Source organism: Psittacula echo (genome assembly GCF_963264785.1).
Source record: "Psittacula echo genome assembly, chromosome: 6".
Taxonomy (NCBI): domain Eukaryota; kingdom Metazoa; phylum Chordata; class Aves; order Psittaciformes; family Psittacidae; genus Psittacula; species Psittacula echo.
Window position 1 is genome coordinate 17,370,668 of NC_137743.1, and position 144,179 is coordinate 17,514,846.

Genomic DNA, 144,179 nt, shown 5'->3' on the forward strand with positions numbered 1-144,179 from the left:
GTCTCAAGCATTTCCCCCTGCTCCATTTTAGAAGATGTACCCTGCCCACTTCTCCAATTTAAGAATTGCATATGCTGCTTCTCTCAAACTTCATTCTGTGTTAAAGCTGAAGAGGCAGAGAAGGGCCGTGAGCGGGGCAAGCATGCAGCTCAGAGGAGATGGCTGGAGGGACAGGGGTAGGAAAAGACATAAGTTCCCATCCTAAGCCTCATCTGCTCTTGTCCCTCTTTACTCCATCTTAACCTCAGCCTCCAATAAAAGCATTTGTCTTCCTCCTCCTGCAGCCCAGGAGTGATTCCTGGCTGTGCCTGCCCATACCATTGCACATCTCCCTCCCTAAAGGACAACAGGAATGAATCCAAATTAGGAATCATTGGTGTAGCATATACCATATGTATGCATGCAGCATATGCAGAAACTACACCCAAACCAGCAAGTCCTTGAGTTCAAAATGGTTGTCAGCTGGGAGAATACTATGGAATTCTTACATGCTGGCCCTGTTTCTATACAGCTTTCTAGGTAGCTCACTTCTGACCACAGTCAGAAAATAAGATGCTGAGCTGGATGAGCTTGTGGTCTGACTCTGTACAAGCACTTTATGTTAGCCCTACCTTTTGAAAAGCTAATGTACCACTGGAATGAGTTTATTGAGAACTTGTTCTTTAGCAGTAATTATAATGATGGGAATAAAGAATGAGATTACTTGATGTGACAATATGGAAGTAAAATTTCTGCAACTGAGCTCTGTTTTTAATGTCTAAACACCACTGTACAATATGTCAAAACCCACAAGCAAAACAAATACAATCTGAAGGCAAATCCAAGCAGCTGGATCAAGGAGTTCAGGTTAGGTGAGAGACAGCTATTACTAATTGGTTTTGAATAGATATGGAAAATAGTAGCCATATTTAAACCTCTAAGATGGTGATGGCAGAAATATTTTATAACCAATTTTCATCAGAATTTAACTAATTTCAGTAATGACAGATATTTGCATATATTGATATAATAATTTATAGTTTCCTTATACTGGAAAGAGTCACAGAAGAATATTGGTACTTCCTAAATCACCTTTTATAGGCGTTCGCTTTAAGTGAGCAAACAGGAAAAAAGTTGCAAAAAGGACTTCCTCCTAGGGTTTCTAAAACAGCTCAGTAAAAACCAGTGAAGCAACAGTTCAGTGTTACTCATAGATCAAGTCTTTCTCACTGGATAGCAAAAATGGCCACAAAACTACCATCTCAAGAGGAATTTGAGAACTGGACGGCTTTTCAAGTTGCAGATCTCCTAAGACAGGTACCGAATGTATAGGTAACACTTTAGACAGCCCAGTCCAGCTAGCAGAAGCTCTCACCGGATTTATCTTTGAAAAACAGGTATCTTATCCGAAAACTAGCACAGATATTCTAAAGTACTGAAAACAGATTAGTCAGCAATTGTCATCCCCAAGAACTTATTAATTTTATGTGTTTCTTGGTGCTCTCCTGTTTTTTATACAAATCTAATTCATAATAGAAGCTGCTAGCTAAAATCTTCTACATGGCACATCATATAAAAATGTTCACTTACAGGGAAATTTCTTATAATAGAAAAGGTATTTCATGCCCCAATTTATTTCCTGCTGGGAAAGGATAAATGTTTCACTGAAAGTGGGTCTAGATTTTATATTTGAATATCGCTTTAGAATTTACAGTTTGTCAATAAGAATCTACCGTTCATCTTTTCTTTCCAATGCATATACACCAACAGTAGTTGAAAGATATTGTTTAAATTTAAGGTTCTTGAGATTTTTTTGTTGGTGGTGTTTTGTTGGTTTTGGTGGTGGTGGTCGTTTGTTTTTTTTTTTTTGGGGGGGGGGAGGGGGTTAAATCATTCCTTTGTCTGTTTGTTCATTCCCTAGTTCTGCAGTGTCATTTTTAGCATATATAAAATAATCTGAATTGCACAAAATAGTCATCCTTTCACTACTTGGATAATCTCCTCCAAGATACATAAAATAGATCCTCTATGATACATCCTTTTTTTGATATCAGATTTTTCCCTTGTAAGTACTGAATTCTATGACCCAGGTTTTAGACTTCTACCTGTAAATAACTTAAACAATAAACTCCATTCATTTTGATATGTGGTCTCATTTTACATTCCTTTTTGTGTTTTGTTTGGTTTGGGGATTTTTAATGCAAATTTCTCTATACAATTTTATATATAGGATTTATCTGTCTTGTGTTCATCCTACTTCTAAATGTAGCACTGATCCATTAACTGCTTTACACCAACAGTGAAAATTTGTCATTAAGATTTCTCATCCTTTTCAATTGAAGGAGCATACAATCTTTATCAAGGAAAATAATGCAGTATAATGAAGCGTTTCTACAAGATTCCCATTTGTAGCCATGTAAAAGTAAGCCAAAGTTTAAAATGTCCATGATATATTTTTATTTCTCCATTTTGCCTTGTGCATAAATACAAATGCTTGTTCATGTACAAATTTAAAAAAAAAAAAAAGAAAAAAAAAACAAAACCAACCAACAAACAAACAAACCCCAGAGTTTTACAATCCAGATGTATCACAGGTGAGTCACTATCCCCACACTGAGAAAGCTGATCTGTTCCGTGGAATTAATTCATACCATAATGATAATGTATCAGCTAAACTGTGAACTTATTACTGTGAACAGCTACTCAGAGGATTAATTAGCTCAAAGCCTTTCAGCTTAAAGGAAATCAGACTAATTAACAGAAGATATAATGATTTTAAAGTATCGTGCAATTCTACAGCCGAATACAAGGCAGAAAATTAATAACAATTGTTCAACAACTCATAGAGTTCCATGGAAATTTCAGCAGACACACCATAACTACAGGTTTCATACTTGTTAAGAGAGAATCTTTCAACCTGATAAAAAAACTGGTAAAGCCTATGCTTACATTCACAGCACTGATTAAAGCAGCTAAGTGATCTAATTGCTACAGTATAACCAACATTAAGTACTTGCATATCAAAGAGTAGCACTATGAAGCAGCAGCCATTTGCCTGCAGCCACCATGTACAGAGCTGTTCCGTTCCTGCTACCAGCTCTCCAGAGGGCCTCAGCACCAGACACTACCATCATTTCCACAGCCAGCCAACATGCCGGGAGCTGTGCTAGATTTCCTGTGCTCCAAGACTGGCCATACATGTGCATGAACCCTAAAATAATGCTGTTAAGGTTGCAGAAACAAGCACTCAAATGTGCCAGAACTGGGATTACCTCTGTAACCTGAATTTGCTCTCTTTTACGTACATATCATGATAGTCTGTAATTGCTTCTTCATGTACTACCTTTTCCATTTGCAAAAGCCTTCCTCTTTCAATGCAGAGAAACTGGTATGTTTGGGCAGTACTCTGGACCATTACAGAAATTGTAAGGTGTGCAAAGCCAGTGCTTGCTGAAAAAGAGAATGAATTCATGGTAACATTGATTAATTTTGCCTTGAAACATCAGATTCTGTCAGCACCCCAGCATTTTAACCTGAAGCCATGAAAGTCAGCCAGAAAACACATGATAATTCCGAGAGCTTGACTTGAAATTTCAGGCTCCGATTTGCAGAAGTGGTGACAGGTGAGATTTGCAACCACAGTGGCAGCTCTGCTCAGAAGATAAAAATGCTAAAATACTGAATATGCAAATATACATGTATAGCTCACAGATCCTAAATAACTATAATTAGGCATACAAAACCACTGGATACTATATGAGTTTTATTTATCATGCCCCTCAATCCCCCTTACTAATAGTTTTCATCTCACAAAAAAACAGTTTAAAAAAAAAAAGAAAAAAAGGAAAAAATAGTTACTTAATGTTTCTGAAGCAATTGGACAATAAAATGGGTGCTGTGGAACAGCTCAGAACAAAGAAAAATATGATTCTGAATTCAAAGAAGGTTTGAATACTGTACCGTACAGGTATACAAGATAGCAGACAAGCAGTGAGCACTAAACAGAACACAATATATCAAAGGGCAGTTCAGGAAAGTCACATCAGCTTCTCTGTGCTGTGATTGAGGCTGGGTCTTCTAGAACAGGTATACTGAGGTTGGTGCCATAAGATACATGTACAAGGCATATGTGCAGTGCAATTTTAGCATGTCCTGAACTTTGTCTTAATGATGTTTCCAAGACAGATTTTTGTGTGTCATAACTACAAAAGTTATTAACTAGCCATTTCCAGCCTCATGAAAGGCATTTGCATAAAATTAACAACTTCACTACTAAAAAAATAATCAAATCATTTTTACTTTTTTCCTCAAAAGTAAGTGAACATTATAATGGAAACCTGTTAGCCATGCGCATGTATTTCCCTGTTATCTTGCTTCTATGCTATAATTACAATTACACTGAGATATTCCATGTTGCATTCAGAGTTTATCTGCTTCCTCTGTTTGACATGTAGTCTAGTCCCTGTTCTCAGCACTGATCTTAATGCTGTGGAGTTAATCTATTCATAAGAAAATGAAAGGTTCTGTGGTCATCACTAAACACAGTAGAGACACATCTGCTTGTCTGACAACCTAACAACATAAAACAAAAACAGTAAAAATCTAATATTACTTTACACAAAGGTTACATGCTTGATTAACAGCATAAGACAAAACACAAAAGCAAACCATCAGAGCCAATAATTGGAGATAAAGCAAATAACCAGAAATAGATGGGCAACAGCCAAGAGCAGAAAGTGTGCATTACATTGATTCTTTTCCTCTCCACCAGCATCAGTGCAACTGATGGCAAATTAACACATCCCACAACCAACCATTGGTCTAACACCCACAGTAACCCTCTCCTCTGAATTGTGATCTAATCTGTATTGCAAATGAGCAACACTCTCCTACTCATACAAAAGAACAATTTATAAACTCAAGCATATTAGCTTATAGGCCAAACAAATTATCTGAAATTTTGAATATGAAATTTTCATATCAAAAAAGTAAATAAAATATACTTTGAATGTTTTTAAGTGTGATCAGTTTAAAGTATTGTAGAAATAAAGAATAATATTAGAAAAGCCACATAGAAATATTTAAATGGGAAGAATTTATTTTCACTAATATTTCTGTGTTAGTGTCCAAGTTGGTAATTACTGCTACAGAAATTTACTGCTAAGCATTACAAATACTAAAACTCATTTCAAATGCAGTACATTTTTAAATAATAGAGTTGTAATTTTTTCACCACTTTCACAGAATCATAGAGTGGTTTAGGCTGGAAGGGGCCTTAAAGATTGTCTAGTTCCAACCCCCCAAAGGGTGTCCAAAGGGTATTCACAACCCCATCCAGTCTGGCCTTGAATGCTGTCAGGGATGGCACATCCACAATTTCTCTGAGCAATGTGCCCCAGTGTCTCACCACCCTCGAATCAAAAAATTTCTAGCTAATGTCTAATCTAAATCTCCCCTTTCCATGCATAACATTGTAATTTCTTTGAAAAGCCAGGCTAAACTATCTAACATGCAATGAGATTGTTGGGACATCTTCAGCCCTGCTCCATTCCTTAGTACTTTTAAATAAAGGAAATCCAGTGTGTCCACTTTTTTCCAAATTACTATTAAGCTTCTGCCATAAAGAGATACTACTTCCAGACATTCCTGTTTCACTTTAATTTAAAATCAACATCAACTTTCCTAAAAAAAAAAACACCACAACCGTGTTACAGAAAAGAAATCCTGTTTCTGAACCTGAATTATTTTTAGCAATGCCTATCTATCACGGGAATTGCAAGACACACTTAGCCCAAACATCTGGTGCTGAAACCAAGCCACCAGCCAGAGCATACAGAGGTTGGTAAACAAGCGTGTAACAGACCTTTCTCTTAGATAGCCTTAATTTTCCAGCAGTCAGTGATATAACCACTTCCTGAATTGACTACACAGCTGTTGATGGACTTTTGTCACAAGCTACATTTTAACCTGTTTTTAATGCTGGCCTTCTCTTATTCCATAGCAGTTAAAGTTCCACAGTGTATTTCTGTTGGGCTCATTGTTCCATTTGAGTTACATTTGCTGCTTCATAATTCCATGTTGTCTACTCCATTCATGATACCATCAGCCCTGATCCCCTGTAATCTTTCCTGTTAAGAAAGCAGTAACATTGCATCTTATCTCTGATGTGTGAGTCACTACCTATTTCTAATAATTATAGTTATTCTGTCCAATACTCTTTCTAATTATCCATGTCAAATAGTATCAAAATTTCCACAACCTCAAGTATTTGAGCATGGAAATATTAATTAGTTTGTTTACAAATGTCAAGTTTTAGACTTTTGTAATAATTCTACTTTTTCTCACCTCAGTTTGGAATGCCTGAATCTGCTGTGGTTGTAGAAAAACTGGGCATGAATGGATCTCATTTCTTGGTAAGCAATTATTTCAGAAGAGCTATCATTCAAGCATGTTTCAGCATGAGGCTTGTGTTTCTTACAGTTCCAAGATATAATATAACATTTTTCTTCCTCATACAGACTTCATCAGTTGCTCTGATTTTCCACTTTAGTGGGTTGATTTACATCTCTGACTAGAGGAACGCCCCTACACAACAGAAACCCAGCCAGCCCCATCAGAGTGTGTAGATATATGGAATCAGCCATTAGCACACAGCTATAGCAGGGAATGTCTCATGAAGTATGACTTAGAGGGATTCAGGGCTTTTTAAAGAAAATATATTTTTTTTAAAGCCATTGTTTATGTAATAGCTTTTTCATAAAGCTTGCATGATTAAGAACATTTACTAGTACAGAATTCTACATGAATTTTACAATAAAAGTTTACAGATACCAGGAAAAATGTCTTAAAAAAAAAAAATCTGATAACTTCCTGTGTTGACCTTTGAAGAATTTTTTGCATGAGAGTGTGGTTAACTGATTGCAACTAATTAGAATAGAGGAATAGAATAATGAACTGGGGAGAGTCCTCTACTACTAATTCCATTTGCGTAGGTGCTGAAGTAAAATACCTTCAAGATCTATTTGAAAGGTAAAATAATTGTTATATTTATGCACTGCAGAGAAATCATGCTTGCTTGGCTCAACAAAACTGTTTCCTGGATGTATCAGGAGTTATATTTGCTGATTACATTAACAAGGGCTTCAATTCTACAAAGCAATTCATTAGATCACAGCTACTCAGGTGAATGCAGGTTCACTTTGTTTAAAACTGCATGGTCACAGACTAAAACTGGGTTTTACTAACAGTTCATGCTAGCATAGTAGGGCTAACAAGGCCAAATACAGATTGATTCCTGTCCTGTTCACACACTATACATTGAATTGCTAAAGGTGCTGTAATCCCCATTGCTGGGGAGTGAAATTAAAGCTGAGTGAATGTGTTGACTTCTTGTGCCTGCTGAAAGTAAATCTACACAGCAGCAGTGTAAAAGAATCTGACAAATATTTTCAGATATGAGTGGTAACCTAATCAAAACACAAGTGAAAAAAGCAAGGGGAACAATGAATGGATGGTCTCTGGTGATGGTCTGTGATACAAAAGCAATATGATTAAAAATGAAAGCATCTGCTCGTATGTTCTGCTAGTATGCATTCTCTTTAACACATCTTTAAAGATTATTTTGTGCTGCAGAAAACATGTCAGTGTATGTGTGATGCAATGAGCAGCATCCATTTTGATGGCATTGTAGAAAAAGTGAGACAGGTCTCGTACATGGTAGCAACCTTCTTACAGCTTTCATGTGTTCTTTAATTGATTTTTTCACTAGCATTGCCAATATGATAAATCTGTATGCTTGAAACAGAATTAATTACGAAAATACTGAAAAAATAATGATTCAAGAACCTATATTATGCTATCATTAACAGCAATATTTGAGAAACTACAAGATACTGTTCTATGTACAGGAGAACATGTATATTAACTTGTAAGTAATTCAGTCAATATTCCAGATTTTTTATTCCAAGCTCCTAGCGTAGTATACAAGAAACCTATACTATTCCAAGAGTGAAAAGTTCCTTCACTGTTAGGAGGTGTATAATTTCAAAAGAACGCCCTTAGTAGATCCACCTTAACAATACATGAGAGAGTAACCAGATGGCTAAGATACACACTTCCACTCAGAAAATCTGAGTTTCTGTCTACGCCATTTAAAGCACGATACCTTAAGTAGATCAACTGTTTTGTATAAAAATGTCTGGAAATCCAAAATTCAAAAATCCTGATTCTCTTATTATGTCTGTTTGTTATCCTTGGCAAGAACCTTAGGTTTTGCACCTCAGTTTATCATCCAGTTATAAGGGGCATGTGATTTATTTCACTACACACTGGGGAAAAGCTACCCATCTATCACTAGACAGCAGTGAACAACAGAAAAATAAAACAGCCTTCCCCCCGCCACCCCCCTCCCCCCAAAAAAAACCCACTAAACAACACAAGCCATAAAACAAAACCCTTGAGCAAGCCTGATGCGATCTACTCAATAGGACTGGCAGGTTTACCTTCACACATTAATTATTTTTGAAAACCAAATACAAGCTTGCACGTACACAAGTGTGCACAGAGACACTATGCACATGTGTACCTGCACAGCATTTCTATGTGTCTACCCAATGTTAGATGGATATTTAGATGCAGATCTGTTTTTGTATCACTGGTATCTGTCATGTATCACTGGACAGAAAATTCCTTCTAGTCTGGCACATAAAGAAGAAGCAATTCGGTGGTGTCTTCCATGCCAAAGTAGTGAAATTTTCACAAAGTCAGAGGCACAGTTTTCTGTTTTACCTTTGCAGGGTCAGAAAACCTGCTTTCTGCAGCAGTACCCATGGATGGAAAACATGTAAGAGTGCCCGTAAGGGCTGAGAGGACAGCCTGAGTGGAGCCAAATCAATGCCACCCAGTAGCCCTTCACAATTCTCAGACAAGCTCTTCTTACTGTAAAACTTCTCCAGCCTGCCCAAACCTCTGCCATGGCACTGATACCTTAATCATGTGCAGCACAGGCTTTTTGTATTAGTGAGACATGCCAAAATCCAGAGAGGCAACACTTCTCTGGGCAGGCAGCATGATGGCCAACTGGTGGGGCCTCACTGGATGGAACATTACCTGGAAAGCAACACATGCCACCAACGTGCTGCACATTTACCACAGGACATAACCACCAGAACATCAGATGTGTCTCTGTTTGCTGTGTGGTTTCAGTAAGGACACTCATCTTTTTTATTTTTCCATAGAAAGAATGTTGTCGAAAGTTGGAGAAATGCTGCACGAAGTAACTATGCTAGAGCTCACCACATCACTAACACAAAACTTCTTAGGAGCCTTTCCTGCACAACCCATCCTTTGTGTCAAATGCAAATTGCATTTTATTTGAAAGTGAATCGGCTGGATTTATCAATACTAATGTCTTTTTGAAGTTTAAAATGTTCAAAGTCGACTCATGCAGGCACTGTATCCACACGATCTGTGATAAGGTGGCCACAATATCTTAAATCAATTTTTACTGGTTTCAGAATAGAAATAGAGTAATCAACATTTATATAGAAACTTCTTTGAATATTTCTTGCCTTTGAGTGGCTAAAAGACAATTGCTTTTATAGCAATATTATATTCTGCTTCATAAACATACTGAGTATCAAACTGATCTTTTATAGGAAACAAAATTACAGGCATTTTATAAAAATTTAGAAGTAATAGCTCTTCTATAATATCTGTAGAATCTAAAAATGCAGAGATGTGGTATATTAGATCTGAAGTGCACTGTGCAATTTCATTTTTTAGCAATAGTACTATACTTGTGATACTTATTCAATACGCAGGTCACATCTGAATGGTTCTAACTGAGTCCTAATGTGTGAATCAGCATTTAGCCACAGCTGCATTGCACAGAGAATATTACAGTCTCTCTTGCTTTCTAATGTCTGAACTTGCTACACTGTACTCTGCTTTTCAGCTCCCTCTAAGAGTAGCTTACTTGTATGATGTTTTTTTTAATTGTGTTTAATTCCCAGACAGATTGAAAAAGATGTAAAAAGCCAGTGACTTTTGACTTAAACTTCAGAACTGAAAAATGTAGACTTTCTTATTAGATTTGTAGGCAGAATTAAAGAATTATTGAACATAGCAAAATAGTCAGACATTGATTCTGAACAACTTTTGTGCATTTCTCCTCTTTTCTTGCTATTTCAAAATGTGTTTTGAATCGCACGTCTGGAATATGGATGCCGTGGAGAAAACCAGACCCATTTTCTTCACCAATACACTATTGGCGATTTTTGAATAATATTTAAAGAATGGAACCTTGTCTTCCTGTGGGAGATTCATACCTCCCTGCCAGTGCAAAACACTGCCAGAGCCTGCCAGGTTCAATTCACTGAGGCTGTACTTTAACATCCATTTATGTCAGCACTGTACCGAGATAAAGCAACCGTCGTCTCACTTGGATGCTCCTTCCCATCCCTGCAATGCAGAAGCAGCAGATGGGAAAGGACAGGAACCACATTTGCTTTCTCTAGTGACCACAATGACAGAACACACCATGTCTAGAGGCTCCTGTGTTGCTATGTTAGTGCTGCAGAGTCCCACAAGACCTTAATCACTTCCCCACTTTCAGCTAAGAGAGTGTTTCCCAATACTGCCAGTTGTATTTTAGCAGCATGAGGTAGGGGAATCGGTCGAAGGACAGACTAAAATTATTTTGGGCTGCTTGGATATCTGTTAAGAAGGAGCTAACCAGCACCAGGTTTTGTTCAATCTGATCTGCCTGCCATCCATCCATCCATCCTGTACACTTAGTTTCACAAATAAAATGCAGACCAAGAATGCCTTGAGTTTCCAGAAGAGGAGGGAGGTTGGTGAGGGAGGAACAGGGGGCATGGAGGAGTTCCAGGGAAAGTGATATTACAGAAATACGCATTTTCAGCTGCAAAACATTAGTAGACCATGTAAATGCATTAATTTAATTGCCTTTTTGCACTGTTTCTACTCCTCTGACATTCTTTTCTCCTATTCACATTATCTACCAGCTGATACATACCACACTCTTCCCAGCACACTCTGCCAGGGCTGAGACCCACTTTCCTCCCTCTACTTTACACATTCTTGCCTCCAACACCTGGTGCTCTGCTTCTGCTTGGCTTTTAGCCAGGGTCCTCCTTCTCTTTTCTCCTCAGTCAAGTCTTACCGTTCATGACAGAGTTGGACAGAGTCTTGGGTGGCACGATTTAGGGTGAGATACCCCTGCCCATGATTCTATGAAAGGAAATTTCTCCTGTTGACACTTCTCATTGATTTGCAGTCCAATGGGCTTTCCTCATTTCCATCCTTCTCAGCTGTAGAGGTTCTCCATCAGAAGCAGCTGAGTGGGCTCAAACATAGAATCATAGAATCATGGAATAGTTAGGGTTGGAAAGGACCTTAAAATCATCTAGTTCCAACCCCCTGCCACGGATAGGGACACCTCACACTAAGCCACGTGACCCAAGGCTCTCTCCAGCCTGACCTTGAACACTGCCAGGGATGGAGGATTCACAACTTCCCTGGGCAACCCATTCCAGTGCCTCACCACCCTCACAGTAAAGAGCTTCCTCCTTATATCCAATCTAAACTTCCCCTGCTTAAGTTTGAACCCATTACCCCTTTTCCTACCACTACAGTCCCTAATGAATAGTCCCTCTCCAGCATCCTTGTAGGCCTCCTTCAGATACTGGAAGGCTGCTATGAGGTCTCCACACGTATGAAAGCTATTTTTTCAGAAACACCTTGATTTCCAGGTATTTCTACAGGCTCTGGTTCACTTTCTTGATGAAGACCCTAAGTAGTGTTAAGAAGCAGGCACCTTATGAGCTTGAACTCTTTTGTGCAAAGACAAGTGATGTTAGCACCTATCCCTGTAGCAAGTGCTCTTTACAGACTTTTAAAAGTCTGGTCTATACAGACTTTTAAAACACTGTTAAAACTGCTTAAAAAGAAAGTTTCTCAGTGCAGGTGGAAACTGAAAAGTTTCTCCTCAGGGGAGATGTACGCAAAGCATTGAAATAGAGGGTAGAAAATGTAACAAAGGGCAGAGAAGTGCAATCTTTATCCCCTAGCAGTTCTTGCAGAGCAATGCAGAGGGGCTACCAGCAAATGGACAGCTAGCAAGAGTTTCCTAGATCACCCTGAACATCATGAGCCATCAAGTACGGAGGGGTTTGGTTCTTTTTCTTGCTGTTTCTACCCAAATAGGAAACTGTTTCTAAAAGCAGAATCACATGTACTTAGAGTCATTTTAAAAAGAGGAAAATGGTAAGAACATACCATAGAAAAGAGGCAAATGTTGTTAAACATATAAAGTAACTAGAATCAAAGAGTGACCTTAAAGAGACCAGGGCTAAAAGGGAGATATCTCACAGCTTCATATATCTGCTGCTTATCAGTCATCTTCAATTAAGTAGTAAGGCACAGGGGCATTACATATTCTTGTATCTTCACCATCATCTGTAAAGTAAAAGCAAAATTTGCAAATTTATCCTTATTCTTCAAAAAACACCAAAAGATAAATATGAAGACAGGTTACTGAATGTGGATGTTTCTGAAATCCAGGCACTGTGAAGTTATGCATCATTATCGACACATAAGAAAAGTGATTTTAGTGATCAATTTATTAACTTCAAAATATATTAATATTAGTAAACACTCAAAAGAAAATGAGACTAAGATGCAAAGTCAAATATCATTATCACCAGATTTCCATGAACGTTAGCTTAGAAACTGAATATGTATCCAATCATTCTGAATTAATTTCCTGCTAAAATTTTTCAAATATCTCAAAAGCAATTTAATAAAACAGTCTAATGTCATGATCTAGCAGTGTAATCCTGTAGTAAGAAATCCAAAGCCAGTGCAAAAGTATTCATTGCAGGAGCAGCCCCCTAATTTTTTCTGTAACAGAAGAACATTTCTATTCATATTCCAAATGGTGCTGCCAGAAATCATTTGAACATAAATTTGTTTAATGCAGTAGCTGCAAATGATGGGAAGTGCTTGTCTGTTTTCTAATCTTTAAGCTCTGGCACACAACAATCCAATCAAATTCTAAATGTCAAATTAGTCATAATTACATTAAATATAGGTTAAAGGAATATATTTTGATGGAGAATTCTTTATTCATAAAGTTTACTAATAATTTTAAATATTATTAAAAATATCCTTGAAGTTTTGTGGACCTTTCAAATTCAAGGAGCATGAAAAAGAATGTGAAAAGTTGTGGAAAATTTTATGCCATTGTGTCATAGTTTCCAATGCTGACTTCGTAAGCCTTAGTCTGAAAAATAAGAAAACTCCACACAGTCACAGGCTTTCCAATTTTTAACTTCCTCCCTAGTTTTTGCTTTATTCAAAAATCCTAGTTATATAAATGCACCCCCTCTTTAAACACAATTTTTGATTTGAAGAATCTTCATTTTGGGTTGTTTTGTACTCTTTCTTCCTGAAAAATCATGATTTTTTACAAGTGTGCAAGTTAGAACTTCACAACACTAATGCCTAAAATCAGTCACTTTTTTAAAACCAAGCCAGAAACTATAATCCCTCTCCCGTTGTTAAATATTAGCTGTTAACCATCCCAGAAATCTTCTAGAGTCTCTAAATTGTCACTATTTAGTCCTTCTGCTTTCATATTAGCTGTTTCAAATACAGGGCTATATATTGTAAGTTACATAAAGATTATTTAATGAAGTAATTATAAGTTTTGGTGACCAAGTCCCACAGGAAGTCAGCAAAATATCTCAAACAGAGAAGACAGCAAGTTTTCTCTTCTCCCAATATATAGTTTTGATATTAAAATTACTTATACATATATACACATACGTAAGAGTGGACCAAATGTGTCATTACATACTGATAGCCCCAGCTCTAGCAATGCAAAGTTACCAAACTAGACAATTATAGCCAGTTTCATCTGTGTTTGCCTGGCTGTCACTCAAGATACATAGCAGTTAAAAAATATCAGCTGACTGTGGGTTGTAGGGCATTTGATGAAGTCATACATTGTGCTTTTCTATTAACAAAGAACTAAACTGGAACAATCAGTGAGAATTTCCCAGAGAGTCAGATTTAGACAAGGCCACATTTATAAAATGGGTACTCTACCTTTCTGGCAGAGTGGAAGAGAACAAAGCTCAGCAACGCAAGCTTTGCAGGAGCACTTGTCTTCTAAAAATTAAAGACTGTTTTCACAGAATAAGAAAGGGTGGGAACACTAATCAATTTGCAAGTAGCATTTTCTTCTGTAAAAACGGCTTCCCATGTACCCAAAATAACTGAAAAAGATTAAATTAAAAAAGGGAAAAAAAAAAAAAAAAAACAAAAAACAAACAAAAAACCCCACACATACCTCTTTGGCTCCTGTTGTACATGCACAGCAGTTCTGTGTACAAGCCATTTTATCAACAACAGAGCCTATGCTGGTTCCATGAAAGGGTGTATCACATTAAGAATTGCAAGTAAAAAGACATGGAAGCAAAGCTGAAAATTAATCAGGCAGTAACAGTTTGTCCACAGAAAAGGAAACCCTAAGTCCGTTTGATTTTGTTGGTCTCATATCTACAAGACATCTCACATATTTAATATAATGAGAGAAACAGTAAAAAATTTACATTCAATTTTGGGTCCAGTTTCTTTTTCAGGAATTTTTTATTATTATAGATTTTGATTTATAAGAAAATTTACTCATACAACATGAATTTATAATGGCCATAGAGTTACCCTGTGTAGTACTGGTTTTAGTAATCATGTCAAAAATGCAGCAGAGAAGACAATAGGTCATACATGTCTGGTCCTCACTGACCAGAATAAACTCATAACTCTATTATTCCTTAACATTATGAAAATGAAAAGAAGTTGACAGTAAATTCAAAGTAGAAACAACCCAAACGTAATTGAACCAGGAATTCCACACTGATTTAACTGTCCTGTTGATGATGTGAGCCATAGCGCTCTTAGCCTAGAAGATATTTATGGAAGTTTTTGGGAAAATACATCTTTCTGCAGCAAAGACTAAAACTAGCGGAATATTATTGATTCTCATGAAAAAGCATGAATGAGGTTAAAAATCAATGTTGTAAAGGAGTTTTTTAAGAAAAGGACAACTCTTAAGAGTCTGCTGGTTTGGAAAGGTGAATATATACAATTCCACTGAAAACAAGGAAATCCTGTGAGTAAGACAATATAGCAGAGAGAAAGGGCTCCTTGGGAACAGGCCAGGAGGAGTCTGAAGTTTGAAGTTGTTTTATTTCCTCCAGGTTCAGAAAGGGAGGATTTCGTTAACTTTCTATGTAAATACAGGGTTACATTAAATATAGCTGGTCTTAGCGTAAGTTTCTATTGCAAACAGAGGGAATCTGGAAAGGTCCCAGTTATACTTGGGCCAGTGGGTGATGCTAGGGACAAAATAAGATAAATGTCCAAGGAGATACATTTCAAGCTGATGAAATCAATGTATAACTAATTAGAGTCCTGATGGCAGAAATGAAAGATGACTAAAAATAATTATTAAAAAATAAAGTAACTTTGATTTCCAAAAAAAAAGCAGAGAAGTACACTTTGTTGAAACAACTTCTAAACCTGTCTGGATACTGCTACTATAAAGCTATCAAATGTAAAGTGACATGAACTGAAGCACAGAAGTACACAGTTATTCCCAACAAGACATCCACAACGGTGTTACATGAGGATGATTATGCCAGGACAGTTCTGCTGGTAGATTTTCATATAGACAATGCTGTAACTTAAGAGCTAGATATAACCCACAATAACCTGAGTGCATTTTGCTAATGCTGACTGAGCTGTTACGGCTGTATTAAAAGGCTTAACACAGCTAAGATGAAAATCCATTAAGTCTCCAATGCAAATTTATAGAAACAAGAAACCCAGAAGCAGACAAAGACCAACTTACTAAGTGTCAGGTTTCCCTTAGTAAAATGAAGCCATCCTGTTTCTTTTACATGATGCCCTCTGCTCTGAATAAGCATGCTGCTGGGGGACCCAGAGGGAGAGCAAACAAAACAGGAACAGCAAACCTATAGATTGCTACAAATGTAGTGACTGCTAAATTTAAATGTAGTATTGCCTTTAATTTAAAATTATCAGCAGATGGCTTGCACAATCTGTCAGTTAACATACTGTGAAGAGTAATGAAAGCTGGCAGCCATTCCTAGAATAGCTCAGTGGATGCTATTAAATATTTATCAATCTTCCCATATCTAGAAACTCATAGAATTTGACCACATTAAGGAAAAAAATAAAAAGAAAAAATAAATAAAAAACCCACAACAACAACAACAAAACCACACAAAAAAAAAAATCAAAGAAAAAAACAAAATAAAAAAAAAAATCCACTACAACAAACAAATGCAATTGCAGAGATTCTTCATTAGGGAGTTTTCCTGGTGCCAATCCTATGTATAAGCCAAGAATTTAGGATTAAGGAATCTGGCTTGGAAGTTTGTGTTGCATTGCTGGAAAACCACATCACACACTGTCCTGAGAAGGAGGCATGCTGGAAAGAAATTAGAAATCCCAGAGGTCCCACAAAACCAGTGCTTAGAAGAGTTAAGAATTTTAGTCATTTCATGTATTTTAGGCCTCTGAAATTCCAAAGGGTAAAATCTGTCCACAATTCACATTAGTGTGGCAAATGCAGAAACACAGCTTTTATTTGCAGGGTGCTGTATTTGAGTCACCATTAAATGTTAATAAACAAATAGGCACAAAATTCCTATTAAAGGTATTTTACATTAGTAATTAATATTCTTGAGACCTGCTGTAGAATGTTTTCATTTTGTCCTGTGCATTTCTTTTTATTGTCTCCACTGTTCCTGTGCAGCTGGGCTACTTCGCTTAACAGTTTAACTACTTTGGCCCTTGCCACTTGAATGTAATCTATATTTTTTAAAAGTCTTATTGTCTGCATTTATTGCAACGCAGTCCTTGAAAAAAATAAGATTGAGAGCTATTAGAAACTTACAAGTGCCCAGGATTGATTTCTCATGCCTGATAGAGTAAAAACTTGATTTTCCATTAAATTTATTTAAAAGTGCCAGTATACTAAAACATCTGATCAGCATAATATGAGTAGGCAGGGTGCTTAACCATCTGAATGTATGACAAGATAAAAACAAATAACTATATATGTTGTACAAATTTTTTTTATTATTAAAAAATAGACACTAAGTTACATGTTCATTCGATATTTATAGCTGACAACTTATTTTGCTTGTTCAGAACTATCCAAGGAAAATGTTGACATTTGCCCTGAATCCCTATTTTGCTGTGAGGGAGGAAATTAAATGTTTCACTTGTGCATTAGATTGTCTGGATCCTGTAGTATATAAAAAGCAGATTAGAGAGAAGTCTGTATGTACCAGCATCATGTTTTCAGTGAAGGAGACTCCTCACTGGAGCAAATAAAAAAACTTAAAACTCAGCCTCTTAACTGAATTATTTTGATTCAGATGGCTCATGGAGTATCTGAAACATATCTGTACAAACAGAACACTGAATTTTAAAGAGGCAATAGGAAGAAAACCAAAAATAAAATCTGTAAGAATGAGGGTATCATCCCCAAGGCCTTGGGTTATACTTGGTCATAGCACATGAACTTTCCCAACAGAAAGTCCTCTACCAACAAAATTTCAGTCTTTTTTAGAACTGTACCATGCATTATTTACGGTGTTATTGTTTCTTCCTTTTCCCTGTCCAATTAAGTATTCTTGAACTTTACAGTGTAACACCACATTTTTTTGTTGGGTCTTGAAGGATTTTTGTGGCTCTGCTCATGAATAAATTCAGGAACATAAGAAACTGAGGAACTCAACAGTTAGGTCATAAGAGATTTCTTTTTTTTATGCTTTTTGTATTTTTCATCCTGCCACAAACCACCACATTGGTTCCAAACAGGAGAAATATCCATTTGGGCAGCACAGATAAAATGGGTATAGTCTGACATTTGTAGACAATAGCTGGATTTCTACAACATAACATGAAATATGGTTCCAAGGCCAAGAATTTCTTGAATATGATTTTGCCTTTGTTGAGCTTCACATATTCATAATTTAATGAATTCACATATTCATGAATTTTAATCAACTAAAGCCAAATAGAGTCACTTTTGTCATGCTAAATGATACCCAGATCCACAGACGCTCCATATAAGCATGGCCATCAGTCAAAAGGTCAACAACTATCCCAGCATCCATCATATGAAAATGTGTGTGCTCACATACACATGTGAATGAGCTGTAGATTCACTCTTTCACAAACAGATAATAGTGGGAAGGAATATTAATTTTACAAACATGTTAAAACAGGAAATGTCAGGATCTTTACTTGGCAAGCGGTGCAGTACAAAAAAGATGTTTAGAAACAAATAATACTTTTAAGTACTTTAGAAGGCATCTGGTCATACTACGCAGGTGTATTATACAGAACCATAGAATAGTTAGGGTTGGAAAGGACCATGGCACGGTAATTACAGTCAGGCAAAATCAGTAGAATGAGAGACTACTTAAGTAAATGAAAATGAACTTTTATTACTTAATGCTTTATTTTTCTGGAGTAGAAATATAATACTTTCGTTTAGGTTTCTGTAGGAGGGGCACGTTATTATGGGTTATTAACTTATAAGGAAAAATTTCTAAATGGATTTATTTTCTAAGTCTGCATGTCTGAAGTTTAAAACCTCTTCTTCCTTCCTCTCTAATAATAAGAAAAATAAGTGAAGATAAACTATAGATTTAGCAACAACACCCATTTTATGACCATCTTAATTTATTAAGGAGAGACGGTTTTTTACATTTTTATGTTTTATTGCACCAGAAATAGCTACAAGTGGTTGTATCCTGTAATTGAAATGATATGACCATTGTCAGTACAGCGTTAGTCACTAAAGTGAATGTGGAAAGCCATGCTGAAAAATAGTACTTACTGTATTTATTGAAATATGAAGAAAAAATATGTAATAAAAATTGACTGATTTTATCCATTAAAGTTACTTTATTTTGCTTGTGGTCAATAAAATTAGGACTGGACTCACATTCATATGGAACTCCTTATGAACCTTTTAATACAGAGGCGGATTAGTTTCTAATACATATGCAAAATTTATCAGCATTTTATATTATTTAATTGACCCATAAAAAAATCAAATGTTTTTCTCTTTGTGTTCTCTTTCTGTTTTACAAGTGTATGTCCCGGTGTAAGGATGGCTGTTATATATGATCATTGTCCATTATTGCCTCTTAACTTTCACACTTTCGATCATTCAGAGAGCAGCATAATATTTTTATATTAGTGCTCAATGTTCATTCAATTTCTAGTTTGCTTCTGCATGTAGATAATAGTACATGACAGTCACTCTGCAGTACAAATTGGTTTAAAATGTTGATTAAACATTTTAAATGGCATGTAAGCAAAAATGGAAATATTCACAGTAAGTTAAATTTCAGTGTTAGTCAATGGTTGGAGGGTGAGAAAGGGAGAGAAAGTGTCAGCCAACAGTGACTTTTTCCTAAAAAGAAACTATTCACACACACAAGGCAATTAGGGTTGGAAGACTAATTTAAAAATAATGTATTCATCTCTTTTGTGCTAGAATAAATATCACTGGCTTTCAGATACCATTATAATGACAGACTAACATTAGAACTGGCTGCAAATGTATATTGCATCCCTGGAATGAGCTGATTTTTGAAGCCATGTGAACCTTTTGAAATTACTAGGATGTGAAAGCATATTTGCATGTACGGTTTTGACCTCTTCTCTTGCTCTTTGCCCATTAATGTATCTCAGCTGGCTTGTCTTTTAATGTTCCAAAACTTTCAGCAGCTTTCAAAGCTTAACTTTTCTCAAAGAAAATATGCTGCTTTTCCTTCCTCCTCCCACTCTAAACTCCTCACAAACTTGCTTAGAAATTTAAAGATAAACTACTCCAAAATGGTCAGATGGTATTGGATTGAAATTCAGATGTGAATGTTTCATGAACTGCCAGGAAAGGAAACAGTGTCTGTATCTCAGTGGAAATTTAGGATTTCTTGTAAACATTTAACCTTGGTTGTCAACAACATGTTGGGTCATTGAGTTGAAAGGCTTGAACAAAGATACTTCTTTTTAGACATTTTAACTATATACTCTACTACTGCTTTCACTGCAAGAACCACATGTGCTAAATACTGTAATTTAGATTCAAGAAAATGATAGAAACAGGTATTTCTGAAAGAAGTTAATGTATGCTTTTATATAGTGGAACAGTAGTTTCAGTGACACTTGGCATCATTTCTATAACCTGGTTTTTAATTGCCTATTCACAAATAACTCCGATCACTTAAGGATCCAAAAGGAAGTCTATTTCATATCCATTCCTGAACAGTATCTAATGCTATAAAATTAATGCAGAACATACTAAGAGCAGGATTATACAGTGTGAATATTTAGAAGATTTGAGAACTTCCCATATAGATATGGACTTCACTGGCTAATGCCAAGTGTTAAAGGACTGATATGTACACACTTGAAGATTCACAGTGCTGATAGGGAAAAGAATGAGGTACAAACTGTGTGCCCCAGGACCTTGAATAAGTACTCAGATCCAGCATGAAATTCAAATAAATGAGCACCTGAGTATAAAAACCAAGCAGCAATACAGAAGTAGGAAAACCAGAAATACTGTATTCATTTATGTACTGATTTTCTGCAGAGAAATACACATGCACACAAACACTAGCAACTTTATTTAACCTAATGAAAGTCCTGTATACAAAACTAGATCTCCTTTTTCCTACTGAAATGCAACATGCAGTAGATCAATATGCATCACTTGACAAATGGGTCACTATACTGTTAAATTTCCATATAAGAACAAAGGAGATGAAAACTTTCAAAGCACATTTTCCTTTGCTTCTTTCTAACTGGCATTATCTGTTCAGCTCATGATAGCTAAAGTAAAAGGAAATCAAATCTCTCAAATTAAGTTACTCTTTACCTTTGTAGCTATCCCCACAACAATCTATCATCCAGAAGCGTCATTAACATCAGACATGTTGCACTGACAGAAGATATTGTTTATTGCACTGGACCAGAAAAGATTTTAATTAAACCATTTAAGCACACTAACAGATCTAATGACATCCCAGAAGGCAGGGGATGTTGGTGTGGGGTGGAGGGAGTGTTACATTTACAGGCTGTCTTTCAAATTTCCAAATTGGAACAATTAAAGCAGAAGTTTATATCAAATATCTTTAACCTCTTTGTAGCCAAGTACTTACCAAGAAAATTTCTGGAGCTCTTTGTGTCACTGGTAAACGTTGATTAATACTCTATTAGTCTTTGTCTTTGCCCCATTAAGAGGTGGCTCTCAAGATTCGGGGCTGCCCCAGCCGTAAACCACTAAGCAGCGCTCTACATAGCATCACAAAGTAGAAGAGAGGTTAACAATCCATGCTACACATCTCCCACCCCTTCCTGGAAGTCCTCATCCACACTTACCATGCTGTGGCCCCAACATAGATGAGGTTTATGCTTTGAATGGAGACATCTACTGACATAAGCAACTACATGTGCCTTTCTCTGGTGGCTGTAATAGCTTCTTCTGTTTCAGTCAGCAGTATCAGCAACTGGTCTCTTCAACATGAAACAGTCATGAAAGCCGAGTTCCTAAAACAACTTAGATCTAGCATGTGTGTTTTACAGTAATGCATCTTCATTGTATTGAAGCTTGGTAACACTGCTGTTTACCTAAATCACTATAGCTGTATATGGTGCTCCTTCTCCTATTTGTAGTGATCTGACAACACCTTAAAGTCTATCTCTTCAGAAAGTTATTCTGGCCACTGAAAGGCAGCAGCCATGCTCTTGCTGATGAACTCAGTGATTACCTGCTATTAGTGTTGTTGCTTACTGTAGCTGAGCTAACATGATTCAAGGTAATCAGCTACTCATTTTCAAGATGCCTACAGTTATACATGCACCACACTTTTGTGACTTTATAAAGAGTATCTACACCAGGTAGCTACAACCACTGTTGTTATTAAAATGAAGCTGAACCGTGGAACTAAAGCACTACTTCAAAAATATAGAGCAATATCAAGGAAGGTATAGCAAATCTATCCCACTATCCAGGGGATACTTTCAAAGTTAAGTAGCTCAGCAGATTTCTGCGTGGGCATACAATATTGTTACTTCAATGTAAATGTGCAAGGAGCTTATGAATGAGGTTTATTTCCAAATAGAAGGTGGCCAGCTATTAGAGCATTTGGAGCTGCCGAGCATGTACAAAGTCACATTTGTTTTCTAATTCTGCAAGGGCATTTATTCTTAACATTAAGATTAGCGACTTCTCATTCCTGTGATGAAATTTAATGTGCTTATAATTATGCATATGATCTTTCTTAATATTTAAAGAATACTCTCATATATAGGCTTTAGTTTTAAGACTGCTGTTGCAGTTTTAAGATTGCTAATACTGTGCTTCTGCCATAGTATCTGTTCGGAGAGGAGAAACAATTCTCACACCCCTTCTGTACAGTCTTTTCAGGCTCAGCTGTTTCCCAGCCCTTGTTATAATTATTGGTTTTGTTCAGATGCAGGAAAGCAGAAAGCAGCTGCTTCTGCAGGAAGTGTCAGCAGGGAGCACTTCTGCACAGTTCCCAGGCTCCTGGCCAGCAGGAAACAGCTGAAGGCCTGAAGTCCCTCATTTTCTGGGATTCTCCAAGATTGATTTCATTGCTCCCAACAGCCTGAGAGACCTGTGGAGCCTCTGTATTCAATTATTTGTCCTGGACAGCAGCATTTAACTAGGAGTATGGTTACTTTGCCCAAGTAACAAGGGTCCTTGCTAGACTCAGCTATTAGTGACCTGAGAATTGATTCCTGCTGTACTATTTCCTGTTGTCATTTTCAGCCTCCCTCATGAGAGGAGGACGGAAACTTTATTCGCAGGAAATAGAGAGGACTTTTGTTTTTCAATGCAGTGCACAGAGCATCGTCCACAGAGGCGGCCTCTTCCATCATGCCAAGACAATAATCTTCCTACTAATTACTTCCTAAGTCAATATTCAAATACTGAAAATACCACCACCAATATCATTTTAATTCTTGCATCCCTCTGCTCCCCCCATAAGAAAATTACATTAACTGAAGGGACCATTTCATATCTGGGCAAAGGGGAAATGTTCCCCCTTCCATGTTCCCATTAGACACACTCTTGCTAGCACTGGCTATCATTTGGGCACAAAGACAGTGCATCAAGGTTCTATTAACATCAAAACTTCAGGGTTTTTTTAGTGTGGTAATTTTTCAGACATACCTCATCCCTAATCTCAGCTTCTCATAAAACTGCTGGTGACAGCAAGGAGAAGGTAGAGGAGTCACAGTGCCCAGAGAATATACCTTTCCAGGAGGTTTAAAGCAGCTGTGGAATACAGCTTCAGTACAAGATTTCACAGAAACCCAGACAGCTGAAAAAGATGCTGCCAGGGATGGGGCTGGGTCTCCTCACCAATAATTTCCTTCCTCCCATCCCTCTCTTTCTCAACAGAAGCTACCCTTGGTTCAATGGAACTCCCTAGTTTAATTTACAGATGGTTCAATTCACAAAAGCCTCAGAGAAGCACAGGAATGGGAGAGACTCTTCCAAAGCAGGAGTGGAGGGAGAAGGGAAAGAGCAGGAATGGCCCTTTTAGTAGCTGCAACCACTGTGATGTTCAGGTGCCTCATGCTCCTTCCCCCAAGCTCTGCCTGGTGACACCTGCTGGCATCAGAAAGTGAGCACCAGAAGGGCTCCCTGTTAGCTGTGTCTTATCAAACACCCCCCCTTAGAAATAAGATACAAGGTAATTACCATAAAACTTGCTTAGGTTATCTAGAGGCAAGAGATGCTATAAGAGGTAGAGAGGATCCTGGAGGAGCCCCCGTTCTCTCACCTCAGTAAGAGCCTGGAAGACCATCCATGGTGGAGAGGTCTGCTCACTTAAGGAAATACCAGGTAGAAAAACAGATTTTGTAGGAGAAGATGAGCTAGAAAGAAACTGCACACAACCACATGGCCAAGGAACTCTTTGTTTTCACAACAGCTTGTTTTAATAAGCTAGACGCAGAAGGGCACCACTTGACCCAATTCACCTGCATGCAGTTATTGGGAAAGGATTCAGGTAGCTAGAAGAAGCAGCTGGCAGCAGACATGGTTGAGCCCTCTCAAAGGGCAAGGTTATTAGAAGCAGCTGACAGAGTAAATCCTTTTAGATGTCACTATTAAACTGGGTCCAAAACTGGTCAACAGCATAGTGCATTCCCACCTTGGGCTGAGTCCTGGGGAAAGGCCAGTTCCTAAAGCATCAGTTTTGCTTCCAGCAGAGCCCCATGCAGAGGACACTTCTGCAGAATGTCCTGTTTCTTGGCTATCTAGGGTCACTGGTATCTTGACTACAGACTAGAAATATTTTCCAAGCTATTAACTCATCAATGTGGCCAAAAATGGAACTTCTGACACTTCAATATTGCCCTTTGTTCTGAATCAGAACGAATAGTTGCAAGTTTCCCACAAAAGTAAAAATAAAATGCTTCGGAACCACTAAAGCAGTAGCACCAACATGCCTCATTTGGGTCTTTTTACTTTATATTAAAAACATCAAAATAAATTGATTAAACTTTGCCAAAATGTTTTATAGACTCTTAATCATTGATGAAGTGAAAGCAGTCCTGCAAAACAATGTTTTAATTGCTGAAGCATTTTTAGAGATAGATGGTTCTGCTAGAAGACTTTCAGCTGGCTCTTCCGAATTCTATTTTCTCAAAAAAAGAAATAAGACTTCCTAATCTTGCAGCCCACATCATCAGCAGGCTCTGCTAGTTTTTGCTGAGGCTAAATTTCTAGTAGTCATAGTTATTATTTCTGTCTATGGTGGCTTGCTTCCTTTTTCAAACACTAAAACACATTTTAATTTGCCTAAGCACATAGCAGTGCATTACTATAAAAATATGGGAAGTGGTTTTATTTTCTGTGTTCCAGTAAATGTCCTTGCAACGACATGAAAACATAGAGCTCAGCTCATAGATCATTACACTGTTATTGAGAAAGACAATATAGTTTTTGAAAGAACCCTGGAAACCTCTTATCTCTTCATCAGGTTAGCCTAAGACTAATCGGGACACTCACTGTCTTCAATCAAGACTATTTCTACAGACAGCTTTCAAGCAAGGGACCATTCTTTCAGCATTCAAGATTGAATACAACATGTTCGAAAAAAGTCTTGGATAGCCAAGAGTGAAAGAGCAGTTCCTGGGGTATAGAATGGGCTGGACATCCTACGTCATAAACAAATAAATCATAGGCAAACCCACTCATAGCGTATATGAGAACAAAAGATCAACTAGTTTAATCTTGTATTGGAGCTCTTTCAAAGCAAAAACTGGTTAACCTTAAATGTGTGCACTATTGCAAAAGGCAGCTTCCTCAAGATAAACCACAAGGACTCACTGAGCTACTACTGCAGGAAAAGATCTTTCTTTAAAAAGAAAAGTTTCTGACATCTCAGCAGTTAAATAAATGTGGAAGAATATGCAGCACAGGCTCCTCAGCCTTGGAGTTCTGGCAAAACCATACAGTAGTACAATGTAGTACAAACGTAATAAAATCTTTCATTAAAATACTGTTTTTCACTCAACACAACAAACAGATCTCCATCAACAGTACTAAAATAAACTTAACTATCCTAAAAAACATAAAATACTCTACTGTTCCTTCCAGCATGATAGACATCTAGATTTCAACCCCCTGTAACATGAACACAGCTCTTAGTAACACATCAGACAAGCAGTTTTGTTTAATTAAACCATGTCTGAGGACAAATACCAGCAGCACTTCCTGATGGCTGACAAAGAATCTCATCCCCACAGTTCTATCTACAACAAGCATTTCCTACATGTATTCCCCTTCCTACCAACACAAATTCATTTGTACTTTGTGAGGTCTTATTGATATTTATATCAACAATTCTGGCATTACTAGCATGACTTATCCTTAATGCTTTCACTACTCTGGAAAAGCTTTGCGGTCTAAGCAGTAAGGAAAAGCCCCAGTGAATGCAAAGCCAGAGTGACTCTGCACATAACAATTGGCCTCGTGTCATTGCAACTGCTCCCACATTCAGACTCAAAAGGTCAGAAGTATATTAGAAGTGTTAAGCACCTGCTCTGGATTACCAGCTTCAGGTTAGATAAAACTGTATCATCCAGTTCTGGCTGATGCAACTCCTAACAAATAATCTTCTCCTTACAGAGCAGGTCTGCATCAAACAGGATTCCTGCTCATCTCTGCTTCCAGGTTAAAGCAGTAGGCTCACCTATCTGAAATGACAGCAGCTGTTTCTTATACCACTTCTGTTACTACGACTTTAGTTTCATTGCAGAATATCAACATTTATGTTCAACAAGTATGATTCACCATGTTTTGAAAGTAACAGAGACAGAATGACAGAGGCAGCATATTATGATTCACCTCAGCCTTGAAACTGCAGAGAGCTATGTTTCATTAGAATTATTCTACCAACATTTGTTACCTCTGAGATATTTCAAACAGGTATTATGAACCAAGAAGACTGTAAAATAAACATTTACAAGCAAAAAATGGCCAATATAGTTTGACAATTCCCACCACAAACTGCCAACCCTGAAAAAAAAAAAATAAACTGATGATTTTTTTTTTTCCCCCACTCTTAATTACACTTTCATTGAAGCATATTTCCTTTCCTTCTTCCTTCAGATTTGCCTCTGTCTTCACCCATGCTGCTGTTGCTGATCTCATTCATTTATTATCTGGAATACAGATTTGAATGGTGCTTTTAAATTTTTCTATGTTCATTTTAAGTTGCATCCTTTGACCATAGATACGGCACCCCTAAACCATTATTTCAAAATAATTTTTAAATAATATTTCTTTTTTTAGCAGCTTTGTTCTTTTTCTCCTCTTTATTAGCAATTAACCTATTGTGTATGTAATGGTACTGGAGGCAAAGCTAAATTAAAGTCTCATTGGGGTAGTTATCAGGCAGAATTTTAGCAAGGGCTTTTTCTTCAAAGACACTGAAACCAGAATAAGCTAGAACAAATGTGGAAGAATATAGGTAAGAAAAATATTTTTTAAAATACTATTTGAATAATAGCATGGATGAGAAATGAGATACCAACCATGACTAAAAAAAACAGTTAAGCACAGACTCCAGCAAATTCTTGCTTTCACTGGGAAGGAATGACTGAAGTACATGCCTGTATGCTCTGTTGATTCAGATCCCACACACCTTGCCTCAGGTCACATGAGATTTCAGTTTTGGTCATAAAGTCCTGCCTCCTCTCCCAGAGAAGCTTACACTTGTGAGTAATGCCACACCTGAGACATGCATCACAGCTCTGAAGCCTGACTTCTCCTGTTTATTCATAACAGGTCTAAAATTCACTGCTGAACAATTTCATTGGTGACCCTGCAGAGATTCTTTAACCCTTATCCTCAGCTTTCTGGATGGGAATATTTTATTCCTAATGCTCCTTCCAACCTTTTCCTCTCTAATGAAACTATTCATCAGAATGACACTTCTTTAGCAGGAGTCCATGCATTTGTAAAGATGGACAGACACCACCACCTTGAATTATATCAATCAGATATTAGTAAAAGGAGAAAGATGCAATTAAAATGCTCTGTAAAACAAAGAAATTGGATTTGAGTTAGGGTAAAGTACAGAGAATCAAAAATCTAATATATAATGCAGTTATAACCTGTTAATCTGCTATGTAAACTGGTCTCACTATAAAACCACTTTGCACAAAAAGTGCTCTTGCTACCACTAGATGTCAGTTTGATACACTTCAAAATGGATAAATATCCTAAAAAAAGTACTCTCTGCTCACAATAGAAACATATTTCTTTTTTATTCCATTCTTTCTGTGCCAACTTTTAATTTTAAGGATTGCACACATTATTTACCTTCTTGTCACCTGCGCTTTTTTCCAAACCCTATGGGGCAGAGTTCTCCTTTATCCAAAGAAAAAGTACATAAAGTTTTCCTCTATGCATTAATTCCATTATTTACTCAGTCTGAGATGCCCTGGCAGTATCTGCCAGATACCACAAGTCTATAGCTCACATTGTATTTCTAGAGGCCATCATTGAGATCTTATTCTTATTCCACAAAGATATTTTTATATTCCGTAAGGACATTTTTACTAAGAAATGCTGTATCTTCTCCTAAATACAGTCTACTATGCCAGTTAATAAGAGATATCATTAACATGGCTTATTACAATTCTATGATTTTTCAGATTTTTATTCCTATCGACTGCCTAAATGTAGATCATTCTTATTTACTCTCCAAATTTCTGTCTTTTGGAAGTGAAAAATGTAGCTGTAGATTCCTCCTAATCCTGGCTTCCTGCAGGTTTTTTTGTCAATACCAAAGAGGTTCCATAAACATAACAGGTCTTAACAAACTTGGTCATACTGAATACAGAGCTTTTCTATTATGCATTTATTTTGACATAACAACTTTTAAATTGTTTTATATCAAGTAAATTTGGGTCTTTATTCTGCTAACCTCCCCCTCCCCCCCCCCCCAAAAAAAAAAGGAAAAAGGAAAAGAAAGAAAATTAGAAGGGAAACCAAAATCATTACACAAAATTATATTCAAATATACACACACACACACACAAAAAGGCAACAAACTCATTTCACAGCAAGCATCTCCAAACTGGTCAATTCTCAGAACTGGCCATGCTACAGGCTGTAACTCACCATTATTGTAAAGTAATAACAATCCTGTCACCTTACATGCAGCTTTACTGCCTAGATATTGACAGCTTACCTAGCAACACAGTATATTTATCGTAAATTCAAATGAATCCTCTCATCCTCATTCACACCAAAATTTGGCCTCTTCAAGCCCCTACTGATCCTTCACAGCTTTCCTGGATTGCTTAGGGTATTATTTGCACCTGGCAGCTATAACCATCTTATACAGGTGCTTACCTACAAGAAAGGGCTGAAAAGTAAGGAAGAGGAAAGAGATGTGTTCTGTGAACTTCAAAATATGGCCGAAAAGACTGTATTATATGAGCAACTGTACCAACAGCCTTCTTCAAAGACATATGAAATCTTTTTTGAGGCAGTAACTGTTAAAAATATCCCTTAGCACAACCTCAGCTAGGAACTGTGAAAACACAACAAAAAAAAATCTCTAAAGCAAATGTGTATGGCCAAAACCCATGCCTTCTGACAGCCATGTTTATGATATAGAAACCTTCCTTAGAGGAGTGCTAAGACTGGGGCAGGTGAACGTGTCATATACGTTTCACAATGTGTTAGAACATTTTATCCCACGTCAGAGCCAAATTCTCTTGACCTTCCTACCACATTTACTGTTTTCTCAAACCAGGAGTCACTTGCATGCTTATTATCCCTTATCAACCTGCCAGTCATCCTCTGTATGTCCCCAGGTCTGCAAGATGCCATAAATCCCACCCAGCTAAGGCCATGTAAGCCGCATGCACACGTGCCGGCCACTTGTGAAGCACGTGCACATAACTAGAGCACCTCAGACATGTCAGTTCACCGTGTGAAGTCCACATGCATGAGTCAGTCTAAACTTTTCCAGACAAAAGTGCATAAAACGTACTTACAGGTCTGCAGCTCCAGATCGTACAGAAATTTGGCTTCTCTTTGCTTTTGATATAAGGCTTCCCCTTTGTTAGCATCAGTGTTGGCAAGCAGCTACAGCAGGATAGGCTCAGATCCAAGACATGCTTCTGCGAGTAAAGGATCAAGAGACGCACCTCAAACATTTGCACTACTGCAGCATTTCTTCCCTTCCATGATGCTATCTGCAGAACAAAGGTGGTTGGCTTGATCTGCAAGCTAGGAGTTTTGATTACACTTAGCTACTGAGCTAAGTAAGCTACTGAAAACGCTGATGTCAGGTGAATGAAACGGCCAGTAGAAAAGAAAAAATCAATAGCAGGTTTGAAGAGAACATAATTTTTATATGCTTTCTAAATCACACTAACCTGAAACTGTAAATATAAAGAAAAACAAAAACCCAAGAAATCCAATATGTTCCCTTAGTTCCCCATTGCGTATTTGGCAGCTCAAATCCCTTCAGAAAAAAAAAACCCTGTAACTTCTTCTTTATCATGCATATTAATTTGCAATATATTCCATTCACACCAATATGAATCACTAACAACATACATCAAAAGCAACAACAGGAGCAATGGACAATTAAAACCTGGAAAAATTAGTCATGTTACAGAAGCTGCCATGTAATTTTGAAAGTGCTGAGTTTGCAAGATATTTCCGTATTCTTTTCTTAGGCCAGAATTTTGTTGCTAGAATGCAACAGCAACTCTTAGTTGCAATCAATGGCTCAATTTACTGGAAAGAAAAATAAAAGGAAAACAAAAAAAAAAAAAAAAAAAAAACCATAAAAATAAGGAAGGACAGCTTTCAGCTGGACCCATAGATGCCAATCTCCTTGAACTTCAGGGAGGCTCGTAGCTTAATCCCTTTACTGAAGGCAGTTTTAGAGATTTAAAAAAAAAAAAAAAGAAAAGAAAGAATCAAATTAAAACTCTCTCTGTAAAACATCACAAGTACAGGAAGTGCTTAGATCCTTAGCTTCCTCCTCTACCAAGCTCAATTCCTATTTTAAAAAGTGCTTGATCTGACCATACAACACAGCACTTGCCTGTGTGGAAATAGCTGCTTACGGCAGAGTGCTGCTTAAGCAGAACATTCCGGCAAACATCAGCTTGAAGGGCAGAGAGAATTACACAAGCTATTTGGCTGCAATCATCAAGCAATTATACCTCAGCAACCCTAATACAGGCTAGTTAAGGTTTCAATATTCTATTTTGCAAAGAAAAAGCAACAAATAAGAGTCGAATCCTTACAAGGAGCTTAAGTGCCTCCTCCTCTTACTTAGAAGGTGCAGAAACAGGGGAGGAAATGGCCCTAATATTTCTGGTCATTGATCTGCAGGGGCATTTTTGGTGAGTCACCATTACAGTTGACAAAATCTGAACAGCCCAGATGGCCTATGTCAACCAGACAGTTCAATATAGTTTTAGATTTCCTCAGGAATTTGGTGATTTCTAGATCTGCTCAATCACCTGCTAATTACTATACCCACTGAATGAAGATATGCAGCTGCTTTTGTTACAGTATAATTACAGGCTAAGTATTAAATGTAGGGGGTACTCTACTGTCTGAAATGGAATATTTTCCCAACAAATGTAACAAAGTATGCAGAGATTCATTTGAATTTCAATACAGACCAACGAAATCTGCTTTCTCTGAGATCTTACATGTACTCCACTTGATCTCCTTGTCTCATAGGCTTGTTATTAGTGTCTCCTTTTGTATACCTTATAAAAAACTCATCTATCATGCTGATGAGGTGGTGAGAGAGAAGGCAAAACAGTTTGGAATGGGTCTGATAGCTGGGGGAAAAACAGCTAGGGCTGGCCAAACATCAGTCATATTAACATGAACTCAGTACCACTGAAATCACTGGAAAGTATTTGTTTCAGAGGTTTCACATCTATTATAGGTGTGCTTAGGAAGTTTTGTTGGGGAAAAAGGCAAATTAATTTCCTCTTCCTGTCAAAACCAGAAGGAGGGTTAGAATTGTATCGATTAAATGGATGTGTTTTCAGCCTGCCCTATCTCCTGTTGAAATCTATGCTGAGAAAGAGGGCATTGCAGTATTAGCAGGTTTCTGGATTGAAACCATGCAATCACACACTTGTTCTGAGTACAATCCAGAGATTTTGCTGGAAATTTTGCACTAAAGGAAAATACATTAGACTAGCTTAAAACTGTGAAATAAGAAGTTCAGCTGCAAGCTGCGCACTAGCTTGGAAGTACTCCTACTGCTTTAGTGTGATGCATGGACTTTGGCATGCTGAATGAAAGGTATATGGAGCTACACAAACCTAACTGGGAGTTAATAGTCTCCAAACCATTGTTAAAGTAATCTTCCACTCACCCATTGTTATACTGGTCTGCTGACTTCAGTAAAAAATCCCAAAGAAATTCTGTGGTGGAGCTGGAAAGAGACCATGTAAAATGGCTTGCTTATCACTTTTTTGAATGATTCATTAACCAGTGTAATTTAATCAGCCCCATGCCCTGTTAAATTCCAGTTCAACAATGAAGCTACCAGCTTTCCAGAAAGGTTACAACAGGCCAGTAATAAAAAGTTAAACATTAACCAAGATGAGACAACCATGTAGCCTCAAAACTAAAAACTATTTTTTAGGTCTTTGATTAGTTCCCTATTAAAAATATCATGAAATTCACTTAATTGGTCTTGATTGTATAGATTTAAAATACGAAACCTATTTTCTCTCTTTTCAGAATATATCAGATTATGAGCTGAGCCGGTTCAAAATAATGCACCAGCCGTAAGTTTCTCATTATTTTCTGGTTCCCCATTAAATGACTAATACTCTATTGTACTCTGACAGTTTCTCTGTTAATAAATAAGGAAAATGAGAATTGAAACCTGCTTATGTAAAGGGCATTAACTGATGTGGGTATAACTTCCTCAGGTTTAGGATCATAGAAGGTTCACAATGACTCTGGTTCAGATCAGCTGACAAAAAAGTCTCTTCTGCATCAGTTGCTGTGTGATAGTTTTCCTCAAAAGAGACAGGGACAACCTTTATAGTAGGGAAAAGTACAAGTTCAACTTCTTACAGAATACAAAAGCTCTTTGCTTGTATACTGTATAAGGCCAAATTTTCAGAAGATCATCTGCTGCTTAGGGATCAATTTAAGTGATCAAATTAACCAAGTGCTATATTGAAAGTAGTTTAAATGCAATTTAAATAGAATACTGAATAAGCAAATACAGGTATAACAGTTACAAAACTCCTTCATGTAATTGGTGACAAATCAAGTTAATTTAGAAGGATATCCTTAATGTTCAGGTATATTATTTATCCTGTGTTACTGCACAGAAATAATGCTTGGGAGTTTTATCTATGAGCCAATGAAACCACCAAGAGTTCGGTTCAGTAGGAAGTGAATTGCCCTGCTTCACATAATGGTTGTTATTATTTCCATGTAGTTGGTGGTGGTGAGGTGTTTTTTGTTTTTTTTTTTTTTGGGGGGGGGGAGGAAAGGGTGGCTCCTAGCTGGGAAAGTTTTATATTTATTTATATAGATATAAGAATAGGATTTTAATGGGTAAAAATGCTTCCAAGTTCCTCCAGTTTCTTACCAATAGAGTGGGATTCAAAAAACTGTTTTGAGTTTGTTTTAATAGATAAGTAAGGAAAATATCAAAGGACGTTCTTGCAAAGCAATTAAGACTAATGGGACATTTTTAGAGAAAAGATATAGAGTATGAATATGAAGTTAAGCAAGGGTGTGACCTCTGTTCCTATGGTATACATGAATATAATAAAACTTCTTAAATGCACAGCATAAATGTCATATCCCTAGCATCAACTTTCAGTCTAAAATCTGTTGCTCTCACATCTTACTACTTGTTATTGCAAAAATTGCCTGAGTTTCTAGCACTCAAATAGTTTGCATGTTTTAACTGGAAAAAGTCTACATTGATCCACCTAAGTCAGATGAACAGGCCTGTTCAAGGTGTTCATACAGCAGATAATCCCCAATGGACCAAAACACTATAGACAGATAAACAAAAAAGTAGTAATTACCATACAAGGTGAGACCAAAATCCTGAGTTTCTCCTGGCAGTGGCCGGTGCTTCAAGTCTCTGCCTGTTGTGAAGTTTCTTTATAAGACTTCATTAGACAGAAGGTCCCTTGACATGTCACCATCAAAAGCTCCTTGCCTTTCCCATTCGAGTTCTCACTAGCACAACACTTGCTGTTCTTTTACTTAAGAAAGATTTTGAGTCTAGAAGGCTATAAATGCTCGGTGAACCAAAACATGCAGTTATTCTATATTCTGCTAAGAAATCCCATCACAGTTGTACCAGGAGATATGGATATGTTTTCCTGACTTCTGCACCAAATACCTCTGCTAACTCAATGGAAGGTTCTTTTCCCTGTAGTCAATCCTGTACCTGTTCTTTAAGGGGGAAAAGATTACAGGGGCAAAAAGACAAAATGTTTTCTCTGAGAAGAGCTTATCATAGCAATTCTGTTTTGATACTCTGAAATAAACTCTTCGTAACTACTTTTGGTTTAGTTCTGTTATTTCAAAGTTAATATTGACTTTGGCAGCCTAATGACAACCTGCTCTAAACTACTTCCCATCAACACATTAAGCCACAGGTCTACCCAGATTGCTTCTGAGAAGCTACTGAATATAGTGGTGAAATTATCAAGGTGCAATGTCTGCTAGTGTCCTATCTTATCCTTGAAATGCAATAATGAAAGATTTCCTTCCCCACTTCCAAAAACAATAACAGAAGAGAGGTGCTGATTTCAAAAGGGACAGCTAATCCAAACCCTCTTGGAATGTGGCTGCCAGGGTTGTGCAACAGACTGCTCTCACAGGTTTGTATGTTTTCAACAGTCCTGACATCATGTTGAAATCTTAAGCTTTGCTTAAAGCCCTTCCTCCTGCAGAAGCACCACTTGTATTTTTCACTCCACACTGCAGACTCAGTTGATATACTCTCATCCTGACAGCCTAGGTTCATCCAAAACACTGAACCAGTTTACTGTCAAGAATGGCTGTACAACAGCACTTTCCAGATACTTCCCATTGGAGAAGTCTCAAACATATCACAAACTACAGTTATGGACTCACTTACTCAGTGTTAAAATACATTCCAGGAAGAGCACTATGTAGAACACGACCTACATTGAGTAGAACTCTTTAAGAGTGCACAGATAGCAGAATCAACCTCATACCACAGGTATTTCGTAATACTGGAACTTAAGTGCTTTCCAAACAGCCTGTCTTGCTATCTCTACTTAACATTTTAAGAAGCAGTGCAAATAAGATTGGTATTCCTATCTGTATTCAGCAAAACTGGCATATAAGCTATATGTCAATTATGAGCAGCCATCTTTGGAAGCACATCTTAAGAAAGAAGTATAATTACAGCTCAGTCACCTCAGTGTAGATAGTCCAACGCTATCTACACCAGATGTTTACCAGAAGTTGTTTCACAATGCTTTCAGCTTACTCAAGTTTCACTCTCCCAGGGACCATGAAATTAAAAGGCCTTCTTTATAGCTAATGTGATTAGAAATTCACCCCAGATCAAACTCAGAATAAATTCTGTTCTCAGCTCATGAGCTCTAGGGACTGTTTTGCAAAATCAGGACTGAAATCTTTCATCAAAATCAGTGCTCTCTGTCACATGTGCAAATTCAGAAGTCTGTTCTGGATGTGCTGGATTGCTAAGTAAATGAGAAATCTTCACCTGCAAATCAGGCATGAGATGTCAAGCCTTGAGTTTACCATTTGTGTATAACAACACGTAGTTATGGAAGATCCTAGATAATAAGTGAGCTATGATAAGGAACACATAATTATAAACTTTGCTTAATTATGGTGTGGGCAGCATTTGGTCTCCTTTTCTTGAAATAAACATCTACCAATTTTCACTGCTGTGAAAAATGTTACTAGTTTATTTTACCAGGATTTTATAGTATATGCAGAAAAGTTTGCTATTCATAAATCAAGTGTTCTAATTAAGATTGATTTCTAGATTAGTTTCTAATATTTTTTTTTATTTGTTCACAATTTTTAATAACTCTCAATGGAAATTTATCATCCTTGCCTTGCAAGCAAAGCAGATGTCTTTTCCTGAGACATAGGGATAAATTCTCAAACAACCTAATGTGGAAAATTAACTTTTTAGCTTTTTCACAGCTATCAGAATTTAAATCCATGGACAAGTTCTTCACACACCAGATGCAAAGGCGTGGATCTCCTCCGAACACCTTTGTAGCTGAGTAGGGGAGTTTTCATAAGGCACAGTGTTTTGAAGCAATAGTGTCCAATAATCACTAAACCTGGATTTCATAAATGTGGATTTGAGACCTTACTTTGGCTAAGTAAACTCAGTGATATTATTTTAGCATTCCCTGCTTTCTTTCCCACCAGCAATGTGAAAATAATAGTATTTCCCTATCTCACTGGGGTGCTATAATGGAAAAGCATCAGGAATTTGGATGTCTTAAAACAGTAAGGAAAACTGTACAACTGCACTACAAGTGGAAGCCGTAACTTGCTTCCTGAGTTCCCATTCCCCAGCTGTAATGCCACAGGGCTACAGGAGATACATGCACTGGGGACATCTGAATACTGCAGATATTTCTGGCCAAGCAGTGACCAATACTACCATCACTGCAGCTGCCGAACAGACCTCTTGTGTTGTCAGGGACCACTCCAGGCTTGCAGGCAACTAAAGAGAGTAATGGTTCAAAGGGTGAACAGGCCTCTGCTGATAAAATGAATTGTACTCTACTCATGACAGAGATTTACATCCATCTTTTCTCCACAGTTTAGTCAGACACGTCAATGCATTTTAACTCACTGCCTGTGATTCTAGCAAGAAGCTTTGTCTCAAACACTTGCATACATAATGCGTTTTCTGCTGTTACGTTTTCAATTCTCATTAAAAAACCAGGATAATTGAAGGCATAAACATTACAACAATAACTAAAATTAAGAATAAAATAAAAGTGGAGTCAAGAAATAAATCAGTAAAATTCTAACAGGCTACAATGACATTCAAATTACATATGTAGAAATTTTCTAATCCTGTTTGGAGGCAGGATTCTATAGTCATTATTATTAAATTTATTCTTAGTTAATAAATGTAGGGTGCGCAACATTATACTTTCAGTTTCACTTTGAAATATTTTGATTTCCTGCTCCTGTATTTTTATTTCAGTGTTGCCTAACCAAAGACAAATCCTAATAAAAAAATAATAAACCCAATGAGATTTCTATGACAATTACACTGTTTCCTTAAGAAACAACAAAGACAAAGAGCTTTTACTGTCTCTTTAAGCAAGTACAGCAGTACAGAAATCTAGTCACAATTTGCCTTTGGACTTGCCCCACGCCAGAGAAAGCTCCAAGCTGAAAAAGCAAAGGTGATAGGTGACTGCTATCCCAACACTTAGTAAGCAGGAATGGTTTTCCCCTCTCCTTGGGATATACTATAATGGATTTTTAATTACCCTATATCTTTCAAATACCAGTGCTGAATCAGGTTGAAAGTTTTATGTCTAAGTGTGTAGATTTAGTTCCTTGCTTTCCTTAGTTTTTGCTGTAGCTTAAATGCCATTTTAAAAATTTCCACTTATTCCGAATACTGGAAAAGGCCAGGGCTGCAAATTCAAAAGACAGATACCTCTTCATACAGCGGTGACCCAATTAAAATGATACCTAAAAGAGACCTGAAGAGGTTTCCAGTACATAAGCACTCTAATGTCATAAAAACGTAATACAGGGCACTTCCTTGGTAGTTATATACCCTCCAAAGGAGATAAAAAGAAACCCACCAACCTGCATTTGACTTTAAATAATATTTTATATATTATATACCCATTTTTAGCATAGAAAGGCTATAACAAAAGTCTACTCAGGCATCAAACATTTACAGAGGCAGCCACTGCCTGCTGATTGGAATTAATTCTGGATAGTCTCCTGTTTACAGGAGGATCTAGAAAATATTTGCTCAGCAAAGCAACACCATCTTGCTTTCTTTTATAGTAATAGATTATTACACCCCTGCAGCAGAAAGGGGGCAACAGACACTTGCATTATGGCAGTTTTATTTCCTTCTGCCATAAGCAATTGAGACTTTTGCAATGATACCAGTTACTTGAGGAGGAAAATCCTTCACAGCTCAGGAGCATACTGTGTTCCAAGATCTTTTAGGAAGATCATTTCTGCTCTTGTAACTGTTCACCATGCTATCTTGGATCTAAAGCCAGGCCAAACTGGTATTCTATATTGAAATGTTTTGTGAAAGCTTAACAATGAAAGAATGGAAAGATCACAGCTTTAGAAGCCTTGTAGCATCACCATACACCACGTGGATCTGAACCTGAGACCACAGTTTAATCATAGTATCACAGCATCACAGTATCACAGTATGTTAGAGATTGGAAGGGACCTCAAAAGATCATCTAGTCCAATCCCCCTGCCACAGCAGGAACACCTAGATAAGGTTACACAGGAATGTGTCCAGGCGGGTTTTGAATGTCTCCAGAGAAGGAGACTCCACAACCTCCCTGGGCAGCCTGTTCCAGTGTTCCGTCACCCTCACTGAGAAGAAGTTTCTTCTCAAGTTTAAGTGGAACCTCTTGTGTTCCAGTTTATACCCATTACCCCTTGTCCTATCATTGTTTGCCACTGAGAAGAGCCTGGCTCCATCCTCATGACACTCCCCCTTTATATATTTATATACACTAATAAGGTCCCCCCGCAGTCTCCTCTTCTCCAAACTATAGAGACCCAGCTCCCTCAGCCTTTCCTCATAAGGGAGATGCTCCACTCCCTTAATCATCTTAGTTGCCCTGCGCTGGACTCTCTCCAGCAGATCCCTGTCCTTCTTACAGTATCACAGTATGTTAGCATTTCTCCCATCTCAGCTTTGTGTCAAAAAAACTACCTAGTCAGGTGAATACAGACATACACATTCCAATACTATAAATCTGTAACTGGGCATTCCTTAGTACTAATTTTATCAAGCTTTGTCATATTTTTGGGATTTGCCAAAAAAATTATTATATTCTATTTGGCAAAATATGCTGTCCACTATTTATGTCAAATAACATTTAATGCAACTCCATAGAGAAACAGCGAACTTGTATTTTATGCATTTTTGTATCGACAATAATGCATAAAGAATATAGTACAAAGTAGAAACTATTTCTGTACATCATATTCTCCTACAACTGCAACCACACAGAAGGCATTTTCAAACAAACTATCATTCAAAACTGGACATGGAGATGCAGGGTGGAGTTACATTAATGGTGTTCTAGGTGGGATGAAAAGCAAACCCAATATAGAAGCCATTCAAGCTAGCAACATGTTCAGTTGAAGGGCAACTCAGGGTTACAGATACATTGTCAGAGGGTTTTTTCCATTTTAATGAATATTACACCCACAAACTCCAATAATAAAAAATAATTTTGTCCTTTCTCCCATCTCTTCTTACTGAATATAATCCCACTCTTAAACAGTGAAATACCAATTGATATTATCTAGACATCAAAAGAACTGATAGGATATGAAGATATCAGAAGAAATCTCTATTTTTCTTACCAACACTTGTGATGGAAACCAGTTTCCAAGTTGTCTGAGTATCTTCCCTACCCTCCCTATCCCAGTTAGGAAAATACAGAGAGGCACACAGAGTTGCAATTTTAGCTGGTTTATGTCTGTATATATAATATATAAATCAGAACAAGCCTGAACCATCTCCAGAGCATCCTCCTCCTCTTCTTCACCCCCAGGATTTTCCACCACACCCTGTTCTAGAGCCTGTTCAGAACAACTTCTAAACTAGAAAATTTTCAAATTATTCAGTCTTGCCCAGTTTCCTTTCATGGTACCCTACTATGTTTAGGCATCTACAGAATGGCACTTGGGGGTGAGTTAACAGTATAATTATAGAAGTGTTTCTTTAATATTGGAAACACTATGCTCATTTTTAGAGATGTTAAGCAAGATAAATCACTGACACTTTTGATAAGTGTAACAAACTAGTGTTAAATAATACTAGATATCTTTTAACTCTCTTTGAAGAGAAAGAGTAGATCAGCCTCTGAGAAAAAAAGCATATGCTGGTCCAGCTGTAGAGAGAGCCAGGTCTGCAGTAGCTTCACCTCATTAAGTTTTAGTGAAAGTAGAAATATTTATCTTTGTTAGTATGACTCTAGAGCAGCCTAAATAGTAATAGAATATGAGTTGCACAGCATCTCAAGTTGGTACCAAAAATCAAACAAGTCATCTTTTTAAATCACAGACCAGCTGATGTTAGTGCACAAAGCCACAAGGAGAACCAGAAATGGAAGCTGTAGCCCAAAATCACAAACTGGTTCATCACCATCATTATATATATGGACAGAATCTTCTTCTTTCACCCTGTCAGTTGATGTGCTTTCCTTTTCTTTATTACATGGCTGTACTGAGACCACAGAGAAGAGGTTGTTGTAGTTTTAATTCACTGGTCTTTCTTCCCTTTTATAAAATCATATTTGGTAGTCAGAAAGAGCTGCACCTGGGACTCCAACTCACAAGAAAATAACTTCTGGCTCATTCAAGCAATCAAGTGTGAAGGACTATTAATTTATAATCTCATTTTAGCAGAATTCCATATGTGCCCCAGCTCAGGTACACACTGGGCACAAAACAGAGCAAATGTCCTGGCTCATTTTGTTCCAAATCTCCAAATTGGAGTCCTCTCAGTTTTTTAAAGGAATACAATATTTAATTTACAGCTTGTTATCGACACACATTAATGTTCTCTGCAGCACAGACATTTCATTCTTCTCCCTTTAGACTAGTTTCTGTGAAAACGAGTGAAAAACATAACCTTATTTTACTTTTGTATAAGCATGCAGAGCTTCATTCATTAGTTCATACATTTGTGCTGTGACGGCAGATGCAGTATTTCTAAGATACTGAAGGAAAGTATTAAACCCTTTCATTCAGACTTTCTTCAATTCAGAAATGATGAGAGAACAGGTAAATGGTTAACGTAAGATACTCAGCCATGAAAACTGCAGTGCTTAAAAATGGGGTCAGCTAGACAAGGACAGTAGAGAAGTTGAGCTGCAAGAACTTAAGGGACTGTGGCAGGAAGGCCTGTTGCAGCTGCAAGCCAGACAGTTGGTGCTGTAACAACCAGCCACTTGAAACAGCTTCAGGAGAGGCTGTTCAGCACAGCTGGCCTGGCAAAAGATGAAGTACAGTTGGTAGGAATGCCACAGCATCCCTTTATGCAGCAGAATTCAAGACCTGAAACCCAACAGCCTGTACAGCTCCAGGTGACAACCTATAGAATTCATAAACATGGAAAAAAAATATGCATTTCAAAGACTTGGCCTAAACGCAGAAATTGCATTAAGTATGCAAATAAATCATAGAATCATAGAATAGTTAGGGTTGGAAAGGACCTTAAGATCATCTAGTTCCAGCCCCCCACCCATGGGCAGGGACACCTCACACTAAACCACGTCATCCAAGACTCTGTCCAACCTGGCCTTGAACACTGCCAGGGATGGAGCATTTATCACTTCTTTGGGCAACCCATTCCAGTGCCTCACCACCCTCACAGTAAAGAACTTCTTCCTTATATCTAACCTGAATTTCCCTGTTTAAGTTTGAACCCATTATCCCTTTCCTACCCCTACAGTCCCTGATGAAGAGTCCCTCTCTTCATACAGAGGGATGAAAGGACATTCTCCAGAGTAGGGAGGCTGTTCAGTCTCCTGGCCAAATCTGTCTTGGTCAGGGCTAAGACTGCAGCTAAAAATTCTGATGGAACAGTATTGCCTGGTCTGGTTTAAATAATAGTTTATTTTATTCTTCCACAACTCATGCCTGACATTCTCCTGTCCCCAGTAGTCAAGAGTTCTGGGGGGAAAAAAGGAGGTTATGTATTTTACAGTTCTTATACTGGTTCTCCTATTTTCCATTGTCTTCTACCCACTGCCATTGCACATTTCAGGTACTCTCCAATGATATCCTTGACAGAGCATGAAGTCTCAGTTTCTTCTTCACAATTCTGGCACTTCAATTTCCTCAGACACCTGCTACCACAGCTCTGTCATTTCTCCTATTTAGTTCCTCACTGCCCAGTTTCACGGCTTAGTATTTTACAGAGCTCTCAGAATACAGACAATAACTTAAAAATACATTACCATTTCAGTTCATTTGCCTTATGATACAGTTCATAAAAGTAATCAGATCCTTTTCTAAATCGCTGATCTGGCTGATACAATTAATTACCTTTATCAGTATATATCTTCCTTATCTCATTCTGCTGGCTCAAGCAATAAAATTCTGAAGAAATACACAGGAATATAAGGCATACACATGCTCTTGCTTTAATGAATAAATATTACAGTTCAAGATGACAGACAGGAAAGAACTGTTTGTATTGCTTGAAATGTCAGCATGAACTACCAGCTATATTCCTTTTGTATCACTGGTACAAACAATGTTTAAGACATTATTCACAACTAGATGTTTTTTGTCCACATGTAGCCCACAAGCAGATTTAAATATACCCTGTAAAAAAATTCAAAGGCAAATACTACCTGTCATTATTTTCTCTTTTTAAAGAAATAGAAATGTGATTCATATGTACAGTCTTACAGGTATCCTCTGCTATGTAATATTTTTCCAGGGATTTACTGAAAATTACAGATAAAACCAAAATTTCGACAATTTTGCCTTGTAACTAAAAGCAGCACTAAACGTGTGATATACCTCCATTAGCAGGCAGCTCTAAGAAAACACTGACAAATAAATAGCAAATATAGCTAATTTAGATCACAGACAAGAGCCTTACAGATGATGTCTTTCCAGCAACACTTCTCTACCATCATCAAAGTGAATATGGTATCATATCCTCTGTTAATCACAATGAATAATGGGAATAAGTTCTTCAGGATTAGAGATGTAAATGGTCCAGAACCAGCCTAAATAAAAACCAACATATCAGTATATATCTATACTTACAATGTATCTTGCAGAGTCTACAGAGTAGACCAGCAGTTTCTGGGAAAGCCCCACTTTCTGTGTAGATTTGAAGTGTTGCTCATTCACAACAAATGTATCAAGAATGTTTTGAAACTCAGGCCCATGTCTTAATTCCAACAGATACCTGGGCATTTATTCTATTTTATTTATTCTATACTAAGAGAAAATTTATTCTATACTAAGCCCAAAATTTTGTTTCTTTATTATGCCATTTCTTTCTATTCCAATATTATTGAGTATTGGGTGGCTTAAAGTAAAGCAAGCCTGGGTCAGATCAAAGGTCTAATTCATGTGATGTTTGTAACATCAGCCTGCATCAGATGCCTTAAAGAAGATAAATGCAAGCAAATGGGTGTGAGTAGGTGCTTCCATCTGCACACATATGAACAGTACATCACTCGCTGAGCTGATAAAACACTCCAAGGTACCACACTTAAATAAATTTACTCCGTGAACTTTGATTCAGGAAAGGGTTGGCGGTGTCAGTTCCACCAGGAATAAGAATAATAATAGCAATCTCTAATTTCTTTAGAGGCTCATGATACTTTGAGGAGTCTTTTTCATAAAAGGGGAAATTCTCCTGTGAACACGATTATGAAAGTTAGCCGACCTCGAGGAAGGCTTAAGCACGAAAGTAATCAGAACCCCAGGCAGATCTCTGTGACACAGAGAAGGTTTAAGTACCCAAGTCCAAGTCCATCCTGTAGATGCTGGTAAAAATCTACTAGTTTTCAGAAATTAAAATCTCATAAGACTATCATCTATGCATATAATTTCTAAACTAACCATCAAAAACTTTAATCCCAAATATTTTAGATTGTGATTTCCTCAATGCAGTGACCTTCTTCTTGTTCTTTATTATAGCAATGTCCAATGAAAAGGGATAATACTTTATAAAGCAGATTGCTTTGTACTACTGCAATACAATAAATATTCAAATTTCACATATATGCATTTATTTACATGTAGATTTCTATCAAATTTTCCTTCTTCTTTCACTTCTCCCTAGTTCCCTTTATATTTTAAATCTGAAAGGATGACAGAAAAAAAGTAGAAATAGTTATTCTGAAACCCAATGTTTGATACTAAATGTAGAATTTTTTTCAGTATATTCTGGGAGTAGAAAGACGCAGACTTTTATGATTACAAACTTATGAAGTACCTCTTTTAAATGCTGTATTACAGCAATAAATGCTTTGAAGTAGGATATATACAAAAAAATAATCCACTGATACATTGTCACACTCCTGTTCATCAGCTACATTTTTGCTGTCTTCATGCAATTAAAGTTACCGTGTAAATATATTCTTTGCAACAATTAAAAAAATTTGCAGTGCTAGATAACAGAAAAAATTCATGGCTATAGTTACAAATCTGAGTAATTTTTCTCCACAAAAGAGAGTATTCCATTAAACTCTTTATCTTTGGTCATAAAATGTTATCTTATTATTTCAAATAGTAGTTTTCTACTTTATTAATTAATAAGATGATAATTTCTCTATTTAGAAAGTCCCCCATCTCATTGATCACTTCACTGTCTTTTTTTCAGGGTGATATTTCAAATGCACTATACTTGTGGGTGAGAAGGACTTTGGTGATATTTCTGTTCCCAGACCATAGTGTTAGGCAATTCCAGTTATCCAAGAAACAGAAGAAAGCAGTGTTTAGAAGATGGAAACATATGAAAACAAAAAAGACTACAGACAAAAGTATTTTTCCTGTTCCTAAGCAGGAACAGGAAAATGCTCAGACAGCAATTATTGTGGTCAGTGAAGCAGTGCAGATTACCAAATTGTACCAGAGAAAAGATGCACCAACACATACATACATACAAACAAACAACTTGGCTGTATGTACTGCATCTTGGCTGTATGTATTACAGGCCAGTGCAAGACAGGAAAGAAGAGGTTTAAAAACTATTGGGTTTTCAGCATTTTCCAAGTATTGAAGACATCATGATATGTCTAAACAGTATCAGCATTATACAGAAGTAACCTCATTTTAAAACATCCTTTTCATTTTGAATTTTGAAAACACTACAATCTTTTGTTTGTGTGAGTGTATACACTGTGATTTTATGAGGGACAAAACAATATTTAGACCATTCACTATCAATGTCTAAATTTTGACTGATGCTCAGTTGGCACATGCAGAAGAGAAGGACACAAAACACTTCTTCCCAGTCCTCTGCCCCATGCAAGTCTCATTCTCAGTTCCAGGGCTAAATAACCCACTCTGCTAAGCACTCCCACTAAGGCTCCTTGGGTACTCTCCAGGGTAAATCCACACCCCAGACAGGAGGACAGAGAGAAACAAATTTGTCCAAGGTTTAATCCAGTTGCAGCAGGAGGCAGGAGAGCAGGGTGTACAAGCCCTGGAGAAAAGTCAGAAACAAGAGAGGCTTGCCAGTCTGCAAAGAAGCCTGTGCCCCTACACCCTCCTGCCATGGTAAGGATCAGAGCTAGATTAAAGCTGGCCAGCTATGAGTATCTTTGTTCCAGTCACTCCTGATTGCTGGAAGGGGCTATTTGCAGACCGAGCAGCAGCACCACTCTTCAGATTCACTGTAGCTGTTGGCTGGCACCAGCACAGATCATTGTCTCCAAGGCAATCTGACCTCAAACACTTTCAGTTTAACATTAAATAATTAATCTGTCTGAAGGAGCAAATTTTGTGTTTCTGTGTGCATGTGGAACAGATGACAGTAAAACTGAAAAGCAGAAGTGCAGCTTTTTACGTAGTGGGTTTGTCCCCAGAGAAATAAAACACATTTTCTCAGCAGGTGCTAAAATGAATTTGCTCAGAAGCCCCTGCATGAGAAAATCCTATTAAATTTACTGTTTTCACATCTTTGCCTACCCCACAGTACATGCCTATACATACAGCCGATTTCCTCCAGTGAGCCTATAGACAAACCTAAATCCCTAACAATTAAATTGAATTGAATTTTCAAATGCATCTCTTACTACTAGTGCTGGATGAAAAACTTTTAACATGCCATTTAGTGTCCAAAGTGATAACAGATTAAGGCTTTAAGATTTCTAGGGCAGTTGCTAGGAAACTTCCAAAATTAATACTGTGGCACTGAACCATTTGACTCACAGTGAGGAGACTAAAACTGAAAATCAGTATTATTTAAAAGTACTTAGGACAGAGAAGTAACTCCCTCTCATCTGCTAAGACACAAGTAAATGCCCACATGTAATTTTTCCTGTAAAAGTAGTGTTTTCTAGTTTAAAACAGCTTCTATGCATCCTGAAATTGAAAAAATCCATTTAAATAGACTAGCTAATGAGAGTCTGAGAGCAATGCTTGGAAAAAAGAGAGATTCCTTATTTTAAACATGAAGCAGCAGTGTTTCCCCTGTTTATAGCCATTCGTAAGTAGTAAATACAGATAATGTCTTGACAAATCATGTTCCATAACCTCATGGTTTCTGAATAGCAGCCATGGGACACTGAATGGTAAGTTAAGTAGGCAGTGTTATCAGCCAAAATGGAACTCAAGGGGAAACAAAACTATGTCTAAATTGGCATAGTTTTAAACAACAGTTTGAGTGCTCTTTTGGCCTGTTACCAAGCCCTGCAAATTTGCATTCAGACCCATATGATCAAGCACAAAATCCTCTCAAGCAGCATGTGACAGTCTACTGCTAATTCTCCATTTCCTCTCTGCTCTTCATCTGCACAGCATATTGCTGGCATGTCTTCCTACAGACATTCTGAAAGCAGAAGAGATCAAATACATACAAAATACTTTAGAATAGCAGGCTTTAGGAAAAATTTAAGTCTCCAACATGGCTACAGTTTGCAGTTGTGATTCAGGTGGTTCAAATTCGGGCTGTTTTCCAATTCAGATGTAGGTGGTATCCATCTGGGCTATTTTCACTACATTTCCATAGCCTCAAAAAACAGAACTGTAACAATCATTTACTGACTTCCAGGTGAACACAGACTGATCAAGCCAAATTCCTGTTACTGACCAACTACATTTACATTCACATTACCCTGCTTCCATGGTTGGAGTTCTTACCTTTAGTGCTATCCCAGTAGTAGCATGAAGTCAGAGCACAAGCCTTAGACACAAATTTTAAATAAAAATCCTTTAAATAGAATCACAGAATCATAGAATAGTTAGGGTTGGAAAGGACCTTGAGATCATCCAGTTCCAACCCCCCTGCCATAGGCAGGGACACCCCACACTAAACCATGCCATCCAACCTGGCCTTGAACACTGCCAAGGATGGAGCATTCACAACTTCCCTGGGCAACCCATTCCAGTGCCTCACCACCCTCACAGTAAATAATTTCTTCCTTATATCCAATCTAAACTTCCCCTGTTTAAGTTTGAACCCTTTACCCCTTGTCCTGTCACTACAGTCCCTGATGAATAGTCCCTCCCCAGCATCCTTGTAGGCCCCCTTCTGATACTGGGAGGCTGCTATTCCTTCTCTTCTCCAGGCTGAACAGCCCCAACTTTCTCAGCTTGTCCTCATACGGGAGGTGCTCCAGTCCCCTGATCATCCTCGTGGCCCTCCTCTGCACTTGTTCCAACAGTTCCATGTCCTTTTTATGTTGAGGACACCAGAACTACTCTTAGAAGCAATTATCAGAGGCTGAGAGAGATTTAAAACAGCATGTAAATATAGGCAGGGAGAAGGACCTCTGATCAAGATGAAACACTAAGACCTCAAGTAAAATCAGACAGATATTTTGAAGTGAATTTTCAATAGTTTTGCATATTGCTCAGGAAAGCCTACATTGCTGCCCTTTTTTCTTCAAGGAAAAGCCAAGCAAAAGCTCACAAAGTTGTCCCGTAGAGTAAAACCTGCAACATCCTGTGCTTCCCCACACTCCCCAAAAGTGGGGAAGTCAAAATGAAAAAAAATACGCTATCCACTTGGCAAGAGAGGTTGTACATAAAATCCACTTGAAGAATTCTTCCCTATGCAGAACAGTTGCATCCTTGACTTCTGAGTAGTTCTAAGAAAAAACTTTTGGCACAACCTTCTCTATTAATGTTGGAGACAAAATTTTGCTAATTGAGAAGGGGTTAAGAAACAGGTTTTCTAGCATGACTGAGAGAAAAAGTAAGTCTTATATGGTCAGGTTATGAATAAAATTGAAACCTCATTATCAAACCAATTGCTTACTTCAAACCATATTTCTCAGGTGTTTTATATACATTGAACGCACTAGACTGAATCTATGAGCATTAATGTATTCTGTATAAAATAGGCTTCTTCTTGAAATAGTCATGCATAGTTCAGTGAGATCATCTGATGCAGCACTGTCTCCTCAAAGCATTAAAAATAAATAAACATTAAAAAGATTTAGTGCAAATTGATATTTTAAACTAATCTATTGCAGAAATCTGCAAAATTTCTTTTTCTTCACCTTCTCATTGTTAAATTTTTATGCCACATGATACAGTTTACAAATATCTGCTCTTTATTTCAATTATGTGAAATCCTAGAAGTTCACAAAGGGCAACTGAGAGCCAAGGCTGTACCTGTGCACTGGCTTGGACTTTTCACACTCACTCCTGCGGCTTGATTGCCCATCTGTCCTGTGTGCCACAGCTCCGGCCTGGAACACATTCCTAGAGTTTCTTATCATGCAGAAGAGGCTATGGGCAAATGTGGTTGCGTCACTGAACCTCACCCTGCTTTGCAGTCAGGATGTGGCTTCAGCTGCCAACCCAGATCAGGAACTCCAAAAGAGTTTTTAAACAGGCCCTTAGGTTCCCTAGACTTAACATAGTCACAATCTCTAATCCAGATTAAGACAATGGCATGAGCAGTCTCCATAAAAATGTGTTAGTATCTAATCTTATGAATTTAAAATAAAGATACATACAGCTGATATCTGATATATATTAACATTGTAATATGAATATTAGTAGCTTGAGCAGGAATCCCTGACAAACCTAAAATCATCATACAAGCCATGTACTGGAAGCTATGAAACTAGAGAGCATTAATTTTAGTGGAAATCACAAAAAGAAGTCATCAAAAGTGTCAAGGGAGAAACCACCAGCCATGTCAGTGATAGCAATCAAACTCTGGATTTTGCCTAAAGATTTCTCTACAATTTGCTCTGTATCAAGATGCTTGTTCTGATCTAGGTACCACACTTACCAATGACCAAAATGTTTCAGACAAGTCTTCCGATCCCCTGTGTCTGTGCTACAGGAGTTTTTGGTTTACTTAAGAGAGGGAAAGTCAAGCTATAAATTATCTGAACAACAGGGTACAGAAAACTGGAGCCCTGAATAAACAGGAAATATCTGGGAATTCACAGCAAATTTTGACCAAATGAAGGTAGAATACTCACAGTCTCGGACACAGTTTGTTCCACCGAGTTTTGACTATGCCTCGATGGCCTCACAGCTCTTAAATAGAAAACGGAACATGCCACCAGAGTGAGGTAGCATGTACAAGGAATGATCTGGTGGGAAGTAAACAGCAGAAAATAGCAGAGGGGGTAAAAAATAATTTTATTTTCTGAACATACAACATAAAAAAGTTGCTTTTAAAAATCTTTTTTAGTTATGAGAATAAATAGAGAATTACACAGTCATATTGGTTGAGGATTAGAGAGACAAACCCAGACTAAGCCACAACACTTGTGGTGATGAGGAAATAATGTTGCAATAGTCAGTGGCATTTAGGAAATCTGTCCAAGCATTTAGAAGGTCTCTTCCAAAATTTCAATGACATTTTGAGCATCAAAAAGAAAAATAAGAAAGCATGCATATTCTGATAACCATCTTGCCAAGGGAATTTACTGGCAAATCCTGCATTACCTGTGTAAGGTAATGGTACCAGGAATTTATCCTGTTTCTCTTGTAGCCATATATAGGAAAACTTGGTGGCTATCACAAAAACAGCAGAGTCTGTGTGAATGTGGTTCTTAAAACATTAGATAGAAAACACCAGTTAGGTAAAGGTCTTGAATGATGATGCTCCAGAAGACCATTGCAGAGTGGTCTTCCAAGTGATTTTCCCAGGTGGGAGCACCTCTGCAAAAAACCTTATTTAAGACACCAAGATATATTCTCCCAGGACACCACTATACCCCACACCCCCGGGGACCTGTCCCTCAGGCTGGTTCAGGCTGTCAGGCCATGTCTCAGTGGGAAGCAGCATTTCCCAGCCAGTGACCATTGTGTCTCAGATGTGCCAGGGACCATGGAGGTGGCACAGGCACTCCTGAAAACAAATCTCCTCTACCAAGACCAGCACCCATGGCTGGGGAGGAGGGTTTTGCGTTAACCATCACTATGGTCAAGATGTCACCCACATGGTAAAACAAATCACAGTTCCTCTTCAGCATTCTCCAAACGAACACATTAGGTCAAAAAGGGACAGTTGCTGAGGCAACAATTACAAAAATAGCATGACATTATGTTTGCTGCACAGCTCAAACCTGCCGCTGCCTCCAGGCTCCCAGGGTTCCTAGAGAGGAAGGCAGGGTATTTCCTCAAGAGGGGATTAGTAAGACCTTACCTCACAGGATCTACAGAGGCATAATTTTGGGGTGATGAGTAACGCTGGAGGGATGGAGGAACTGCTGCCACTCACCTGTCCCACCCCTGGTGCAGGTCTGCAGGGACCTTCTCGCCAGCTGCATGTGGTGGTTTGTTCCTCTCAGTACGGACCATACAAAAACCACAGGCAGGACCAGAAGTTTGGACTCTGAAACCACCATCTGGGCAAAAGAAGAGGCAGAGGGCTGTGTGGAGGGGCTTGGACATGTTTCTTTTTATATAAGGTTTTTCTCTAGTGGTTTTCCAATCTTGTTGATCCAAGTTTTCTCAACACTGTGGCAGATGGTCAGACAGACCGATTTGGTGGCAAACCAGAAATAGCTAAGCAGGCTGTAGTAATGTTCTGGTGAGGTTACACTCAGATCCAGATTAGATCCAGATGATTTTTATGCACATACATATTTTAAATGGGGAAAAAGAGGAATTTCACTGTAACTAGAAAGGCTTTGTTTGGCATTTGGGAGACAATGGCTTCCTTCTCTTAATTTCAGGACTTTGCTTGCACTTGACTCTCCATTGGTTTCCTAGGAACATCATATTCCAAGGCAGCCAGGAGAAATTACTCTCTCAAATGCCTTGGGTTTAAGATAACGGTGGGACACTGGGTCCTGTATATGCTCTCTGGGGGGAAAAGGCCTAATTTATTCTTTGCCCATGTTCTGAATGAGTAAAGAAAGACTGTCTAGGCCACATCCCCTGCTACTAGCAACCTCTGCTAATTCTAGGCCAGGACTACTTTCTCCCCAAGAAAAACCCCCACTGTCAGTACGTCTTGCTACATGTGGATATAAAGGAAGGCAAGATATGCCAGGGCTGTGAGGACAAGCATTTACCTCCTTTGCCTGTACTTCTTTCCAGACAAGTGAAAACAAGCCCTGATGGAGTAGTAGGATAGGGGTTGGTGGGGGTTTTTGCTACAAACTGTTTATAGATATTAAAGCGAAGCAGGACTGTGTACTGGGCCATGTGTGTGCATGGCAGAAGCAAGCAGGCTGAAGTATGACCAGTGGACAGGCCCCACAGCAAGTGCCACAAATTCTCATGAGCAATTCTTGTGCAATGGAGACTTTCTTAGGAGTAACTTCTTGGCAGCAGTACCGGTCTAAGCAGTCACACATCCTATTCCTCCCACCCCATGCTGCACCCTAACAAACATCTGTGCACCGAATCAAATCAAGCCCTGAGCACAAGGCATCAGCAGCAGCCCCTTCCTGGGAGCAGCGAGGTGACAGCACTACAAAGATAGGAGTGAAAGCCCTCCCCACTGGGCACTGCAGAGCATTAAAACTAAACCTGTAAACTGTTGGGTTAGGAAGAAATCAGGCAAAACCAGCATGGCAGTGCAAATGACAGGCTGCCTCCGAAGATCTCAAACGGAAGCCGTCTGGAATTTCTGCAACAGTCAGTGAGCAGGTTGCTATATAGAACGAATTACTTCATGAGCCCTCCGAGCAAATCCCATATTCTGATACATGGTTTAGGTATAGCAGAAAGACTATACAAGCAAAATTACATTACTCCTTAAAGCCCACAAACTTCATAAGGTACCCCAAAAAGGGCAATTTTTTCACTATAGGCTTTCCCTAGAGAAATACTGTATGCAGATACTGAGTGACTTCCATGCTGAAAGCTCAGAGACCAAAACTGTCAGCCATGCCAAGGTCCAAGCAATACTGTCATCAAAGACACAACTCTTGTGGCAGGCTGTTACCCCATAGCCATCCACACTAACCAGGAAAGTTTGGTTTACTGTTAGATTTTCACAAGAAAAATAGTCAGTACAACCTTCGGAGGAGGCATATCCATGTGAAAATCTAGCCTAAGTGGCAATGAGAATCTCCCTAAGAAATAACTTTGGGTGTGCTGAAAAGATATTGTACTTAACAGAACATATTAACATGACACAGAGGTACATTCTTAAATAAAACAATAGGTTTCCTACCTAGAGCACTTTTGCTTATAAACTAAGCTACAGACAGGCCAAAGATACAGAAAGAAAGTGACAAGACTCATCCACTAAAGGTGCAGAATCCAAATTAATCAGTACTTCAGGATAAAGACTAAACATTAATATCTGCTTACATTGCCCCTAAAAATCAACCAGTTGCCTATAAAGCTCATGATTTAAAAAGGAAAAAAATAGGGCTGAGCCCAAGATTAAGCAAAACAATCCCAAGACTCTGAAATACCAGAGCCATAAAACACAGATCAGCTGCCTATATTTTGGGTGAGAACAGCCTGGTCCAGTGTCCTTGGAGGACCATCATTTACTCCTGCCTTAAAGGTTTAAAGTTTAGAAGTTTAAAGTTTAACAGTTTAAAGGTGAGGAAACTTTTTTCCTCTTACAGCTATATTCAGAAAGATGGGGGTAACAGGATGGCTTTCTCTAGCTCTGCTAGAGAGCTTCTGGGAAGGGAGAAGTTCCCACGGCAGCATGTTCCTACCTGTCGCACATCTTCACCAGGAAGCGTAGAGTAGGAGAGGGAAGCCTGCATTGTCACCTACAGCCTGCAAAGTCACCTGGGGCTGGAGGCGCTGCTAGGAGGATGTTAGCCGGCCCTGCCACAGCCCACTGAAGCTGAGCTAAACACAACCCGGTGCACAACCAGGGCAGCCGAGCGGCCGGCACACCTTTCCCTGAGACCGAGACAGCGCTTCCCTAAGGCACTCCAACAGGTCTAGAGGGAGGGGCGGAATAGAGAACCCTCGCGTTCCCATTTCCAAAGACTCCACCTTGGCTCCCGCTACCGCGGCCACCTGTGCGCGCCGCCGGACAGGGGGCGGGCGTCGGGGCCGGGAGGGGCTGGCCTGGGAGCCCCGAGGACAGGGTCCCTCGTCTATCAGCGCCTGCGGGTAGGACGGGAAGAGGCTTCAACAGCCCGGTACGACGGCGGTCGCGATTTAACCCAGCCGAGGCAGTAATCGGGCAAGTTTCCGCCGCGCCCCAGCACGGCGGTAGGAGGGAGCCGAATCGAGCCCGGCAGAGGGGGCGGCCGCGTCGGCAGGTGCCTGGTTGGGGCGATACAGTGTGTCCCGGCGAGTGCCGGCGTAGCGCGGGGCATGGACAAGCTCAACAAGCTGACTGTGCCGGCCGGGGAGAAGCTCAGGTAGGGTTCGGTCAACCTTGGTCTCTTCCATGAGTAGCGAGCGGGGGCTTGGAGCTGGATGGGGGGCCGGGGGGTGATGGGGAACCTTGTTCTGCACCAGGGGTAGGGGGGATAGGGAGGCTCAGAGGCACGAGGAAGTTGGTAGAAGTCTTAGAGTAAAACGGAGTTACTTCTGGTCGCTAGGGTGGTATAGGGAAGCGTGGAAGGTAAATACAGGTCTGGAGCCATTAATCGGACACGGCTTTCAAAGCAAACTCTGTGTCCGCTTCATCTGCGGGGAAAAGGTGAATATTTTTAAAGTATCTATCTTCAAAGCTGTAAGAAGATAGTCTTTGGCTGACTAAGATGTATGAGCCTCATGCAAATTAGAAAAATTTAATTAATTGCTTGATGGTTTAATCAGAGTGGCCTGTGAAGATGGATTTTGCAGTTAAGTTGCATAATATTTTCTAATCTTCGAAAGAACTGGTGGAATAGAAGGAACTGGAAAACGGGAAAATGGGAAATGTTCCTAAGTGAAGGAGAACAATGTTAAATACAGAGTTTGAGAGGAAAAAAGCAGAAGCTGACCATTACTGAAGTATTTTTAGTGTGACTTGATTGGTGTGCTCCTGAAATTGGCACCTCAGGGCTCTTTCATTGTGGTGATTTTTTTTCCTGAATAGTTAAAATAAGCCTTGTTTCGGACTGAAGCAGCATCCAAACATCATCTTCTGCTGGAAAATAAGAATGAAATACTGAAAAAAAAAAAAAAAAATCCTAAAAACCCCTCATACTTAAGTACTTGATACAAATTGATAAGCTATTCTCAAGTCTCTCTCCCTCTCCCCAGAAGCCTTCATGCAAATCAGAATAATCCCTTGTAAAGCTTATTCTGATGGAATGGCATTTTGTGATATCTACTCTTTCCATTCTGTTGAAATACTGGCAGGGAATGGGGGGGATACCTGAAGAGCTGCAGTGACCCTCATATCATATTCCTTAGCCAGGCACACCTACTAAAACCCTAGTAGACTGCATCCTACAGCCCATAAAAGAACTCTGTGGAAGGCTCAATGGACAGGGGGAAGAACACAGAGGATTTCCTCACTGTCTGCAATTTACCACCTTAAATAGTCTATCTAAAATAGTGTTTAAGGTTGGTCTGAACTGTCTATCTCAAGATAATAAGCTGAGTGATATGGTGGAGAGCTTGATGCTACAGTTACTGTTACTGGTGCATAAAGAAATAAAACACTTTCTGCTGCGATAAAATTGTAGCTGCATCTTCTGTGCCTTTGCAAATTATTAAAGCAGGATTACTTTCAAGTATACAGAAGATGATCTACATGTGAGGGTTATAATGGTCCAAAACTTGTGAACTGATTCAGAAGCTCTAAACCAGAAAGGCAGCCATCACACCTTTGCTGCATCTTTACATTGGCTGACAGACTTCATTTTGTCTGAGGTTTTAATATTGTTGTAAAATGAGGGAGAGGAGGAGGTAGCTCTGCTTTTCTCTATTACCTTGAAGTATTAAAAGCTACTTTTTCTCTCTTCCTCAAGGCCAATTCACCCTAGTTGTACAAGAAACATATGAGCACGCATTTCTTAAATGTGACTGTTCTCACTACGCAAGGTGGAAATGCATATATGCTTCTATTTGAGCATGTCGAAACGCCTCCTTAGACAGAAACCTGAGTGTTTGGCTACACAGTCTTATTACAGCATCGGGCTTTAAAAAACTTAAGGCACAACTGTTTGTGAGTACATATTCATAGCATACATTTAGGAGAGATGTGCAAATATAGGAAGAAATCAGCATAACATGGTGGCAGCCTTTTCTTCTTCTTTGAAACAGCTGAATGCCCCCTTGTGCTACATGACTTGTTGACAGTGCAGCTGACTTCCTAATGTAGCCTCCTGTCTGCATGGAAGATACCTAGATGGCTCAGAGTTTGTCTTGAATGTTATACAAACAAAATGGCTGCATTAAAAACCTACCTTCCTCCATATGCTAAGATGCAATGCCAAGCAATAACTCCTACCAAGTATAGTTTCAATTGGTGTAATTATAGTTCACATTTTTTTCTAAAGACAGCTTTCTTAAAATTTCTGCTTTGTAGCAGCAAAAATTAAAGTAGCACTGCTCTTGAGTCAGTGTCTGAGCGCAGAGCTTTTGATTTTTTTAAGTGTAGACCTGAAAAACTAGATATTATGTGGTTTTGCTACACTCATCTGTACTCCATGGTTATATTTGAGCCTACCAGATCTAGCTTTTTGTTGCATTAGCAAGTCTTACATCAGATCTGAATTCTTAACATATTCTGTTTGTTTGTTATTGCAATAAGAACTGTTAAGTGTTTTTATGCGCCCCTTTAGCTACCATGTTGTGGTATGGATGTTTACTGCAGTTAAGTCTCAATTTGTTTACTCAATTAACATCAGTTAGATAGGAATGTTGGAACTTCTTGGAATTCTAGTATTATTTTCATATAGTGTTTGTTATAAGGTATGCACAGTATTATAAAAGTTTTCCTTAGAGTACATTGTGTGTTCTAATTGCTTCCATACAGTCAGGAAAAATTGAATTCCAAAGGTTGTTTATTTATCATAAGAAATTAATTTGTGATGCATGCAAGTAATTCAGTTAATTTGTGATGCATGCAAGTAATTCAGTCTTTTGAATGGTTTTCTAAAGTGTGGAGTGAATACATGAGCAATAGCCATGCTGCCATGGCAGGCTCTCATGTGCATTGATTTCAGCAGAAACAGGAAGTTAGCAACTCAAAAGAATCAGCATTAAATGTTTGCAGTTCAGCCTCTTGGACTACGAGCCTATAATTCTTGGTCTTTAAATAATTTCTAGCTACTATATACTACTCTGTTACAGCATCTCATTTCAAAGGCATCATTACTATCACCACTACTGTGATGAGCAAACCATGGCATGAAGCAGAAGTCTACCACACGTTTTCACTTGCCCAAGGTCATGCAGCCAACAACTTTCCACACTGCAAACAGACTTGCTCAAGAGGACAGTTTCATGTTCATTTCAGATGGCTTCATTAATTTGCCGTAGTTCTTCCTTCTCTCTCCCTTCACCCCAAAAATAACCCAGACTATTAAAATCACTGTTTCCAACCTTAACTCCCAAATAAAAAGTGGGGGAAAAAAGCAACTGACTTTTTTTGCTCAGGTTGGACAAGTGTGACAGTTTATTTGCAATGTTTTGTTTTAACATCCCTTGCTAAATAGGAGGGTTAAGTCCTAATTCTATTAAAATTAAGAGGAGTTTCTTTAAGGCCTGAATACCTGTTAGTTGTCAATCAAATTTGAAGATAGTTATGGTCTTCACTAATTTTCTACTGACAAAGGGCTTGACTATAACTGCTAGGTCTTTAGCAGATTTTCTGGTACCATTTCCTCTTGAAAGTGTATTAACAGAAAATGAATTCATTTGGGAATCAAATTATATTTAACTGTAAATTGACATCTTCTATGTATAGGATGTTTTAGCATAGGGAATGTTTAATTTAGAGAAAATGAATGGGGAATAACTGAGCATTAGTCTTGCACTGTGAGAAAATTCACAGTATTATATTAGTATTACAGTAGTTTTACTAATCCCTATTAATAGTTAATTGTAGCAAGCAAACATAGAAACTGAATCTTTTTTCAAGTGAGATTTTAACATCATTTATTGTATCAAGGGACTTGAACAAGACAAAAGAACAAAAATAAGCAGGAAAGGAACTGGAGTTTCAAAGTAAGCTAGAGAACGCTCCCTATGACACAACTGGGCACCAAAGTTCACATCCAACTTTAACATCTCTTCCCCTTTTTAGTTATATAGACTTCAGAGGAAAGGCTAATCAAATGCCCAGTTACTTGAACACTGCTCAGTAGCCTAAAGACCCAAATCAGAACTGTTCTGCATACAAGATTTTTCCAGACCAGCTCCTTCTGGTTGCTACCTCTTCTTCACAAGTCATGGCCCCCTTAATTCTGCTCTTCTACCTGCTCTGTTCTCCTTCTAGCAAAAGTCTAATCTGCCTCCACAGGACATTGACAGCCATGAGGGTCTTCTGCGACACCACCCACCGCTACCTCCAGCAGCCTTCTCTCTCAGCTTCCAGTTTCTCCTGTCAACTTTCCACTGTGCAGTAACTCTTTGTCGCAACAGCAGCTTTTGTGGCTACATTTTAGCCCAACAAAATGCAGACTGAATGTAAGGTCACATGAAATCAGTGCCAATGGCATGCAGTCTTTAAAGTTGGTTTTCACAGGCATGATGGGGAAAGGCTGCCAGTTATGTTTGCCGTGCTGGTGAGTAAAAATGGACGTTCTTTCTGTAGGATTGTTAGGTCCAGTTTGCCATAAAAAGCATGGGATTTTGATTAAATGATAAAGCTGTATAATCTTTATTTTCTCTAGCTTTCTGTCAGCTTAAACAGTTCATTAATCTCTCTCACCTCTGGACTTTGGAATGGAATGAGATACGAAATGCAAACTTCCCCAAACACCACTGTAAAACCGCCTTTCACCCCCAGTGTGACTTCTCTAGCCAACTCCTCCTGTTGTTTCTCTCTGACCTTGCTTCAGCATAGCATAGCCTCCACCCCATCGATATTTGTTCTCTTTTTTTTTCCTTTCTCTCTGCGCAAGCATTTCATTCTAACAGTCCTTTTAAAGTTTATTTCTTTTTCTTGCTTATCATCATTCTTTCCAGCTACGTCATCCTGCCTCTACCAATGTCCAAGCTGCCCTAGGAAAAAAGAAGGGAAGAATTAAAAAAAAAAACCCAACACAAACCCACTAGCTTTTTTTTTTTTTTTTAGTTTTTGTTGGCTTTTTTAACCTAAATTGCCAATGCTGCCTATATAAAAATGTGTGTGTGTGACTGTGATCTATGTTTTAAATGAAAATATGGCAATGTAGACAAAATACTGAAGTCTAATGTTGAAACTGTGGTGAAAATCCCTGGTTAAATTTCTGTATGTTGGTAGTATAAGAGTATAGTCTGATCAAAGATAAGCTACACTTATGCAGTACCTACAATTTCATTCTACTTGTGCTGGTAAAATTGTTCAGTCACTGGCATAGTTTATTCCACCAGCCCCATATAAGGGGCATACTCTTCCAAATAAAATTAGGTCTTCTAATGACATTGTAGCTTTGTCAAAATAACTGTCCACAATAGGAGCATTTGCCAACTATATAATCTCAAATGACATCATTTTAGGCCTGTGACTGTCAGTTTTTCAGCAAAAGATAATAATATAGAGTGGATCTAAAGACCTGCTTTTTCTTTTTTTTTTATGAAGTGAAATAATAAGTGATCAATAGCCAAGCAAATAAACCAATAAATTAATACTCATGGCCATGAAAGACATAAAATATTCCAGCAAACTGGACATAACCTTTTTTCACCATTAGTTTAAAACTATACCACATACAGCCGTGCAGAATGCTAGATATTAAATCATAATATGACATTGCAGGTACCCAGTGATATGTTGATACCAGAACAAAATAGGTTTGTATGTTACAGAGTCAGTCAAAACCTGCACACGTACTGCACACTACATTATAATGTGATAGATGCTTTTCTTTTGGAAAGCAAATATGACAATCATAAAATGTTGCAGAAAAGCCCTTCACACTGTTATGGCTTTTGTCAGCTGTAACAGTGTTGGAAGGCAAAAGTATGTTATCGAGAGGGAGGAAAAAGTGTTCCCGCATTGGCAGAAATTGCTATAAATACCTCTTTACTTGAAAATAAGGATTGGTTTCAGTGTCTTACTTTGGAAAATTCCTCTGCTATTTGATTATCTCTCTGGGCTGTCTTTGGAAGCAAAGCTTATGTAAGTCAACAGTTGAAAAAATTAATCAAGAGTAATGTAATAAAGTTTTAGTTCTGCTTTTGGTGAATTTAGTTTTGCAAAACTGTTTATCCTGATCAAAAATCCTGACTAACCATCTTCACATTCATAACAGGCCATAGAAGATAAAATTGGAACATTTTAAAATGTCCTAAGAATTCCATTAGTTTTGCTTTTTTTTTTCTTAAATGATGAGTGAAATCTCAAGTTTCAACATTGCCGGCAGTTCCAGCATTGTGACCAAACCTAGAGGAAAATATAAGACTTCAATTATCTGCAGAAGAGAAACTGAAAAAATGACAGCTTTTAGAGTTTAGATCATTTTTACTTACCATTCACAATGTTACATTAACTGAAAATGTTGACATTTAAAAATTTTGAATGTTTCCTTTTAGTTTGTTGGACCAGTGTAGTACAGGATTCAACTGTGCTTCTCCATTGTAGCACATTGCTGTATGCACACTGCAGTAAGGAAAATCTGTGACCTGCTCTCTTTGTATTTAATGGAAATGCATCTTCAGATGGCTAAATCGCCTATTGCGGATGATTTATATATCCCTGATCATTAGAAAAGAAAGAACACATCTGCTGGTATTTTTTTTTCTTATGTTTTATGTGGTTTTAAAAATGATTGCTGCATCAGAGGACTGATTTTAGTTTATATAACATCTTCTATAGCCTAAGTACCCTAAAGCATGTTACAAGATGATAGATAAGCAAATATTTAAGAAGCAAATGTTGCTGGTTTTATGTGCTCAGCAGTCAAAAGAATTGGAAAACTGATGGAAAACAGTGGCTGAAAGTGACAGTATTTGCTCATTTTGCTGTAGGGAACCATCTTAGATTTTTTGGTAGACTGTAAAAGGACTTTACATACTGTGTAAATAAGTTTGGATCGTGACAGCTATAGCAAACGACTTGAGGGGTAAAAAGCTTGGAAATTCTCTTAGAATCTTTATCCTAATCTGTTAGTATATATATTCTGGACAAGTTAATTTTCCAGATGTAAGCAAAGCAGATGTGCAATGCTACAGGTTTATGACCTCAACATACATTATATACTACACAGTAAATACTTTAGAATGAATTAAAATAATGTATCTTGAGGTAATAATATGAAAAACATGAGTATATATTTTTCAAGCCTAATGCAAGGGCGACTAGGTGAAGTAGGCTATTCATACAAGAGGCTACATTATATGGCTAAATGATTCCTTCATGTCTTAAAATATAAATGCTGTAGGCATCTCTGCAAGAAGCACATAGGCAGCTAAGTGTCACTGGAACTGTAGTTACGTGGTTAATTTAACTTGGGATAAGTCTGAGCTGCTGCCAAAAGAGTAGGTCCCTTTCTTCCACCTTCCCAATGCCCTGCTCTCCCTGCCACCTATCTCCACCCTCACCCTGGCTCACCCTGGTTCCCATGATCACGTGATGAAGCTAGATCCCATCCTGCTGCAATCTAAATTGGCAAAAGAAAAAAGAAGTTAGTTTCCCAGCTGGAAGTTCCATGATTCATCATAGCTGGGTAAGCACAGAGGGCAGAAAAGAACAGAATTTCCCATTTCAGTGACAGACAATGTGGGCTCCATTACAGTGACTGTATAACCCTGGGGACTAAAATACTTCTCCAAAGTTCAGACAAAATTTGATAGACTTCGGTACAAAATTTAAAAAAAAACCCTACACAAACAAGCAAACAGATCCATTAAGAGCCTCTATTAGATCCCTGCCAGCACCACCCCACACCTATGGTGAATACAATGCTTCTGTAAGCCTGAGCAAAAACACTTTCAGCCCAATTACAGCAGTGTTTGTTGGTCTTCATCAGATGTGTTAAAAATGTATCCATTATCCTGCACTCCTATCATTTGGATTCTGGTGAGGTGGTATAAATCACTTCAGCTAAAGGGGGTTTAATGCTAAAAGCATTCAGTATAATAATAATAATGCTAAAGGCATAAAATACAACAACCACAATTGTTGCTTTAAGTATATGACCTTAGGAACAATACAGACAGGAAATCAGTTGCTACGCTTCAGTTGCCAATGGGCGAGAAAAAAAGTAAAAAAAAAAAAAAAGTTATGCTTTAAGAGGAACAAGAGAAAGTTACTGTCTCCCTCCAACTCAGGCATTCCTGTGGATGAACTGCCTGGGAGAGGGAAAAGTCTTATCAGAGAATGGAAAAGGAAGTACTGGGCCATAAACATGAGCGCACACTGCCAGCTCATGTTCAATTTCTCATTGACCAACTATATACATGAATACTCCTGTCTTGGAACCAGTCTTAGTGACTTGTGAATACTGGGCAGCATTAAGATATCTGCGGTTATTCTGTCTCTAGGACTAGGCTAAGGGGGTGTTCAAAGTTTAATGGAATATTAAGAAGCTCTGCCCTGTTTTATTTGGCGGTCAGAACACTATTTGGTAGAGCAAACGCAGACCATTATACATATAAATGCACTTCTGGTTTAGGGAGAAGAGTTAAGAGGCTGTTTAGAAAAGCCTCTTCTTTTCTGTAGTGCACACAGCACCTTGCCATCAAACTAATGAGTCCATGAAGTTTTCCAGCCCACTGAAAAAGCACACCATTTTTATTATCCTTCCACAGTCTATAAACTTACTGAATTAGAATCGCATTAGGAATGTATTTTACTAGCAATCTTAAATGACACAAAGACACTGATGAACACTTCACTCAGATCATGAATTAAATTCATTCATCTTGTGTCAGCTCTTATGTGCCCACGTTAGCAAGACCTTAACACAAAATCTAAGTACTTGCCTAACTTGAAGGTAGTTGGACACATGCTTAAACATCTGGCTAAATCTTGGTCAAGCCCTTTATGTAGTTAGACTTTCTAGATGTCTTTCAATTGGTAATCAAAACTAAAATGGCAGATTTGAAATTCGTGGAAGAGGTGAAAAAGAAGGAAAAACAGAGGAACTCACTCTGTTGGAACACCAAATCAAAGTTAAGCCTTTATTTTTCTGTGTTCAATTCACTCAGTTTTCTTACATTTTCATTCATTTTCATGTCCTCCATGTCGCTGTAGTAGTCTAAATCTACATGCCTGCAGAAATGACAGAAATGTTATCTCGCCTTTCAAAAATGCTTGTAGAATTGTGGCTGTAATTAATGTTACCATTGACAGGTGGTAATTTTCTGGGTCCATACCAAATCCTGGTTTTGTGCTTCCTCTTTCTGGTGAAATATAAAAACCTCTTTATGCTCTCAAACTTCACCTACCAGGCTGTAGGGTACTAGTCCTCTGGGGAGGTACAGCGCTCAGTTAGTGTTAATGGGAACTTCATTTTAGAGTAACTTAATGCATTTAGCTTCCTTCTGCTACTTGCAAATGTTTCAGAAAAATGGAGTAGGCTTTGTGAGTGTAGCTTCGGGGGGGTGGAGGGTGGGAGTGGGGAGCATGGTCTTATCTTGTCCCAGTTGTCTCAGTCCCACCAGTAAATCTGCATAGGTTTTTTATTTCAACACAGAATTCACAGTCACCTCAAAGTAATTACACTATTTAATTTCATCTTAGGACTGATTTGTGTCAAAGATGTATTATGCCTTTACATGCTACATATTTTCATTTACTCAGTTTGTGTTAGTGCTTGCTACTACAAGAGAGATTAACAGCTTCTTTGTGAAGATTTCATAGAGGGCACATGAAGATGAATAGTGCAATATTTAGCCTTTATTTATATTTAAAAGCCAATATTTAACCTTTCTGCCTTTCTGTGTATAGCATGTAAACACACACCTGCTCTAATTATGGGGTTTGCCTTTTGACAAAACAGTGGATGATTGAAAAGCGAGCAGAATAGGATGTTACTCAAACACAGCTAAACTATTTATAGTCATTTCCTCTTGTGCATCTCATGAACACAGCAGAAGACAATTTATTGCTCCTTCTTCCTCTCAGATAGGTGTCTGTAACTGACTTTTCTCCATAAGCAAACCTCTTTCAACTTTTATTCAGAGCTTTGAGATAGCTTTACAGATAAAGATCAAAGGCTTGGTGCCTTGAACTGATGATTTGGTGTCACAGGTTACCACCTCCAGCTCCAGACTTCTTCCTCTCCAGCCACAAAAGGCATTGCAGGGGCTGAGCTGTGAAAAGCCCCCAGAGTGGATGGCGGGCAGTAACCTCTATCTTAGACCAGCAGCAACTGAAGCAGTTTATCTGACTGCACCTCAAGAATTCAGCTGTGTCTTTATGCATCATACCCATGTAACAGCCATTGAAAACACTAGCTTCAACCCAGCCAGCTGATGCCAGCCTGCATTTCCTTGCAAAGGAATTCCACTCTTGTTGTTTCAGATAGCATATGGTATAAGGGTGCATGCATGCATATGGAGATTTGAAGCACATGAAGGAGGCCTAACAAGAGGAATTAGATGCTTTCTATATTTGGGAACATCCTTTTCCTTTCTACTGAGCAATTACAAGGAAGGCAGAATAGAAGGGGATGGAGTTGTGCATCTGAAGCAACCCAATTAATTATATAAAACAAAATTGGCAAGTAATATGAAAATACATCTTATGAAGACACTCACCCAGTTCACTGAGATCAGTTTTCTTCCACAAAGATTGTGTCAGGAGCACTATGTTAATAGAAGCCAGTTGTAAGAAAGGTAGTCTTTCCCTGTTCATTAGTTTGGTTTGAAAAGATAGTTCAAAGGGCTTCAGGCTTTTCAGAATCTCACGTGGTACTTTCACAAATCCTATTCTAAGTGACCAGGCCTGACCATGTCCATCTGTCCACCCCCTACCCCACCAAGCAGGAGTCTTCCCCTTTGTCCAGAAACAATCACTTTCTTAATTTGGTCACCTGCACACCTGTATATAAAACTGAAGGCTAATAGAAACACAAAATAAAGACCAGGTGGTGGAATTATTGTGTTGTGAGAAACAGTAAAGGAGGGGGCTAGGCGTGCTGTTCCTTCTTTAGTTTCGTGTTTTAATGTGGGGGGGGTTTAAATAACAGAGGTAGCTGTACTAATTTTTAATTTTCTACTCTTTAATTTTGTTTTTTTATTCTAGAAACTTAGCTTTTATTCTTCAAATTCCAGTATACACTGCCTTGCTTTCTGTTTTCTTTTTTTGTGGTTATTTTCTGTAAAACTTCGTAGCTGAAGTAGATGGGGTCTTGGGGGATTGTTTTTGTTTTAAGTCTAAATTTGCACTTACTAAATCCATTCAAAGTTTCCAATGGTAAGCATTTGAATTTGCCTGAAAACCAAGAAATACCTACTTCTTGTTTTTACATCATTTGTTATGCTGCTCTTCTCAAGAGAAGAATGAGGGGTACACCTACCTACAGTCTAACTGAATGCAGGTAGTAATGATTTTCAGAAAATGGGACTTTCTAAAGACAGAACTGTAGGGTACCCTATCAAGTAAGAAACAGATGTACCCCAAAAGGTGTAAGAACTAAAACTGGGGTGCAAACTGACTGATTTACAGTGTGATTTATTATTATTATTATTATTACTATTATGAAACCAATTCATCAGTTAAAGACCTAACTGATGTTAGAATGAGGAGAAGGAATATGCAGGTCACTTAGTACTCAATGTATCAATATTGCTTACAAAGCTCCCCTTGCATACCTGTCTGAATATATGCTATTCAAAATTCTGCCCCTTTTTAACCAAAGAAGCAGGTCTGTGGGTACAGATGGAGATTTTCCAAGAGGCAAACCAGATAATTCAGACATCCCTGTAAGCACCAGAAACTGAAGGTATAATTCTGATCCTCCAGATAAACAGAAATAAGTATACTTGTAATACCCAAAACTTCCTGTGATTCATTTGAAACTGGTTTTTGTTTTGCCACCACTCCCTACTGACGCTGCAGTCAGCCCTGTTTCCAAAAACATTATCAGGACCACTCCCAGCTGCAAGCACACACAGCTGTGCTCACAGCCAGATGCACTGAAACAACTGTGCCCAGTTATTCCCACCCCAGACCATGTAAGATATTCCTAGAGCACAGGGGTATTACTTGCTATGGGCTGTCACTCACGAAGTGACATAGGCAGATGCACAGTTAAAATACTGACAATCAGTGCGTGTCCTGAAGGTCCAATGTACTGGATTCGTTGCACACAAGGAAGTGAACCAAGCAGTTCATGCACACCAGGGATCCCTCTCTGTTCCCAAGAACAGGGAAATGCCATGGCCACTGAGGAGCCATTCATGCTGACTGCTCTGAGCCATACTATACATATGTACATAATATATATTTGTAAATGTCTTCACAGATTTATAATACTGATAAATATGATTTCTCAAAAAATTGCCTAAATTGTGGGAGAATTCCTTATTACACAGATCTGTCTGAAATTAAGACAGACTCCTATTTCTCAAGTCTGGGAATTCTGTACTTCATCTCAGATCTGAGTTGAAAGCTTACTACACATTATTCTTTGTGTTACTTATATTTCTCTCTCTTTTTTTTTTCTTTTTTTTTTTTTTTTTTAATTATTATTTTGACTTTGGAAAGCTTTTGTGGGATAGCTTCTATGCAGAAGAGGCAAAAGCTTCCAGCTAATGTTTGAAAGTGGGGATGTGTCAGAGGCCAGGCCCACCCATTGCCTTTCACTTGACATACATTCCTCATATGCTGAGCTGTGACCAGATCAAAGAGAAGGTGGTTTTGTTTCATTTTGTTTTATCTCAGGGCAGCTCTGCCAGTCCTTGAGCACAGCTAGGTATTTTGTGACACAGCAAATCATTCTTTCAGGGTATCTTATATTTGCAATGGTAAACTTTTCCAGCTGTGTTTACATATGTATCACAGCTAGTGATCCCTTTGTCAGTACATCTGATGGTCCTGAATTGCTGGAGGTCAAAATTGGTAAGATATGAAAAACAGCAACACAGGGCGAAAAAGTGCTTCCTTTTAAGAGTCATTGGAGAGTCCTTTTTTGTGATTCCCTCCAAGACACAGAATTTCTAATGTATTTGTTAGAAACCTGAGAGTTTTTAGAAGCCCCTAGAGTAAAGACTTCTGAATTGCTCATCTGCAGAAGTCTGAAAATCTGTTCTGTGTGCAGTTAGTTCCTGATAAAACAGTCCATTCAGTGTATACATGTCACAATTAAACTGGGTCTCAGAATAGCTATCTATTGCTGAAACGTGCTTTCAAAGATCAACAGTGACACATACCAGACCTTTATCTGCAAGTGTGATTTTATAGAAAAAGCTCTCAACCAAGCTGAATGAAGTTAGCGCTTGTAGTTAAGAAACAACTCTTAAGTTTGACCTCTTAATTATCATTAATTACATATAATGCACGGTAAAACTAGCATTACTTATTATTTTCATTTACGATACTAGCCAATTGAGGTCATTGAATATTTCTAGTATCTATTCATCCCAAGAGAGCTAGAGAATAAACGTTAGTTGGTAAATGAGGTCCTGACTCAGATGTGTTGTGGAAAAAAAAATACAGGTTGTGGTTATGTATCTGAAGCAAGGGATGTCTGCATTGGGCCACGGTAGCCTCCATTTCCCAGATACTCTCAGCTCTGCTGCTGGGATAAATTCCTCCCACAATGAACCTCTTTCCTTGGAGCATTGTCTTAAGAAAAGTATCTGAGAGCTAATCAGATATGCAGATCCAGGCAAAGTGTTAAGTAAGTAAATTTCCTGCTGTGCTTCACTTTCCTCATTTCTCTGGAATGGCCTTTGGCCTCGGGTTTGAGACCCTAAAGATTTGGAGAATCCTTTTGCTATAGGCTTTGCTGTCTGCCTCTCCTCTTTTCCACTGTCTGAAATCACAAGTCAGACAGCTGTTTGTAAAACTTGTCAGTTGCAGTCTGCTGTACCAGCTGGCACCTCAAGAAATCTCAGCCTCTGGCTAACTGCACAGACTGGTTTTGCAGCTTGTTCAACTTCATGGGTCAAAGGAGATTCCACTTGAACTGGAGATCATCCATTCATGATGACTTCCTGCACTTACAACTATAAAGTGCCCTGATTATCTGCTTACTCTCACAGGCATGATACAAGTGAAGTTGTCCAGAGGATAACAAACTAAGTATTCTAGCAACTCCTACAAGAGCTACATAACTTTAAAAATTGAAAAAATTCACACAAACACATGTTAGGTACTCCCTAATTTATCGCAACGTGTAATTAGAAAATTAAATGGCTCTAGAAACAGAATGAGAAATACAAGGCAGAGACTTTTAGGAAATCTGATTATGCAAAAATGAGAATGTTTTGATTTCAGTCCAGCAGGATGTGCAATTACCTTTAATTTAAATGCCTTTTTTTTTTTTTTTTCAATAGAAATACATATAAAAATGTTCTTTTAGACTATAGCCTTATTCAGTGCATAGAGGACACCCATGATAGTCTGATCAATTCACCTAAATATGATGAAATGAAAACTGTTCTGGGTACTTGTAGTTATAAATTTTGGGGTGGATTTTATTTGTGTGTGTGTGTGGATTTTCTTAGAGACCAAAGTGAAAATCTAAAATCAGTCACGTGAAAAATCAAACACCTTGGGTCCTATCTGTAACAAACACAGGAAGAAAAATAACTTATGCTTGCATGCTTTTCTAATTAAAGGCTGGCAAGCTTTTCTGAAAAGGACACAAACACTTGCAGACAACCATTCTCCACGAACTAGAACTAAACCATTTAAACCTCCTCTTATTCTTTTCATTCCTCATTATTTTGCATTTATAGACACTGCCAGGTGCCAACTGGAGTACGAGACAGAAAGAGCAAACTGCAGAAAGTGGCTATTTGTGATGTTTCAAGCATAACCAGAAGTTGAATGTATTTAGTGGGAAAAAAAAAAACCAAACCCAAACAACCAAGCCCTGTGGAAAACAAGTAGTTCTGAGTTCTTCACCCCAGATTTGCAGATTAAATGTGTCTGTTTAGTGTAAATAATAATCCAAGGTATTCTTATAGATGTAGTGCATTGTTGCAGGAAATCTCAAAACATTTTGCTATGCAGCTGTTTCTGATACCTATAAGTAATTTACTTTTTTTCCCCAATATTAGCAGGTAACACTATATCCTTTTGCTGTAAATTAGTAGTGGGGGTTTTGAGCTAAAGATGTGTTTGTGAGTTATTTGTCACTTATTATTTGATTTTTGTGAGTTGACAACTTAGAATAGGTTGAATTGGGTTTTTTAAGTAAAATTGGGCAAAGATTTAGGCTCTAGGAATAGTCTTTAAATATCAGACTTTTGACATAGCCTGTCAGAGCAGGATATTCCATGTTGTATTACAGGCCTGCTGAAAATGTGGAATATCTTTCAATTCCAGCCAATATAATGAAAGGAGCAGTTTGTTCTGTTAATAAAAATTAAGCTTTATTATTTATTTTAGGACTCCAAAAACTTACAAGTACTCAGTTATTTAACTGTTCTTTTTAAGTAAATCTCATAAAGTGGGATTAATTGTGACTAACTACCACAATTGCTCTCAAATCAGTAGCAGAGGTAGGAAGGTTCCTTTCAGCATAATACTCAACTGCTGCCTGATGCCTTTGTTGGCTACATGTCTATTCAGCCTGAACCAGGGACTGCAGACAGATAATCACATTAGTTCAGTTATTTCCCAGTTTTGTTTAGCTAATTCCTATCTAATTCCCATTTCCTTTGAAAAAGCTATTTTACTTTTTTTAAGAGACAACCGTAATTACTAATGATGAAGCTGCAAGATAGCTTTTTTTTTTTTTTTTTTTTTTTTTAGCACAGCTCTATGCATTACTCAGCCTTCTGAATGAATAATAAGGTTTCAACTTTAAAGAAAGCTTTACAAAAGAGAAAGAATACTTTGATGCTTGTACTTCTCTTTGTAAGCCAAGCTTCCAAGTCTTTTGGTAGGCTGATTGTGCATCAGAGATGAGGTAGTCAAGACTAAAATGTGGAATGACATAGACAACTTGTTATGAAGAATGTATAGCAAAAATTCTTTTAAACCCTTTTTGAAGAAAATTATTGCTTTCTTTTACTGGTTGTGATAAAATCTTCACCTCGGGTCTAATAAAAAATTATTAGTTTGGGTGAACAGGAAGAACATGTCCTGTGTGAAAAAAAACCTAAAAAAAGTATTCATTCTGTGGCAGTTTCTAGTATGACCCAGCTTCCAACATGTTTCAATGTAAAATCAGTCTTTTGCAGAAAGTTATGTCTGTGTTCCTGACATTGACATGATTTTAGTGGTGTGGGTTTTTAAATGAAAAGGGAGGTGGGATTCTAAATTATACTTACTGAGTGAAAAATGAGATTCACTGCCTTGATTACAAGTAAAAAATTAATGAGGTCAGTGCAGGTGATGAATGAAAACAATCTGTGATTCCAGATATCAGTTCATGTAGCTGGAATCCTGAGATAGTGAATTTTTACAGCGCAGAGTTACAGATACTCTTAACGGTTTCTCAGATGGCCTGGGCCTGGTAATGTAGCAGTTCCTCCCTCCTATTATAACTACAAACACTGTGAGAATGAGGTAAACTGTCTACTGATAAAATGACTCATGTACAGTGAGAAATCAGAGGGTATTCCCAGTATAGCTGTGAAATATGCTAAACTATTAATTCAGGCAATGATGTTATTTCTTGATGCACTTACTCGATTGTTTAAACAGTGCTTAATTGTATTAAGAAGGATAACACAAATCATGCCAAGGAGCTCTGTTAAAAAGGGAGGAAAACTTCATACAGAAAGAATTTAGCAACTAAACTACTTACTGAACATATATATTCAGCATATTTATCTTAATTTGTATAAATGAGTGTTCAACCACATGCTAATTTTAATGCTTGCTTTCTTTACTGTCTTACAGAAAGCTTCAGAAGATGGTGCATGACATGAAGAAAAATGAAAGTGGGATAATAAACAAGTTCAAAAAGTAAGTTTTGAAATGCCAATCCCAGTTTGCTAGAGGAAGTTCAGATTGCTAGCATAGTGTATAGTGCTTTAGCGATGGGACCATGTTATTCTGGGGGAACGTAGCTCAGCATATGTGAAGAGCTTCAGTCCAGACTGCAACATACAGGATTGTCATTATTAAGATTTTCACAAAGTAGGTGCAGAACTGGCCTCAACTGGAAGGTTGTGTTAGTAGCCCTGAAAAACAGCATTTGAGTAAAACGCATATTTATTCTTTGGGAATGATCACTTGTTGTTTGGGTGTGTGCCTTTCTCCTCAGGTCACTGCTGAGGCTACCTGCTGCAACTAAACTCATTTGAGCTCCACCTTGAACAAACTGGTTGGACATCATAGTTAGAATTCCCATAAAAATGCTAAGTCCTCCTGTGTTTCAGTCCCATAAAACAAAACCCAGCATTACCTAATATCCTTATTCCAGTAAAAAGTGCTGAACAGCGTGAATATTGATGTCACGTGCATATGAGTATCATAAAATATTCATGTGTATTTATACATGGAAAGAAATTCCAGTAATTCTGCATGCTTGTCAAGTGAATACACTATTCACTGTTTCCAGTCAAACATCTATTTAAACCAATTAGCTATTTAGTACACTTTTTCTTAATGTAATAGCTCATTTGCATTGAACTTCGATTTGGATGCTATTTTGTCATTCTGATGTCTGTCTTTACGTGGGTCATTGAGGACAAAAGTACTGAGTACTTTGAAAGTTAATTAGTACATAGTATCTGCAGTGTTTTTAGGCTCACCATGTTAAATTCCAGAAATAGAGCTGTAGTACATAAAAGGCACAAACAAATACTGTCTAAAATTGCTCTTTAAGAGTGACCATGATTGGGCTCAGTTCAAGGCAAAGAAATCATACTATTTTAAGAGCTAATTCTAGGTATATACAAAGTGACCAGTAGGTTGGTAGGAAAAGCAGTAGGGCCCTGCCTGGCTTGGCTATGCAGGAGCTCTGGAAAGCCGTGCTGGCTCAGCTATTGCCCCTGCTGCCAGTCCAGGCAGGCTGGTGTTGGTGGGGTAGCCCCTATCCTTGTCAGAGGAGAGGGACACGCTTCTAGAAGCAGCAGCAATCACCTGGTTCTCCCATTCGCTATGCAGGAGTAGTACCTGAGTTTACAAGCCCTCTTTTGCGGCCCCTTTATCACAGCTGTGTTTCTGTCCACAAACGTTGAGCAGGCTCTGATGGTGACACCTGATGTATTATAATGTTGAGATCACTTTTTTCCTTTACTCATTCTCTTTCACTCTAGCACTGCTGCAATTTGCAGTAAATCATAGTCATGTGGTATATGTACGTGTTATTTCCACACAAGCCACAAAAGCAAAATTTCTCTTAAAATTACCTTGTTTCAACTACTTGCATCTTACACACTGTGTTAAATATAAATTAAATCTAAGTGTGGTTTTGTATGTATGTAAACAGACCACTGTGGTCAGAGATCCATCTGCAAAATCTCATAGTTTCACCTGGGACCGGCTCACAGGGAAGACCTTCTGGGCCATCAGTACTTTTGGTGGGGTTTTGGAGAGGAGGGAGGTTTGGATTTTTTTTGTTGTTGCTTTTTAATAAAATGTGGCTTCCTACTTCACAGTAGTATTTTAAGTGTAGTTAGTGTTAATAATGCTGCAGTGGGTCCAGTTCAAATGCCTCAGAGGGGAAAGCAGATATCAGAAACAATAGAAGCATCTGAAATTTATAATTTAAGGCAACACATTGTCTCACATAATTGCCTGGACTTGAATTCTGCTATTAATCAGTATTGCTGTGACTGTGTGTCCTTTCCTGAGAGTGAGAGAGGAAGGACAGACAAGGGAGAAATAACAAGAACTAGATGTAGCTAAAGCTGGAAAGGTCAGAGGTGCCATCATTAAATGTCAGATACAAGATTGCTGCTATAACACTGCAATTCTTTGATTCTCTAAAGATTAAAAAAAAAAAAATAATCTACAAAAAAGAGCAGGCTGATAAAAACTCTCATAATATCACCACAGCTCAAAGCTCACATTTCAGCTCCCCCAGATATAAGAATACAAATTGAGATGTACAAAAAATAAATACATATATAATTATCTTTCTGGTACTTGTATGGTTCATCTCGGTCGTCTTACTCTCTTCTGCAGTTATGAAGATCAGAAACTTTTTTAAAAAAATGAAGAAAAAGTTCTCACATTTGCACATGACTTCAGAACTCGGATGTTGAGCCCAGCGCGTAATAGAACTTATAATAAAAGCCTGAGTTGACAACACTGATAAGGATATGTACAAGAGATGCCAAGTTTTGCAGATTCAGAACTGGCTGTGTTCCTCTGAATGTGCCTTTTGGTTTGGTTTTTTTTTTTTTTTCTTCGATTTTTAGATGCTTTCTCTGAAAAATACTGTTTTCCAGTTGATCACTTCCTCCATTTCAGTTACAGGATTATTTTATTAAATGTCAACAATGTAAACATGAGTGAAGCAGGAAAAAATGTATAAAAAATTTGCTTTATGTAGCACAGATTTGGAATTCATCTGTATGACAGAAAAACATCATTTTGACTCAAGTTCAAACTTAAGTATAAATAGAAACAATTTTAGAGAAGTCAAATATTGTACATGCTTATCCCAAACCTCAAGTTGTCACACAGATGTATACTGTAAGCTTCTGCTACTGAAATTGAAAGAATGATCAAATACTCATGAAATACATCTGGCTTGTCACCAATATTTCTTAAAACGCTTCTAAAACCTGGATTGGCTCTTGGTTGCAGAAAACTAAGTTCTTGGATCAGGTGCCTTGCTCTCCAATTTAATTCATGTGCAGGTGGGGAGGGATAAGTCTACTATCCATGTGTGTCTTGTAAGTCTAAAGAAAGTAGTCTGAACAGTGGTGGTAACAGAAAACTGCAGATTGTTCCTTCATCGCTTAGAAGTCCCTATTATTTATGCCTCGTCCTGACTGAAATTTTTCTGACACTAAAAATATTGCCCAGTGCAGGAAGGCATTCACCTGCTTGCTCTTAATCACATGCAAAACTGTTTATAGTACTGGAATCCCAGCTGCTGTGCACATCATGATGTCAAAGAGAACATCTGCACAGGTGTAGAGGAAATAAGTATAGCCAAAGTTGTATAAACAATGAGAGCTGGGGGCATTTTTTTCTGTATTGATAATACAGAAGGAAAGTAAGACAGAAATCTGAAGTTTCATACTGTAGGACAGTTGCCTATGCTTGAAACACACTGCAAATACAGACATAGCATTCATAACCTTTAAGTCTCTAGGCTTGATTCATTGGAATCCTAACTGTATTGAAGTCAACGCTGTATATGCAGTGGGACTTTTAGCAAAGTCAGAATATCACCCTAAATTTTTGGTACATGCTGGCCTACTGTGTTGAGTAAGAAACTAGAATTTAAATCATGCACTTGCAGGTATTTATCTAACTGAACACAATCCAAATATGTCCATTTCTTGAAATCACATTTGCCACCTGACCTGAAAAATACAAACATCTACATCTCATTTGCTTTATCCAGCTTTTTAGTTGGGTAAGTTTTTACTTCAGAGTTGTCTGGTCCATTTTTCTAAACCATTTATAACTTCAGGCAGAAAAATGGAGTTATATCACTAACTGTCCCTTCTATCTGCATAGCTGCAACTAGAAGACATCCATGATAAAACCCTTGGCAAAGGGAAAAGTGGTATTTTATGGACCAAACACTGAGAGAAAAGTACTAAAATCAAGATGTACCACATTCAGAAAAAGAAGCCAGGGAAAAGTATAATACCTAATTTTAACTGTGCTCTTAAGAAACATGAATTTCAATGTGTAGCTGAATAGAATACTTTGAGTGCCAGGATTCTTATTAAGGTAACAATATTTTATCCAAGTGAAGATAAATAAATCACAGCTATATGCCATTCACTGCCACAGCACATTGTAAAGAAAATCTTTGAAAGAGTAGTAATGACAGAGGTTTTTTAAAAGCTTCAGATTAATTTTATTTTGTATAATTGCCAGATACTGCCAAAGCTGTTACAAACTATTCCACTAGGTCATGAGAATACAGCTCAGGATGAGTTTTATCTGTCATCTGGATTGCACCTGTTTGGACCTCTGAAAAAGTTTATTACAAAGTTCAATTTATCTTTCAATCACAAGTGCAATGATCTAGTGACCTCAGGACTAATAGAAACTATAAATACTCGATTCAGTAAAGATATATTAGTAGATAAGTTAGTATTTTAGTAGCCTAAATGTTGTTGGATCAGCCTCAGCATCCTATAGAAGAGGAATCTTGGAATACATTGTATTTTACATTGAAATAGTTGGCTTTCCTAAAACTTATTATGAATTTCTTTACAGTGTATTCTGCTCTGTACATAGTAAGATGTGTTATGTCACTTTTAAAACCTGTAAACATACTCTCAAAAATGTGCTTGAATTTTATGGAGTCCTTTAGAGCTGAAATTTCTCAGGGATATTTCAAAATCTCCAGAAAATTACTTATTTTGCATTAAAATTTAGAAAAATACTAATCCCATTAAAATAGCTGGAAACTTGAAATATTTGATTGTATTCTATCATAGAAATAGTTCACTACCTGTAACTTAAGACTAGAGTGGAGGAGCACTAGAATATTTTACTTGGAAATTACTTGCTCATTTGGATGGCATTTGATTCTCTCAGTCCTTTCTTATTAACTTCAGGGGAACAGGATGGAGTCAACTGTTATTCTCTAAGCATCTATGTGGATGTCAAAATCTGAAATAGCTAGGTAACCACTCCTTGGCATAGGGATTATGTCTTTTGTGCTAGCACTGTGGTTTGCACATTGGGTAAAGTTCTGACTCTTGCACAGTAAAGCTCCAGTTCACTTCAGAATAGCCTATATTTCAGTTGTGGTGCTCAGTAAGTCATACCAGTACAGTAAGAAATGTTTTTTAAAGGGGATTTGAATTTTAGAATCAGGAATATATTTGAAGAGATTCTAGCAAATACAGATGTGGCTATGAACTGTTTCAGCTCTGTGACAGAAATATTATTTCTTTTCTATTGATATTCAGGTTCCAAAATGAACAAGTGGCCTTAATTTGCAAAACTGGGAAAGATACTTGGGATCGGTATGCTATTTCAGAGCTGCACAATGGCATGATAGGCTTCTTAGACACAGACCTCTGTTCTGTGCTTCATATGCTTTCATTATAACATATTTACATTTTCTGTCGGGGCCATTGCCAGGATTTGCAGGGCCTGGGACAAAGTGTTGAAGTCTTCTGCTTAGCAGCTTGGAAATGTAAGTGTGGCTAAAGCCACATACTTTACACTGTGACCCAGATAGCCACTTACTGTTTCCTCAGTTCGCTATTCACTGTCTCTGAACAACTCATGATAGCCATGCTGCAAAGCGCATGAGCAGATTTTGGTCTAGCCTCCCCAAGACCTGAGATCTGCCCTGGCAGTGGCCCTGGATTTCTCTTTCTAACATGCCTGTGCTAACCTGGACGTAACTGCAGGGCTGTGGAGAATGCTTTTTAATTTACTGTTTGTACACTAAGTTATGTTATGCTGCAGGAAGCTTAAGACTTGGAGGAGGCAGCTATCTATTTGTTAGTGTTGTTAGTAACGAACAAAGCAGGTAAGCACTTCAAAACTTATGTGCCTAGATTGGTGGGGGGAAGGGAGTCTTGAGCTTTAAAAATGCCTGCACCATTTAGTCATTGATTCATGCACATGCAATTTATGTGTGTGTGACTATCTGAACAACAGAGTTTTATTAATTCAGCTCAAAAGTAGCCAAAGTATTTCTCAAAACAGAAGTGGAAAGTTTGTCAATTGATGTGTTAGTGCCAGCATGCCACCACCCTGAGTTACGTTGGTACATGAACAATGATACTTAAGCAGCATCTCAGGACCTAAATACTGAGTGTCTGTTTCTTGGAGATCACAAGAAAACATTTTCAGTTCTTTCTAAACAATTTTTTTTTATAAATAATTTGCTTATTTTTGCAAATGAATTTGTTAGAACCTGGTAGAAGAATGAATGAAGTCATCAATTCAGTGGACAAAGGTTCAGGTCCATGGTGAGGTCTCATCAGTGCTGCAGGGAAGCTGTCAGACAATGTTCAAAAGTCACTTTGAAGAATAATTTTAATGTAAATTGTGCTAATGTTTTATATGGCTACAAAAAGCGAAGGCCTCTGATGTCACACATGCACCTTAAATTTGGAGTTCAAACACAAGTTTAATTTTTTTTTTTTACATAAATAAATGCCAACTGACTGTAATTCAGTGTCTCCTGTTTGCTAAGTATATATATGTATATATATTTATCAAAGCCACAAAGATCCTTTCAGTATTTATACAAACTATCTTTTCAATTCACTTGGTATTACAAATGTCATTATAACAGCATTTACCACAAAAGGGTCATAATGCCATAAAATAATAGTAAGTGGAAACGGAATCTGGCCCTGAGAAAGTGCAAGCAAAATGACAGTTATAAAAATACAATGGGAGAGTGCTGCATCACTTTCTTATGCCATAATCTTAGCAAAGCCTCTGTGAGCCTGAACAGATTTTCATCTTCAGATAGACATGCATTTATATTTGCTCTCTATCTTATCTGTTTCTGCACTGGAAATTAAGAGGAAGGTGGGTAGTCAAGGAAGCTGTTCCTTCAAAATATGTTCTAAGGAAAACAAAAATTAAAATCTCAGGTTAGATTCTAATTTCTTATGTTTCTAGCTTTTCTCCTTCAGCTATTTGCTAAGCATCTGTGATGGTAATCTATATTTCTTCAGCCGCAGGTATCTTTTGTTATCAGCTTTTTTTATGTGTCTGACTAATGCTGCCTTCTACTGAATGTTACTTATATCATAAATGTAATTATTGCTTACAGGCTAAAAAAAAAACCACCACCAAGTCTACCACGAAGGGATTATGCTGCAGGTAAGGTTGTATTAACATAAACTAGTACTGCATTAATTTTTTTTTTTTTTGTTATTATTATTATCATCATCATCATCTTAGAGGTGGAGTTTGCTTATGTATTTGCTTATCATACAGCATTTCTGACAAGCTAGTTCATGCCCATTTTTACTGTCTTGTCAAGGAAAGGGTGATACAAAAACTGAAGCAGAGAACAGAGTTTGGAAGATAGTTCCATGTTTAACGTAAATACTTTTAATTAGTGTTCTGTCTTGGAGCTTTAACTAAGAAACAAGAAAGTGCAAGGCCCAGAGGTCACCAATAGTTCCATTACGTAGCAAATGTTACTCCTACTTAAAAATGAGATTCATTAGCAGAATGCTCTGTGTAAAGCACATGCTCTGCTGTTCAGACCATGTGCAGTTTGCCATTTTCTAATGCTTTTCCAACAGCTCTGAAACAATTTACAAAAACAAGCAAACAGGCATTTAATTTACTGTTAAATCCAAACCAGGTGTATTGCCCTGAACTGTTTAAGAAATTTTGACCATTCTTTTTTAACTGAATGTTATAAGTATAGATTGAAAGAACGATAAACTTTTATGTTCACTATTCCATCTCCTTAAATAACTCTGATGTTTGGTTTAGAACATGCAGACAATGAAGAGGAACAATGGTCAGATGATTTTGTAAGTACAGATTTTGGGGCAGTAGGAGGTTACTGTAGCAACAAGTTAGGCCAAGCAATAATAATAAAAGTTTATTTTTAACTCATTTACTTGTGGTTGAACTTAATATTACTGAAATGTTATTTCTTACATCAGCATTATTCACATGCAGCCACTGATTTTTAGCTACCTCCATTTTTTTTACATGCAACTTGGAAGTATACTGTGAAACACTGTTAGTGGTAGCTAAGGATGCTAAGCTTTTGGCATAAGTAAGCCCATGGCATCAGTTTAAGGGACTTCTCAAACTAAATAATGATTTCAGAAACTAATAAGATCTTCTACTTTGGGGAGAAGGGGTGGGAGGGCTGAGGAGGAAAAAGCCACTTTTTCGTAAAAATGAAGAACTTCTGGTAAGATTTTAGAGAACATTAGAAGGAAGCAAGTCATGGTCATAAGCTGCATAATGTAATGATACAACCATCAGCCTGAAGTGGCTAGTTTCCTTTGGAAGTTAGATGCTGAGTATCCTTTTAATTAGGAAAGGGAGAAGTGACAGGACACATCAAGAGTCACATCTGGAACTAGGAAAAAACTGTTCTGTGAAGGGAGAAGAGCTGTTGGTCCATACTTTGAAGGCTGAGCTCTTGGTGTGAAAAGAGTCCTTGGAGATAGCAAGGACACAGGAGGAGGAATGTTCTGGGAGGAGCTGAAGGGAAGCCGGGCGGAATTGACTATTTATTTAGAGAGCGAGCACTAAAAGGGAGTGTAACATGTCCTTTTAATTAATCCTGCAAGAATATCCGTCATACACTGTTATGAGGCTGTAAGTATGTGATGAGAAGAGAAATGGGAAGTTCTGTCTTTCTAGGACAGTGATTATGAAAATCCGGATGACCACTCTGACTCTGAGATGTATGTAGTCCCCAGTGAAGAGAATCCTGATGACAGCTACGAGCCACCTCCAAGTGAGCAGGAGAAAAAGAAGATTCCGTCTGCATTCCCTATTTCTAGGGGTGAATATGCAGGTAGTTATAGAATATTCAGCTATGTCAGCTTCATAACTGTGTATTTATCAGTACCAGAAGAGAATTGGCCTCAAATGGACTAAATGTCCTTTTCTCAAGAGTTTGCTTTTAATTCTGACAGATCTTCAGTTTTCAAGGGTATAATTTGTTATTACAGAATTAAACAAGAGCTGGTATTGCTGGCAGCAATGTTTAGAATTTTGATATAATGTGTTCTAGACATCTTCTAACTACAGAATTCAGGCAGCAGTGTAGGAGGTATCACTGACTTGGCTCCAGATTCATCTGCATATTTTAATGTAGTAATTCATATTGAAGATCAAGCACATAAGACTGGACAGGTCCCTTCTTGATGTTTTCTGTATCTCAGATCATTATTCCAAAAGCAGTAAAACAGAGGACAAAGGAACCTAAATATTCACTTCATATTGTCCTCTGAGACTGGTACTGAGGAGGATAAATATCCAGAAAAACAGGACAGGATCAGTATTGTATTTACATCAGTTCATCATAAAGATTTTCTTTTTTTTTCCTGTTTTTATTCTTTTCAACCATGAGCAGATAGCACTGAAGTGAACGAAACTCAGCTTCAGTTAGATGAAAATTTGAGCCATGGGGAAAAGAAACATAGGTGTGATGCCTGCTTCCATTTTTGGTATGATACAAGACTGTTACTGGTAATATAATCATAGAATCATATAGGGTTGGAAAGGACCTTAAGATCATCTAGTTCCAACCCTCCTGCCATGGGCAGGGGCATCAAAGTGCTAGAATGACACATATGTACACATAAAAGTTTTTCAGCACTTAACCTACGTGTTCTTTGAGAAGGGGAGGAATTTTTAAAATGACACCCCAGAGGATCTGGCATAATTTGTGTTTCAGTCCCACTCTTCATGCTGTGTAACAGTTGTTTTTCACACAAGTCTCAACATTAGGACCAGCACATGCTCAGGTCTGCCTTTTGACCTGATCTGCAGCCACAGTGAAGACTTGTTTGCAGGTAACAGAAGGTAGTCCAGAGGCTAATGCATAATTTTAACTGAAATGGTTGTTTTCTTCCATATTAAAAGACAATCGCACCAGTCACCAACAGCTCCCTCCCATCAGCAAAGCTCTCCCAAGTACACCCAGTCCAGCCGTGTCTAGACCAAAGAAACCATCTGTGCCATCCCTACCATTGCCATCTTCTGCTGCAAAACCAAAAGTACCACCAAAGCCTAAGGAATGTAGTGATGATGAGGTAATGTTTATAGATACACTTGTTCTGACAGTTTAAATGTCACCAGTCATAAGATAGACTACACAGCAATGCCATGGCCTGGTCTCTTTCTTAGCTTCTGGGGTGCAAATAATTTTGTACATCACAAACAGTGACCTGCAAGTACCGTACTGATTCCTAGGGGATATCTAGCATGAATATCAAATTATAATTCATACTAGATTCATATCTAGGGGATATCAAGTATGAAGGAGGCTCTTTAGACATAACAAGCTGCAGGCAATGGGGAGAGAGCAACCTCTCAGAGGTTACCAGAGGACCAAAGGGAAGGGAGGGTTTTTACCCAGTAGTTTAGAATTTGAGTACTTTGGTAAAGGGGTTTCAGTCTTGGGGAATCCCATCCATGTAGGATGATAAATGCCTGAAATGGCAGTTGCTGTGAAATCGCACCTATTGTAAACTGCTGTCAGGGCTTCAATCCCAACAGTTTGTTGATACGATGGAGGTTTAACTGGTAGATTTTTGTCATGCATTTCTCATAGGATAATTACATTGTGCCAGTGGACAATGACGACGATAACTATATTGAACCCACAGAAAGCAGCAAGTCACTACCTACAAAATGTGAGTTGTAGTCGTTTAAGCTAATAGTTACCACCTTGTTAGGAACAACAGTGGAAAAAATTGATCAGGGTCAAATTAATGTCTATTTCTACGGTTCAAAGAGTGGAGGTGCAGCTATTAAAGAGAATGCAGCCTGCAAAAAAGGCATTTGGCTCCTTTGGCCCATGACAGAGCCAAGGAAATGTATTTTTAATGTTATTGGAAGCCCTGTTTAATTCCTGCCTCTCTTGCTCAGCTGTTTCAAAGTCCAGCCCTTGTACAACAAGGAAGGTTTTCATGTTATGTGATCTCCCTCCTCATCCAAGGGAGCCACAGCATCAAAATTCTCTGTTTGCCTCAAGAGAACAAGCATTTTCAGATTTTCAGTAGATAAAGACAGACTTTGATTCATTACTTTTTTACCTCACTATTTGAAGTATATTCAGCTGGAGAGTGAAACTACTACAGACCAAAGGTGAAAAATAAACACAGCAAGTGTGTAGTCCTGCTCTCTGACATTACTGACAGTAATATCTATTCAGCAATGTCATACTGACAATATCTATTCAGCAAGGCATGAACACTAAATAATGTTTCCCTTTTAAAATGATAGCTGCTTTCTGCCTCAGTTGATTTTTTTCAAGGTCACACAAAAAGGCTGTCACTTGGACCTACTTAATATTTATTCTTATTTTATAAATGTTACATTGTTAGTTCTTAATACATGTGTATTTTTATATATACATATTTATACACACATGCGTAAGTATATATGTATATGAATAAAGTATCTTTTTAGCTCCTGTGAACACATTTATGAAGACAACAAAGCCAGCCCCCCCTACTTCTCCAAAGCCGCCTCTTGCTTCTGATATGCAAGGTATGTGGAGTTTGTGTCACTGTTAAAATAAAATAATCTGAGACAGGATTATTAAATTACACTTGATGTATTCACAACACAAACCATGACATCTTCAGTAAAACAAAAATATGTTCCCCTTTAGGTTTTTCTGTGTCACAGTATCACAGTATCACAGTATGTTAGAGATTGGAAGGGACCTCAAAAGATCATCTAGTCCAATCCCCCTGCCACAGCAGGAACACCTAGATAAGGTTACACAGGAATGTGTCCAGGCGGGTTTTGAATGTCTCCAGAGAAGGAGACTCCACAACCTCCCTGGGCAGCCTGTTCCAGTGTTCTGTCACCCTCACTGAGAAGAAGTTTCTTCTCAAGTTTAAGTGGAACCTCTTGTGTTCCAGTTTATACCCATTACCCCTTGTCCTATCATTGTTTGCCATTGAGAAGAGCCTGGCTCCATCCTCGTGACACTCCCCCTTTATATATTTATATACACTAATAAGGTCCCCCCGCAGTCTCCTCTTCTCCAAACTATAGAGACCCAGCTCCCTCAGCCTTTCCTCATAAGGGAGATGCTCCACTCCCTTAATCATCTTTGTCGCCCTGCGCTGGACTCTCTCCAGCAGGTCCCTGTCCTTCTTGAACTGAGGGGCCCAGAACTGGACACAATATTCCAGATGCGGTCTCACCAGGGCAGAGTAGAGGGGAAGGAGGACCCCTCTCGACCTACTGACCACCCCCCTTCTAATACACCCCAGGATGCCATTGGCCTTCTTGGCCACAAGGGCACAGTGTTGGCTCATGGTCATCCTGCCGTCCACTAGGACCCCCAGGTCCCTCTCCCCTACACTACTCTCTAACAGGTCGTTCCCCAACCTATACTGGAACCTGGGGTTGTTCCTGCCCAGATGCAGGACTCTACACTTTCCCTTGTTATATTTCATCAAGTTTCTCCCTGCCCAACTCTCCAGCCTGTCCAGGTCTCGCTGGATGGCAGCACAGCCTTCTGGCGTGTCAGCCACTCCTCCCAGCTTAGTGTCATCAGCAAACTTGCTGACAGTACACTCAATTCCCTCATCTAAATCATTGATGAATATATTAAATAATACTGGTCCCAGTACTGACCCTTGAGGCACTCCACTAGATACAGGCCTCCAACTGGACTCCGCCCCATAGACTACAACTCTCTGGCTTCTCTCCTTCAGCCAGTTCACAGTCCATCTCACTACCTGATCATCCAGGCCACACTTCCTCAATTTAGCTATGAGGATGCTGCGGGAGACTGTGTCAAATGCTTTGCTGAAGTCAAGGTAGACCACATCCACCGCTCTGCCATCATCCATCCACAATGTTATTTCCTCATAAAAGGCTAGGAGGTTGGTCAAGCATGACTTCCCCTTGGTAAAGCCATGTTGACTGCCCCTCATAACCCTCTTATCCTTGACATGCCTTAAGATGGCATCAAGGATAAGGTGTTCCATCACTTTCCCAGGGATGGAGGTGAGGCTGACCGGTCTATAGTTACCCGAGTCCTCCTTCTTGCCCTTTTTGAAGACTGTATTTTAGTAGTTGTTTTGCCTAGCTTGAATGATAAATCTGTTTTAAGCATGAATAAAGCTAGAAAAAGTCATTTGTCACTAAGTAATTTATTTTTAGTCATTTGCTCTAGCAATGGAACGCAAATGGATCAATACAGCAAAGACAGTTACACGACTCTGTATGTTAGTAATCCCATTTCACTGTAGGAATCATGACTCAATACCTTAAAACCATATCAAGATTCAACCCTGAAGAAATACTATCTAGGCTGATGTTTTCCATGTCCTGTGATAAATGTTCCCATTTATGTTCTATAAAGAGCAATTTATTTGGAAAATGAAACAAAAGCAGAAGCAAACAAGGGGAATCATATTTCCTTTTGTACATGCAGATATACTTCGTCCTTCTTCCTTAGCTGTGCTAACTCCAGGTTGGTTTGCATATCCTCATCACGCCTTAATTGCTTGGAAAGTAACCTTTACAGCCTGATCACACAGTTCTTTAAAAGTCTCAGTATATTCATTAGCAGTGTGCTTAGCTTTCAAGTCCTAAACTACACAAGTGGAGGTTTTTTTCTGAATGACTTAAGATTTTGTGAGTTACTTTTCAGACATTTTAAAATGCCTTTTTCCATCTTAGCCCCTCTGTAAATCAGAGTCGAGCAACAACCGGCTCCTCACCGATGTTAGTAAAAAAATAAAACATCTCCCCCTGGTGGGAACTCGGATACTTTTCAGCCAAATAAAAGCGGTAAAGCCTGACATGAATTGTTGAAATACGGTTCAATTTTCGTTGAAAAAAATGGTCATAGATAAGGATGCTGGTGGGTTTCGTTTTCGATATCTGTGAATTAAAATACACATGTGGGACAGCTCAGGGATGGATGCTGGCCATGCAAATGAGCCAGCTTGTATTTAAGATTCACCTGAGCTCTTCCTCCCAGAGTCACGAAAAGGCTAAATGCTATCACATGTGTGATAACACATCTTTTCCAAACTGTCCCAGTTTTGCAAAACAAAAGCATTCACCTTGCTGGGGGAGAGGGAGAAAAAAAAAAAGGTTGTGGGGTGGGGGGAATGTTCATACACAGGTGACTGCTTTGGAGACGAAATCAAGCTCTGAGCAGATTCTCCAAGTTATTTTTCCAGAGGCAGAAGAAGTGATACAAATTCTGGTGGTGGTGTTTTTGTTGGTTTTTTTTGGTTTTTTTTTTGGTAACAAGCAGTGTGCTTTTGTTAACCAAAGAACACATTTTTTTTCCTCTCTGTCCTATAGAAGTCTACGAGGTTCCTGAAGAAGAGGTAAGGCCTTTCTATAGTTTATGACTCACATTGCCCTCAGGCAGGGCACAAATGTGACTGTAAAAAAGAAATAAATAAAAAAATAAAAAGTCAGTCTTTCAAAGGGGAAAAAACGGGAATTAATCTCTGTCTCCACTTAAAACTTTCTGACACTTCCTTCACAGAAAAGCTGGCAAACCGATTCAGAAGGTCTGCAGAACACAGTAAATAGGAAAGGGCTGAAGTTTCCCAGTCCTGTGTGATAATGATCCAGTCTGGGAAACAGCAGCCTAAGGCAATGCTTTCCAGAAGCAGAACTGCAGCAAAGTAGCAATGACAGTTCTGACACAGTCATTTTCTTCCTACTTGCTAGTACTGACATAACATATGGCCAACACAGGATCAGGGCTTCACAGATTTACTGGTGGTGACTTCTTGCACCTCCCATCCTAGTGCAGATTACCAGAGTTCTAGTGGAGACCTATACCACAATGTGAAAATAAGATACAAGATAACATAAATAGAATCATAAGATGTGTTTTATGAAATCAGAAAGCAACAAATACTTCAGTGCATTTTCTCTTACAGGAAAAACCAGTACCACCACCGGTAACCAGGTAACCTAACTGCTGTGAATGTTTGTGCATTATTTAAAACTTGTCAGAAAACAGATTTTCTCATCTAGATACTGTAAGTTTGATAATTCTCTCTAGAAGATACAGTAATTCTCTCTTTAGATTGTCTACACAAAGATTATCATCTATTTCTGTGTTAATTTCAGTAACCCAAAAGTAACACATATTAAAAAGAAATACTTCTTAAAGGTACTTTTTAGAATTTTGAGGGGGAAGGGGAGGAGAAAAAGAGGTTACTTTAATATTCACTGCTGATACATATAATTTTCTTTCTTAATTCATATTTTACTAGGTTTGCTAAGCCACTTCCATCAGTGCCTGCTCAGAATACGGAGCACTCCCACATGCACAGCACGACCAGAGAGTTACCTAAGCTGGATACTTCCAGGTAAATCAACAGCAGCTTCTATCAATAGGAAACAAAATTTTTTCCTCTCTATGGTGTAGTCCTCAGACAATTGTCAGGACATACAAATATCTAGGGATGTAGGAACAAGGAAAGAATTGAAAGTTCTCATTTCCTTGCAAAATTCTGTATTCAAGCCAGATTGCCAAATGGGTTCCATCTTCTTGAATATCCCTTTAGGGAGCCAGTGCAGGCATAAAATATCTCTGCAAACCTGTTTAAAGTCCAATTACCCATCTTTGCTCTCTTGCAAATGAAATGTGTTGCAGGGGATGGGGCAGAGGTTTGCCTGTAAAGAAACTGGATAAAGTAAATCAATAATTTATATTCCAAGCTTCTGAAGGAAAAGAGGTAAAGGAAACTTGAGTATGCAGCCTATTTTACTCCGGAAGTCCTCAGAAGCATAGGGAGCTGCTTCATAACCACTGCCTCATCTCTAGAACATCATTTTATAAAATAGGCCATATACCCCAGGAAGAACAGGTGGTATCCAGAACACTGTGTGTGTTACAGTGTTTGAGGTCCTGTGCACAGTTGCAGGGGACCTGAGGTCCAGAACCGAAGCTCTTCTAGAGTAGTTCCACACTAAGGGCACAACATCACCACAACCACTGCAGTGGTGGATAGCTGCAGTTAAATCCATTCACTGCGGAACTCCTCTAAAGATCTTGAAACATATATCTAAGCCAAGCAATTAAATAAGTAAATCCTACTCATCTTAACTTACTGTATATATTTTCCAGAAATATGTTGCCTCTTCCCAGAAATCATCTTCATCCAAAACCAGTGAGTAATTAATGTGCTACTTTAAAAGAATGTATTAAATTTAGGCTGTTCTGTGTTTTATGTATATAAATAGATGGATGCTTTTTATTATCTGGATTAAGTAACAGAAACAGGTGACTGAATATCAGATTGATCCAATATTGTAATTGTGGGTATTGATCTTTTGGACTAAAAAGCATTGGATATCTGTACTGATCCAAGACAAATTTCAAATATTTTAAGGGATGTATGTTTCAGTCCACAAAAGTAATTTCTTGTACTAAAAAACACCAGTTGAACTCCAGGAACCATACTTTCAGTAGCAGTGGGTGATTTTACCCACTCTGAAGCATCTTCTTTGAGCTACATTCCTCTCGGATGATGAATGATTAATACTTTCTGAAAATTAAATCCTTCTAGAATGTGTAGTCTGAGTCATCAGTATCAGTAGAAAATGCAGTCCATGGAGTAATGACAAGATCTGGGCTCCTGAGGTTGTGTTTGAGTCATTCCTCTTCTTCCTCTCCTTTTGTCCCCAGTCTGTCCACTGTGCTGGCGAAAAGGTTTTCTGAAGCAGACTCCTTGGAAACTTGCTAAGCCACAGCAAACGGGCAAAAGCAAACACATAGAAGGTTCTTTTTTCAGCCAGATTAATTCCATAAATTGTTCTGCACCAGAGCTCTACTAATAGTAGTGCCACAAGGGCAGGTGTGCATGAGGAGCTAACTACCAAGAGACAGGGTTACAGTAGCTTCATCAGTATCTGTGCCAAAAGCTATGTGCCTAAAACTCTGTCCCAGCCCAATGCTATGAATTGTCCTTAAGAAATAAACAGTCTACCACTAACTACATAGATAAATTGGACACTTAAAATCAGGAAATTGGGGTCATACCATAGCATTAGACATTATGGTGACATAATGTAAGTGGTATAAGAACACCTTATAGTCTGCTTTCAGTCCTTAAATTTCTAATTATACCAAGTATATGGGGGGATGGGGGTGTGCATACAACTAGAGCACATTTTAGTTTCCCTTCCACCTCATCACAACATCACAACGAGGAGAGGGAGGGGTAGGAGATCTTTCTGAAGGAAGAATGTTGGACAGAAGTTCTACTCTCTGATCAGCACTAAAAAAGAATACTGCTTCAGAACAGACTTGAGTGCCATATTGCAGCTGAAACCTCTCCATTAACATTCTCAGAGCTTACCTCTGAGATGGATATCATCTTAGCTTTGCAGACAATCAAGAGACACTATTGTTTTGCGTGGGCCACAGACTGAGTTAGTTACAGCACTAAGGATGGATCTCCCAAACAAACACTCATCCACACAGTGGGTGTATTCAGCTCCTGGGTACTTGCAGTTACCCAGTTTGGCACAAGAGTCAGCCTAGAAAGGAATTACCCAGTGTAGTACAAATTTTTGGGTCTTTGCTTGTTGTGTAAATGGCCAGCCCTTACAGTTTTAAACAAAAACATGGCAATGAACATAACATTTTTCAGTGCAATGCCTTTCCATCCCTGACTACGCATACTGACAAAACAATAACCAAAACATCTGTTAACTGTTCCCATTCAATCCATTCTCAACAGTAACCAGCAATGATCATGTTAACAGAACTGTAACCCTTGTTTCTCTCAAAGGCCAGGGCTGACTGGGAGAAAAATTTCTCTATATCTCACTCTTTCAACTGTTGGATGATGGATTATACCTCTCCAACCAGAGAATGGATGCATTTGTGACCAACATTAGTGCAAAGCCATTAGCCTGGTGGATGAAGATGGACAGATTAATAACTGGTGCCTCTTTGAAAGGTACTTATCAAATGAGAGTCCCATTCTGTAAAACACAAGAAGTGGGAGTCAAAAGAAAGCATCTCAAAAGAAGGCAGGGAGTGAGTTTGGATCACTTTGGTTCTAGCATGGTGAAAAGTTTACTCTGTATCATTTATTCAGTGGAAGATGCGTTCTTAGTATATCCAAATCTGCTGCAAAATTTCTGCTTTCCAGCCCAGTCATGAAACATGAACCAAAAGGACTTGCTGTGAATTTCAGGGCAAAGTTTTCTCAATACTACAGGCAATCTCAGGGTTATTAGAATGTTCAAAATTAGATTGACGTTTGCTAAAATTTTTCAAATGTTGTCATAAAAGCCACTGAAAAGTATTCTGGGTATTATATATATTCTGTGCAAATATTTCTTTAACTATCACTGCAGATTACCAAGACCAGATTATTTATTTATGCACTTCCCATTTAATAATTCCCTTTTTAGTAGTTTCTTACCAAATCTAACCCATTTTTCCATTACAGGAACATGAAGCAAACAATAGTCATGAAAGTAAGTATTCTGCACTGAAAACATGGCAATATGAGTGGGATTTATTTTCAATATGTCACTAGTGACCTTAATTACAGCATGTAGCAAAGTGTGTCAGTGTAAATTTTATCCATAACAGTCAGCAATAAGCAAGAAATGTTGCTGAACTGTTTTCAAGTATAATGACTGTGAAAACATGTTAAGACAAAAATTAAACCAATGGATATTTTTTTACTTTTATTACATTAACACTGAAATGGCAGTGAGGAAAATCCACTGTTCAGTTGCAGCTGATATTGCATACTAAATATGTCATTTGCATCTCTAGATCATAGCTTTAATAACACAAAAGAATCCAGATTTCCCACTGGACCAGCTCCATCTCCGTTGCCAAGGGGCCTGTGAGTAAAAAATAATAAATACTTCTTTGATGGGGGTGGGTTAGTAGGTATATTAGGAGCTAACTTCCCCCCTTGCCTATGTCAGTCAGAATTTAGGAGTAATTTTTATTGCCTTTCATTAAAGATACCCTGACTAGGTAAAGGCAAGCTATTAGTTTTGTTATCTCTGGAAGAACAGTATTTCTATGCCAGTGGCATTGTCCTTCACTGTCTGCCACTGATGGCAGATGCTAGCTGGCTTGCTTAGTTTAGTCCCACAGTGCAGCAATAGCACATGCATGCCTATAAATGTGGGAAGGTGTGTTTTTCATTAAAACTCTTCTGCCCCAACCAAGTTGTCATCTTAAGTACTGGTATCATAAGTACCTACATTACAGTTGGCACCCTTATTATTCTTTTTTTTCCCCCACATTCCCCAAGTGCTACAGCCATGCAGTAGGGAGATGCATCCCATTTTGGCCAGAAATATCTTGGGAATCAAAGAACCTGATGCTTACTCACTAAAAGAATTGATGTATCTGCTAAGTAACCATACTCTTTTTCTTTTTCCTTCAATCTGCAGAAAGAAAACTTCTAATGTAATAAATTCACCAGTAAGTTGACTTGTAGTTGTGTAATCAAACAATAATTTTTCAGGTGATTTTTAATTTACTATAAAGCTTAATTTTATCATGAGTTTGGGTATGACATAAATTCATAAAGACAATAGGGGAAAGTGAGCTATAAAGAAAGGAAATATTTGGGTACTGTTATATGAACACTGCAGCAGTGAGAAAACTCAAGTAGAAAAACATTTTGATTAAAGGGATGTTTGGATTCAGTATTCTAGGATGTAACAATAAAAACAGTGTAAGAACTGAATAAAATGAGAAATAACTGGGAACACAGACCATTCAGAAGTATTCCCTGAAATATACAGGGCTGCATATGGGGAACATGGATTTACTGTAAGAGTGATAGCTCTAGAAAGATGCAGGATTTTACTAGAATTTGTCAGAGTATTTTCAGTAAGTATTTCATTAGAAAAATACCCCAAAACCTCTTGTGGGAGAAAGTGAGACAACTGGCTGAAACTTTCAAAGAAATTAATTTGAAAAATGTTTTGAAACTGACAGTTTATTATCAGTGTTTCAAGATGAAAAAAAAAAAAAGAAATGGAAAGTTGGGCAAGTTTTTACTGAAAACTTAAAAAAAAAAAAAAGTTTAATTCTCAGTCAAAAGAATTTTTTTTCAGACATTTGTCAAAATAGCTTGACAAAGATTAAAATACTATAATTTTGAATCTCAAGTATTTGGGATAGACTTCATTTTTTATATTTTGGGATAAGAATGAGCCATTTGTTACACCATAAACTTACATTGGAAAAAAAGGCATGCATCTCTAGATATTTAATTCTGCCCATCTATTTATATACACAAACTGGGATTCTTTCCAAATCTACTTTACAAAATCCCAAGCTTCAAGGTCATAGAATTAGAGGCTCTTCACAAAATGGCCATGTCCCTACCTCCTAATCCCTCCAGGATGCTGTCAATTCTAAATGTAAACTAGTTCACATCAAGTATAAAAAAATAAACATTTGCTGTACGAGTGACATGCCAAATATTAAAATATTTGGTTTTCTTCTGGTTTATTGCAGAAACCATGTCTACCTTCCAGAGAGACCTTAACTGCAAGTGAAGGTAAATTATCTCCGCTACTGAAAAAGGTTGTTTATCAGAATTTCGTTTTCTTTTTATTAAAAATATGAACCACCACCACCACATTAAATTTAGTCTAGGTTTTTGAGGGAGGTTTGGTTTTAGCAGTTTCAGACTGGATCTGGCCAGCCTTAGTTGCACTGAATATCATTGTTCTCTAAAAGCAGTCACAGTAAAACCGTTGAGGTTACTAGCAGGGTAACGTAGGACATAATGGACCAGCAATGTGCCATGCAGCCCTTAAAATAGGGGAAAGGTAGGCAAAGCTTGAGCACATCATTCTAAATTCAGCCAGAACCACCTCACACAGAGCCAACTCCTGGCAAAGGCCAGTCCCTTGCACAGGCAGAAAATGCATCTCGCCTCTGTGCAAGTCGGCAGTTCCTCCAGGCACAAGCTCAGCAGGAGCTGCCTTGTGTAAGATGCAGCCAGCCAGCTGCACCTCCTCTGGCTGAGCTCTTGCAGCCAGCCTGCCCCAGCATCCTCCACTGTGTCACGCAGCTCGCCTCATGGAAGGCACGTTTCCCACTGAGCTCCTGCAGGCATTCACAGCGCAGCTATTTGCCTAGAAATTTGGTGGTATACCACTAGTTAATAAAGCAAGCAGCAGGGTGGCAAGCTGCCATGTAAGGGAAAACCCAAAAAGTTATAGTAATAAAAGAAAACCTCTTTCAGCTACTGGGACTGTCTTATCTGGGACAATATATTTCTGAAGAAATCTTGACTCTACAATTCGTTTTCCCAAACTACAGAAAAACCCACAGCAGCAGAACGACGACGAGGTTCCAGGCAAGAGCTTCTGCTTCCACCTCTTCCAAGTGGTGTCCAAAAGTAAAATCTCTTTTCATCATCTTTTGAATATTTCAATGCACCAGCTCCTACTGCTCAGTCTGAACACAGCTGTGAGAAGTTCAAAGGGAAGCACTGTTTTCTCTGTAGCCTTCTGCTGTTTTTTGAAAGTCATGTTTCTTGAAGCCTGACAGTAGCAAATATAAAACATGGCAAATGCATCAAAAATACTGTAAACACCACCAAAAAGCATGGGAGGATATAACCTTTAATTAGGTGATGGAGGTTTAAACCATATGTTTAAATTCCTAATTGTCACTAGTGGGATATGATTTTTTTTTTTTAATACCTGTATATGGCCCTTATTTCTCAATGAACAGATGGGTGAGATGGAACACATCCTACCACTGCATGCTTCAAATACACAAATTTAATGTTTTCAGAACTGGGTAGAGCTCCTCAGACCTTTCTGTAATCTCTTCAAATTTATTTCAGGCCTTTGCTCCCAAAGTCCTCAATTCTGCCAAGTAAGTATAATTTAGATTTTGAATTAAAATTTTATTAACTTGTAATTTCAAATTAATCTCTGAATTAAGATTATTTCAAAATACCATGCATATTCATTAGTTTGGAATTAACATTTGTCTCTCTAAGGCATACAAAGAGGAGATCAAGTATCCCAGGGCTTAGCTCAGCTAGTAAAATGGAGTATGTCAGGGTTATTGGATAAACTGATGAAAATTGGGTGCTTCATTCCTATTTGTGACCATTGGAAATTTCTACCAAAGACAGTTTGGGTCAGTTCCCATAATAATACAGATTCCATCAATCTTCCTTGCCACAGAAGAACCCTAAATATGACATTTCTGTGCTGTTCCAGGCTTCTGTTGCCTCGAAGCCAGACAGATCATTATTGCATCCAGCAATTTATTCTTTCTTTCTGAGGATGGGGTGGGGAAGAAGGTAGTTTTATAATTGCAAATGCCAAAGCTCTTCTGTTAAGTAATATTTTTAAAGAGGGACTTTGTTTCAGTTTACAGTTAAAGACAGATTAGGTGATATGTATATGAACTCTCTTTGCAAATAACTGTAAATCAGATCTCTTATTTTTCTACTCTCTCATTAACAGACATTTGCCTGACCTTCCTACCAGCCCTTTTCTGCACATGCTTCAGTCTGAACCTATCTTTCACACTGTAGATGGATTATGAGAATTGCATTTAGAAATCTGCATGTGGTGTAGCTTAAACGTACATGCTGTTACTACTACTTCTCCCCATTTCCTGGAAATGTTTGCTTGATTTATGTTGCAATTGTATCTCCTATGGTGTGGAAGTATAATGGTTCATATTCATGCAATAGGCTGATGCTCTTACATTTGTCTGTTTCTGTGACACAACAGATGTGCTTTAACTTGTAGCATAAATTCTTACCCTACAGTATTTACTATTCCTTAAGGTCATCTGGTGCTAAATGATGCTCTGATTAGTAAACTTACTTAACACACTCTTACTCTGTGCCAGGTCCAATAACAACTTCATCATATATACAGTTGGTTCCTATCAGTAATGTTGCTTCAACATAACGTGCCATTTCTTCCTTGTCACCATGCAAGGTGTAAATAAATATTTTAAATATTATTAAATAATAAATAATAAATTAAATAAAACAATACTTATTTGCAATATGGCACAGTATCGAATGCTCTACTAAAGTAGAGTAAGTACAGTATTCTCTTTGTAGAACTCTGTTGTTTTACAAAAGAGCTATGACATTTTTAAATTTCAGATTCTTCTCTTACCTTTACCTCCAAATCTTCATATTCTTCCCCTGAGTTATTTCCTAGGGCTTTGTGTTCTGTGGAGTAGGATAAAAAGGCCTGTAGTTTCTCAGGTCACTTTTTCCAGTTTAAGTATAGCAATTGTTTGGTATGCTTTAATCACATGGTACCACCCTGACTTGAAATCTATTTAAAATAATTGTTGCCAGCTCTGTAATTTTATGTGCCAGGTTTTAAAATTTGTGCTAAGGATTATCTGGGCCCACCAGTTCAACTGTACCAATCTATATGAGTTTTGCTTCCAATTTGATTGTGGAAGTTTCCATTTCTGTACCAGAACTACTGTTGGTTTAGTTACCTAGATTGTCTTTAAAATCTATAAAATTCTTTCTGCAGACAGCCAAATTTCTCTTTCTACAAAGCTACGGAATCTCTTATCCATTAATTTCCTTTCGTAAAGTCTAATTCCATCTGACTTCTGGTAATTCTTTATTTATACAACATTCTTCTCAGCTGTAGCTTTGGCAGCTCCTCAGTCAAAATTTGACAGGAAAAAAAACAACAAAATTCTTCATATTGAGTAGCCTTCTTCAAATGATTATTTATTCATTGAGAGCTGAAACTGCCCCTTACAATGTCGCCTCTCAGCTTTATACAGTTATCTTCTTTGGCATAATGATACTGATCTTTACCCAACTCTGATCACAAGTACCTATAGCAGACAGCTATACTACCTTTGACCAAGATTCTTTTTTACCAGAAAACAATTATCTATACTTATTTCCCATACTTCTACCATATCGTTATTATGCAATGCTACTCAACCATTTCCCTTCTGATTTCTTAAACATTTTGACGTCTGTATTTCTGCGCTAATAGGTATTTTCTACTGTGCATTGTTATAACAATTATAATTTTAAGCTTCATAAATCTTTCCTACTGGTTCTGTTTCTCCATTGAGCAACCTAGACTTCTTGCATACACGTAGAAACATTTCAATTGGAATAAATTAGTGAAAAAATATCTCTGAGCTAGATAAATTCTCCTGACACCTTCACTTACATGACAGCTACTCACACTGGACTGAGTACTTTTTGCATCGTGTTCCTGTATTTTCTTTATCCATTGCTACACTGATTCACTCGGGGGCGGTGTGGAGGGGGGTGCATTTTGCATTTGAAGTCTAGCTCTGGCTATTAACCACGTTGTTACTCAAACCATTATTAACTAAACCATTTCTCTCTTTTATAAGCAAGACTCCTCTTTTGTGCAGGAAAGTGTCCCAGGCACTTATATAGGGCCCATCCATTTACAGTAGATAACTTTCCTGAGTCATACCAAAGGTCAGGCATTTCCAGATCTTTCAGTAACAAATCAATTTCTTACAGCATAATATAACTGAAAACTTACACATGTTGTTCTTCTCTTTTCTAGAAGTGCCAGAAGCTGCAAACCATTCTCTGGGTACTCCCTCTCACAGCAGCATTTCATCTATTTCAAGTACTGCAGACCAGGTATAACATCAGTAAATTTGCATTACAGAAATCTTACCCCTTACTCCAGTTTTTCACTTCTACCCCCTTTCTAAATAAAAAACATTCTATTTTTGTAGAGAACATGCATGTCCCCTTTTGCAGTAAAGATTTTCTGTAGCACAAATAATCTGAATGTTAACTTTCATACAAAAAAAAATGCTTAGAACATAAAGCATAGGAGTTTTAACAAGCTGTAGAAAAAGATGTAGATAGCATTATACCAAACCTTGGCATTCTACCAGTCACTTTAAACAAAAGCTAGAAAAGCTTCTTAGTTTCAGGTCCTCCTGACTCCCTAGTTCGTAATACCTCAACATGATTTCAACAAGGAAATCTAGTCTTTGATATAGATGGTTGTAGAGAGTTTTTTTAATTGCCTTTTTTCTAACTTATAGCTGTACACACTGTGTCCTGAAAAAAAGATAGTATGCACCATGCAGACACAATGAAGCCATCTGCAGCTATTAGCATTAGCCTGTACTGATGTGATATGCTAAGAAATTCCAGAAATTTGTAGAAGGAAACAGGGATGCTCTGCTCATTAGCCCAACACAGCAGGATGCAGAGGGTAGAATCACTTTTATGAACGTTTCCCTATTTATTGTGGTTTGGGGTGTCAGCAAAGATTTAAGAACTGAGAAGAAAGTCACTGCTGCTCCTCTCGGAGGACACTGTGATGCCTCCCTTTATATGTTTTAGTCTTACTCCTTTCTGTTCCTGTCAGTAAAACTGTCAGTTTTTCGACCAATTCTTTTTTGTGTTTCATTGCAACATGAAACTTTGAATAATTTAAGCAAATGCAAAGTTATTTTCATTTCAGTGCTATTCTCCTTAAATTTTGGATGGAGACTACAAAATGCAGAAAGCCATTCTTATAAGCCTAGTAGTCACAAACAAGGTAAAAATAGTTAAGTGCAAAACAAAGGCCCTATTATACGAAGCCAATAACATTGCATGTTCTAAAGCCTGACATGACAAAGATAATACAACATAAAGAACACAAAGGACTTGAAGTTCTGGAAAAAATTTAACAGTATATCATACTGGATATTTATTATAAAAATTGCTTTCAAATAAACAATCCAGCAGACACTAAACAAACAGCTTGTAGCAATTACATTTGCAGCTTTTATGTAACAGCCATGGGCAAAACCAGAGCTTATTAAAACATCCATTTTGTTTTGTTTGGGGCCTTTTTTGGTTGGTTGTTTTCTGGGGGTGGGGGGGGGGGTGTTGATGATGTTGGGGTTTTGTTGTGTTTTTTTTTTTTAAGGAAAGAAAATATATTCACTGTTAGTGTCATTTTCCCACCTATTACATATAGTGGTATCATTTGCTGCAGATTCTTGCACAATATTGGTGATTGCAGACATGATTCATACCAGTAAAGTTCATTATTTTTGCTTGGTTCCCATCCAAACTTTAACAGCAGCTCTCTGCTTCCAGATTATAAGCCACAGATAATGCTAGAATAAAAGTTTGGAGGTAGTTGATTCCTTGTTCTGTTGAACAAGGGTTGGTTTACTGGACTCATTTTCATAGTGGCCAGTACTCTGCGTACCTGCAGTTCCTCTCATCTTTTTTCCAATGAATAGTGTGACTGGAGAAAAATACATGGAAGAACTCTGAAAGTAAAGTTACCTGTTATGGCTTGAGCCAGTTTAAGAATTTAGTGTAATGCCCCCCAAAATGGAGTCTTTGCTCTTTCCTCACTGTAAACTCCCTTCCCTGTTATAGGCTTCTCTGATGTTCCTCTGATCCTGCAATGGGCTGAGCAAACTCATTAAATTGACAAAAAAACAACCTGGCAGTCAAACACAAAACAAGATAAATAAAAAAAGGATATAATTATTTCTTTTTTCTGTGAGATTGAGATTACTAAAGTGAGTTATCTCATTGTAGGATCAGATGAGCAACAAAATGAGCACAAGGGAGAAGCCAAGACATTCCCTTTTGGGCAGTGATAAGCCAGCTAGACAAGCCCAACCAAAATGAACAACTTCATTTTTAATCTGTTTTGTACAGAGGTGACAAAGCTCATAGAATCATAGAATGGTTAGGGTTGGAAAGGACCAATGAATTTTATTATTAAGCTTGTTACTATAGAGTTGGAGCAAAACTGTTCAAATGACCAGGAAAGTTAATACCCAGAAGTATTCATTTGGATATGCTGCTTCTAATCACTCATCCTGTCCTTCCCTTGCGTATCTTTTCGTATTTCTCTAAAATCCCCCATTCCCTTCTCCTAAACTCCACTCCTGTTCCCTAACGTCCACTCAATCCTGAGGTTTTCTACCACTACTTCTCTTACTCAAATTATCATCTCTTGCCACTCACTCCCAACTCCTATCATCACCTCTTCACAGTTTTTTATCTTTGCACTTCCTGTGTTATGAGATCTTTCATTTTTTAAACAGAATCCACCTATTTTTACGGTGCCAGTCTTTCTACCTTGTATCTACCATGTACTTCCCCATCCATAAAGCCCTTTGTTCTACGTTTTCCACTAGAAGACCAGGTTAAGTTCATTTACTGCACAGAACACTGCCAGCATTTAATGACATGGAGAGAAGAATGACATTGGTGAGGTGTTCACTGGGGATAACATGCAGAAATGAAGCACCCAGGAGATACAATATAAAATACAACCCACAATTGTATTCTATTACTGGTGTAATCCTTCTCCACAGTAAACATGATTTTATGCCTTCAGATAAGAGCACCATTTCAAACATAAGGATATATACAGATTCAATCCAACAGAGTACTGGAAATGAAACCGTGTCTTGCGTCTCGGTTAAAAGCACTGGGAACTGAACTGCTGTATTAATAGAGAAAATTAATTAATTATTCCTCTGTCTTGTAGGACTCCATCCAGGTGTCCTTATTTAACAACAACAAAAAGAGCAAAAGATGTACTTAACCCAACCTCCATGTTATCCAAATGGAAGCAATCATGATCATGTTCACAAAGAGAATTAAGTACATAGGAAACTTCATTCACGAAGCTTAGATGCCTACCAAATCTAGACATTTCACTGACTAGCGCACAGCTGAGCAGCACTTATTGTTAATGGTCAATTTATTCCTCAACATTTCCTGGATACCCTCTTCAAATTACACTAGCACAGCTTCCTGCTTTAAAAATACCAAACTATCCTCCAGTTGAATCTGACTGCTCTCCTTAAAGTATCATTCTCTTGTCTGTCAAGTACCAGCCTTCTATCACATATCTGTTACCACTGCTTTGACACACTAGATTTGTTTTCTGTCCAACAAAACCAGTGAGCTCTCAGTAAAAATTTTCTAAGAATTCTGTGTTCTGCATTTGAGTTTTTCACAGCTGTCATTATTTCGTAATAACTCCCATGCAGGCTATATTCTTTATTATCATTTTTGACAGATGAAACAACACTGTTTCTCTCCTTCTAGGATGCTGGTGTTCATAGTAAAGCATGGTATGCTGCTACGTGTGATAGGAAAACTGCAGAAGATGCATTGTACCGATCAAACAAGGTAGGTCACTTTATAGGATTTTATGGGGGGGGAAAAAACACAACACCACCACCACAAAAAATAAAACAACCCAACTTCAAATAAAAAAAAATTAAAAGGCAACCAGAAATATTCTAAGAACACCAGATGTATTCTGAACAGGTCAGAATACTGTGCCATGCAAATACTGTCAAGCATGAAATTACTGTAGTCAAACTATGGTTTCCATCACAAGACAAAGCTGCATTAGTGTAACTTGGACTGGTGCACTGCAGAGAAAGCTGTTACAGACTAGAAAGCTGAAGATGTGACAGCTCACATGCATCCATTAATGAAGGCAAAGCCCTCTGACTTTTAAATGGTCTCCACCACTGTCCAATGGCTCATGTAAAATCAGCTACTATTTTGAAAGGTTGATGCTGCTATGTATTTTGAAAGAGCAACACTATGCATTTAGGTATTTGGAGAATTTGAGTTGCCTCAACTATTCTGTGTACAAAAACTAGTGTCACAGAAGGGAATAGTAACATGCAGAGTTGCATCCTCAGCATCAGGTACATTTCCACTTTTGCCTAACTCCACACAGCAGGATAAAGGGGCAGAGCATCACCAGTGTAGGCTACTGCTAGCTAGTGAGTACTGGGCTATGGTCTCAGCTGCAGGTGTAGACTTTATCGGAATGCATTTTACAGATCTGGAGAAACAGTATCTCCACCTCTCACTGCTTTCTTGCCTACCTATTGCCACTGAATAACTTAATTTCCTAATGATCTGTAGGCCCCAACACACTCCTACCACTGTATCTTCATTTATTCTTTCTATGATTGAGAGAAACCAGGTAGCAGAAAAGCTAACTCTTAAATGACACCTTTGTAAGCTACTCTTGGACAGCATGAATGCATTCTATTTCTCATCTGCTGTACAGTTTTTCTGATGCGGGAAAAGGGTTTAATACTAAGAGATGAAAATGTTAAGCTAAAAACGAACTGAAGGTGTTGAAAAAGAATAAGCTGAATACACTTACTACTCTTTTTTTTAGGATGGATCTTTTTTAATAAGAAAGAGTTCTGGACAGGATTCACGGCAACCATACACACTGGTGGTGTTTTACAACAGAAGAGTATACAACATCCCTATAAGATTTATTGAATCAACAAGACAATATGCACTGGGCAGAGAAAAAAGTGGTGAAGAGGTGAGATGATGGGAAGGGGTGGTTCCAAACTTTTTTCAGTTATATAATTTTAATAAGCAAGGATTAACTGTATTACACTATGACCAAGACGGTTCTTCTTATATCAAGATAAAAGTATACCCTACATAATGACTGATCTATCAAGCTAGAGAAACCAGTGTAACATCAGCTCCTGCATACTGTAATAAGAATAGGATCAAGTTTAAAACATACTCATAGAACTGTTTTGAAAAGTTGTCAGAACCAGAGCTGCAGTGGCTAGATAAATTCTCCAGCTGTTTACAGTCTTCTGCCTAAGACTCTAGTTAAGTTTCTTGGAAAATCATGAAGGAAAAAGAGCCATACTCAAAAAAAAAAAAAAAAAAACCCAAACAAACAACAACAAAAAAAAATCTATAAAATTAGTACTTCTAATCCCATTTTCACATAAAGAAAACACTCTAGAACTCAAGTTCTAGTGCAAAAATCACTGTTTGGCTATTATCATATTCAGCAAAACAGAAACTCTGAACCTAAATACCAATAAAAAACTGTTATCGCTGCACAGAGTAGGCTTTTCAGGGATGTGACAGTAGGCTTGCCTTGGCCTAATTATCTGTCTCCCATGCAATGCTTTTGAGGTTACAGAATTAATAATAGCTCATCTGGCCTTCAACAAGTGGTCAAAAAATTACCTCCAGAGAAAAAGAGAAAGAAAGTCCAAAATCTGTATTTGATCAAAGACCAAAAGGAAAAACAACAGATGTAGCACATTCTGGATATTAGTTTACATTAAAACTGCATAACCAACACAAGTTCTCATTAATGGCTGGCTGTACCGTATTACTCCTGGAGACTACCTTCTCTACGAGATAGCTGGACAGCAGAAGAAACAGCTTCCAAACTGTCACAGTTTGCAGCCTGGTATATATTAAGGTAAATTAAAAGTTGTGTCAGTTTAATAGGCCATGTAACAACTTTTGTGCTTCAGTTAGTGCAGGTAGCAATCACAAACGGAAAGGAGCATGAGATGAGATAGCAAAGTTGGGGCTGTTCAGCCTAGAGAAGAGAAGGCTGCGTGGAGACCTCATAGCAGCCTTCCAGTATCTGAAGGGGGCCTACAAGGATGCTGGGGAGGGACTATTCATCGGGGACTGTAGTGACAGGACAAGAGGTAACGGGTTCAAACTTAAACAGGGAAAGTTTAGATTGGATATAAGGAAGAAATTCTTTACTGGCATGGAAGCCAGTAAAGGCACTGAAATGGGTTGCCCAGGGAAGTTGTGAATGCTCCGTCCCTGGCGGTGTTCAAGGCCAGGTTGGATGAGGCCTTGGATGACATGGTTTAGTGTGGGGTGTCCCTGCCCATGGCAGGAGGGTTGGAACTAGATGATCTTAAGGTCCTTTCCAACCCTAACTATTCTATGATTTTATGATCTTCCGTTGTCCAAATTTAATCTGTTTATTACTAGAATCAGGACTAGTAAGAGCAGGATCAGTGCTCTTACTAAAACGCAGAGTATCTCACTTGGTAACAGTCACAGCTCCACTCTTCAGTGTTGGGAGAAGCAAAAAGTGATGCAGGGATCACTGCCAGTATTAGACCATTAAAGGAAGCCAGCACTGATTAATTTTTGTGTTCTTTATCCAGCGCTTTGACAGTGTTGCTGAAATAGTAGAGAATCATCAGCACACCTCCTTGGTTCTAATTGACAGCCAAAACAACACAAAAGACTGTACAAAACTGAAACACATTGTAAGAGTTTCTTAACCAAACTTAACTGCTAAAATGAAGACTTTTAATCAGTTACTTCAACATCCCAAAACATGTGGATAGGGTATTAAAAGAAGAAAATCAAAAATTATGGAAATACTCTTTAAGATCACCTACTGCATAAGAGATGGAGTTCATAAAGTTCAACCTCACATCACTTCTGTCGGAAAAGCACTCATATTTAACACAAGAAGCCAAAGCAGATACGCTGTCATCTGTGATTTCCATCTGTGAACAACTGCATACCACAGCCTGGTCCTTTGACTGCTATTTAAAGATAGATTTCATCTAGGACGTTTTCACTTTAAAAGTAAGAATATCCACAGTGATCTACTCTTCATTGTGTTTACCACAGATCACTGCTTTCAGCAATGTCTTTGTAAAGTGCACAGCCCCAGAAGAGCAACTCAGTCTAATGTACCACTGTGTACAAACTGAAAGTAGGACTGTACTTCAAGTGATTAGTGGCAATAAAGCTGTCTGAATGTTTTAGATTGATGGACGTGTTGTCCTTTTTCTCAGCTTTAATATGTTCCATTAATATTTGTTTGTATTTTCAAATGTCTAAATAAAATATTGTAAAGTCAGTGAGAGCATTGCTGACATTTCTTAGCATTCTTCCAGTAAGAAAGCATTACTTTACTACCATTGTTATTTTAACATCTATATTAGTATGTGCTCCTTTGCAAGCTCTGTTGTTATGAAGACATCACTTTTTACAGCTTTAGCACATATATTTAGCTTAATAGCTCTCAAAGCTTTTGTCTTCCGATTGCCTACTGCTGGTGACCTGTTGTTGATAAACCAAACTACCCACCCAATTCTTGCAGAATGGGTTTACAGACACACAAGCCTGTTCTATCAGTGGTTTACTTATTGTATTACTGTAAACAAAATTCCACAAAGGCTAAAGTGGTGAAAATTAAATTTGAATATATAAATGGCAGCAATGAAAAACTTGTAAGAACAACTGTTAGTCAGTTCTAGAGGTGTTTGACTTTCCTGGACCTGAAAACTCATGTGTCTTAAAGGTATTTTCTGAAACTGATAATCCAAAGACACCTGCTTTCTTCTGTTCCAGATTAGGCAGTGTTCTCTAAGACTATCTGCAAGGCATTTAAGGCAAAACTGAGCCAAGCCTTGAGAAGTCTCAGCCAGTCACTTAGAACTATGGTGTAGCTGTATTCTGCCACTGCTTCCTTGTGGTTTTGATTAGTTACTTCTACATGTAATGCACCTGTCTTCTAGAAAGAACTGCTTACTGATATGATGGTAATGTTCAGCAAATGGCTACCTACCTTGCTGCATCCCAGTTTCTTCCCTCTACAACACAGGTAATAGCCCAGACGTGAAGCAAATGACACTGGCAAGTCAGAAACAATGTATACAGACTTTACACAAGCCTATGAGAGGCTGCTCACAGTACTATATAAATGCTACATTTAGTATATTGCTCAGTTAGAATTAATTGGTATTATACTAATACTACACTTTAGTACTAATGTTTAGACCATCAAGATTGCTAAGTCAAGGCCTCAAAATTAACACAAGTTCTTGGTCTCTGCAAGGTTAATTTACTTCTCTATGTGTACTCTTGATATTGTTTAGTTACATGAAATGCCATTTTAGGTTACTAACTCAGCAATACTCACAGTGGAAAATAATACTCCTGTGGAAAACAATACTCCCATGAAAAAGCAGCCACTCAATATTTAGCCTTTTATTGCATTCATGCTGAGTCCTCACCTTATTCACAAACATACTGCATTGTATTTAAACTTTCTTAACAGAACTGTTTATTGTTAACCTTTGTATGCTGCTCCTCACAAAAGTGTCTAGATTCTTCAAGCACTGCTTTCAGAGTTAAATGTGTAGTATCAACATCATTCTAGAGCTGTGGGGGGAAAATGCATGAAAAAGTGAAACTCAAGTGTACCTATAGACTTCCATATGACAAAGTATCAGGTATTTAAGGTAATTAGCAATACTGAGCCCTTTCTGTACTCAAAGCACTGCTGCTCCTGCCCCATAGCACTATGTGCTCAGCACCATGTGTAACTTTGTGGCTGATCTACAAATATGCTCTAGATACACATTCAACTACTTTCATCCTCAAACCCTTCTTTTTAGCAACATTCTACATCATTAAAGGGGTACCTCATAGTTTTGACAAAATAAGGAGAGGATTTGATAGGCACCACCACCTTCCACAAAATAATCCATTCATCCTGAGAACATTCTAGACACAAAATAAAGCTCAGGCAGATGACACCAAGCCCACCAGTATGTGATCACCTATTTTACTATACTTAGTTTTATACAGGAAGAAAAGAAGCAGACTAGTTACACTGCTTTCCATACCTAAGATAGATTTTTTTTTTTTATAGCTTGGCCAGACTGTGGTGTAGACATATTCTGAAATACAGTTTAAGCTGGAGAAAGGCTTCAGCAAGCTTTAGGTATAGGACTGCACCAAGTTACCACTTTAAACACAGCATGCTCCATCCCCGAGTGCTAATTTTGCATTTTGCAAGGATATAAAATGAATTGTTGAAAGCATTAAAAATCCTAACACTACTGATTCAGCAGCCACCACAGAATCTAGGAAATGGTAACTCAGTGCAATACTATACCTGAAACTTTATCTTACAACTGTTGCAGTGCCAGCAACTGCCACCAGTTAATGCTGTCCAGTGTTTCCACCAGGTAGCAAATCTGACCTCTGACAGACACAGCAACCCACCTCTTCTTCCACATTTCTTTGATATTGTCAGCTAATGTCTCTTCCATATAATTGTCAGTAACTGAATGGGGGAGGGAGGGGAAATAGAACTAAAAAATTAGCTTTAAAATGAAGTGTATTTTTTGCCTGAGAACACAGCGCAAATTATCATATTTACAATGTACAAAGGAGCAGGAGTGTTGCCTGCCTACCTGATACAGAAAGGAGAGTACAATGAATACTGCACATCATTCCTGACAGTGTTACTCAGTGAAATGAGTGAGAACTTGCATTCCCAAAGACCAAGTGTTCAGACATGCAAGTTACAAAACTACATTCCTCCTTCAATCTAAACCACCAGCAGCAGGCAGAGATTCTTAGGAAATGTAAAAAAACATGTCTCATGACGACAGCTCTGGAACAAATACTGAACACAAGTTTTTTGTTAAAAACACTGGAGTTGCTCAGGAAGAGAAACCATGACTTACTGATGAATACACATATTGCAAAGAATATACAGTGGACTAGGTTTCAGGTCTCTTTAAGGCCACTTTACACAAACACATGAATACTGCACAAATGAACATTTTTTGACTCTCCACTTGCACCTATTTCTGTATGTCCCAAAATACGATAACCAAGTTAAGGTCTATAATCAAGTTAAGGTTTTCTTATCTTGATATACACACAATGTTACAAGCAATCTTAAAATGTTATGGTTGCAAAGTCAAGCATTCAAAACACAAGTAAGTTGCCTTTAGATGTGCAAACTTGATTTGTCACATCAAATATATCCATCATAACACAAGCATTAAACATATGATCATTGACTTTTTCAATATGGATTTATGTATTTCACTTGGTTCACATGATACTTCAGGGATAAATAATAGCTGTGTCATGAAAGACTGGTTTGTATGGTATTTTGTAAGATACACCTTTCCCATTCATAAAAGATGCTGAGAAATGTGCAAACAAATACTGCAGGAGTCAGCCTGTGAAAAAGTAGCCCCATATTGTTAAAGCAGTTGAACATTTCATTGAAGAACTGTATATTGTCCCTGTACCACCACTGCAGTGCTGGTCAGACTGCTTAAGCCAGACTTTCTCCTGATGGTCGTTAATTGTGATCTCAATTTCATTGAAGTGTCACTTAAAATTCTTTGAAATCTGATCTGTATTACGTGCCAAACTCTTAGGATCTCAAACAAAGCATTCTGGAAAAACTCGTAAGAAAAAAGGTATTATATATTCAGAACAGTGCTTGAGCAGTATGTGCTAAATAATGCAAGGACATAATGAAGGGTGGGGAAACAAAATAATCACTGGTCAGGAGGGAACAACAATTCTCTGCACTGAATGACATGGATGGTCACAGAAAAGTGACACATGACAATGAATTAAGATTATATAAAGCAACCTTATTTCAAAATTTCCTAGCTTTAAAATGTTCATTTTCACAGTATTGTTTAAGGTTACCCAATTCATTGGAAAACAAGCTGGAGGGGAAAAAAATTCCAGTGACAGCTGTCACTCTCATGATTCACCAATACAGAGAAACCCCCTAGTCCTACACAGAACTTCCACCTCAGTGCTAAGTAAACTGAACGAAAATTGGTCATCTTTGCTGTAGTTGCATCAAGTAGTTTTTATCAACAAACTTCACAGGTATTTATGCCAAAGAAGACAATGGCAATGTCCAGAATAATTTCAGGATTTAGAGGCAACAAATAGATCCCTCTAGTCAAAAAGCTTAAAAAAATTTTGTGCTTTCCTATTGCTGTTTCATTCCAACACACTTCCTCAACACTACACTGTATTCTTCAAAGCTCCTAGCCAAAGTAATGTCAGAACTCAAGCCCATTGTACAGCACAAAATGATCTGATTTTGATATAGAACACACAGCAACTGCATATTAATTCACCCAAACTATGCTGCCTTGATTGTCTCAGGTACTTCAGCTGGCTCCCATGCATAACTCACCAGCTACAAGGCTAGCGTGCATCTTCTTGCCAACAGACACATCAAGAAAGAAAAACATAGGTAGGTACTGGAGATACTGAAGATTTTTTTTTTTTAATCATTTTCATTGTAACACCCTTTAAAATGTAACATAAGTCAAATTCTGTTATTGGTGATATCCCTGTGACATCCATGGAAGACTTCCAATTGTTTCATTGGTAGCAAGTCAATCTTCACTTTCACCGTGTAGAAACAGTCACACGGAACTACCCCTAGGCTTGCACACAACCTAAACCTCAGAGATTTAAATAGTAGAAAATACTATTTAGTCGTTATGGGAACAAATTACAACCAGCTAGAATAAAACTGCAATGCAGTTACAGGTCTAAAATGGTGCTTTGCACTTTACCATATCCTGGGCTTCCTATAGTTTGTGGCAGACATGGTACAAAAGTATTTTCTATAAATGCTCACAGTCATAATCTGTAAACACAAGTTATAACAAATTTAATAGTGACAGAGTCAATACAGATTAGGAATGTTCACCATTCTTAAACACCATATACATTATGAATATATATACTGTACCTTTTCAAATGATTCCATTCTCAGGCTCACCATATTACCACAATCGTAACATTTTATTAATTTATATGAAAAATACTTCACTAAGAAAGTAGACAAACTGCACAGAAAGAGTACAAGTGTCATGTGCATAGCTTAAAGCATTCACATATGGCTTTGTTTAAATGAAACTATTGGGAAAATGGCCCTATATAGACCTATGGTTACACAACTGACATAATGTAAACTGCTTCACATCTTTTAGGCACTTGCTAACAATAGTGTTCAATCCCTGAAAAGCAAGATCAAAAGTTAACAAGTGAAAATAACAAAAATCCCAGGATAACAGCTGTGTGTAGTTGAAAAGATTTTAAAAATTGGTTTTAGTAGTGCATGCACAGAACTGAAAAACTAGGGCAGGAGGGGCAGTTTCTGTGCAAGAATTATAACAAATAACTGAAAGGTATAAAAATATTTACATGTTTAGGGTTTTTTTAATATATACAGAATAAAAGCCCTGAAAACTCAATTCTATAGAATAAAAATATAGGACATGATAGTAGTAACAAAAAATAATATATTTTTATGGAATTGTATTTGCAGTTAGTTACAAGTTATCTAAACCACAAATCTCCTTGATCTGTCTCAAAGCTTGATGGCAACAGAGAATCTGCTCTTCCTTTTAAAACACAAGCACTCTGCATCTTTTCTAAACTTCAGTTATAATACTGAAATACAAAACAAAATTACTTGTGTATCCTAGTTCAGCTGATTCTCTTTTAAAAAATCTGTAATGTATGATACTTAGATTTTATTTTCTTCACTGGTCATCATTACATTAATGAATTCCAGTCTCGAGTAGCCTCCATCAAATGCCTCTGTCCATGTCCTACCCAATTATCCTGATTGTCAAATATTCTACCACAAAACCAGCAGCTAAACTTAGCTTTCAAGGTATTATCAGAGGTAGTTTTTACAATCTGGTAATTGTTTTTGCTAGTCTTTTTCAGTGTCAATTTTAAGACAAACCTTTCTTTTACAGGGCTAATAGGTTTTATTGTCCTGTGCCTCTTTTGAGAAAGATCATCAGTAGTTCTGTCCAAAGGATTGCAGAAAGCTGGCTGCAAAAGCGCTTCAATAGTTCTTTTTGACAATGAAACCTTAAGAACATGTCCCTTAAATTTAGCAATGGTTTTCATTACATTTACAACTTCAGGAACATCTGCATCAGGATGGTTAAGCACAACAACTGGCTGATTTCTCCGGGGGCATTTTACAAGCTGTTTAGAGTTAAAAGGAAGTAATTTCAAAGTCCTCACAGTTTCTTTTGATGCCCTCAGTTTGTAAGGGACACCTGATTCACTAATAACTTCTGCTTGATTCTTTTCTTTACGCTTTCTGTGCAACATTATTTTCTTTCTTGGCGGTTCTGGGCAATTATCCTTACTTTTTCGTTTGAAATTCTTTTTTCTTTGCACACCCACAGTTTTGGAACTTTTAGACCCAGTTTGTTTTAAATGAGGTTTTACACTTGCAGTTCTGTTTCGGGTGCTCCATGCGGACTTCTGACTACCAAAGTTATTCCTGTTGTTAGCAGTACTCTCAATAGAACCATCTTGCAACCATGTCCCTGCAGATTTAGTAGAATAAACAGGTTCTACAGGAGGTACACAACATGCTGGATTACAGCTTGCCAAATAGGCATCTGCTGGCATTATCCTACCTGGTAAGATTAAGGCATCATTAGAAGTAAGATTAGTTTGTTTCTGTGCTAGTGCAGGAGTAAGGGACTGCAAGTTATCCAACGGCAGTGAGGGCACTGAGTTGCTAACTGACTGAGTTGTACCAGCCAGTGTATCTGAAGTCTTAATTTTCAGAAAAAGCTTTTGTTGCATGGCTTCAGTTTTCTTTGGTTGACAATTTTGATAATGAGCATTGTCCTGAAAAACACTATGTTTATGAACTACAGGCTTGTTTGGTGTCACACATTTCAGAAGAACTGCCTGCTGTACATCAGGCAAAAGTGCATAAACATGCTGTTTCTGTTTAACTTCCTCTTGGTTTACTGACTCCAAGGAACAGCTGACAGCATCCTGATGTTCTGGTAACACCTTCACAGAAGAAATTCCTCTCAGAGTCGACTCCGATGAGTCTGTAATTACAAGAGGTCCTTTGAATGGCATGCTGCTCAATGAGTCATTTGCTGTACTACATGCTCTCCCATTACAGGAGCTTCTTATGCTTCTGAAACTGTCATTTTTCCCCTCCACTTTTGAAGCTGGCATGGTTATTTTACCATATTCTCCGGATGCAACTCTCCCTAAAACCTGAGAACTATCACTAGGTACATTTGCAACCGTTCCAATTGCCCTGCTAAAAGTCAAAATCATTCCAGGTCCCTTATTTAAAACAAAAGATGCTGGAACACCTTTAGACACATGCCCATCTGACAAACTGGTTGATGGAAGAGATTTTCCTGAAACCACCCGTAGTCCAGGCTGGTTAGCAAGGTGCAAAGGAACAAAAAATCTTGATGAAGGGGACTGAACTAAAAGAGGTTTCTTCTTTTCCTGAAGAACCGGTGACAAGCTGTGAGGATTTGGGGTTGTAGACAGTATTTTATCTTTTCCTAATTGCTGTGTTACAATTGCATCTGTAGGAGTCTTTAGCAATGTACCAGCACCTGGAGTTCTGGAAAATTTATCCATTCCCTGTGAAGCATACGATGTTCTGGGTGTCTGTTTTTCTCTCCCACAATGTGTACCTTCATTTGTGCTACATCTTGTGTTCAACTCTCTCTTACATAAATTAAAGTCTACATTAGGAGGAGGCCTCTGAAAAACACATGAAGTTGCAGAGCTTTTTAAATGCGTAAAGGTTTTATTCCCTGTCTCATGACCAGAAAGCAGCTTGTCAGAATGAAGTTTTATGCAGTTATTTGATTTGCTGTGGGATTCTTGCTGAGTAGTTGCTTTCACTTTTAACACATCTTGAAGTAACTGGTTTATTTCAGGCGATAAATAATTAGCTGCCTGTTCACTCTGCAATGAGAAAACAGATGTGATTTTAGGCATTAAGACCGAGTTAACACAATCAGAGGCATTTTCTTGGAATTTTTCAGCTACGTTCTCAAAGCCTTGACAGTTGTTAGCATCCAAATACTGCTGGCCATTATGCTCATTCTCCATAAAACACTCGCTGTCAACAACACATTTAGACTGGCTTTTAGAAGACACAGAGTTATTCTTAGTGTTTATGTGTCCATAAGTTTTATTAATATTTGATTGGATTGATAAAGCTTTCTCTGGTTTTAAGCCTTTCATTGACTCTGAATATGAAGATGCAGATTTACTTCTACTCTTCTGAAAAGGAAGCGTTTTGCTATATATAAATTCTTTGTACCTGTCTTCTGCTGACATCCAAATGCTACATGGATCATCTGAAGTGTCCATTTTGGAATAGTTGTGAAAAGACAGCAATCTTTCATTAGAAGAATCCACTGAATTTGAATAATAGAGATTGTTAGTTCCATTACTACTATTCAGGCCACCATTTTGTATTTTCAGTTTAGGAAAGAAGGGCATTTTCATAGGGTCATAGTGAAGCATATTTGTAATAGTGGGTGGCAATACCTGAGGGTGATTTGGAGGACTATAGCTTCCCCATGAGATATTACTTCGAGTTCCACCTTTTGTCACCTCACCACATGGAGGTACAGTTGAGCCCAGCTTCATTGGCAAATAATTCATACCTTTTCCTACAGCTACATTAGAAGATGCTACAGCTTGAGAAACACTCCTATCATACAACAAGGAGTTACTTTGTTTTCCCACTTTCGTTTTTCCTGAATGAGAAGCAGAACAAGAAAATGGAGGGGAGGTTACTGAGTGAAGAGAATTGTTCTTTAAGGTTGACTGATCAGTTACACGTGGTATAGCACCTGAAGACAAGCCACACGGATCAGCAGTCTGTAGCAAAGGAGTTGCAGACCCATCTTTAACAGGATCAGCTTTCTGACCCAACAAATGTACATTTTGCTTACTCGTAGGTAACAACTTTATAACAATATGTTGTTTTCCATCTACCATTTTAAATCCCATAAATTTAGCACTGTAATTTGCTGGAACAGATATTTTATTGTTTTTTACCATCAATACTGTTGGCCCATGAACAGCATTTTTCAATAATCCCAGGCCATAACTTGTTCCATCATCTGCTTTATTATATTGTGCAGTAGTAGCAGAGAGCATTCCATCTGTGAAATTATGCTTTCCTGTATACATAATTTGATCTTTTTGTTCATTTGTTTCCACACTTCTCACATGCTGGTTCAGCTCCTCATCTTTTGTTTGAATTTTATTCACACTTGTTAGCACTTGTGCATTGTTTTCTCCAATTTTGTCACTTTCACTGTTTATTTTTTTCCGTCTCCAGAGTGGTTTTTTTGATGCTCCCATTTTATACCTTCTTAACACAAGCTTCAGTCCTTCTGGAGTCTTCACTATTCTTTTTTCACATTTCTCCTTTTCCAGTTTTTCTTTTGCATACAAGTGGTCTCTGTGCAAAGCTATGATGTGTTTTAAAAGATAATCTTTCCGAGGTGTCCTGTAACTGCAATACTGACAACCAAAAGGAAACATTCTGGTATGAACAAGATGATGTTCCTGGAACTCCTCTTTTGTAAAGCTTATGTGATGACATTCTCCACATGTATATGGAATCTCATTATGTCTATGAATGTGCTGAACAAATGTGCCCACATCCTGGGTAGAAAACCCACATTTTTCACATTGAAAGTGACCATTTGCACAATGCTTTGATGTGAAGTGTTTTGTCAAATCCAACAAAGTGTACATACGCTCATCATTACAGAGCTCACATTTTACTAAAGTGCTACGATGGGTGCGCCTATGCTGTTTAAATGACTGGAAGTCATTGGCTGAGAAGTTACACATCTCACAAGGATACAAAGGCAACTCGCCATAGTGTAACAGCTGAAAATGTTTCTGCAGATCATTTGGGCTGTATCTGATGTTATCCTTGCACTTCGTACAAGTGAAATTCAGTATTTTTGCTGCAGTTTTCAATCCTTCTTCAAATGGCACTTCTGGTTTATTTTGCAAGTGGTTTCCCTCTGAACAATTGGGATTGCTAACGTTTATTTTCTCTAGACTTAGGGACTTTCTTGCAGTTTGCTGCTTACACTGAAAGAGTCTTCTAAATCTATCAACTTCATGTTTCAGCAATACTTCATTTGGAATGTTCACCTTGGGTAAATCAATTTTCACATTTTTTAGTTCATAAGCAACACTGACGTCTAAAATTGCTGGTTGAGTTACCATACTTAAGGGATCATTCACCAAATGATCCTTTTTTTTCAAAGGATCCGTTTTTCCCAGTGTAGTATCTGTAGAAAAATTCTTCGCAGCATTAGGTTTTAACAAAATAATTTGCTTTTTATCACAAAAAAAATGTTCCTTTTCAGATGGCATGATTTTAGGTTTTCCTTTTCTTTAAAAGATTTCTTGAGATTAGACTTAGTTCCTGCAGCAAAAAAGACTACTGTGCCGAGTTATTCTCAAGGTTCTAGAGCTTCCCCATTTCATTCTCCTGAAATTAGAAAACAAAGTATTACTTTTAAAACTAATGCAATTAGAATGCCCATTACAATTCATTAGCAAATACATGCCAATCTTGGAAGTTGTTGATTTTTATAATAGCATTTGAGATAAAAAAGGATGAGGCAAAAAAGAGACATTACACTGTAACCTTTGTTTGTATTTGGAGAGGGGTTGTTTATTGGTTTGTTGCTTGGAGAGGTGTCCACAAAATAAACATAAATCTTGAAAAAACAAGCTTTAAAGAACGTCTACTGAAAGATTAAAACATTGAAGTTGTAAGTCATCAAATTTGGGGTTTCTCCCACACTAGGGCAGCCTGTAAGCTTAAGAAATCAAAAGAGCTGCCTTTTAAAAATCAAGCTAGCATTTATTACTTGTTCAGGATCTCAAGCAAATATAAATACTATACCTCCTCTGTGACATGGATCACTAACTGAACCTAGATGAAATACTAAAAACAAGCCAAATTCAGCAGGAGTTGATATTTTTATTACTCATGTTTGCTATTCTATTGTGCTTAAAAAGAAAAAAAAAAATCTGACAAAATATCTACTTCACTAATGCGATATTATCAACACCAGAAAACCCACCACGCTCCTCTACAATGAATTTTTCACATGCCTACCTTTAGTATCACACAAGTCTGAGGTGGTAACCAAATACAAGTTAACTGGTTTCTCACCATATGTTCCTGGGCATAGGTTAATCTTTTCAGAATAAGTCCACGGCTGACAACAGTACTCCTCTATGGATTAAGAGGCTCAAGTAAGTATGGTCAGTATTATTGTCTTGCTACAGACTTAAAGCCAGTGTTTCCATAACAGGCTACACTAATAATTTATAGCAGCTCAAATCTATGCTTAAACAACACTCCCACATCAACATAAAATCGACAGAAATGGAATAGCAGTGAAAATAACTTGGATTTTGAAAGGTGACACTGAGAAGGAAGAATTCTTTCTACACTGCTACATAACACTTTATACTAAAAAGTTTTTCCATAGTAGAAATCAGTGTCACTTTCCCCTTTACTAGCAAGTTAGTAAAGTATTAGCTGAAATCTGATCAGCAGCTCTCTGTCCACTATTCTCCTGCCCACCCTGAAGCAACACAGACTTGGAACTCATATAGATCATCCTAATCACATTCAAACTGAAAAAATGATCACATCCTCTCCCTCATTGTGATGACATGCAAGAGCTGCTTCTAGAGCTCCAGGCCATCAATAAGCATCACCACTAAGGTCTTCCAAATATTTTCACATAGTCCTATGAGACGGAAGTATCTAACACTAGACATGTAAATACCTGACAAAGAAAATGGAGACTGAAAAGGCCTTGTTCATGTGTCACATAGCAAGAAAAGCATGTTCTTTTTATGCTTTATTGCATTCCTTTGGAAAATACATTGGCATTTCTGCACAAGTCAAAACAGACTTTGACATTTTATACAGACGCCAATATCAAATCAATTCAGTTAACTCCTCCAGCAAAATGGTGGACTCTCCAGCACTGGATTCAGCTGGACAGGGTGCTGGACCATCTAGTTTGTATCATGCTTTGCCAAGAAAGGTTGGACCACATGATTCCAAAGGTCCCTTCCAATGTAGTATTCTATGATTCTATGAACTGTGTGCTCCAGCTATGAGACATGCAAGACATCTGACATTCAACCCTGGCCCCAGAAAACTAAGCAAGCAAACAAACCAACACCACCACAAACCACAGACACATAGACGCACAAACTCACTCCTTGGGAATCTTTCCAAACTAAAACACTTCAGAACGGCACAACTCTATGTTACATTCCATTTTCACCAGGAGTACTACATTGTAATACTTTCTCTTGTCAATAGCAAATCCCTTATTTGAACAGGAGCAAGCTGAATCCCCACATAAAAGAGTAAGTGACTAGAACTTGTTTGCTTGAAGAACTTCTTTAATACAGATGCAACGCATGAATATTACAGGTTGCATGATGCAATACATCACAGAATCATAGAATTGATGGTAGCTGCCTATCATTCAGGTTAAAACATCATAATGTTAAATACTGAAACCTAAAATATGTATGCGATTAACACTATAAAAAACAGAAGTGGATTAAGTGTTAGAGTGAACAAGCCTCAGACTTTTAACATGACACCAATGTGGTCCAACTGGGCAACATTTCACTAAAACATTTATGGTTGGCAAAGAGTCTCAGTTGGGTATATTCAAATCTGACTAGAGATCTCCTTTAACTAATTAACCACGCAAATTACAATTTGTATCTGTTATTATTGGGTAGCTTGCAACTATCAACAAGCACCTGCAGCACAAAAACGAAAATAGTTACTAGAAACAACCATCTAGAAAAAAAAAAAAAATTATAGGAATCTTTAAATGTACATTATCAAAGAAGAAACCAAACTTACACATTAAGAAAAGACTTGACTTCAATTCTTCAGCCTTTTTAACATTTTTCCACATACACAGAAGAGGTAAATATGTAAGGCTCAGAAAAGGCCACAGTCGGGAGAAATACTGAAAAAAGGTCTGGAAACAAAAGGAAATAATAAGCTGAACAATATAAATCCTTTGCATTTTTATAGTATGCACATTTTTAATACATTGAAGATAGAAAAACTGTAAATACATGCTATGTTCTCTCCCAAAGGACACCATCAAAAACAATACAGAGACTAAATTAATGGATGGGATTAAAAATCACTGGAAAACTCCAACTTTAACCTTAGCTTTGTCACTACATCTCAGGCATTCGTAACTGGTAAGCATAAACATATGATAACATAAAACCAAGACAGAAAGTAGTAACTGGTACCTCAAAATGGCACTTGGACTCAAAGTAACACTTAAATAAAAATTGTAATAACTTCTATAGCAAAGACCTAATTATAATTTTCTAGAAAGTTCTGCAGAAATTTGGGAGATGGAATATTACATTAAAATAAATATTTGAAACGAGTAAGTAGATTAGAAAGCAGACACGGTGAATACAAACCCTGGAAATACACAAGCATACACCACAGTTAACACTCAAAAAAAAAAACCAACCAAACAAAAAAAACAAAACACAAAAGGCAGACCAAAACACTAAGCACAAGCATAAGTAACCACCTGAGGCTCTAAGCTTTAATTTTCTTCCCCAAAAAATGCTCCAGTATATCCAATATGTTTTAAAAAAGTACACATAGAGGAAAAAGTTTTTGCTATATACTTTAGTGAGAAATGATAGACAGGAGTAAGACACTCTTAAGTTAGTTACCTTTTACTTCATTTTTTTTTTTTCCATTCAGAACAAGCGAAAAAAACCCAAAAACATACAAACAAATTTAATTCCACAGACATGCCCAGGCAGGCAGCATTTTGGAGATTTCTATAAAAACTGTCTACACTTATTTAATTTTTACTAAAAAAGAAAACCCCAAACAAGCCAAACCAAACTATGCTAAATTATTATCCATGCTCGTCCCATCCTACGTGTCTGCAAATCTGGAGTGGTTTTCATCTCTACAAAGCCACGGACACATGCAGGAACTTACAGAACTCGATTGTCAGAAACCCACAGAGCCAGTGCTTTCTGGCGCTCAGATAGAATCTATCTGACGCAGCAAAAGGCTGCTTTTGTAAAAATAAAACATAAAGTAAAAACAAAGTACCAAATCACTCTCAAAGCTAACGAACACAGGCATCCATGCCACACAGACAACTTGCCGTTTACAAGAACGGCAGCTCAAGGCTCCAGTGACTCACGGCCACTGCTACAACTTACCTACAGACAGCCGCTTCCTCAGCCCACACCTGCGATGCCGAGTGCGCTGGCCCGCTACCCAAAGGGGGCTTCCGGCCCCGCCGCTAACGAAGAGCGTCCCACAGGCGATGCCGGGGCTTGCAGAGGGGCCGGAGCTAAGAGCGGGCTGTGCTCCCGTCCCCCGGGATGTGGACGCAGGAAATCGCAGGGACAAAAGGCGAAACGGCCGGTAACGCCGAAACGGCGGGGGAGCCCCCGGGGCTGCCGCCGCCGCCTCAGGGCGGTGTCGAGGGCTCCAGCCGACCTCGCCGGCAGAACCAGGCACTCCCCAAAATTTAGGGTGGGGGCGAGAGGGGCGCCTGTCCTCCCCAGCTCCTCCGCATAGTGCACCCGGCTCCTCGGGCAGCGCTGCCGCTGCCCCCAACCGCCCGCCGCGGGGCGCCCACAGGGCCCCGGGGGTGCCGCGACACCTCGCCCGTCCGCGCGTAGCCCGGCGGAGGAATACAGCACCACAGTCAGCCCAGCGCCGGCCACGAGGCACTGGCACCCACTCCTCGCCGCGACCGGGCGCTGCCCGCCGTCTCCGGCCGCCGCCCCGCCAGACCCCAACCGCCCCACGAACTTGGGAGGCGGGAGGCACGGACTACTTAACAGCTCAGCCCTATCACGGGGCGACTTCCTACTCCGGCGCGGGTGGCTCCTCTCGGCCGCACCTCGCGCCGGCCCCCGCTCGCGCACGCCGCGGAGATCCCCCTTCCCCAGCCGGCGCCGCTTGGCAGTTACCTCGCCCCTCGCGGTAGGCCGTCGAGTCGCTGCTGGCGGCCATAACTGCTTCCATCCGGGGACTGTGGGACTGCCACCCCAGCGGCAGGGGCGGCCGAGGCGGAGGGATATGCATTCACCTGAGGAGACGGACGGGGGCCGACGAGGTCCAGGGCAGGAGAGCGCGCGCGGTGGGAGGAGGGCGGGGCCGGCCGGAGGGCGGGGCCGGCCCAGGGACAGGCGATGAGGCGGTACGCGGAAGACTGCGCAGCTGTCTATGTCCTTTTCCTCTTTCTCCTCGTCCTCCTTCCGCCACTTGGATGTGGTCGCGGGGCTGCGGGTGGGAAGAGGGCACGACGCCGGGCCGAGGCCTCCCGCACCCGTTTTCCCCGGGGCTCCCGCTGCCTGCCGCTGGCTAAAGCCTATTGCCCGGCGAAGAGCCTACCGCCGGGCCGGGGCCACATGGCAAGGCCATAGGTACAGCGTCGCCGCATCCGCCGTCGATACCTTTCAAAGGGTTTGTGCCTCCACCGCCCCGCCGGTGCTTGTGGTCCAATGGCTATTAATGGCGCTGTCAGGGAGAGCCGATTGCCCGTCATAGAACATAGGTCCTCGCCTAGGTGTTTGTGGTCCTGAAGCTAATGAGTTGCATAGGGCAACATACAGGGTTATCTGTGGAAGATGGCAGCGATTAAAGCATTCAGAACATTTCACATGGATTACATTGGTTCATGTGTCTTCACACGCTCAAAACAACAAAACAAGAACTGAAAATCACTACAAATTAAATGCATTGTTAAAGCATCAAGTATCATTTCTGCTTAGAGGAGGGATAAACTATGCTTGTTAGTAGTAGTGTGCTCTTCACGTTTGTGCCAAGTTTCAATGCACGTGGAAGATCACCAAAAGTAAGATTGCTAAAGAGTATGAAGGCATATGAGAAATAAAAAATGCAAATGTACCATGGCCAAAAATTAGGGACAAACATCCATAACCAAGATAGACTGTAAAGAGGAACTGTGAATGAAGAGATCATTGAAAAGGAAAGCCTCTCTCCACTTATGAAATAGCATTCAATAATGAAAGGCAAAGAGTAGAAAGATTTACATTTCCAAAGGAAAAAGCTTAAACTAACTTGTGAGCAATTTAACTGATTCAGCTAACTTTTTTTCCAGAAAAAGGTTTCCAGAAACCTTGTTACATCTTAAAGTTGCAACAAAGTTTAAAAGCCAGACTTTTTACACAGTTTAAATTGAGACCAAGGAGAACTGTTGCTGTCTCTCAGTGTGTGTGCTTGTCATAGGGATCCATTAAACACAAGCGTATTTTTAATTCCTTGTTCAAACTGACATCTCTTACTTCTCTTGTGTCCTGCATTGTAAAAGAAATTTAATAAGAGTCATTTTGGGGTGGATTTTTTGGCCCTAAAGAATATCTTCAGGGAAAGAATTATATCATTGATAGTTTTGTTACACCCAAATGAAAACATCTGTGCCAAAAGCAAGCAGAGAAATGTACTGGTTTGCACGCAAATCTTCAAATTCTCCTGGCTTCAAATTCATTATGTTTTCGTAAATGGTCAGAAGTAGAGATTGTACATACATACCCATAGTGTTTTGGAGAATCTGAAAACTTGGAGAATCTGAAAACTAACTGCAACTGAAGAACGAAAAAAAAAGAGAAATGGCATATCTGGCTGCAGCCCTGAAGTCAGTAAAGATAACAGAAAATAGTTAGCCATGAAAATCTTCAGTCTGACAAGCAGCTATAGTATCAGATTTGTGTTAGAATGCTGGTGTTCCTAACCTGAAATTAAAATCTACATCATATTGTCACCTATTCATCCCAATAAGTTTGTGTATAAAGATAGAAACAAATATTTTATCTGTATTTTTTACCATTTCATAATTCAAATTTAGAACACATATGGATGTCAAGCACAACAGAGAAAAAGAAAACCTGCGAGATAACACCAGGAGAAGGAAGAAAGGCTAATGTCTAATTTATCACATACATTGAGATTCTTTGTAGCATAGCAGAAATCCAAAAGGATGATGACAAAATACAATACTAACAATAAATTTGTATTAGGATTAAGATTTGTAAAAAAATGTGTCAATCCCATGACAAATGACAATGTGCAAACCCACCAGAAAGGCTGATACTGTGTAGTAACCTCTCCCAAAATTCACTAAACAGCTCTTCAGTCATGAGAGCCAGCATCCACAAAAATGCTCCCCAAAATGTCTAACAGCCTACAATCTTCCCATTTTGCAGTACTAGGAACCCCTTATGAACTCTGCTGCCTCATAGATCTTTTTGAATCCACACACCCGCCACTGAAGAGAGGACCAATGAATGCAACAACTGCCATCCTGCCATCCTACCATCCTCCGAGTAGAAACTAAACCAAAAGCCGTCATGGAAATGCAAGTAAGACCAGTCTTCTCAAGTGATTCAGAAGTGAGTGCACAGAACTGGAGAGAGTGCACATTTTCTGAGTATCCTGATGCTGGCAGTTGACCCACATGTGGCATCAGGCATGAAATGAGACAAAGCACATGTGTGTCAACTTAGATATTTTAAGTATTAGAATATGATTTCTTTAAAATGACATCACACACTGTTCTATTTCAAGACTCCTTCCAGAATCAATGAATGTTGCATGAGGACTAGAATATCTTTGTATTCTTTTTCATAAAGACTTGAATATCTTTGTATTCTTTTTCATAAAGACAGATCACACATGATATATATGGATTGGCACGATATGTACATATCACTCTTAAATTCCCACATTCTTAATCATCAAGGACTGAATCCACATAAGACTTATTTCCTTCATTCTTTTTCAGATAATTTGAATTTGGTCCACTTTACTGTTTGAGATCCTGTGAAAAAGATGTTTAAGTGTAAGAAAGTCTATATTCTGTGAAACAGGAAATATCCCACAGCATTTCTTACTTTTCACCTCAAAAAATGGCTCTGACATCTGCAGTAACTTTTTTTTCTCCCCTGGGGTGTTGGCTATTGTCTCAAGAAACCTATGTAAGCTGTGTTGTATTTTGGAAGCTTTAAAGGTACTTGTACTGTCCCAGTGCTCATTATATCATATTATTCTGTGCATCTGAAACAGCAAACAATGACAGGACTTCCTATTACATATGTCATTAGTGTTAGTGTGTTATAATCTGGTAGTGCAATTAAATAGCAAATAAATAGCCTTCATAATCTGATTTTCATTATTGTTGCTATTAGTTCTATATATATGATGTTTTAAAATAGAAAACTCAATGCTTTCCTCAAATAGATGTTTGTCTGTCAAATAAAAGGGGTACTGCATCTCTGGTTTCAGTTAGATATCCAGCTTATTTATGGATAGTAAGGTGAATTGGATCAATTTATTGCATAATCTGTTGGACTGTCAGAGATTACTTCTATCGGAAATAAATCTATACTAAATTGGAACTGACATGAGGATTTTCTCATAAATTCTCTGAAAAAAAATTTAAAGATAATTTAATTTTTGAAAGTCAATGCTAAGACAAATTCCAGGAACAGGTGATCGAATAAAGCTAAGGAACTCTTAATTTTTTTTAAAAAAAAAAAACACTTCTTTTTAATGTGAAGTTGCTCATGAATTTATCTGAAATAACTGAATTCAATCACAGACATGAAAGAGCTTCTTCCTGAGTTAGAAACAATTATGAAGTATTACTGTTAGCATGTTCCAATTTATATTACAAATTGGAAATACCTGGCTAAAAGTGAAAACCTTATTTCAGTTAGTTCTTTTATGAGCTAGTCATATTTGTTGATACATGTGGGGAAAATAGACAAATCTCAAACAGTTTTTTGATCTATGACAACTTTAATCTTGGTTCTGTCCCATTCTTTGTTCAATCTAACATACTAGTTTCTGTTTCTACAGATGTTACCAATGCTGTAGATGTCACCGATGGTGTAGATGTCTTCTTTTGAACTTTTATTCCTGCAATTTTAATAGTTATGGTTTAGATAGCTCCAAGACTAATTGGCACCATGAAATCCACAAAGAAAAATTACTGACTTCTTTTGCTATTTCACACTGTGGATTTGCAGGTAAAGCCATAACGAGAATTCGGTGTGGTTCTGATATTAAGGATACCATTAGGTGTCAGCATTAATACTGCTATGTTTATAAGATAATATATTGTGAAAAGGAAGCCTTACCATTATGCATTTCAACTATTTTAACTAATGAAACAAAACCGGGCTATTTACACTAAAAACAGAGAGTAAAAATTAAGGTGTTTATTTTACCTTTACAGTGATGTATAGGCAACCATACATAGCAAAATACTTGATCATCAAAGCCAATAATCTAATGTATGAGGAACTGGTTAAAAAGGCAGTTTTCTTATTTTCACACTGTACTGATGTTTTATCTCAGAGAAAGAAATATAGGATTTCTCTTAAGATCGTGAAGCAGCTCATTCACCTAAGCATTGTTTGAAGTACGCTGTACTTTTTGAAAGAAATTAAGTCTACCTAGCCAATGTGTTATTTATTTTGGTGGCTAGCACAGTTTGGAGCTTTTTGTAAGCAGATCAATATGGAAATAATAGATTAGAAGAATGAACTCAAAAGGGCCCACCAAAAAGCTTTTATGTAAGAACACATTAGTAAATGAAGAATATCAGTAGATGAAGAATAATACAGAAGGTTAAGTTAGCACCTTTAAAGAGGTGAACTGGTATGGAACAGGATAAAATAGATGTGTTTTGTTTTAATCCTTCATTTATATTATGTTGTTTATCTGTAAAATTACACAAATTATTTAAAGGTCATTACAAGAATTTGAAACAACCATCTAGCAGTAAAGCTTTTTGTTGGTGTCACAACTGATTTTTTCTAGCTCCTATGAACCAGATATTCTTGAAAGAAATAGCAGAGGCATCTCAATTCTTTTTCACTTTTAGTTAAAAGACTGCCCTCCTAGGCAGTTTGCCTGCAAAGGCTAAATAAGGTCTGTCAATTCCTAAACTTAATTTTCGTTCATCTAAGTATGTTTAATCACTGGTTCCTTCCTTCATGAATCTCCAACCTCTGCTGCCTGTGATATTACTCACTCAGTTGTACCACGAAGACATCTCTTTTTATATACTTTTCATGAACATGTTCAGAACTTGCTGTCTTCTGGAAAAACCGATAATCACTTGAGCTGTTTTGGTGATACTAAGCAGTAGCTATAGCTGCCAAGCAGTACATAAGAATATGGTTTTTAATCTCATTACAAACCAGCCAGTAAAGAAATCTCAATTAATTACATTTTATAAAGTATATATAATATATACTTATTTATATATATGCTTGTATGTATTATATATAATATACTTAACATTATACTTAATATACTTAATAATAAATGCATTAAATGCTGAAATAGACAAATGTGTGTGGTTAAATTTTACTTACTGTTACTAAAAGCCATAAAGTGATTCAGAATTTTATCTGCTATAAATAAGGAATGATTTAGCCCACATCTCAAGAAAAATATCAGAAACAGGAACTCTTCCAGAAAATCTGCGCAACCAATACATGAGCAAGGTATAAAATGAGCACTCAGAGGTTGAACCACAGGAGAAAACCTGTAAGAACAGACTTGTGGAGGTTTCTGCGTTAGAACTCTTCTGTATGGAATATGTGTGAAAGGCTGTCTTAAATTATCTCAAAGTGTCAGTAGAAAAGGCTGTAGAACAACAAAATGAACAGGAGCAAAGAGCTAGAGCTAGGAGTTCTTGTGAAATAAAGAAAGAAATGGCTGCATGATTACATCTGAAGTGTAACTTTTCACTTAAAACTGATTTGGTGCCAAAAGAATAGAAGGTGACATATGGGACACCCCAATTTTTTACAGGATTTATGAGATGAACCAAAGACCTATTAACTAGTAACTCATGTCCATACAGAGCAAGGTGATAGAAACTCAGAAAAAAATGCCAGCAAATATAGAATACAGGAATACACAGATTTATTGTACAGTATTTTGTAAAGCTTATTTCTTGGAAAAAAACCAGGAAGTCCCACAAAATTCTTTGTTAAAGCCTGCAATGCTCAGTATATGCATGGTGCAGAAGGGCGAAATAGCACCGTGCCAAAGTTTGATGATGATAGTAAGCTTTTCAAGTCACAATTTTCTGCAAAGAGCTGTAGACAGTGTTCACAATGCTGAAGAACTGGGCAATAAACTAGTAGATGAAATTCAGTACAATATCATGAAAAGTAATAGTAATTTTATATAGAAAATGACAGGCCTCAAAATGGCAAACAGCACACAGGAAAAGTACCTTTGAGATATGATAGATGTTGATATGCAAACAGTGTCTGTATGCCCAGTAATAACTGTAAAAGCACATAGAATGTTAAGAACCAGTAGAAAAGGAGTAGAGAACAAAACGATAAACATCACAGTGTTGCTACAGAAAATCTTGCTAGAGATGTGTTCTGGCTTCCCTATCTCAATCACAAAACTAGGAGAGTTACAAAGAAGGAGCCCAAACACATGGAATGACTTTATTAGAAGAATAACGAAACTTAGACTTCTCATAAAAAGGGATAGCTTGAGAGCTGGTACAATAAAAGTGATATGAAAGAAGTGAGCAAAAGATGACTGCTCTCCGTTTCTTATAGTAAAGGAATTAGAAACATAAAATTAAGTTATCAAACAAGTAAATGTGGTGCTATTTGCAATTAAGGTTTAAATTAGGGAACATACTCTTGAAAGAAATGAAGGATACCAAGAATTTACATGAATTTGAAAAGCTATAAGACGAAGTCACAGAAGAAAAAAATAAATATTAACGTAAAGGTACGATCTCTAAATCAAGAAGACCCTAAACTTCAGATTGCTGTGCACTAGAAGAGCAAGCTGGGAAAATAACAGCATTTGACCTCCTCTGCTACAGTTCTGTTGGAATCTGCTTTTGGCTGGATGATGCTCTGCTAAATAGACTCTGCTCATCAGTTCCCTCTGTTAATTATTATAATACACCCACCTGATGGACACATCCAGTTAAGAGGCCCTGTTATAACTGGCTATCCTACATACACTTATTCTCAGCACAGGTTTTTCAAGTACAATTTCTCATCACATGCATAAAAAGAGTCTGTCATATGAATGAGGAAACATTCTCAGGAAGTTACTGAATAATTTTTGGAAACTTGTGGAGAAAGCATCTCCTTGCCTTCCCGTTATTTGAAATGAGTAAGAGACAATTAACGTGCTTTTATTATTATTATGGCATGGAAGCTGCAGATGGAAGAAGCATTCTTAGAAATGTCTAAACAAATTTTTTAAAAAGTTTATTGCAGTACGTACAGCTCTACCATGTTACTCAATTAGTAACAATCTGCTGATAGATGAGATTCACCTTCATGAGTAGCTTGCCTTGGTACCAGAACTAGAATTTCTACGTATCTATCAGTTGATTAGACAGTACTAAAGCCACTGTCCTTGGAGTATATCTTAGCCTCCTGAAAAATGAAGCTTGCATGGTTAAGTGAAGACCAAATTTGGCTCACTATTTGCAAGTGTCTTCAGCATCAGGAGCAGTCATAGCTCAAACAAGGTCGGGAGGGCTAACTTAAAGCAGAAACTAGGGCTGGAAAAGAAACAAGTAAGAGCTGGGATCTAAGGCTGAACAGATCAAGGGCAGGAACTAGCACTTAGGAAGAAGAATGAGGGCAAGGTCTAGAAAGCAGAAAATTGGATCAGATCCAACATTCAAAAGCAAGAATCTAGAGCACAACTTAAAGGCGTTAAGGCACCTAGAGCATCCTATCCCATCTTCCATATATCAAGAGAGGTTACACCAATCAGCTGACTCAGAGATAAGGCCATTACCATTTGGAAAGCTAGCTATGGCCAGATGACTAAGAGATGCCTGGACTGACCTTGGGAGACATCTTGACTTTGCAGCTTTCAGTGACAGCTGAGCTAGCAGGATGTGTTGTGTGACACAAGCAGCTTCCTCACCAGCAGGTACTGATGAAGGACTGCAACACCGTTTTTATTTTAGCAGTGAAGCGACATGTGAACAGTGAGCTGGAACACAATTGCCCAGATGAGACTAGAGAGACCGGCAAACCCAGCAAGTTTGAATCAAAGCAAATTGCAATAATCTGTAAATGTACAGAGATGCTGAGAAAACAAGACAATCCTCAAGCCTTTCTCAAAATGGGGAAGATTTTACTGTTGATTGCAACCATACTAGAAACCACACATCATTGCACATATGATATTTATGATGCAACATTACAAAATACATCCTGAGCACTGGTCTTGTTTTCTTTAGCAATGTGGATTTCCCTTTTGGAAGGTACAAATACACAAACTGAAATATTCTAAATCAGAAAGTTGTTCTGTGCCATAACAATATTCATGGCATTATATATTCCATAACACTGTATCTTCTGTTCATTTTGCATTTCTAATAGTTATGAGTATCTATCAGTAGAGCCCTCTTGTGAATTTTTACCACCTTGGTGCACATGTCCGTACCTGCACACTTCAGGTCAGATCATTTAACCTCTCTGCCTCAGTTTATGCATCAGGTGGAGTGAATGTGTATGCTCATGAGGGTCCAGAAAGAATTCGTTCTTTATAAAACTACTTTTTTCTGCAACAAATGCTATTATATTAGCTTAAAATCTTTCTTTGTCTTACTCTACAGACCAGCAGCGTTGTACTTTCTTCAATATCTGTTAGGAAATTTTTGAGTTTCTTCTTCAAGGACTGTGTGACATTTCTAATACAACATTTTTCTCATGAATATCGCCATGGCTTCCTCCACTTTAATCTCGGATACATACATACACTTCAAACCAAAATCCAATGGGAGAAGTAAACAACACTCAGGTATGTGTGTTTGCTTCCTGTAGAATTCTGTGGAAATTGTGGAAGCATCCCTGTGTAGAATTGGACATTACTTGTTTCCTCTCTCCTGTTTGAACCATAACTCCCATTCCAGTCACTGCAGATAAACCTCTCCTAACAAAATCCCTACCAACCTTCAATATAATGGGAAACTGAACTCCTTTCTTTTACTCAGATACCTTTGCAATTTTTTGTGCATTTGCTATACCACCACATGCTGAATTTTATCTGGATTTCTAGAAATAGCTCTGAAAAAGTCTACAGCTGATACAAAATCTCATCATGGTATCAAGTTAGACATTGACAGAAATCTCTCCAGTTTTATCCAATTTTAATGTTTAATTGTCTCCTTACAAGGTTTCAGATGGATTTTAAAGCATTAATGTTAGAAAATTTAATAATCTGTTTGTTTAATATAGTCAACAGTTCTCAAATTGTGTCTTACATGTTGAATCTTTAGCTAGCACATCCCGTCCTGCACTTCAGGTCTGGCAAAGACAGCAGTACAACAGAAGATTCTCTGCATAGCCCCACAACTATGTCTTTGCTTTTAATTTTATAACCACACAGCAAGTGAGTCCCACTTCCATATTAATCCTTGATACTTTTGCTGAGAAAATTAATATCAAGTGTAACTTCTCAAGAGTGGAGACAGAACTCCCTTTATGTAGGAGTCCAGGCCATGTGGTAATGGGCTAACTTTGAAGTAGGAGCCTACCCTGGAAAACCCTGCATCCTCAATCCCTTGATAAGATACATAGTTTCTTTCTAGCGATTGCAGAAGGTGTACTGGAGACACCAGGTGCCAGGTCGCCTTTTAATTGTGCCCCATGGTTTTGGATTTCACTGCCTAATGGCAGGAGATCAGTTACACTATGTTGATGTAGTTTAACAACAGGCTAAATAAAGACTTTTGTTTTTCTGGCTTCTTAATCCATGGGATATGTGTTAGTTAATATTTTATGTCTGTGCCCCACGAGGCTTTCCAAGCAGTTCTCCAGACTTTTGCATTGTACCCATTCTTGTTTACAGAAACAGAGCAGACTGCTGGCCTGAACATGTTTTTTGGTTTCTAATGAAGTGTCTTTCTACTGGGGAAACTAAGCCTTTAATTAAAACCAGATGGCACTATAAACTGTTTCACACTCTGTAATACTGACTGTGGTTTTCAGTTAGAGATACAGAAAATCAGGGGGTTTCCTCATCTTAACTAAAAACTCTGTTGCTGATTTTCCTCTTAGAGATGGAGTACTCCATCCCACACAGGAGGTGAGTAAAACAACTACATTATAAAAATTTTATAAACCCAAATGCTGCAGTATCTGCATCACAGAGAGTTTTACAAATAAACTATGTGATAACCTTATTACTGTTTCTGCGTTGCCAGCCAGCCAATTTCTTTGAGTTATAATAAAGGTAAATACAGACTCCAAAAAGTTCAGGAAATATGCTCCTCGGTAGCATCTGTATTGAGAGTCGACAAGGGGGAGTGGCCAGATGTGCAATTTTGAGAATATAGGAGATCAAGAAGAGAAGTACTACATTGCTGTTAAAGTGACAGCTCCCATAAGCAAAATCCAGTCTTATTTTTATCATTTCAAGTAATGAGTTAGCTTAGAATGAATGCTATTTCATTCTTTTCCTTGTCACGAAATCTGCTCCCGCAAATTAAGTGACTTTGCCCAGAACATTGCATTTGTAAATCTACAAATACGAACTCATTAGATATTTGCAGAAAGAGACTACAGTGATTAATAAGGCAAAAGATTAGGAGCAAGGACAATCCGGGTCTTAATCCCAGCTGAGCCATTTATGGTGTACCCTTGAGGAAGTTACTTGACCTTCATGTTTCCTAGCAAACTCTGCTGGAAACTGGATGCCAGCTGGACCTCAGAGAATACCAGACACGTCTGCTGAACTCCTCTCAATTAGCAATGTAAGAATAATGGTGAGCAGGCTTGCATTACAATTGTGGGGTACTATGCATATAAATACAGTCAAGGATTAATGACCCCCCTTCTCTTTCCTGGCAGGGCTAAACTGATGTTAAAAGGTGGCCTACACACTACACATCCAGTTCAACTGTTGGCTATATCATAAATGAAGATAATTGCAGACACAAGGCAACTACAGTTTAATAAGGATTCCAGCTGTTCCCTTCCACCCAACATTCTCCTGCACTTCCAGCAAGGACATTTCATCAGATTATCTGATTAGAAAGATTAGATTTATAGGGCCAGACTCTTAGCTGCATCTATGATGGACTACCTGCAGTTCTTTAATATGGGATCAGTTCTACGCAACTGGAAAAGGCAAGTCCAAGAGGTGGTAATTCCTAAGGCGAAGTATCATTCTGGCCACATTAACCCCAAACACCAATGATCCTATGCCAGTAACTTTATATCACCAAAGAAATTACCCGTGTCAAGTATATCCTGAAGTCCTTTAATGGAATTAGGATATTTTCATAAACTGAGCCTAAATTTTATTCTGTCACTATTTGTTGTATGATTTATTAAGGAAAAAAAAAAAAAAAAAAAAAAAGGAAAAAACAAAGCATGAACACAGGACACAGCAAAGAAAGGCTCAGTCTTTATTCACTTTGGCGATAAAATGATGCAATCCCACGTAATCCTATAATTCTCAGACCTCACAGTTCACTGAAAGGAGAGCAGTGAGAAGACGGGTGTGCTCACATATTCACATATGACTGCCATTATATATAGTTCAGACATGGTTCCATAAATAAGGTAGCAATAAAAAGAATATTAAATGCCTAAAACATCACCATGAAAGTAATTTGAAAACACAGATGATAAAACAGCACCATATTATCATACGAAATATTCTGTATTCCATAGAAAAGAAAAAATAGTTCTCTGCAAGTAATTAGAACAGTAGCTAATATAGTATAATAACTAATGCCCTATTTCAGAATGATCAAGTCATGAGACAGCTGTGATGTGCAGGCTTAAGTAAAATGTGCATTATTTTGTTTTTATTGTGGTCCTCAGTCAGTATGGTTGTTTCTTTGTTTATTTGTTCACAATCGTATAGAGGTAGGCTCTCCGAAAGAAACATGCAGTATCGATCATGCAAAGATTTCTTTGAAATTCCTCTGTGTGACAATCCATGACCCATTTAGCCTTGTGGGGGAGGGTGAAGAGGGATTTTTGACAAGTAACTGCTAATTTGCTGTGAAGTTGTTAAACCATTATTTATTGTTCTATTATTTTACAACCAAATTATTTTCCAGCAGAGCCATGGAGACACACTCACATGCCCTTGAGTGCAGTCTTGCTGGTGGTGCTTATTTGTCTGCTAAACACCTATATAATTTGATTTTAAGTCCTCTCTATAAAGGATCTTGTAGGACCATGTAAGACTTCAGCTGGTCAGTTCAGCCAGCATGTTGGTTGTCTAAGCATGCAGCAGATGTAATACAGCTGAAAATACTATACCAGAAAAGATAAAGTAGGGAAGAAATTATGTCCACTGTCTGATAGGATTCTTTTCTGCAGTTGGTACAGCTCATGCCTCATCAATTTTTCATCTATGCCAGGACCACCTGGGTTACTTGGAACTGCTGGTAAATTTTGCAAGGATCAGCTCTGCAGGAAAGCACATATTATCTCAAAGTTCAGCACTCAGCATCACATCTTCCTAGACGGGAAATATGCTGGCACATTCCTACTGCTTCCTGAGAGACCTGGGGAACAGCTACAAACACAAGATCTCTGCAGGAACATGGGAAAAGCTCATATTTCTGCAGTGTTGTGGAAGTCCCAGTAAATTGTATCCAAGCAGATAAATCAAACTTTAGTCCATCTTCTAGGTGGCCCTGCTCTTCAGTGTCCCATTGCCATGATCTAGCTCACAGCAAATTCTGACATTTGGTAGGCACTACATTGTCTGTGTCAGGAAAGGTGCAACTACTATCTGTTGAGTTGTGACAGCACTTATTCCAGCTCTCAGATTCATAATTTTTCACCTTGTTCTACACCTGACTGAGAAACTCTCAGGAAGAACTTGTGCCTTATTCCAAACCCTGTCTGAGATCAATGCAAGGAATAATTTTAGCAGGTAGAAAAATTATGTATGTATACTGAAATCTTGTTCTTATTAAAATCAAAAAGTACTTTATGCTTGAAATTTAATTGAGGAGAATTGACCCTGAAAGACATTATAGAATTAAAATATATTAAATTGCCTTTTCCAAGAACACCAAGAGTAGGATTAATCCAAAACAAGGGGAATGAGTCAAGTGGAGATGCCCGCCTTTCTTCGTTAACTATAGAGGGAATGTGAATGACTATTTCTTCATTACATATTTAACCATTAGATAGCTAAAGGTACATGGGCTGAGTACCATCTTTAATGGGTTAGGAACACTGTAATGCACATGCACACATCCACATGTCACATACTGGTAGCATCACTTGTTACAAGCCAACTTCCATCCAAAGCACCAGATTTCAGTTGATTGCAATTTGATAAACTATGTTTCATGTGAAGGCTTCAGTCTTTGTCTTAATGTCTTGCAAAAAAAGTCAGTCAGGAATGAGGATCAGTTAGGGAACATTTAAACGAACTGGACATACAGTCCATGGGACCTGATGTGATGCACCCTCTGAGTGCTGAAGGAGCTTGCTGAAGTCATTATGAGGCCATTTTTGATAATCTTTGAAAAGTCATGGCAACTGGGAGTTTCCTGTCACACATCTTTAAGAAGGGCAAAAAGGAGAATCTGTGGAACTGCAGGCCAGTCAGCCTCACCTCAGTCTCTGGGAAGACGATGAAGCAAATAATCCTCAAAAACCATTTGAATCATGTGATGGACAAGAGGATGATTGAGAGTCAGTAGAAAACACGCCTGAACAACCCAATGGCCTTCTATGATGGCCTTCTATGATGGTGTGGCTGTTGTTTACCTTAGGAAAGGCTTTCAACACCATCTTCTGTAACATCCTCACTGACAAACTGATGAAGTGTGGACTAGATAAATGGAAGATAAGGTGGCTTGAAAACTAAACTGCTCAGAGGTGCAGAGGCTTGCAACGACTGACATGAAGTCTAGTCACTAGTGCTGGACCCCAGGGGTCAATACAGGGTCCAGTACTGTTTAACCTTTTCATTAAAGACTTGGATGGCGGGGATGGGGCCAAGTGCATCATCAGAAAGTCTGCAAGCCATACAAACTGGGAGGAGTGGTCAATACACCAAATGGTTATGCTGCCATTCAGAGAGACCTCAACAGGCTGAAGAAGTGGACAGGCAGGAACCTCGTGAAGTTCAGCAAAACAAGGAGGCCAGACTAGACAATCTCCAGGGGTTCCTTCCAACCTCGCCAGTTCTGTGATTCTGCAAGCCTGAACAAGACAAGATGAAGGAGGAAAAAAAAAAAAAAAAGTAAAAAATACTATTTTCCTATTTTCCTTACATTAAAAAAGTATTTATTGGCACTTTTTTTAAGAGCAGTATCTCTTTCTTATCTGGTTTGAAGCAGCAACTTGGCAGAGACATGGTTTTGTATCAAGGATACTCTTATTGCTTTCCTGATGAATAGTCCTCTAGGAACGAACAATTCATAATTATGCAATGTCTATTTTTACATATGCTCAGTAGGAATTTATTAGAAATGAACAACTAAAATTCCAAATATACTGTTATCCGTGAGCACGGTAAAACTTCCTTGAAGCTACAGATGAAAATAGTCAAGGATACCTCTTTTCACTTCTCTCTGAAAGACTGTTACAAAATTTCATTCCATGGATAGCCAGAAGCCTTCTAGTTCCCAGTCTGATTTTGCTCCTGATGAAGTGTAACGTTTCCTCTTACACTGATACTATTATTCAATGGTGAACATCTTGTTTAACATTGTAAAACGAAGGTTGAGTGGAAAACAAAGGTTCTGTAAATGCATCAGAGAAGTAGGTATCAAGGAAGAAGCAAGCTCAGGACAATGGGTGTGGCAAGAAAGATGCAAAAGAACAGGAAGGACTGTCTTGCCAAGGAGATTTTGTTAGGAGCTACTGGTGGTAGAGACAAAGTAGAATTTGGAATTGGTGAGGAATGCATAAGCAGAACTTCAGGTCATGGGCAGAAGAGATGGTTTATGTGACGGGACATTGTGGCTAGACAAATTTTGGTACAAGGAATCCACATTGAGAAATATGGGGAAGAGAGTTAAAACTTACAAGAACCTGAGTGTGGTGAGACAAGTGGAATATGTATTGTGAATAAAACTGAAGAAATTATGAGAAGGGCAAGTCTGAGACATAGGGAAGAGTGTGTATGAGACTGAAACTACAAGCTGATGACATAACTGAGTCAATATGTTGCTCTCTGATAGAGTCACTCGTGGAATTCTTAATGAAGCTGGGAAATCATGTTTATAGAAGAGTTACTTAGTCAAAAACTTCAAGAATAACAGAAATAACATTGCGCCTGAACCTCTTAATTTAACTTCATTGTGCATATGCAGCCCCTGCTCCAGTTTCAGAGAACTCACTATGGATTTGAGTTGGGCTGTGTACTAAGGGGCAACATTGTCTGTGAGCCAAGAAACGTAAAGTGGACAGGACAGGGGATTACAGCAAGAGTGAGAACAGTAAGAACATGCTGGAGAAATGAGTTTTATGCCTGCCTTTTCTAGAAGTCCCCTGGTATGATGATAAGGATGCTGAAACACCATTTTACATCTGTTCACAATTTCAGTGCCTCATTTTTTGAGTAAAAGCTACTTAAAGTCCCAATGCACTGAAGTAGTACACAACAGTTGGATCTGCTATCCCACACCAAATGTCAGTATTCATAGTGAAGTATCATGCTGAATTCTCTGAAGAATTACCTTCCAGTTTTCTTAAATTGGGCACCCAACACTAATTCCAATGTTATTCTCCCTGTACCCTAGGTCCACTTCTGCAAGAGGGAAACAGCACTTACTTCAAAGAAATTTTGTGAAGACAAGTATTAATGAAGAGATGTATCCTTGTAACCATTACACACCCATGAGAAAATTCATACTTGTATTTTCAAAAGGGGTCTAATTAGACTGCAGTGAAAAAGGTATAGGTACAAGCTTCATGCAGAACAATGAGAAAGAAACAACATAATGAATAGCTATTCAGTAAGTAAACATTGTTCTTCCTGTGCATTGAGGCAGAAATCCTGCAGGAAAAAAAGCAAGCCTGTTGGGATGGGTGGTCTATCCTGCTCTAGGCTGCATTGGTCAGGCACAGGGCTGGGTCAACAGAGACTCTGCAACAGCCCTGTCTGCTTTATTTTATGTGCCTTCCCCACCAGCACCCTAAATAAGCATCACACCCTGTTTTACTCTTTTCCCACTGGCCTCCACCTTCCTCACATCCTTACTTGAAAATTTTGGCCTCAGCCAGCACATCCATGCCACTGTCTTTGAAAATTTTCACCCATGGGGACTTCCCCACACTCCCTGTTCACGTCTTTCATCTGATCCTCACTCCTGTTACTGCATTATAAGTTTAGCCTTAGGTTGGCCCACTGCTTTCCCCTTTCCCTGTCTGCAATGCCAGTGGTGTCTCATACTCATGTTACAGGTGTGGAGTGAGGGTAGCTGCAGCCCAAAGTCCTGCTGTTGCCAGCACCACTGTGGCATTTGAGAGGCAATGAAGCTTGTACCTGAGCCACTCCACAGCAGTAATGAGGGGGTTTGGTTTTGTTGGCATACATCACATTGCTCTCCCCACAAGCTACAGTGACATCTGTAACGAGGTGGAATACACTTCTCTTGCTGGCTGGTAACACTGGATCTGGTCCCTTTCAATCACCTGTTCCACGGGCAGTTCTATATTGACTATCAAATCTTGTAACATCCCCCTGGTTGACGCGCTTTCTGGGGCCATTGGTATGTTGTTTTTCCAGCTTATCCACTTTACCTTCCCAATGCACCCAGTCATTTAGCATAAACTATTGTCTGCACACACAGCCCTGGCAGAGATGATGTAAAAAAGAAAATTGATTAAAGGCTGTACTGAAAATATGAGGATATAGAAACAGAAATAGTGAGTCAGATTAAAGGTTCACCCAACTCAGTTTCTCCAATACTGACTGAGTAAATTTGCAGGGAAGAGCACAGACCAGAGCAAGATGTCTCCACAAAAAATCTCAGCGTCTAAAGATCTGTAGTTTACCACCAGCTAATGGTTGTATCCTTGCATGTTATAACTCTTAACAACTCATTTATTCCATTGATTTTTCCAAGTGCTGTTTGAAACTAGATTATGGTTTTGCAGCTGACATGACATCATGATTCCCAGCTTAACCTATGGGTTATAGAAAAAAGTTACTCCTTCTCTCTGTTCTGAATGTACTGCTTCTGAATGGCAGATAGTTTTATTTGATGTCACCTAGCTGTTGGATGAGAAGACACAGTGAGCAATCATTTTCTGTTCTTTTCCTGTGCCACTTTATCATACTCTTCACCTATCTGTCTTTTGTCTATGCAGAAAAATCATGGTCTATTTAATTGTTCTAAATATTCAAACCATTCCCTATATTTGGCCATCTTTATCACCATTCTCTGTTCTTCTTTGAGATGGGAGAACTGAATTTCATCCAGTATTCAAGATGTGAGCACACCCAGAACATCAACCAGCAAAACTGTGTTATCTCATTTCTTTTTTCAGTATTTGTTGTTAGATGCCTCACGAGTATATAAGTACAGAGGGGGGAAAAAATATTTGTAGAAAATTTGTTGCTGAATAAATTAAAAAGTCAGAGGAGAAACAAAGAGTGATAGTTAATGGGTGACAGCAGTGGTGATTGGTCTATGTCTGATACTGTGAGAAAAGAGGATGACAACAGGACACTCAGACTATGACTTTCCTTTCCCAGACCTATGTTTCTGGCCTCATTTCTTGACTCTTGTTTCTCTAGCACTGGGAATACCACCTAACAACTCTAAACGGTAAAAATTCTCAAACATTTTCACAGGAGCCATGATATGTTTCACAAAAGAATAAGAGAATGGACAGTACAGTGGGAATTTATGATTCTAAGTGCAACTCTTGGACAGGTCAAAGCTAACATATTGGTTTGGTGTCATTCCCACTTAGCCTCCACTTACTGTGATATAATTGGGGAAAACGGACATCCATGTTACTCCTTGGAGATGTGTTCCCAGCTACCTTTAGAACTTATTATGGAAATTGGATGTTGTCCCCTGATAGCAGATCTGACCTCAAGCCTGGAAAACAGACTTTTTAATTACAATTAACACTCTCTTTATCCTAGTTACTTTGTCATCCAGGACCTCTGGAGTTTCTCAGCCAGACTATAGCTCACTTGTATTTTTACCCACCAACACATGATTTCACTTTCAAGTTTTGACCATTGCTTTCAGTGTAATTGTTTAAAAAAAACAGAGAGGGGAAAAAAAAAAAAGAGAGAAAAATAACAAAAAGAAGAAAAAAAGCTGACCCAGGAACCAAAGTAAAGTGGGGAGTCTGCCAGCAACAAATGGAAAACAAGCACAGAGCACTAGAAACAATGTGAAAACAGGGTCAGCAGGAAATATCAAGTAAACATAGCTTCCTGTACGGAAAATGTATTTGCATTGACTTCATTACCTTTGTATAAGAGAAAGGGCAAATTTTAGGCTTCCTTTCCCTTGAAAAGCTGGCTTATACAGATTTAAGGCACTTGTAACTACATAATTTAAATCAATGACAAACAAACCAAATATTAAATGTATTGTAACTTTTCAAATCTTCTTCTCAGCCTGTATCTATACAGTACCCAGCATAACTGCATGCTTGTCTGTGACTTGACATAGGTTCCCATGGCACCTCTCTGTTACGAAGAATAAATAACAAAATAGAAGTATGACTTACAAATCTCTCCAAAAATCTAAATTTAAAAATTAGGGTGAAATTTTACAGTGCAAGCATGTGCCTCAGGAGTACAGTGAGATCTCCTCTTGCAAAGTTAACTGCAAGCATTTAAGTCCCCACTCCTGCTGGGGTTACTGTCCTTGTGGCTGAACCACTAGACCCAGCTACTGACACTCATTTGTGTCGGTGCGTTCCGGCACCTCCACTCTGCAGATGAAACCCTTGAGGAAAGGAGCAGTAAACATGTGTTAACAGCAGTAAGTGAAGGTGTGTCTGTGCCTGAAGTCTGAATATTAAATATTATCAGAGGGCTTTAGACTGTGACCCAGTAATTTTACTGGATGTAAAGCATTTACGTACCTTTAATAGCTATAGATCTCAGCACCACAATCACTGGGCCTAATTTTAAGTCCCAGCCTATTTTTACATACTGGACAAAAACAGACATGAAATTACAGTAACTTCCCCTGAATTCTCTCCTTTTTGTGAAAAGCAAAACAAGCAAGCTATAATGTAATCTAATATCAGGCAGTCGTTTACTTAAAAGGATAATAGACATACTCGATTAAATCAATCCCAGAGCAAGTATATGATGTAGATGCATGCATTTTTATTACCAGTGTTAATGACTATAGAGGGTGAAAGGCAGTGGAAACTCAGGATTACAGAAATATGTTTACCACAGACGAATTTGGCTCACAACAGTGGATTTTTATGAGTTTCAAGTGTGGTTCAGTGTCAGACAGATAGCTCTCAGCCCTACAAATCCCTGAGAAAAGCCACTGTACCTCTGCAGGTTGGCTGGTAATGATATTTACCACTTCCCTTAGGCAGTTTCAAAACTGTGAGAACTGTTTTTCCTTCACTGTGGAGCAGTCTGTACTGCATTTCTCAGTCTGCAAGCTAAATCCTCTAGAAATCAGTCTTGCTTCCTTCTCTTGAACTTGATGGGACAGGAAGAGCAGAAGGAAAAGAAGACACAAAAAAACCCCAGCATATCAACAATAGATACGTCAGGTGTTTGAGACTTGAAACATTCAGATAAGCTCTAAATATCTGATGGACATTTCTCTGACCAGAAGCCAAGGAACAGATGAGGTAAGTACACTAATTCTTGTAATGTCCCTGCAGAGGAAAAATAGAAATGGGTCAGCAGGTGTTGATGTGACTTGGAGCAATGAGATCAAGGTTGCTTCCAGTTTCAGAGGCAGAGGGAGCAAGGATCCTTTTGGAAAGTTAAAAAAAGTAACTGCAATACAACCTGTGGGTAGAAGGTTCATCACATTCCTCATCCAAAAAGCTAAAGGCAACTTTCTTAGAAGAAAAATAAATAATGGGAGACCTCCTCCCATGTAACATAGGGGGACTTCTCCACAGCAGTAACAGATTTTCTTATGCTGGATAGGGGAACCAAGTTTCCAGGTACCTTTATATTTGTACTATGAATTGGAAAAGAAAGAAACCAGAAACCAGAAGCATTTCAATGTACAGGAAAATTGAGTGAACTGTTAAAAATAAATAAATAGATAAATAAATAAGGAGATATGGCAAAAAACTGCATTCATTAAGGATTCCTTAATCTCTGTGCTTCCAGAGCAGAGCAGCAGAATCGCTAAAGGTGTGAGATCAATATAAAACAGGCAGTTTTGTGAGCAGTGATGTTGACATTTTAGAGTTCAGAAACTGCTGCAGGAAAATTAACCTCTAAGCAGTGTTTCATAACAAGGAAATTAAAAATAAAAAAATAAATAATTGTCTGGCCATGCTGCCTGAAAGATTACAAGACTACCATTAAATATGAGAGCAAATAAAATTCAAAGCAATCAAAAATACCTACATGTTTTTCCTTCGCAGCAGCAATGAGAAATCACATCTTGTGAGCATATAACTGATTTAGAACCTAATTCTGCAGAAGCTTCCAAGAGTGTAGAAGCTGACTCACACAAGTAAAAGCTTGTATGAGTTGCATGTTCAGCAATGCACATAACAAATCCAGTGCATGATAATGAAGACTTCAACTCTGTTGGGCAGTAGAACAGGTTATTTTGGTATCCCTAAAACCCATTCCATTTTGATGTGTTGCCAACAACAGAGTTGCAACACCTTTCTGAAGCTGCTGGCTGTGATACCCTCATTGCTGTCAGCTAAATGAGGGTAATGTCCCTTTGTTTAGAAATAGCTGAAACAATGTGAAAATGGACAGCACTGCTGTCTGTGGGGTTTTCCAAGGGTTTGATAAAGGTGGGAGAAGTGAAAGACTGTTTTATTTAACAGGATATGATTGAGAGACTAAAACCAGGCGAAATACCCAAGGAATACTCTTGCAGAACAGCAAAGCCATTACACTTGTCTGTCTACAATTTTTTCTGCTACTTTTCTTTTTGCATAATCTTCAGAAAAGTCCAGAAAAAGAACATGGTTGCCATGAAACTGCTTCCTGGTGCTTGGCTGCTCTGTATCTACAGGATGCAAGAACAGGATAGCACCAGAAAAAAAAAACCACAACCAAACAAACCAACCAATCAAAACAACAGCCATCTTCATCACCACTATCTTCTCCTAAGAGTGACAACCTGCAGTAACCTGACTACAAGTGAGCTGTAGGAAAATAAACAGGTAGAGTGGGGAAGGGATGAGGCAGTTTTCAGTAAAGAAAACCTTGACCTATTCTTATAAATTAGCAGGGGGAAGACTACAGATGCTTGCAAAAATAAGTCCATTGGGCATCATGATCTGAAGAAATTAAAGTGAGAGCTGAATACTTCACGAATTAACCAATTTCAAAGGTTTCCTGGAAAACAAATCTCATTCCATGATATCATTGTCATTGCTTGCTGGAAAGTAACTGCAACCACACAGCCACAAAGAAAAGCTGAGTTGTATCACTCAAGTTTGGAAACAGCAGGACAGACCAGCAGGGCCTCAGAAAAGTCAGAAAAAGTTTTGGCTAGCTTGAAACTTGCTAGCCGTGCTCAGCTAACTGGATAGGCAGCTACGCCAACTGGAAAATATCAGGAGTTCTACAGAGAAAAGTACACATTTCTCTGCCCCATGTGTAATACACAGGTAGCCAGATGGTCAAGGACAGACCTATGCCATGACACAACAGCCATTTCTGTAAGTGCAGTTGCAAGACTATTTCAGGCAATTCAGTGTTACAGTCCAAATGAATAGTTTTGGAGAGAAATGAAATAGGACAGATTCTTTTGTGAAACCTGCTTTTTATTTTAGTACTGCAAACCGTGTTGCCAGAAGAAAGGACTGTTCTCCAGATCCTTTTAAAGGCATCTGTCAGTCTGAGTGAGCCAAGGTTGGAGTGGGAAAGAGGAGGCTGTCTCCCAACTGGCAGGGAACAAACAAACTTTTACCCTGGGTAGATTCAGATTCAGTAGAGATATTAAAGATTAACTGACAGCAGACCAATTTACTCCTGCACATAGGACGTGGATCTGCAGATGAACAGAGACCATAACACTTAAAAATATTTTGCCATGAAGCATACCTTGTATTGGAACTAAGAATTGAAAGCAGTCAGTATGGAACAATACGAAAGCCAATCACTGGAAGAAAACAACTGTGGAAATATTATTACCCTTTTGTTAAAAGCAATAAAAATGAGCACCCTACAAAATGGGCTACAAATGGAACTTTCAGCATGCTTCAATACTAAGACTTTCTGAAGTGCAAGGAAGCTCTGCCCTTGCCTTCCTAGAGTCTTTGTATTTCATTCTATAATTTGAGTTCACTATCAGAAAAAAACCACAACAACCTCTGCTTTTCACTACCTGTGCTCCTACTATGCTTTCCTTAAGCATCACAGCCTTTTTCCTCCTGTTACTGAACCCATAGAAAATTGGGCTAAATGATCCCCACTGATTGAGATGCATTTCCTGTTGCAAGACAACTACTGTTCTGTACTTCTAAAGCAGACAAATTTCTTTAATTCTCCATGTCTTTATTTAAGTGTAATTTTTTAAATCTTGTAGTGAATTATGCTAAACAGACAGAAAGCTAAATGTTATATTTTCACTCTTGGTGGGCTGTTGTTTGCAGATTAAAGCCTCCTGTTCTTAGAGGATTGCATGAAATCCTCCCACCATCACTAAATAACCATTGAGCAGGATTTTCTCCAGCTTCTCCTTAAATAAAAGCAAGTGCTTCATGATCCTGGTAGCTAATGAAGTCCAACAAGCAAAAAAAGCAAAGGAGACAAACCTGCCTTATTATTATTTAAGGCCCACATAAAAACCAAAATGGCTGTTACATGAGGTGATTAGAAAAAGAAGGAAAGATAAGCCTAGTTTTCTCGAACACTGAATAACCACTGTTAGCACTTTGAAACAGGTCTTCAGTACTGTAAACTGCTTGCTGGGTTCTGTGCCTAAAAATGACTGGCACTGTGGCCAATATGGATGCAGTTCTGTCAGGGTTCAGTTTATTGCTCAAATAGGAACCTCAAAGTAGGCAAACCTGCAGTGATGCCAACTCTCTTCTGCAACCACAGCCATCCCCTTGCTTCATGTAACTGCCCCCTCTCTTCCTCTTCACCCCTTTTCCCTGGAGAAAAGGTGAGAAGTGTCCAATCAAGCCTCAGATAAACATAGCCCATTCCCTTAAAAGACCCCCAAGGGAAGGTTTTCCCAGATATGGGTGTCAAGCTGGTGAAAGGACACGAACTTCATTAACCTGACCCACAAATGTTGGTGAACCTGTTGGTCTTTGTACTTGCACAACAAAATCTATGACTGGGAAGTCGCCTGAATTTAATATGGGTCTGGCATATTTTACAGCTGGTTTGTATCTGATTATCCATTTGGCAACCACCAAGTGGTATTTGGTCCCCTGCAGGCAGCTGCAGGCTTGCTACATTAGGCTGCTGCTGTACAAACTTAGACATCCAGTGAGAGCAGATGGGAATAAAAACATGCCATAAAGTCACCTTCTCCTCCTGAAAAGAATGCCTTTCCATTCTCCTCCTTCTGAGGCATAGCAGAAGCACATAAACCAGACCAGTAAGCACAGCAATACCCATGGTGTTAAAACAGCTCAAGGTTTAGCAGTGCTCAGAGCTCTGCAAAGCTTTAGACAACCAGTACCTTAAAAGCCTGCCTAAGTAGGGAGCAGAAAAGTATTATTTTCATTGCAGTGATGAGAAATTGAGCCTCAGAGAGATTAAATTAGCCACCCATGGTCAGGTAAATTACATCTTGCAAAGCTAACACATGAACCCAAACCATCAACATACCAGTCTAACACCTTAATAACAATACCATTCTTATTCAGTTCTTTCAAGAGTTTGTCCCTTAGAACTGGTGTAAAACTGTAAAAGCTTTCTTTCATTTTTTTCCAGTGTTCCTCACTCTTTCCCAGTCTGCTACAGGGAGACAACAGTCAAGATGCCTTATCCAGGCTTTCCACATGAAGAGAAAAAGTTTCAACTCCCCAGGTATCAGTTACTACAACAAAGTCATCTTAGGTAGAACACAGATACATCAACATGCAGGACCAAGCAACTCAATTAAATATGTGCATTGCATGGTCATCCAAACACGACCCAGAGCTCTCAGCTGAGTAGGAAGGACTCTGCTTGTCACAAATTCCATTCAACCTAGCCTTTCAATTTTCTATACACTGTTTTCACACGGATGTTATGTATATACAAATATAGATAAATGTATATATATATGTTTGCGTACCTAAAGCTTTCTTTCTCCATTTACAGATGTTTAAGATCAATAAGCTGAAAATACAGTTAAAGCATTTTACTGTAAGTAGTTATCAAAAGTAAATAATCAGAAAGATCACGGAGATGCATTTGGCAACGAGTAGGAGGCAAACGTGCAGAATTTTGCTTGAAGAGTGTAGTCATGCTGAACAGCAAGTTCAGACTAGTGTGGAGATACAGTAACAAAGAGACCATGTTCACCTTGATTTATGCTGAACAAGAAGCCAGGGAGTGATTTCTCTTTTTTATTGAAAGCTGTAAGTTTTCTACCCTTACTGATCAGAGCATAAAATTCACAGCACAACTGCTTTAATGCAGAGACAAAGAGACAAAAATGCTACAGGGATGTTCAGACATCACATAGCCCACCATTTTCTGAGGGCCCATTCTGCCCTGACTGCAGTGGAAGAGGTCAGACTGGAGAGGAACAGGGGCTCAAAGTGTTTTGAACCACAGCTCCAAATGATAGAAAATAATAACCCTAAGTCATTAGTGCAGTCCTCCGCCCACACTGTTCTTGCACAGGGAGGAAGAAGAGGGGACAGCGCAGGGGACAGCTGAGCCCTGCAGGGAAGGATATCCCCTGAACGCAGCTTTGTGTTTGCAGGAATGGGCTCATGACACTGCCAGTGTCATTCCTGTCAAAACTTCGCTTCCCATCCCTCATCTCCTTTCACTCTTTCATTACTACTGATCTGGTAAAGTCTCAAGCGCTCTGTCTTCAGGCAGAGCAGGTAAGGAAGAGAAAGAAATGGGCTCAGCTGATTGCTGTGTAGCGGGCTTCATCTCTGATCCTGGTGGTCCCTCTAGAGGTAAAAAAGCAGCGCTGTTACCAAGTCTGTTCCTAGGCATCCCACCCGAGCTGGCAAACTAGGAGCATGAGTTCTGAGATGCTAGCGCATATGCAAGCAGATCTCGGGCTGAGATTCACCCACTAGAAATTACCAGGCTGTAATATGCATCGAGTTGCACCAACTTAATGTACCCATAGGCTCACAGCTCTGCCTCATTTCCAGCTCCTTAAACCCTGACGCAAAAGACTTCAATATGGTAAGTGAGAATGCTTGTATTTGACAAGCTTCTTTTTTTTTTTTTTTTTCCATACATTCATCCTGCTCTCCTCCGGCATTCATGTCTTCATTTTCAGGCACTGAAGGGAAAACTTAAAGCCCTTAAATGAGGACTATCATGTGAATAAACAAAACTTCACATTATCCTCATTTGAAATGTGGGTTTGTTTTTTTTTTTTTCTATTATCAAACAGAAGTTTAATTACACTCAGGAAAGCTATCCAACTGTTACTAACGAAAAAATATATATACATATATATATATACACACGTATATATATATATATATATATATAAAAAGAACATTAGATCTTCTGCTTCTTTCCCACAGTGATTACATACTGATCACAACAAGCTCCTCAAGAGAAGAAATAGCAACAAAAGCTCTTTGTCTGATTGCTCTCTGCTGATTGGCAGCATTTCACAGCATGTATACCCAATTTCACACACACATACACACACAAATGTATGTGCTTTCTGCTCTGCAGGTGTACACAGTCAGAGGAGCTCTAAGCCACCAGCTTGTCACTTACTGTTACTAGATGAACTGTGCGGTTCAAATCAGCAGGGCACCCAAGGGAGTTGCAAAGTATTTTTTCATTGCATTTCAGGGGAACTGAGCAAAGGGCAAAGAGCACAGAGAAAAATTGGACACATACAAACCTGGAAGCCAGAGCTGTCACAAACCTGATAGCAGTGCCTTGCATTGTGCATCAAGAGGTGGAGGCAATCTGTCTGGGAGTGCATCTACTTAGTCACAGGCTGCAGCACTCCAAACCTGAGTCATTGGTATCAGCACCACTAGTTTCTTACTACAGTACTTCACTAGATCCCAATGAATCTGGGCATCACATGAGACTTTCCAGGATACATGTTCAGCTGCTAACAAGGTTTACAGTGATACCAGCCTTCTCAAGCCAAGATGTGATTAATTAGCTAACAAAATAAAATATTTGTGCACATAGATTGTCAAAAAAGCCTCTTTTTCTACCTTGGTTCCCTGGTTTAGTATGGTGGCTCCTGCACTTTGCCTAGAGTGCAGATACAAGTTTTCAGTATCTGCCCCATGGCCTCAGGCTCACTCAACTCCAAAGGAGTCTCTCTGATAAGTGACCTTTAAAAGCTTTAATGTGACCGACACATTAGTCTCCAGAGCATTCCACAGCCTCTCCAGTTACATGCTGGCAGCTCTCAGAGAGTCATTCCTGCCAGACTAGACATGATTCAGTCATCCTCATCTAGCCCACTCAATTATCTGGGGAGAGGCCAAACCACCAAGACCAAGAGTCAGCAATTTTTAATTTCGTGGGTATCTGAGTCACACATCATTAAAAAAAAAAAAACAAACCAACAACAAAACCCAACAAATACAAACCTGAAATTTGTAAGTGCTAACACTGAATACGGTACCAGGTCTCCCTGGTCTCAGGCAGCTGCCTCGACTTTCTGCCTTGGTTTACTTTATCTAGGAAATGAAGATGATAATTTATCAGTAAGGAAAAAAGATGTCTTTAAAATGCTTGGAGATTAAAACTGCTGTGGGTATTCTGGCTAGTACTGGATATCAGAGTAGTGGCAACGAATGTATATTCTTGCCTTCCTTCAATTTGCTTTGAAGAATCCCAAACAAACAAGACTTCAAAATAATCCTGACAATTTGTAAAAGCTATCTTCGCTAAGGTATCCCAGGCTTCCATGGATTAAAAGAATCAGACAGGATACAATCTCAACATAAAGGAGTATCAAGATTACAGATAGCCAATGCATCTGATAGATACATTCATAAAAATTAGAAAATTCTCCAGCTCCCTTTTGCTGACGTGACTAATCACAATGGCACACTTAAGATGCCCACAAATGTCAGGAAGGTTCTGTAACTAGAATGACACAAGATTCAAGAATTCACTTATATATGAAGATGATCCTGAATCTAAGGCACTCCCATGTATTCTCAGAGATTAAATTACTTTTAACTTGGGAATACTTAATCATTTCCATTTCTTTTAAAAGAGCACTGTGTATATTGTAACCCTGTCTGAAGTGAGGTACTTCAAAATGCTTTGCACACAAGCAAACCAAACAGGCTTTCTGCTGGTTTTGTTCACAGGCCATAGAAGGTACCTGGC

General features: G+C 38.4%; 2 protein-coding genes across 3 annotated transcripts; one reads left to right on the top strand and one right to left on the bottom strand.

Moving 5' to 3' along the window:
* Positions 1-1,221: 1,221 nt before the first annotated feature.
* On the top strand, positions 1,222-101,088 carry BLNK (B cell linker; the record flags this gene model as incomplete). Its single annotated transcript, XM_080621889.1, has 26 exons — positions 1,222-1,296; positions 6,330-6,392; positions 32,414-32,460; positions 70,083-70,148; positions 75,245-75,301; positions 77,080-77,129; positions 77,757-77,797; positions 78,648-78,804; positions 79,878-80,047; positions 80,569-80,650; positions 81,429-81,509; positions 84,303-84,328; positions 84,896-84,924; positions 85,235-85,330; positions 86,092-86,134; positions 88,430-88,457; positions 88,765-88,837; positions 89,400-89,430; positions 90,478-90,520; positions 91,291-91,369; positions 91,823-91,854; positions 93,174-93,239; positions 94,542-94,621; positions 98,075-98,158; positions 99,177-99,332; positions 100,963-101,088. 26 exons carry the CDS (start codon positions 1,222-1,224, stop codon positions 101,080-101,082), a joined length of 1,875 nt encoding a protein of 624 aa, XP_080478015.1. The 3' UTR covers positions 101,083-101,088.
* A 4,647-nt stretch (positions 101,089-105,735) lies between these two features.
* On the bottom strand, positions 105,736-116,652 carry ZNF518A (zinc finger protein 518A). Of its 2 annotated transcripts, XM_080620462.1 has the most exons (3): positions 116,492-116,652; positions 114,372-114,492; positions 105,736-111,944 (listed from the first exon to the last, which is right to left on the bottom strand). In XM_080620462.1, exon 3 carries the CDS (start codon positions 111,824-111,826, stop codon positions 107,168-107,170), a length of 4,659 nt encoding a protein of 1,552 aa, XP_080476588.1. In that variant the 5' UTR covers positions 111,827-111,944; positions 114,372-114,492; positions 116,492-116,652; the 3' UTR covers positions 105,736-107,167. The 2 variants fall into 2 exon arrangements, with proteins under 2 accessions (XP_080476588.1, XP_080476589.1); XM_080620463.1 differs by lacking the exon at positions 116,492-116,652 and having other exon boundaries at positions 114,372-115,743.
* Positions 116,653-144,179: the final 27,527 nt, after the last annotated feature.

Bases quoted from the DNA above. Each gene is read 5' to 3' on its own strand.
- ZNF518A (XM_080620462.1), bottom strand. From the start codon at position 111,826: ATGCCATCTGAAAAGGAACATTTTTTTTGTGATAAAAAGCAAATTATT.